At 50.4% G+C, this 115773-nt stretch overlaps 4 protein-coding genes and 1 non-coding gene across 5 annotated transcripts; all 5 read left to right on the plus strand.

Annotated features, from left to right (window-relative positions):
• The first annotated feature begins 227 nt into the window (after window positions 1-227).
• Drg2 (developmentally regulated GTP binding protein 2) lies at window positions 228-13932 on the plus strand. Its single transcript, XM_051167620.1, has 13 exons — window positions 228-401; window positions 2445-2605; window positions 5968-6057; window positions 6492-6552; window positions 7344-7434; window positions 8159-8231; window positions 8349-8439; window positions 8984-9081; window positions 9435-9511; window positions 9646-9734; window positions 10363-10421; window positions 12864-12917; window positions 13204-13932. The coding sequence occupies exons 1-13, from the start codon at window positions 338-340 to the stop codon at window positions 13288-13290; spliced, it is 1095 nt and encodes a 364-aa protein (XP_051023577.1). The 5' UTR covers window positions 228-337; the 3' UTR covers window positions 13291-13932.
• An 11821-nt stretch (window positions 13933-25753) lies between these two features.
• On the plus strand, window positions 25754-82042 carry Myo15a (myosin XVA). The gene is given in 65 exon segments (XM_051167524.1): window positions 25754-29335; window positions 31300-31382; window positions 31951-32014; window positions 32505-32614; window positions 32935-33009; window positions 33173-33263; window positions 36388-36393; window positions 36642-36745; window positions 36861-36924; window positions 37707-37820; window positions 38265-38426; window positions 41021-41134; window positions 41626-41684; window positions 41779-41902; window positions 42542-42637; window positions 43188-43319; window positions 43670-43795; window positions 44351-44428; window positions 45331-45479; window positions 45598-45643; window positions 45815-45939; window positions 46626-46743; window positions 47157-47332; window positions 47702-47786; window positions 48298-48351; window positions 48462-48543; window positions 48617-48747; window positions 49171-49266; window positions 50107-50342; window positions 51517-51680; window positions 51890-51962; window positions 52150-52341; window positions 52662-52822; window positions 52919-53013; window positions 53387-53507; window positions 53618-53685; window positions 53804-53881; window positions 54039-54219; window positions 54306-54438; window positions 54617-54722; window positions 54854-54932; window positions 55408-55529; window positions 55730-55789; window positions 56415-56490; window positions 56791-56906; window positions 56995-57113; window positions 58629-58770; window positions 59353-59464; window positions 59556-59630; window positions 60014-60192; window positions 60407-60522; window positions 60742-60814; window positions 61051-61123; window positions 61338-61411; window positions 61611-61693; window positions 65321-65451; window positions 67364-67458; window positions 67664-67741; window positions 68367-68463; window positions 70884-71044; window positions 72322-72455; window positions 75488-75621; window positions 75985-76118; window positions 78057-78197; window positions 81941-82042. Coding segments are annotated over 65 exon segments (10560 nt in total).
• On the plus strand, window positions 64075-64179 carry LOC127208911 (U6 spliceosomal RNA). Its single transcript, XR_007833166.1, has one exon. It is a non-coding gene; the product is annotated as a U6 spliceosomal RNA (small nuclear RNA).
• On the plus strand, window positions 78596-78951 carry LOC127208142 (acylphosphatase-1-like). Its single transcript, XM_051167525.1, has one exon. The coding sequence runs from the start codon at window positions 78606-78608 to the stop codon at window positions 78903-78905; it is 300 nt and encodes a 99-aa protein (XP_051023482.1). The 5' UTR covers window positions 78596-78605; the 3' UTR covers window positions 78906-78951.
• Window positions 82043-88504: 6462 nt separating the features above from the next.
• Window positions 88505-112547, plus strand: Alkbh5 (alkB homolog 5, RNA demethylase). The gene is made up of 4 exons (XM_051167317.1): window positions 88505-89410; window positions 98702-98782; window positions 110230-110385; window positions 111570-112547. Exons 1-4 carry the CDS (start codon window positions 88638-88640, stop codon window positions 111745-111747), a joined length of 1188 nt encoding a protein of 395 aa, XP_051023274.1. The 5' UTR covers window positions 88505-88637; the 3' UTR covers window positions 111748-112547.
• Window positions 112548-115773: the final 3226 nt, after the last annotated feature.

Consider the following 115773-nt stretch of genomic DNA (forward strand, 5'->3'; position numbering starts at 1 on the left):
GCCCTGCTGACAGGGGCCCTTTCCATGTGCCATTGTGTCTTTTTTGGAGAATGTTTAAGTCCTTTGTCCAGCTTTTAATGGAGTTGTTGTGTGGCCCTAATGGGCCAGAGTCTAGACCAGGTTGGGTCCTGGCACATCGCTCCTGCGTCAGATAGGAACCAATTGTATCTGTTCTCCGTGTGGTCTGCCCGGACTCCGAATCTCGCAGCACCGGGCGCTCAGGAGGATTCCGTTCTTGGTGCGCTTCCTGGTTCTGGCTGCTTTGCCTCTAGCGTCAGATCTGAGTTGCCAGCACTGTAAGCTGTAGGCAGCGTCAGTCTCCACCGAAGCTGCAGCTATGGGGATCTTGGAGAAAATCTCGGAAATCGAGAAGGAGATCGCTCGGACGCAGAAGAACAAGGGTAAGGGTGGGATCGGAGTGATTTCCCTTTCTCCCCTTTTTTGTGTTTCTTGTCTGTAAAATGAGAGAGCAATTGGAGCCTCCTCGGAGGCTGGAGAAACGCCGGGAAAGTGCCGAGGCGTGCGTGAGGCAGGAGCGGGCACATGCAGCGATGTGGTTTCAGGATTCTTGAGAGATCTGATCAGGGCTGGACTCGGTGAGAAACCTCAGCGCACGCTATAAGCCAGTGACCCAAAAAGGCAATACCCGGGGATTTGCCCGAGGCTCCTGCCTGCTGGGCCTTCATGCTGAGAAGAGCTAAAATCTCTCACGAAACAGCTTGCCCCAGCCAGGCGTGGTGGCGCACGCCTGTAATCCAGCGTTTGAGAGGCAGAGGCAGGCGGATCTCTGTGGATTCGAGACTAGCCTGGTGTACAAAGTGAGTCCAGGATAGCCAGGGCTGTTACACAGAAAAACCCTGTCTCACACACACACACACACACCGCCCCCGAGGTAGTGTGGAGGATTTAGGGACTAGAGAATTTGTTCTCTATGTACTTGCTCTGAAACCTTGTAAAGTCAAGTCATCTTTAGGACACCCAGTGCCCTCATCTGAAGATGGAAATAGCAAAAGCTCTGTTGCCCGGCGTGGTGGCGCACCTTTAATCCCAGCACTCAGGAGGCAGAGGCAGGCAGATCGCTGTGAGTTCGAGGCCAGCCTGGTCTACAAAGTGAGTCCAGGACAGCCAGGGCTACACAGAGAAACCCTATCTCAAAAAAAAAAAAAAAAAAAAAAAAACCCGGCTCTGTTGTAATTCACATGTGCAAAGGCCTTGCCAGAGTGAGCACTTAATATTTAAAGTAAACCACCCCAAATATACCACACCAAGGAAACATCAAATCCGAACCTCAAACTTTGGGGTTGGAGATCAGTGGAGAGAAGAGGTGGGATTTCCCAGCAGTTGTCTCGGTGCTTTTCTGAGTCCTGCAGAAATGGGATACATGACTTAGTGCTGCTGCTGTTCCTGTTCTGCAGATAAGTGGACGCACTAGCTTAAGTGACTTTGCTAGCCAGTAATGGCAGGGTGGGGTCTAGCTGACTGAAATTCAGGCAACAACAGGTTCATAGGTCCCAAAGCAAGGATGAGGTCAGTTTGTTCAGCTCCGGTCATGTATTGGGGAGTGGTAGATGGTCAGAGAGGGGTGGAAGGGGGGGGGGTGGGGGGCAGAACAGGTGAGGCCCCTGGTTCTCAGCCACAACCACACCCCCTTTATCATGAAGATTTCATAACACCTGAAACAGAATTCCTTCTCAATGACGTGACCCATGTTCCTCCAGAACGTGAAAACAGTATCGTACCCTAATAATACTATAAAGGGAGATAAAAAGAACTGCATTCACAGTGAAAACACTATGTTTTGCCTGTCATGAATACTGGGTGCTGTCAGGATACATGAAATCAGAACAAAGCACGAGATACCTCTACCTTTACCTGGGGCTACAGGGGTGGGGCCCATGCAGGGATTCCCTCCGAGGTGTATCTCAGCATGGTGAAGTTGTGTGTGTCACAGTGTCCCCTTCCTGCACACACTGGTGCACTGGTAGAATTCTAGCACCACAGGAAATGCCCCGCATCCGTAAGGAAGCAGGAGAGGGAGACCTGAGGCCTTCGAGCCTGACCCAGGTTTTCTCTGGACATCTTTGAGATATGGCAGGTCATGAAGAATTCAGGAACTTCCTGGCCGCTCAGAATTGGCTCCTAATCATTAGGGAAGATGCCAGTAAAGGCTAAGGCTTCTGAGGGAGCGGAAAGCAGCCTTGTAACCTCCCTTTTGCCCCGGGTACCTTAGTGCTGCCCATCCATGCTCCTTGCCCATGGTCATGATGTTGAGGTCCCAGTGAGAGTGACCAAGGGGATCTTTGAGGCAGAGGGTGGCTCTTTTGCTCTCCTTTGAGGTGATTGTTGTCTTGATGTTCTTAGCAGTGAGCCATGTGTGTGTCCCCACTTGACTCAGCAGGTCGAGGCCGTGACACTTATTTCTATTCTTGCTTTACCTTCTCCAGCTACAGAGTACCACCTGGGCCTGTTGAAAGCAAAATTGGCCAAGTATCGGGCCCAGCTCCTGGAACCCTCCAAATCAGCGTCATCTAAAGGAGAGGGCTTTGATGTCATGAAGTCAGGTGATGCCCGTGTGGCACTGATTGGCTTTCCCTCTGTGGGTAAGGTCAGTGATGGTCCGTGTGGACCTTGGGGGACAACAATAGAGGGTCACCTACCTGCATGCCCAGCCCCACCCTCAATGCCTCCCCTCACTATCACCCTGACTTAGAGGCTACTTTTCCTCCTCCTCAGCAGGAATAGTTGGCCTTCCACCACAACCAGCGGCACACTTTTACGGAGTGCGTACTTTGTGCCAGGCATTGTGCCAGACACCGGCATGCCCAGCCCTCCTCACACATATTCCCTCTCAGAAAGGACAATTTGAGCAAATTTAAATGCTATCTCCAGTGGTTTTAGGCTCCGGGGAAGCCCGAGGCCCTCCCAGGCATGTCTGCCTACGTGACAGCTCTGGTGAGTGGTTGGTTCATGAGAGGCTCTCAGGACCCAAGGGAGCTTGCAGAGTTCTGGATGAGACCACGGCAGGCTGAGGCAGGAGTCAGTGCAGAGGCCCTTCAAGGGGAGCCCGCCTGTGAACTTTGGGAGAGCCGGGGTATCTGCCTGAGAGAACATCAGGAAGGGCAGAGACCATGAGTCAAGAGAAGAGGCGGCCTCAAGGCCCTCAGACGGACTGTGCCTTCAAGTGAAGTGAAGTCACTCTGGAGTTTTCTAGAGTCTCTTCTGGAAAGTGGTTTAGTTTAATGTCCTGTGCATGTTGACGTAGCTTTCATGTGGGAAGTAAGATTAAGTAAGCATCACTGCCAGGGCAGAGAAAGTTTGAATACATTTTAAATGTTATTGGGGGTGGAAGAGGGCACATGCCACACTGGAGGTCGGGGGGAGGACTCGAGAGAGTAGATTCTCTCCCTCCATCCTGTGGGTCCTAGAGTAGAAGCCAGACATTCTTATCTTCTGAGCCATTTTGATAGCCAATAGATTTTTGTTTTGTTTTGGTATCCCTTTTTTTGTTTTTGTTTTTCCGAGACAGGGTTGCTCTGTGTATCCTTGGCCGTCTTGGACTCACTTTGTAGACCAGGCTATCCTCAAACTCACATTAATTTGCCTGCCTCTGCCTCCTGAGTGCTGGGATTAAAGGCGTGTGACACCAGGCCCGGCTTGTTTTGTTTTTCTGAATCGGGGTTTTTCTGTGTAACAGCCCTGGCTGTCCTGGCCTTAATTTGTAGACCAGGCTGGCCTTGAACTCACAAGATCTGCCTCCGAATGCTAGGATTAAAGGTGTGCGCCACCACACCTTGCTTGCCAATAGATTTTTGTTTTGTTTTGTTTTCTGAAACAGCGTCTCTCTGTATAGCCTTGACTATCCTGAACTTGCTTTGTAGACCAGGCTGGCCTCGAACTCACAGCAATCTGCCTGCCTCTGCCTCCCAAGTGCTGGAATTAAAGGCCTGCGCCACCACCACCCAGCACCAATAGATTTTTAATACTAGAATGATCTTGGATGTTTTGTTAGAGAGAGTTCCCAAAGCCTTTATCACCTGTTTCTTTCTCCCCGTCCCCACTGTTTCTTTCTTGGTAACATTGTTACTTGATTCTAGCACCATTGTTACAGCCTATGCATTAAGTCAAGCTGTTGTCATTATGTCCCTACTTTGATTCACATCTCCTTCAGTTTCTCCCTGCCACCCTGGATTCCCCCATCTCGCTCATTTGCCCTGTCTTCCTAATTCTAGGCAGTCTCAGCATAATTTGATTTTTACTTTTTGTTTTGTTTCAAGACTGGGTCTTACTATAGAACTCTTCTTGGCCTGCAATTGGCTATGCAGAGCAGGCTAGCATCAAATTTACAGAACTCTACCTGCCCCTGCTTCCCGCATGCTATTAATTAAAAGCATGCTCCACCATATCTGGCCCTGATTTTTGGTTTTATTTTTTTGCATGTTCATGTGTGCCTGGTTATACATGTATAAGGTGTTATGTGCATATATATATGCATATAGATGTGGACGTTAGAGACAATGCCAGGTGTCATTTCTTGGACTTTCCATATTGGTTTTTGTTGTTGTTGTTTTGTTTTTGTTTTTATTTTTTGGAGACAAGGTTTTTCTTGTACTCCTGGTTGTCTTGGACTCCATTTGTAGGCCAGGCTGGCCTGGAACTCACAGAGCTCCGCCTGCCTCTGCCTCCCACATGCTGGGATTATAGGCCTGCACCACTATGCTTGGGTTGTTGGTTTTTCATTTTGTTGTTGTTGTTGTTTTGGTTTTGTTTGTTGGTGTTTTTGTTTGTTTGTTTGTTTGTTTTTGAGACAGAGTCTCTCTGTGTAGCCTTGGCTGTCCTGGACTCACTTTTATAGACCAGGCTGGCCTCAAACTCACAGCGATCCGCCTGCCTCTGCCTCCTGAATGTTGGGATTAAAGGCGTGTGACACCATGCCCGGCTTCCACCTAGGGTTTTAAGACAGGACCACTCACTGGCCTGGACCTTGCCAAGGATTCCCTCTGCTCCAGCTCCCCAGTGCTGAGGTTATAGGACCAAACATAGGTTCTTCACATGGTTGCTGGAAAAGCAAGCACTTTACCGCTTCAGCTACCACCCCAAACACACCCCTCCCCTTCAGTACCTGGGGTAGCAGCCACCCACCACTGAGCCATAGTCCCAGCCCGATTTGATGATCTTGACATTTTGGCAAAGTGTTGCTCAGGGGTTGCATGAAGTCCTAGCTTTGGAGCTGTCTGACTGCTTCAGCACCCCCCTACAGCTGTGTTCCCCCACCTCGCCTCCCTCCAGAGGCCTGGCTGATCTGATCTACTTCATGCCCTAGTCTAGGATCTGCCATCTCTCCAAGGAGAACTGGGGTGTGCTGACTTACTTCTTAGCAGGGCTGCCGGCGGCGGCGTACAGAGAGTGCAGCAGAACAAGATGGATACAGGCGGCTGCTCAAAGGCAGGCCTGCAAGCTCTCTCTGGGTCTGTGCCAGGGGCTGGAGCAGCTCCTGAGCCCATCACCATGCAGAGCACTGAAAGGGGGAGTGAGCAACAGTCACTGTCCCTTGGGTGTTTGCTATAGACTAGGCATATTTCATTTGTTTTGTTTTCTCCATCTGCAATTAGTGTGCCTATGAAAGAAAGCATGCCTCTAATGAGTCCTGTGGCAGACAGATACCACCTTCCTCGCAGGGTAGCCCATCTGACCTAGCCTCCAGCATCATTGCTGGGTATGGTGGCAGCCAGTGCTCTCAGAGCCAGCTTCTCTGTCAGTGTGCAACTCCCTTTACACCCCCAGAGCAGCAGCAACCTCATAACTCTGGTCTCACTAGGGCAGTAGGGCCAGAGAAAGGCTGCTGGTACAGGTGAGGAGAGCCTAGGAGCCAGGTCCCTCACCTGAGACAGGAAGCCCCGTGTCCCACAGGGACATGCCCAGGAGACTGAGTTAAGACTCCTGAGGGCAGTGGCCTTTTTTTCCTCCTAGTCCACTTTCTTGAGTCTGATGACCTCTACAGCCAGTGAAGCTGCGTCCTACGAGTTCACCACCCTGACGTGCATCCCCGGAGTCATCGAAGTAAGTGAGTGTGCTAGGCCCTGCGTAGAAAGAGGTGTGCTTATGTTTGCGTTTGTGAAGTGCTCATTGTGTGAGCATCTGAGGAAGCTGTCCCCATGTGGGGACACCCTGCAGTACTGGCCTTTCTGGAGACCTAAGTGAGAGGCACCTGGCTGGCCTAGAACCCTAATTTGCCCTAGTAGAGCAGGCCCGCATACGGCAGCTCTGCCCCCTGCACATCCAGCTCCTGTCCCTGATTGCTGGCTGGTTGCTTCTTTATTCCCCTGTAACGCTTCAGACTTCAGGCCATGCTTGCATGGGTAGCAGATGTTGGAGCCTTGCATCTCCACATGAGCTGACTTATTGTTAACTCGGCAGTGTGCTCTGTGGGTCTTCCCAGATTTGGCCACAGTGGCCCAGCCTTGCCTCACCCTTCTTTTCTGTTTCCTCCCTAGTACAAAGGTGCCAACATCCAGCTGCTGGACCTTCCTGGAATCATTGAAGGAGCAGCGCAAGGTAGGGGCAGGGCAGGCGGGGGCGGGGGGACAGGGAGCAACAGGTTGGAGCGCCACCACTGAGTGTTGAAGTGGATGGGGTTGTCATGGAGATCACCTTTGAATCGCTAGTCCTGGTGCCCTTGCTTTCCAGACAGGATTGGCTACAATTCAGATGTTGGTGCCATGTTCACTAGGTAATCTTGGTGCAGTGGTTGGATGCGTATCTTTAAAATGGGCATAGTCATACCAAATTCACAGCACCATTAAGGAGTAAACGGACCAATGCCCATGAAATTTGGCTGGGCCTACTGCAGGAAGGGAAGAAGGTCATTAGTATCCTCTCATTCCACTTAAGGTGGTGACTTCTAAAACCAGTCTTGGCTGGGCTAAGGTGGTACACACCTGTATTCCCAGCACTCAGGAGGCCGAGGCTCAAGATCAGCCTAGGCTACATGGGTGAACCTTGTCTCAAAGAATAAATAAAAACAGCCTCCATAGCCAGGCGGTGGTGGTGCACGCCTTTAATCCCAGCACTGGAGAGGCAGAGGCAGGCGGATCGCTGTGAGTTCAAGGCTAGCCTGGTCTGCAAAGTGATTTCAGGACAGCCAAGGCTACACAGAGAAACCCTGTTTCAGAAAAAAAAAAAAAGCCATCCTCCATGAAGCTCAAGGATTCCTTACCCTACCCCATCCCCAAAAATGCCAGGCAAATCATAGCACAGAGCAGAATACAACAGGAATAATGAGGGTCTGTGAGAGACTAGCATCTAAGACTGAATGGTCATGTTTGTGCCTTCCCTCTATTGTCCAGGGCGAGGCCGTGGCCGGCAAGTGATTGCTGTGGCACGCACAGCTGATGTCGTCGTCATGATGTTGGATGCCACCAAGGGAGATGTGCAGAGGTCTGTGCATCAGGGCACACGGGGATGCTATGTGCCCCTGTACACAGGGAGATGTACAGAAGTCTGTGTAGCAGGGCACACAGGGATGCTATGTGCCCCTGTACACAGGGAGATGTGCAGAGGTCTGTGCAGCAGGGCACACGGGGATGCCATGCGTCCCCGTACATAGGGAGATGTGCAGAGGTCTGTGCATCAGGGCATACAGGGATGCCATGCGTCCCCGTACACAGGGAAATGTGCAAAGGTCTGTGCAGCAGGGCACATGGGGATGCCATGTGTCCCTGTATACAGGGAGATGTGCAAAGGTCTGTGTAGCAGGGCACATGGGGATGCCATGTGTCCCTGTATACAGGGAGATGTGCAGAGGTCTGTGTAGCAGGGCACACAGGCCTGATCCCATGTGTCTCCGGCCCAAGTGCTCTACGTCTAAATTAGCACCACCCAGCCTAGATGTCCTTTCCCTTAGGTTGTGTCCAGCTAGGATTGGGGACCTTAGGCTCGGGTACAAGGGACATAGCCTAGCCTTGGTTATTGCTCGCCCTCCTCTGTACACCCACGAGGGCACCGTCTAGCCTCTGTTTTAGAGGCTTCACCATGATTTTGGGCTGTTGGGTTAGTAGGGAAGGGGCTAGTGGCTTCTGCCTGTACGAGCAGCGTTGCCTGGGCCACGGGGAGCCCCGTGGCTTGCCTGGAAACAGCCTGTGACGGCTCAGCCTTTGCCTAGGTCCCTGCTGGAGAAGGAGCTGGAGTCTGTGGGTATTCGCCTGAACAAGCACAGGCCCAACATCTACTTCAAGGTACGCCCGCAGTCTACCGAGGGGCAGCCTGGGAACTGCCTGGCCCTCCACAAGGGGCAGACAGCTTGTGTTCCTGCCCCTCCATCAGGAGCTTTCCCTGCCTCTGTCTTGTTCCAGCCCAAGAAAGGCGGTGGCATCTCCTTTAACTCAACAGTCACGCTGACACAGTGCTCCGAGAAGCTGGCGCAGCTCATCCTGCACGAGTACAGCATCCCTCGGGGCAGCGCCTCTTAGTGGCCGGCAGCTGTCAGGGCTCAGGGTCCAGCCACACACCTGGCAGGTGGCTTCCTGGCTCCTTGTTGGATGTTCAGGTGGCTAAGTATTCTGGGAAACAGTTCTGAGAACCGGGGTCTCTGGGTTGGAGAAGCAGGGGCTGTGTAGGCATCTGTTAGTGGGTGCTAGAGGATGGGCTAGGGCTCCAGAGGCAAGAGATGCCGATGAGTGAGGCCAAGCAGGGGCAGGAAGGGACTCCAACTTTCTGTGGCCTGCTGGACACTTAGCCTGGGGTTCCAGCTGCTGTCTCACTGCCTGACGGCAAAAGTTGAAGTCATCTGTTGGTTCTTTTTTTATATTGTGTGGTTTAGGGAATAGAAATGAGAGGGTCCCTCAAGCTTCCAGAGCTTGTAGGACTTCACAAGCAGATTGCGGCCAGGTCCCTACGGCCATAATACATTTTATTGCTTAATCCCCATTAAAAGACACACGGGGATGCCATGCCCGTATACAGCTTGCCCTTAATCTGAGCTACTCAGAGATCTTCAACGCCGAAGTCCTCTTCCGAGAAGACTGCTCTCCAGATGAGCTCATCGATGTGATCGTGGGGAACCGGGTGTATATGCCCTGCCTGTATGTAAGTGCTGTGCTGGCCCAGGCTCGTGGCCTTTCCTTCGGGCACATCTCTTGCACTGCAGTGACTCAGATAACTACTGTCGCTGCTCCCACCCACCTCAGTAGTCTGCTAAGAGGAACTGAGAGCTAGGGAGAGCCCTATCCCCCCTCACCTGCCTCAGTGGCTGCTGGAGTCTAAGGGGCATGGAGAGCTTGAAACCAGGGTGCCAGCCCACCTGGCCCTTCCTTTTAGGGGGACCTCCTTCAGCCAGAGCCATTGAGGGGAGCAGGCCCATGGGCAAGGGCTACCATTTGAGGCCCAGACCCTGGCCTGACTGTTCTTCCACTGACTGCCTACCTCCACTATCCACTCAGGTGTATAACAAAATCGACCAGATCTCCATGGAAGAAGTAGACCGTTTAGCCCGAAAGCCCAACAGCGTAGTTATCAGGTAAGGATCTGGCTCTTTGCCACTCTGCTCTCCTTCCTGAGTGTTGTTCATTTGCTTTGAGCCAAGGTCTCAACAGTAGAGACTCTGGCCCCGAGCCCCAGGGCCCTGCCTGCCTGACACTGCCTTCCCTGCAGCTGCGGCATGAAGCTGAACCTGGACTACCTGCTGGAGATGCTTTGGGAGTACCTGGCCCTCACCTGCATTTACACCAAGAAGAGAGGGCGTGAGTTGAGGACAGCAGCTCAGAAATGCCTGAGCCTCCCTCGGTTTTCCCAGGGCTGCCAGCCTGTTTGTGCCATCCAGAGGTCTCCATGTTAGTTTGTTAGAGCAAGCTCTGCTCTTCTCTCGGAGCAGAAGCCCTTGACCTGAGCCCACGTGGCTGAGCTGCTGCCTGTGGGCAGCTGGTCTGGAAGCTGTGTGAGGTCCCTGCTGGTCACGGCAGCGTTGCTCTCTTGCTTTCCCTCCACAGTAGCGGGCTCCTTGTTAGGTTCTTTACTCTGTCCTCATCCTTGGTGGGCACTGCTCACATGACCAGGTTAAACCTGAACTTGGGGCAGTTGGTGCTAACCCTGTCCTTGTAAGCTAGGAAGGGCTCCAGCTTCCCTCCTAGGCACCAGCCTCCACCCACTCCCTGCCCATTTGGTCCATACATTCCAGTGGTTCCTCTCTGGGTTCTGTAATGGGTGACAAGGTGGCATAGCACAAGGTTCTGTGCTGAAGCTATACCAGATAGCAAAGAAGAAGGCTAGGGGCTTGGGAGAAGAAAAAGGTCTCCAGCCAGGGCCCCCTTATAAAGGAAGCCCCATCCAGCACAGGCAGAGACTGGCTGACACGGCTCCATCTCCCTCCAGAGAGACCAGACTTCACAGATGCCATCATTCTCCGGAAAGGGGCCTCTGTTGAACACGTGGTAAGTTGAAACCCACCCAAATGGACGGAGTAATGGGGCCTGAGCTGACCGCTCCAGCCAGGGTAGGAAAGGTGGGGTATGGCAGGCTCGCTCAGTTGATTATTAGATGCTGAGATCCTCCAGGGAGGTGGGCTGTGGGGGGGGGGGGGCTCTCTTTTCCTGTGGGGTAAGGTGGGGTAACCACTGCAGGGTGGCTAAGATCACGCTGAATAAGGCTCAGAGAAGGTGCCAGTGAACACTGGTCTTGGCTCATCTCAAGATACTACAGGGTTTTGTTGTCAGTGAACAGAGCTGTCACCCTTTTCATCTTTGCTGTTACAGTCTAGTTTCTCCAGTGTGTATGGAGCTAAGCCTGGGAAAGGCCAGTTTCTTTCCTCCTACTTGGTGACAGAGCCAATGCTCAGAGTTGCTATCTCATGTGACCACCATTTAGCCCCCAAGGGCTTCTGGGACCTAGCTATTCTGCCTTGTTCCCCAACTGCCTAAGTCCAGGATGGCCGTGGCTGCCTCCTGCCCTAGCGTACGTTCATTGAACATCAGCAAGCATGGCAGCCCTGGTCTTGCCAGAGCTCAGCAGATGCCAGGCCCCTGTCTGCAGACCCCAGAGTAAGTGCAGAGTAAAACTGAGTACAGACTTGAAGGAACAGCCTAGTCAGTTCAGGGTTTAGGGAGAAGTGCCCTTTTCCCTGTTGGAATTGCTGCCTGACAAACCCCCTGCTTAGCTTCAGGCCACACAGCCTGGGTTTTGTTTTCTCCATTCCTGCTCTCTCTCAGGATCTGCTCTCTGGAGGCAGGGAACCAGCCATTCCTGCAGGTCCTCAAAGACAGTGGTAGGCAGGCCAGTATTCTGCTCTCACACTGCCTGAGCCAACTGGCTACCAGCCTTGTGGTACTTGGGCACACAGCCAGGCTGGTCACCTCTTCTTCTGGGCCCAGGTTTCATAGCCATGGGCTAAGGAGGGTTGAGGGTACTCGACAGCTGTCTCTGAAGCCATGGCTGTGGTTTCCCTGCTGGGAGCACAGTCACAGTAAACAGCTCTAAACAAAGGATCAGGCCCTTCTGGAAGAGCATGCTCTGCCTTGACCCACGCTGCTTGTCCAGAGTAAATGGGCTCTCACCATATGTGGTAGGAAGAGCAGGGCACATGGAGATGGACATGGTGCTTATCAGATGTGTAAAGGCCCAGAGGCAGGGACAAAGGTGAGGAGTGGGCACAGGCATCAGGCACTCAAATGAGAAGAGGCCAGTGTGGTAGGGGAGGACCTTTGGCCTTTGCTCAGACTGTCCAGAGAAGTCCTCCCTGTGAGGAAATGGCCTGCCCCTACCCTGAGCTTGCTGGCTGAGACCAGAAGAGCCAGCCAAACCTGCCAGCATACCCAACTCTTCATCCTCTGCCTCAGCCCCCTCTTCTGCAGATGACAGACCCCAGGGCCTTTATGATACACATTGGTGAGAGCTGCAGGCTCTGAAGAGCACCCTTCCCATCTCTGGTACACTCCCATTTTTCTTAAGGATTACAGGGAAGTGCCCTGTCATGAAAAAGGCCCCTGGAGGACCTGTGGTAAATGGGCCCTGCCAGAAGTGTCCCTTCTATCAGACACAGCATAGTGGTGCTGTGGCAAGCCGCAGGGAGAAGCACTGGCTGTCAGAGTGGGTGTGAGGGGTGACAGAACTATGCTTTTAGACTGCAGGTGGCAAGGCAGGCTTTCCATCTTTCTATGGTGAGCAGACCAAAGAGAGCTTAAAAGCTAATTTGTAGCTTAGAGCTAACCTCCAGGCCCACAGTGTTCACTCTCTGGCCTTCGAATAGGGAATTAGGAAATCGATTGCTATGGTTGTTACTAGCTGTCACCCACCCAGTCAGCTGACGATATCTGTTCAGGAAGTGTTCTTGCAGGCCTGGGCCTGTAATATTTGTGAGCTATGGGAGGAGGAATGATGTTGCACAGTCCCTTCGCAGCCACCTCTACTGTGGTACCCTCACCGTGACATCCAGGGGTCCAAATTCTGAGGCAATTGCTACCTGCCCCTTGGGGGTCTCCCTGTGGCCTGAGGGATATAGGCTAGGCCCGGGAGAGGAGTGGGATGTACTGTGCAGGATGCTGTGGCCACCGCTGGAGTCAGGAGGCTTGAAAGACAGTGACCAAGCACTATGCCTCCAAGCCGAGGGGGGGGTGTTCTGAAAAGCCTTCCTGGCCTTTTCTAAAGGAGCATGTGTCCAGTTGTACAGAAGAAACAGGCAGAGGGTTAGCATCTGCAGAAATGTCCCTGGCTGTAGCATCAAATGTGCTGAGAGCTGAGTGTGGGTGGGGTGGAACAGGGCTCCTGCCTATGAGACCTCTGGCCTGCCTTCACTCACGGCCTGGGGTGTCACGTGGGATGGCTGCTCACTACGAGACCCAGTCCCAGGACCTCATCTCCCTGACTCTCCTGTCCCCTAGTGCCACCGCATCCATCGGTCACTGGCCAGCCAGTTCAAGTACGCCTTGGTGTGGGTGAGTCCGGCCAGGAGCTGGGTGGGAGGCTCAGCACAGCATTCCTGGCAGCATCCCTGCCCTTCTGCATGGGGACCCTCAGGTCTATCTGTCCTACCCCATGAGTAACTGGAGTTGGAAGTAGGTTTCTCTAGCTCCAAGGCTAAGTGGACTGCTTTCCTGCCAAGGCCCACAGAGTTTGTGCTGCACGAGCATCTACTTCCTCTGGCATTCACTGCTTCCCCTGCTGTGTGCCCACAGCCTGGACCATCCAGAGGCTGACATGTCCCCTTTGGCTTCTCATCAGGGCACCAGCACCAAGTACAGCCCGCAGCGGGTGGGCCTGACTCACACCATGGAGCATGAAGATGTCATCCAGATTGTGAAAAAGTAGTGACACCAGCTGCCTGCGGCTTGCCTCCTGGGAACCTGGACCCCCTGGGACATACAAACAGGAAAAAAACAAACATATCCCCCAGGAAGGGACTCTTAAGTCGGCTGTTTCATGAGCTCCTTCAGTAAGCAGTGTTGGGACAGGTGAGGCTGGGGACCAGGGCTTTGCTGAGGACAATTCTTATAAGCCTGTTCCTGTGGTAGGCTTCCTTAGGAACCTACAGCCTGTGTCCCTCTCCTGTGCCCCACCCGGGCACTCAAACAGCTAGTTACCCACATCCGCCCAGCCAGACCTCAAGCTGACCCAGGCTCAGGTAGGCCTGTCTGGGACCCTGAGGCTGAGACTCCTGACAACTCTAGCACTTAGCGGCTCAGGATGAAGCCTCCCAGGTTGTCCTTCCAACACAGGGCTGTCCCTCGTGAAAACCAGGGCCCAGCCAAAGTGTCCTAAAGTGCCTCCCTTTTGGAGCCCCTCCCAGAGCAGTCCCTGTCTGCCTGGGTGGGACATCTGAGTCTGGATCTGTTTCCTTCTAAGCTCCTATCTCTGCCCTACTTTCTGAAATAAAACATGGCAAGTGATTCCTGCCCAGACCAGGGGAAACTTGTATTTCTGTTGCCTGGTCCAGTGGGATGGGGCAGCAGCAAACCTGGCAGTCAACGGGGAGTCGGTATAGCTTGGGCCTGCAAGGGACTGGCCAGGGCCGGGGTAACCAGAATCTGCCCACCTCAGGAAGACTGCCCAGACAGTCCACCCCCACCGCTTCCCCACCTCACTGTGGTCCTCCAGAGGTCAGGCTCAACTGCCTGAGTACACAACATCCTTAGGAAGCCTTTAACACTTGTTGGAATAGAGTGCAGGGTAGCTAATACTCAAGCCAGATGGGGGCTCCACTGGTGCTGGCGAGGTCCTATGCCTTTCCACAGACGATGTACAGTGCTCTTGGCTGCCTGAGAAGTGGGGTTCTAGGGTACATCACCCAGTTTCTGTATAGTCACCAAGAAGGGAGAGAGCCCAGCAAGCATGTGGAGCAGGCTGCTGTGCCCCAGGCTGTTCCTTGCTCCCATGGCAGCTGCTCATGCTTTCCAGAGACAAAACAGGAATAATAGATGTCATTAAATATACATCGGGCCCCAGGCGGTCAATGTGGCTGCCTGAGCTTCTCTCCAGCTCTGTGGAGGCAGGCATAGGACCCCCCCAATAAACAGCATGCAGGTTGGGAACCGGCCACAGGACCCAGGTAAGGAACCCTGGATCCTTGGGGTTCTGCCACTGGCCCCTGACACTGCGGTGAGAAGAGAAAGGGTGGCAGCAGAGCTGAGCCTTGGGCTCGCCTTACTGGGTACCCTCCTGAGCTTCACTGTTCTGTGAGATGGGCATGGTGCCCGTGTGACTCCTTGGCGACTGCGGTACACCAGGACAGGTAAAGATGTAGCTATTTGCTTCGGCTCCTTTCCCTAAGGACTCAAGGGAAGGAATTTGTCAGGGCAATGGCTTTCCCTACTCAACAGCAGGGAAAGCCTTAATCCTGGGAGATGCTGCTCAGCCCATGAGCTCCCTGGGCAGCAACCAAGCCCTGTTCTGTTCTTCCAGGGTGGCTGGGAAGGAGGGGAGCTGGGTCAGGGTCAGTTCTGGCTTGATTCCTAGACTAGCTATATATTTTTCAGGTGTCCCCACCTGTCCCATTCTGGGCTGTGTGGCTCTAACCATTCTGGTCATACGGTCTGAGCCTGTGTTTGAAAGAGGTGCCCATCTATGTACACCTAGATTAGGATGGTCTGGCAACTCATTATGCCCTTTGGGTGGGACACCCCCATCCCCAGCACCCCTATGTCCCCAGGGAACTATTAAACCATCCCATCCCTTCTTTTAGCTGTCATTCCAGCCATCCCTCAGCAGAAACCCCAGGCTCATCCGGCCTTCTAAAGAACAGGGAACCCTCAGTCCCAACTTGAAATCCCTCCCTGATGCCCCACATCCACTCGCATCCGCCTCTCCAAGTTAGAGGAGTCTGTGGCCAGGGCCCACAAATGATGATAGGAAGATAGGTAATTCCTAGGTCTGTGCAATTGATTTGCTGTCTAATCTGTCTTAGCTAGGGCTATCAAGACAAAATGTCACTGAGAATGTTCTCAAAATCCTAGAGCCCAAAGGCCCAGGTCTGGGGGGGTGGTGAGGGTGGGGGGCTGCTTCTCGCTGGCCTCTCCTTGTTTCAAAAGGCTCCTGTTTGCTGTGTTCCCAAGTGACCTCCCTGTGTGCCTTCACCCAGAAGGTTAAGTGCCCCAAGCTGTCTTCCCTTTGGTCCAGCTCCCTTTTGTGACTTGGTTTCCCAGGCATAGTTGCCTCACCGATCACTGTGTCCACCGAACAGCGCCTGGTGGCACAGGTTGCAATACTACGCGTTCAAGCCATGCTTTCATGGCCTTGCCAGGTCCAGCACAGCCGGCTGCGGCCTCTGTCTCCTCTGTCTTTCCTCCCTTGTTCCTGCAGCCCCTTTCGCAGGTACGCAGTTTCGCAAATAAAAAAGAATTTAAAGCCAACTCAGGAGAAAGGTCAAGGACCATTTGATTAGGGTTCAAGAGAAAAGCAGTAGAGTTAGCACCTGGGACTGCAACTGCTGGGGGACAGGGGGAGAAAGGGTAAGGCAGAGTCGTGGTTTGACTCACGTGGTAAAGCAGTTGTGCTCCACAGTGGAGGTCTGCAGGCAGCTGCATGAGTAGATGGTCCGCAGAAAGACTTGGTGAGGCTGGGCGTGGGGGTGCATGGTTTTAATCCCAGCACTTGGGAGGCAGAGGCAGGTGAATTTTTGGGTTTAAAGACAGGCTGGGCTACATAGAGAGACCCTGCCTCAAAAGAAAACAAAAAACAAATATGCGGCCAGGCAGTGTGATACACGCCTTTAATCCCAGCACCCAAACACACACACACACACACACACACACACACATACACAGAGAGAGAGAGAGAGAGAGAGAGAGAGAGAGAGAGAGAGAGAGAGAGAATGGTCAAACAGAAGGAAAGCTACCCTTTTGTGTCTGTGCGTGCAGGTATATTTGCATATGCTTGTATCTGTGCATGTGAATCACAAAGGTTGACGTGGGTGTCTTCTGTCACACTGCACCTGAACCTGTAGCTCACGGTCTCATTTAGAATGGCTGGCCAGCAAGTAGCAAGGAATAACCCACCTGTTTCTGCTCCCCCACTGCCCGACAAGACATGCCACTATCCCTGCTTCTGCGTGAGTGCTGAAGACCCCCAACTCAGGAACTTATCTTACACAGCAACCATAGATTCTGCTGAGCCATTTCCCCAGCCCCAGAAGCTATGCTTTTTTAAAATTTAATTTATCCAGATTACAACTCAGTTGTTATCCCATCACTTGTATCCTCCTGTTCCTCCCTCCCGCTTTCACCCTATTCCCCTCCCCTAGGTCTATGACCGAGGGGGACCTCCTCCTCCACTATATGGTCATAGGCTATCAAGTCTCATCTCGGTAGCCTGCTTATTCTTTCTTTGAGTGAGGACATCCTCCTGGGACTCTAGGTAAGAGAAATATAGGAAATGGGGAAATAGAAGGACCCAGAGGGTCCTAGAAACCTACAAGAACATCATCGTGACAGGTGGATTGGGCCCAGGGGGTCTGCTCAAACTACTGCACTAACCAAGGACAATACAAGTAGTAAACATTGAACCCCTACTCTGATCTACCCAATGGACAGGACATTCTCCACAGTTATGTGGAGAGCGGGGACTGAATCTGACATGAACTCTAGTGCCCCATATTTGACCACCTCCCCTTTGTAGGGAGGCCTGATGGCACTCAAAGCTATACTTTTTTTAAAGTTTTTTTTCTTTAATTTTGTTTTTAATTCTATGTATTTGTGCATGAGTGAAGGGGCCCACAGAGGCCCAAGGTATCATATTCCCCCTGGAGGTGACGTTACCGGCAGCTGTGAGCTGTCATATGGGGCCTGGGAACCTGGGTCCCCTCTATAAGAGCAGGGGGCAATTTAGCCTCTGACCCAGTAAGAGCCCTAAATTGACTTATCATCATCATCATCATTATTATTATTATTATATGCACATTGGTGTTTTACCTACGTGTGTGTATGTGTCAGACTTTAAGCAGGCAAGCTGCTGGAAGTGCCCGTTGCCAAGCCTGGTAGCCTAAGCTGTAGCCTCCGGTCCTGCATGGTGTTAGGAGAGAAACAACTCCAGTTGAAGTTGTCTTCTCACCTCCACATGCACACGCAATAAAAGAATAAAAGTTTCAAACAATTCTGTAAGTAAATCTATCACAGAAGGGGCTTCTGGGGTGTGTATGCATTAAGAGATGATCATTGTCCGACTTCTGTAAGGTCCTCAGGAAGATGGCCTTTCCTGAGGATAGTCTCCAGCAATTGACAGACTCTTCGATTAGCTTTTTTGTCTTTCTTTTTGTTTTTGTGGGGTTTTTTGTTTGTTTGTTTGTCTTGGTTTTTTGAGACAGGATTTCTCTGTGTGTATCCCTGGCTGTCCTGGACTCACTTTGTAGACCAGGCTGGCCTGGAACTCCCAGGAAGCCACCTGCCTCTGCCTTTAATCCCAAGTGCTGTGAATAAAGGCATGTGCCACCACCACCGCCAGCATTAATGTGGATTTTTTTTTTTTTAACTTCACCCTTTGCCCTACTTTCCTGCAATAACCATGAAGCCATGGTCCCAGAAGTCTTTTCTGTGGTGTTAAAGGGTAATGATCCATATATATAATTTATTTTATGTACATGAACGTCTGGACTATGTGTACATATGTGCATTTCTAGTGCCTACAGAGGCCAAAGAAAGTGAAGCCTTGGAATTCCTATAGTTGAAATAGGCTGCAATCCCTGTATCACAAGTCTGGAACTTGAGAGACAAGCAGATCTCTTGAGTTGGAGACCAGCCAGGGCTATACAGAGAAACCTTGTCTTGGGAAGAAACAAAAAGCAAAACACACACACAAAGTCTGGAACTTATATACTTAAAACACAAATTTTACAAGAAAGTTAAGAATGCTAAATCTAGGCCAGGTGTGGTGGCACACGCCTTTAATCCCAGCACTTGGGATGCAGAGGCAGGTGGATCTCTGTGAGTTCAAGGCCAGCCTGGACTACAGAGTGAGTTCCAGGACAGCCAGAGCTGTTACACAGAGAAATCCTGTCTCAAAAAACCAATAAATAAATAAGCCTTACTTATTTGGGTTTTTTGGGGGGGTTGTTTTTTGTTTTGTTGTTGTTGTTTTTAAGACAGAGTTTCTCTGTGTAACCTTGGCTGTCCTGGACTTGCTTTGTAGACCAGGCTGGCCTCGAACTCACAGCGAACCACCTGCCTCTGCCTCCCAAGTGCTGGGATTACAAGTGCATGTGCCACCATGCCTGGCTGATGACCCTTAATTATAAATCTATCAGTCACTGTAGGCTTTGACCTTTTCCAAATCTACTTTATTTGAGGTGCTTTAATGCTTATACCTCCCTTCCAAACCACCTAGATAGGAAAGAAAAGAGGTTAATGGGAACAGAAGAAGTAGACCTTTTTGGATTCAGTTCCTGGGAGTGATTCCCCTGGCATAGTCGGCAGGATTTCAACAGACCAGCAGTTCAACCAAAGTTGCTGCTAGAATCTGGAACAGCAGCTGGAACTTGGAGCCCCAAAGTGTTCTGTGGAGCGGTCTCTCTAGGAACGTCTCAAAGTGGAGCGATGAGCAGCCAAACAATACCAAACAAGACCCAAAAAGCCCCGCCTACTGTTTGGGACATATATATATTATCCTTTCAGAGTCTGTACTAAGATGTGTTTCAGCTGGCAAAAACCAAGCCCCAGCATGAAGTGGTTTATCTTCTAGTGGATAAACATCACCTGATCTCTCACAGGTCTGTTCCCCATCCCACACTTGGGATCAAAACAAAAACGTGTACATCCACTACAGGTCACTATAACTTTATATTTTGCCTTTCATCATTATTTTTCTTGTTTCTTTTTAATTATTATTTTGGTTTTTTGAGACAGGATTTCTCTGTGTAGCCTTGGTTGGCCTGGACTTGCTTTGTAGACCAGGCTGGCCTCGAACTCACAGGGATCCACCTGCCTCTGCCTCCCGAGTGCTGGGATTAAAGGCACGCGCCACCACCACCACCCGGCATCATTATTTTTCTTTAAGCATTGCTAGTATATGTACTTGATTATATCATCAGACTCTTATGCTTTTAATTTAATCCATCTGTGCCACCATGCCCAGCTAAGGCTTATCTTTTAATTTAAGAAGGTCAGACTTTTTTTTTTTCTTTAAAGAGAACAGTTGAGGCTTGTATCAGTTCACAGGTGTAAGTGGCCTTGTTCTTAAGATGTCCTTGAAACTGTGGAGACTCAGACAGATCTTACTTTAGGGAATAACACAGAGTTCTTTTAATCTGGATGGAATTGGCCTCTGTTTACCTTGAAGAGTGTCGGCAGGGCTGGAGAGATGGCTCAGCTGTTTAAAGGCTAGGCTCACAACCCAAAATATAAGAGAAGCTGTCAGCAAACATCAGAAGCTATGCCGAGAGTGGTGGCGCACGGCTTTAATCCCAGCACTCGAGGCAGAGGCAGGGTGGATCACTATGAGTTCGAGGCCAGCCTGGTCTACAAAGTGAGTCCAGGACAGCCAAGGCTACACAGAGAAACCCTGTCTCGAAAAACAAAACAAGCAAACAAGAAAAAGAAAAAAATCAGAAGCTATTATATCTTTGACAATGAAGCAGGTGAGTAAAATCCAACTGTCTGCCGTCACTGCCATCCCCACTGTGCCTTACAGGTATCTTAGATATCCACACGCTACAGAATCTGCCTGGAGAAGGAAGCCATGGGTCTAGGAATGTCCTCTGACTTCTAGGTGAGGACTCCTAATTTAGTCTTGTTGGGCCATGTGTAGGGCAAGTCTCAAGGCAGAGGCAAACCAACTCCTTTGGCTACCTAGCGGCACTGGTAACTACACAAGTTCATCTAAGTAAGGGGCCCTAGGTCATCAATTAGGTGGAGAATGGAGCCTCAATATCAGAAACAAAATTAACATTTTAAGGGGCTTGTTTTGAGAAAAGGCTCTCAATGTAATGCGTCTGTCCTGGAGCTTGTTATGTAGACCAGGCTGGCCTCAAGCTCACAGAGATCCTGGGCCTCTGCCTTGTGCCTGCTAGACATCAAAGTGCAACATTGTAACCAGCCTCTCAAAATTAACATTGTTAACTGTCATTTCACAAGTTGCTGCAGGTGCCTGATGGCTTCAGCTGCTTGAGTAGGAAGGGCTTCTGGTAGGAAACCTTGAACTGTATCTGTCTTTAGGACCTCTCTGAGTACCAGGACAGTGCAGTCTGAAAACAAAACAAAAAACAGAAAAAGAGGAAAGAAAGAAGACAAACAGGCAAAAACAAGACAAAACAGAATTTAAAAAATAAAGAAAAGCATAAAAAACACAAATACATAAAATCAGAAACCATAATATACAAGCAAAGGACCAGTAAGAATTAAAAAAACAAAAAAACAAAAAAACAAACAAACTCCAAAACCACTTCTAAGTTCATTTTGTGTTACTATTTACTGTTAAGCATGGGGCCTCCCTTAGGTGTTGTTTATAAACCCAGTGAGACTCCATTGGAGAAAAGCAATTTTTCCTTTGCAAGTGGTTGTCAGTTGCAAACAGCTTCTTCTGCTGCTGCTGCTTCTTCTGCTTCTTCTACTTCTTCTTTTTAAGATTTATTTATTGTGTATACAGTGCTCTGCCTGTATATACACCTGCAGGCCAGAAGAGGACATCAGATCCCATTGTAGATGGTTGTGAGCCACCATGTGGTTGCTGGAACTTGAACTCATGACCTCTGGAAGAGCAGGCAGTGCTCCTAACCTCTGAGCCATCTCTCCAGCCAGCAAACAGCTTCTTGGTTACGCATGGGATCTCCTGTTCGTTCCCTCTTGAAGGGCTGGGACCCTGTCTAGCACAGACCAGTGCATGCTGCCACAGTCTCTGACTTGATGGGCACATCACTCCTGTTGTGTCTTAAAGCCACACTTTTCCTTGGTGTCTGCCATCTCCAATCTTAGAATCCTTTGCTTCCTCTTCTGCAGAGTTACTTAGTGGTTTATTTATTTATTTATTTATTTTTCTTTAGGGAGAAAATTTACTCTTTCTGAATTCGAATGAAAGCACCAGTAGCCTAGAGAAAGCGCAAGATCAAAAGCAGAAACTTGAAACAAACAAATAAACAACAAAAGCAGAAGTTTGTTAAGCACACTTATATCAGCGCCTTCCCTCTCAGAAAAGGCGGAAGAGAGGACAGTCTACAGTGGGTTTTATTTGGCTTGTTTATTTGTGTTGCACTTTTTTTTTTGTTTGTTTGTTTGTTTTGCTTTGTTTTTCGAGACAGGGTTCTAGGGTAGCTTTGGCTATCCTGACTCGCTTTGTAGACCAGGCTGGCCTCGAATTCACAGTGATCCACCTGCCTCTGCCTCTTGAGTGCTGGGATTAAAGGCGTGTTCCACCACGCCCAGCTAAATAAGTAAAATTTTAAAAATAAAAACATTAGCCTTGGGAGAGGGAGATGACTCCACTGGTAGCATGCTCAACCAGCATGCATCAAATCCTGGCCTTAGTCACCAGTACCACGTAGGAGCTGGATGGGGTGTATCCCATTGTACCCCGAGACAGGGTCTTTTGGGCCTGGCTGTTGTGAAACTTGCTTTGTAGACCACCCTGACCTCAAACTCACAGAGATCTGCCTGCCTCTAGCTCCCAAGTGCTGGGATTAAAGGCATTCACCACTACACCCAACAATTTTTAAATTTTTATTTAATCTAGTTAGGGGGAGCCCATGGAGGCCATAGTGGGCAGTGGATCCCTTGCAGCTGGGGTTTCAGGTCTTTGAGCACTGTGTGATGTGCATTCTGGGATTGGAACTCTGGTACTCTGACAGGACAATAGCAAGTCTTTAACCATCATCTCTTCAGCATTCCCTACCCCACCACATCACAAGTACATATAAAAAATTAACAAATTGGACAGGGAGGCATGGGTAATGGTAGATGAAGAGACAGTTTATTAGGAAAGAAAGCACTCGTCCCAAGAGAGGAAGTGAGGCAGGACCAGGAAAGTCGGAAACTCAATGGTGCCCTGTCCAATAGCCTTTATATACTGCTTGCTTTTTTTTTCTGTGCATTTTCAGCCTTGATAATGAGGTATTTCCTGCTTGATTTTTTGAGGCAGAGGTGGATGGATTTCTGTAGTTCCAGGACAGCATGTTAGGGCTAGCCAGGGCTACATTTTGAAGCTTGTTCTCAAAATAAAATTTGATTTCTATGTGTCTGTGTGTAAGCATGCGTGTGTGGGGATGTCCAAAGAGGCCAAAAGAGGACATCAAGTTCCTTAGAGCTGGAGTCACAAATAGCTGTGAGCTGCTCAACTTGTGTACCGAGAACTCAGGCACTCTGAAGATCTGAGCCACCACTTCAGCATGGTTTCTTTAAGATGGTGGTTTTCTCTCTTCTCTACTCTCCTGCCACATCTTGCTAAGATTAAGCATGCAGCACCCCTGATTTTATGCAATGACGGTCAGAGCTCTAGGAACGAGGCTGCCCCAGGCCACGGATCTTTCTCTTCCGACAATAAATAATAATGTAACAGTAGGGTTTTTAATTTGTGTTTTATTTTATTTTATTATTTTGGTTTTTCAAGAGAGGGTTTCTCTGTGTTAGCCTTGGCTGTCCTGGACTCACTTTGTAGACCAGGCTGGCCTCGAACTCACAGTGATCCACCTGCCTCTGCCTCCTGAGTGCTGGGATTAAAGGTGTGCATGACCAGGCCCAGCTTGTTTTTGGTGTTTGGAGACAGGGTTTCTCTGTGTAGCCTTGGCTGTCCTGGACTCACTTTGTAGACCAGGCTGGCCTCGAACTCACAGTAATCCACCTGCCTCTGCCTCCTGAGTGCTGGGATTAAAGGTGTGCATGACCAGGCCCAGCTTGTTTTTGGTGTTTGGAGACAGGGTTTCTCTGTGTAGCCTTGGCTGTCCTGGACTTACTTTGTAGACCAGCCTGGCCTTGAACTCACAATGATCCATCTACCTCTTCCTCCCAAGTGCTGGGATTAAAGGCCAAAGTAGAATGTTTTAAAAGAATTAAAGGGACTAGAGATATGGCTCAGTGGTTAAGAGCACTGACTGCTCATCCAAAGGACCAAGGTTCAATGCCTAGCACCCACATAGCAGCTCACAACTGTCTGTAATTCCAAGAGCTAACACCCTCACATAGACATGCATGCAAAACACCAACAAAAATAAAAATAAGTTAAGAATTAAAAATGTGAGCCAAGCATTCTGGCACACACCTTTAATCCCAGCATTCATGAGACAGAGGCAGGTAGATCTTTGTGTTTGAGGCTAACCTGTTCTACATAAAGAAATCCTGCCTCAAACACACACACACACACACACACACACACACACACACACACACACACACATACACACACTAAAGAGTTATGTTTAAAAAATAAAACATCTGGGCACTGGAAATGTAACTCAGTTGGAAATGAAGGTAAAAGGATCAGAAATTCAAAGCCACATAGGTGTTTGAAGTCTAGGCTAGAAAATTTTTCTCAAAAATAAATAAGTATTTAATCCCAGCACTCAGGGGGCAGAGAATGGAAAAGTTCAGTGAATTTTAGGCCAGCCTAGTCTACACAGAGAGTTCCAGAATAGTCAGAGCTACATAGAGAGACCCTGTCTCAAAAAAAAAAAAAAAAAAAAGATAAGCCAGGCATGGTGGCACACTTTAATCCCAGCACTCCAGAGGCAGAGGCAGGCAGATTACTGTGAGTTCGAGGCCAGCCTAGTCTACAAAGCAAGTCCAGGACAGCCAAGGCTACACAGAGAGACCCTATCTAGAAAAACCAAAAGCAATAACAACAAAAGATAAATAAATAAAATCAGTACATCTATGAACTAGTCATGTTTTATCAGGAAGAAATAGCTTTCCCTCAATGGGCCTCAAAAAAGGCTGGCTGCCTGTACCTTCCTTCCTTTCATGTGGAACTTTACATCCTAAGAAGGGGAGTTGCAGGGCTGGAGAGATGGCTCAGAGGTTAGGAGCACTGTCAGGTCTTCCAAAGGTCCCAAGTTCAATTCCCAGCAACCACATGGTGGCTCACAACCATTTATGATGAGATCTGGTGCCCGCTTCTGGCCTGCTGCCCCATGTACAGACAGAACACTGTGTACTTAATAAATAAATCTTTAAAATAAGGGGGGGGGGGACGGGGAGTTGTGATGCTGCCGCTCTCCTTTTACAAAACATCTTAAGTTCTAAGAAGGTCAATTGTGATATTGCACCTTTCTAAAAATTAGTATGCTGTCAGGGAAATAGAAACTAGGGTTCAAAACTGGTGGCCCCCAAGCCTGCTAAGCCTGACTAGCTACCTAATACTCCTCCTCCTCCCCCCCCCTCCTCCTTTTCCTCCTCCTGCTGCAGACTTGGTGAACTGCTGTGGATCAGGTCCAGGGCAGGAATGAGCCTCTTGGCTCTACACCCCCAATTGCATGGGTTTGCAAGTGGTAAGGAGCCACCAAGAGGCCTCTCCTGCCTCTTAAACTGCCCAGCAGACCATTGGGTCTTCTGTCTTCCTAGTGAAAGAAGCGGCACACAGCCTGTCTCCCATTCTACAGAAAAGGACAGTACAGTGCAGAGAGGGCAAGCGGAGAGGGCAAAGGGCTCTCTCCTGAGGCTGCATAGTCCATCAATGGCAGCCTTGAAGGGCCCCGCCATGCTTCATTTTTGTTCCTCGGTGCCCTGCCCCTCCCTCCCCATGACCTGCAGAGACAGCACTCTGCTCTGCTTCATGAGGCAGCGGCTGGGCTTTCCCTGATGTATTATTCAGCTCCCTGGAGCTGGCCGGCTCCTGTTACACTGGCCACAGCCCTGGACACCTGCCTCTCACCTGCAGTTCCCCCTCCAAGGTGGTGTGGTGGGTTGTATCCTATCAGGCCTCAGGAGACCTGGACTCCCACTTTAGGCCATTGCAAGGGGTCTAGGGCAGATGAGTCCCTCCCCCATCTAGGGATTAATGTCCTCCTCTGTAAAGCTGAGCCAGCTGGGACACAAGGGGGCTTGGCCAGAGGCAGCAAGTTGTTGCTATGGTGACCCGAAAGCCAGGCTGCTTCCCCAGCACAGGCCTCCCAGTCTACCCACACTAGTAAATAACACCCAAGCAGTTTCCACCACCTCTCAAAGGTGAAACCCAAGGCTGATCTAGAGGATGAATTATGGATCCTCCCTCTCCATGCCACTCAGCCAGTCCCAGACACCACTCAGACACTGTGGAGAGACTGTAGGTCCTGCCACACGCAAGAAGACCTAGCTGGTCTCCAAGCAGTGTTCTCCAAGTCCCTGAACCTGTGACATCTGCCCCAGGCCCATCGGGCACAGAGGCCACCATGGCGAAAGAGGAAGATGACGAGAAGAAAGCTAAGAAAGGAAAGAAGGGAAAGAAGGCCCCGGAGCCCGAGAAACCCAAACGGAGCCTGAAGGGCACATCCCGGCTGTTCATGGGCTTCCGAGACCGCACGCCCAAGATCTCCAAGAAGGGTCAGTTCCGGAGTGCGTCAGCCTTCTTCTGGGGCCTCCACACTGGCCCGCAGAAGACCAAACGCAAGAAGAAGGCCCGTACTGTTCTCAAGTCCACATCCAAGCTCATGACGCAGATGCGTGTGGGCAAAAAGAAGCGGGCGATGAAGGGAAAGAAACCCTCGTTCATGGTGATCCGCTTCCCGGGACGGCGCGGCTACGGTCGCCTGAGGCCTCGTGCCCAGTCGCTTAGCAAGGCATCCACAGCTATTAATTGGCTGACCAAGAAGTTCCTCCTCAAGAAGGCCGAGGAGTCAGGCAGTGAGCAGGCCACACTGGATGCCTGGCTCCAGCGCTCAAGCTCACGAGTGGGCTCCCGGAAGCTGCCCTTCCCGTCCGGCGCGGAGATCCTGAGGCATGGAGGACGGCTCCGCAGGTTTCCCCGCAGCCACAGCATCTACTCATCCGGGGAGCCCGTGGGCTTCCTGCCCTTTGAGGACGAGGCTCCATTCCGGCATGCAGGCTCCCGCAAGTCACTGTATGGGCTCGAGGGCTTCCAGGACCTGGGTGAATATTATGACTACCACCGCGAAGGCGACGACTACTACGACCAGCAGTCACTCCACCACTACGAGGAGCAGGATCCCTACTTGGCTGGGTTCGGTGCATATAGCCCTGCCTGGCCACCCTACGATGACTACGGGTATCCATCCGGAGACCCATACAACTACTACCACCCTGACTACTATGGTGACACCGTCTACCCTGGCTATGGCTATGGCTATGGCTACGGCTACGATGATTTCGAGCCTCCATATGCGCCCCCATCAGGGTATTCATCTCCGTACAGCTACCATGACAGCTTTGAGGATGAGGCCTACCCATATAGCTACTACCTGGATCCCTATGCACCTCACCATGTGCCGTACCCGCCCTATGACTTTCCATATGACACTCCTTATGACATACCCTACTTTGACCCCTATGGGGTTCCCTATGCTGAAGGCATCTATGGTGGCGGGGCTGAGGCCATCTACCCCCCTGGGGTACCCTATCTATACCCAGAGGAACCAGCTCTTATGTATCCCTGGGTGCCACCACCCATATTGTCGCCCCACAACCCGTATGCCCACCCCATGGATGACATTGCGGAGCTCGAGGAGACTGAGGAAGTAAGTGGAGAGCGACAGAGCACCTCCTTCCGCCTGCCCAGTGCCGCCTTTTTCGAGCAGCAAGGCATGGACAAGCCAGCCAGATCCAAGCTGTCCCTCATCCGGAAGTTCCGTCTCTTCCCACGGCCTCAGGTGAAGCTGTTTGGGAAGGAGAAGCTGGAGGTACCCCTGCCACCCTCCCTAGACATTCCTCTGCCTTTAGGAGATGCTGAGGGAGAGGAAGAGGAGGAGCCGATGCCTCCAGTGCCCACGATGCCCTATACCCACCCTTATTGGAGCTTCCTCACACCACGCCAGCGAAACCTACAGCGGGCCCTATCAGCCTTCGGTGCCCGCCAAGGCCTAGGCTTTGGCCCTGAGTTTGCCCACCCAACACCGCGCCCAGCCACCTCACTGGCAAGGTTCCTCAAAAAGACGCTGTCAGAAAAGAAGCCCATTCCACGACTCAGAGGCAGCCAGAAGGCCCGAGGGGTGCGGCCCCAAGTCAGGGAGGCAGCCTACAAACGCTTTGGCTACAAGCTGGCGGGCATGGATCCTGATCGGCCCAACACGCCCATCGTGCTGAGACGCCGTCAGCCACAGGCTCGCAACAACAACAACTCGCATGGCCCACCCTCACCCAGGCCGGCACCAAGGACCCTCACCCACTGGAGTGCGCTCATCTCCCCTCCAGTGCCTGGGCCATCTCCCAGCCCTGGCTCACCCCTGGCTCCGCCCTTCTCTCCGATCCTTTCCAGGCCTCCAAGGCTAGCTTCCCCCTACAGCTCCCCCTATGGCTCCCTCCGCCAGCATCCACCACCCTGGGCTGCCCCAGCTCATGTGCCCTTTACAGCCCAGGCAAATGCAAATTGGTGGGGCTTTGCTGAGCCCCCTCCAACGATCCCAGAGGTTCCCCCTGACCTTCTGTCCTTTCCTGTACCCCGGCCCTCATTCAGGGCTTCTCACAGTCGGGGAGCAGCTTTTGGCTACCCTAGAGCTTCCCTGATAGGGTCAAGGAGAAGGCCCCGTTTGCCCTCACCCCAGCCCTCTCTGAGGAGCCTGCCAGGCCAGGGCTACCACTCACCACTGGGGCCTTTGTCTCCTCAGTTATCGCTCCGAAGGGGCCCCTTCCAGCCACCTTTCCCACCACCTCCGCGCAGGCCTCAGTCGCTTCGGGAGACTTTTTCTCTGCATCGAGCCTCTGGGCGCCTGGGCCCACGCTGCTCACCAGTGCTAGGTTCTCCCCGACCACCCTCACCACCCCCACTCCTGAACCATGGCCCACGGCACCGGTCCCTCAACTTGCCGTCGCGCCTTCCGCGGACCTGGCGGCGCCTCAGCGAGCCCCCTACCCGGGCTGTGAAGCCGTGGGTACAAAGAGCCTACCACCCGCCACCCAGTGCTGGGCCCTGGGGGCCAGCCACGGGGGCTTTGGAGCAGCAAGCGAACCAGCGTGAACCAGAGGACTCAGAGACACCCTGGACAGTACCCCCACTGGCCCCCAGCTGGGATGTGGACGCACAGCGCCCACCTTCTCCATGGCCGGAAGGTATAGGCAGCCTTAGAGGCTTCTCCAGGCCCCCTCCTGTGCCTGAAAACCCGTTGCTTGAGCACACAGCAAGCCCTGCACATGAACCACAACCTGAGGACCAAGCCTCCAATTTAACTGGTATCTTCCTGGGCCAACACCACGACCCAGGGCCTGGGCAACTCACAGAGTCAGCCAACCCAAGCTTGGAGAATCCTGAAGAAGTGGTCACCCCAGGAGACTCTCAGTCCCGAGATGAGCCTGAGGCCCTGAACTCAAAACCTCTCAACAAAAATGTTGGCTCAGAGGGGAAGGCTTTACGACTCAGTGTCTCATACCCACTGGTCACATGTAAGCGGGCAAGGGCTACATGGCCCTTATGGCGCCGCTGGAAGACATGGTCCAGGACCCCAGCTCCCTTGGTCCCCACCAGAGCCCCAGGGCCTTTGCTCAAGGCTGGTGAGCAGGCCAAGGCTGAACCTGGGCGGTTTGCAGTCGTCATGCCTCAGGTGCGAGGGCTGAGCTCCTTCCAGCAAAAAAGGCCTGGCCCTCTGCAGCCTCCAGAGCACCCAGACAAAAACCCAGAGCATGGCCCAGCACCCCAAGCCTGTAGTCTACGCTGCCCCCGCCTCTGGCCACCAGCAGATACTCACTGTCCCTGGCCACGAGTACATTCCCACTCCTTTCAGTCCCACCTCGTGGGCCATGGAGGCGACTGCCTGTCTCCCAAGGGCCCCTGGAAAAAGACTGGCCCCCAAAGCTGGCAGAACAAGGTATGGAGGCACATGTCAGAGGGTGGGATTGGCAGTTCTGGCCTAGGAGCCAGAATGGGAGGTGGCCTGAGGAGTCCTGTGTGGCTTTGGTAAGTGGCGGTCTACATGGACCTCCGGCTCCCTGCTGAAGGCGGGCGGGACTGCCTGAACCCTGCAGGGCATCCAGATGTTGAGCAAAGGAATGCTCAGCACAGGCAGGCCCTGGATGAAAGGACTAAGTATGAGGGTAGAGGCATAGGATTCTCCTTTCTGACTCCCTCATTGCAGAGTAGGGAAACTGAGGCCTAGAAGCCAGCAGTCTGTGGGGTATAGGCAGGCAGCCTGCCTCGGGGAACCCTAGTCCATGACTGGCTGCCACATTCATGGTGGAAGGTGAGCTGGATGCCGAGTGGCCCTTGGAGGAGGTGGGTGATCACTCTAGCCTCCCTGGGGACACCCAGAATGGGTGGGGCAAGCCGTGATAGGCGGTACTTCTCCACCGCTGCAGCCCGTGCCCCACAGAGCAGGCAGCAAGCTGGCTTAGCAATGGCAACTGGGGCAGCCTGGCTGCTGGGGGGACCCTGGCCCCGACGACGGGTGCCCCGTGCTGTGTGGGCTGCAGCACTGCGGGAGCGGGGCACAGGGTGCCCAGGGGTGAGGGGCAAGGATGCCTGGGCCCTCCTCACTCTGGAATACGTGAGTGGCTGAATTATTCAGGGTTTGTGGCCGCTGGCAAACACGTGAGCAGATGGGTGGGCTGGAGGCCAGGGCCGGAAGGGTTGATAACTTGCTGCGTCCTACTTAACAGAGTGAGGGCGTGCAGTATGCAGGCTCCACTTGTATCCTCTTTCCTTGCCTAGGGAGGGTGCACTGGGGTGGAAAAGGCCAAAGCTGCACACGTGTATGCCCACAGTTACACAGAGCCTTGCAGGCCCATGTGCCTGAATGTGCATGAATGAATACCAGGGACAAGCAAGGAGAGCAGGTGACAAGTCCGAGCAGACATGGCATCCATGGAGGTGTGGGCTATCAGCTTACCCGCTGAGTGTGCATATACATGTGTACACATGGTGGGCACTGTGGAGAGCCTTCCACCCCAAGCTGACATCAGGACTCCCACTATCAAGATCCTCAAGGTGGGAGGGCCCTCACTGCTGTCCACAGGCACATTCCAAGTGGATATTGAGAGTACCTAGCTAGCCAGGCATGGTGGCACACACCTTTAATTTCAGAACTAGGGAGGCAGAGGCAGGTGGATCATTGTGAGTTCGAGGCCAGCCTGGTCTACAAAGCAAGTCCAGGACAGCCAGGGCTATAGAGAAAGCCTGTCTCGAAAAACCAAAAAGAGAGAGAGGGACACACACACACACACACACACACAGAGAGAGAGAGAGAGAGAGAGAGAGAGAGAGAGAGAGAGAGAGGACCTATCTAAGTGTATGCCCTCAATCAAGCACATGGGCCAGCACATAGCCACGGCATACTTAAAGACCGCAGATGTGCATGTGAGCTTGGAGAACTGCAGTGCCACTCAGTGGGTCCATATGCAGTATCTACACACTTACCCTGGGCAGGAGCTGGTTCCATCCTGGGGCAAGCTCCACCGTTGTCTTTCCAGAGGCCTCATGCCTCATGACACAGATGTCTCTTAAGATGTCCCCAAAAGCCAACACATGGGGGTGTGTGGGGAGCAGGGTAGGGACACTGAGAGGACAGAAGCAGGAAGGGAACAGACTCCTGTGTCTGTGGCCTGTGGATGTATCTGTGTGTGCTCACTCCTCAAGCAGGACACTGTGGTTCTTAGGCATGCTCGCCCCACAATGATTCACACACAGATCCATGTGCACTCTAAGGCAGGGAGGCTGGAAGACCTCTGGCATCTAACCTTGAGGTTCCTCTCTGATGATGAAAGCAGGTGCCTAGTACGTCCAAGCCAGAGCCCACCCCACCCAGGCCTCCAGCTTGTCCCTACCTCTCTCTCACAGATGCACTCCATCCGCAACCTGCCTTCTGTGCGGTCCCGTGAGCAGCACAGGGAATATGGTGTGGAGGACATGACACAACTGGAGTAAGTGGACGGGGTGAGGGAGGGGTCCTAGTTGGGATCCTATACTCTCAGCCTTAGTGCTGGGCTAGCTACCGCTCTGGACATTTCCAGAGCCTCGGTTTCCCCAATTGCAAATGATGTCACAAAAGCCAAATGCGTGCAAGGGAAAGCTTTGTGACTCAGACAGTCTTCGGTTCAGATCCCAACCATACCATTTACTAGCTAGGCAGCCACGGGCGTATCATTTCCTTGCTCTGTGCCTCAGTTTCTCGTCCACAAGATATGGGCAGCTGCTGTGAAAATGCTGGCAGATGTTTGAACTGCCTGAAACTCTTCTATCATAATAATGCAGCCTTGGGTCTTCTGCCTCAGTGTCCACCAGGGGCCCCACAAAGTGGCTTTGATGTTTGCCACCCCACTGGGCAGGTGAAGAAACTGAGGCACACAATGAATTATCTTGCCCAAGTCCCATAGCTGCTCAGAGGCAGAGATGAGCTTCATCCCAGACACCTGACCAAGACACCATACCAAGTAGGAGGGAGCTTTGTGCCAGACTGGGGACCCTTACAGCCCCTCCATGTGCTTTCAGAGACCTCCAAGAGTCCACTGTGCTATCCAACCTAAAGACCAGATTTGAGCGAAATCTCATCTACGTAAGTCTGGGGCGTGCCAGCCCAACTACTTGCTTGGATTCTACACTAGAGGTGGTTAGAAAAATGGAAGGGAACCTGTGACCCCAGAACTTCAGGGCAGAGGTCTGAGGCCCGGAGCCACTTCCAAAAGGCATGTGCACCTGTAAGGGCTTTCATGACTCCAGGGCACATGGGCCCCTGCTTTGCCTGTTCTGGACAGTGGTGGCTGACCTTGGCATGGGCAGAAATGCCTGCAGCCTGGGCCTGACCATAGATAAATGAGGTGGGCAAGTGACATGCCATCTTGGCCTGACAAAAGCCACATTGATAACTTCAGCTGGTGCTCCATTAGAGCCCAGGCCCTCTTGAGCTGTAGAGAGCCAGACAATAGGAGGAGGCCAGACAGCCAGACATATGTCCCATTGGAAAGAGACTCGTTGCTCCAAAGCAGGAAGAGAGGGCCACAGATGGCCGCGACAACTGTGGTGCTGAGGTCATTGTCTGTCAACAGACCTATATCGGCAGCATTCTGGTGTCGGTAAATCCATACCAAATGTTTGCGATCTACGGGCCAGAGCAGGTGCAGCAGTACAGTGGGCGTGCCCTAGGAGAGAATCCCCCGTGAGTATCTGTGGGATGCGGAAGGGGTTGTCCTGGGGTGTTCCAGGCCCATTTCTGTCCTTGGGGGCCCCTGGATGCCTTTCAGCCATGAGTTGGGGGTAGATGGGAGTGGGCAACCCACAACTCACTGCAGTCCCTCACCAGGCACAGCACAGTCCCCTCTAGAGGCCTCTGTACCTCTGACTCCGGGGTGAGAGGTGGGCGGTGTTGGCTGCTTGGCAGAACAGAGATACCCCTCACTCCTCCCCCCAGCCCCTCACAGTCTTAGGTCTGTGGAAACTGTCAGGGACAGTGATGCCTAGTGTGGCCTATCTCAACAGGCATCTCTTTGCAATTGCAAATCTCGCCTTCGCCAAAATGCTTGATGCCAAACAGAACCAGTGTGTCATCATCAGGTGAGCCAGACCGTATTCGGGTTGGAGACAGATAGGGACACCTACTGTGAGCCCCAAGAAGAGCACTGGGTACCTCTGGGCCACCACATGATGTGGCTCCTGGGTTGGAAGTGGACGTAGAGAGGCAGAGGAGAGCTGACACTTTGTCCCTGTGTCCGGCCAGTGGGGAGAGTGGCTCTGGAAAGACTGAAGCCACAAAGCTGATTCTGCGCTGCCTTGCTGCCATGAACCAGAGACGGGATGTCATGCAGCAGGTGAGACGTACCATCTAGCCACCCAGCCACCCAGCCACCCAGCCACCCAGCCACCCAGCCATCATGTGGTTGCCCTCTCTGCTTAGGATCCCCAGCCCAGCATCCTTGCTGAGCATCTCCCACCTCTAGGATCACAAATGTGTACTTGGATGGAGAGAGGCTGGATTCCAGATAGGCCAGCAGGGGTGGCTCAGCACAGGCTTTCTCTGTCTCCCATCTTCCCCAGGGAAGCTCCTGGGCATAGGCAGGGAAGCCACCTCTACTCTCTAGTACTCTCTAGTCTCCACCCTAACCTTGTCTTTCTGGTTATGGCCCAGGACCACTGTAGTCTCACAGCCCCAGATGCTGAACAGGCTCAAGTGTGGGCATAGCATGAGGCAGAGGCAGCAGCAGACTCCAGGCTTGCTGACCAAATGTGAGAACACTAAATCCTGCAACCTAACACCACTCTTGGAAACTCCTCCATTCCCTGAGGTCTTACTGAGTTCTGGGCCCGGCAAGGAACAGAGCATCTCAAGACAGAACATTTACAACTGTGTGGGAGTTACATTTGAGGGCAGGAGATGCAGAAGAAGAAAATCTAAGTAACTGTTAAGTAAATGATGTATACTGGCAAGAGTTGTATTAAGTATATGTTGAGGAGAAAAAAAAAGGGGAGAGAGAGCTGGGGAGCATCATTATAAGCATGATGCAGTGATGAGGCCCTGAGCAGTTCTGAGAAGAGTAAGGAGGCCAAGGAACGATCTTGTGCAAAGGTACAAACAGGTCTAGGGACCCCACGGGACATTGGAAGGACAACGTAGAACCCCAGATCAGAGAAGGATCCGGCCACACTGTGAAGAGGGTTAAACCAAGCGTGACCACAGGCAGCGCGGCTGCAGAGGAACTTCTGAGAAAAGATGCCCCCCAGGTGTCCTGTCAGTGATGATGGGAAGGCAGGCCTCAGGGGAGGATAAGGCTCAGTGTCCCAGAACTGCAGGCTTAAGCCGGGCGTGGTGGCACACGCCTTTAATCCCAGCACTCGGGAGGCAGAGGCAGGTGGATCGATGTGTGTTCAAGGCCAGCCTGGTCTGCAAAGCAAGTCCAGGACAGCCAAGGCTACGTAGAGAGACCCTGTCTCGAAAAGGAAAAAAAAAAAAAAAAAAAAAAAAAAAATTGCAGGCCCTCAAAACTCCAGCCCAAATGGCTGTATCGCTGTAACCGGTGGCCATTTTGGCAGGACCCCTTGGTGGCTGACCCGGGCCCTCCCTGCTCTGGGCTGTTTTCAGTGTCTTCTGCACAGCTGGGAGAGCCTGTGAGGTAGGCAGGGAGAGATGTGGGCTCCATGAGTTCCCTCTTGGCCCTGATGTCTTCCATATGCCCTCTCAGAGTCCTATGGCCTCCACTCAGGAAATGGTGTCTGTGATCACTTACAAATTGGGAAAACTGATGCCTGGGAAGAGAAATGACCTGTCCATTGCCCCAGATGAGGTGGTAGGGCAGGAATTTACATTCCACGGTAACAGGTGTGGAGAAGACACGTGAGGATGTGTGACATCCTGGGTCTGAAAGTTTCTGGACCAGGCACACAGCATAAGAACATTGAACAGCTCAGATCTAGGGTCAATTTTAGGCATGGCTGGATCTAGAGTCATACCAATGGGCATGTCTTGTCCCAATCCCATGCATTCTGGGTGGTAAAATGGTGTTGTGGTGCCTCCTTCATTTCAAAAAGGCCATCTCGTGGGAGAGCTCTGCTCAAGCATTCTCACTGGGACCAATCACACAGTGCTGGTTCCAGCGTTCTCCTCCCGCCAATGTTTATACACCCTGGTCCATGAGACATCCACCCCTCACCCACCTAGTTTTCTGGCTTCTTATCCTGTCCTGTGCTGGGTACCAGGAGCAGAGAAGAAGCCATGCACCCTCTGGAACCTTCCAGGGACTCCCAGACTAAAGGACATTATAGAACAATGCCCTGCTGAACTTGACTGAGCTACTACAGGCAGCCCCACCCCTGCTGTTCTTTATTGGGAGCTCTGCAGTGACAAAATTAGGGTGTGGCACCACAGACCTACTGCCCCAGGTCAGATAGGTGGGTCATGAACCCGAGGCTATATCTTGTCTAAAACTAAAAAAAAAAACAAAACCCTAAAACCTTGAGGATACAGCTCAGTGGCCAAGCATTTCACTAGCATGTGTAAAACCTTGAGATTCATACTTGGCACTGAAAAAAAAAAAAGGCAAAAGGCAGAGTAATTGTCAAGGTGAAATGTTCGGCACACAGTAGTGCTTGTAGGTGGAGGTCACAGTTAGCTATGATCACCCTGGGTGGCTTGGCTCATGAGATGCTAAACTCCATGTTTTCACCCATTTAGAGAATTTTTGAGGGCCTGCTATGCATCCATTAGCCCAGTACAGAGACTAAGACTCGGGTGTGCAAGGGAGACAGATGCTGCTCATCCAGAGGCCTGACAGTCTATAGGGACACAGATAAAAGCCAGGGGAATGTATTGCTGAGGGGCCGAGTACCTTGAAGAGGAGAAGCCTGCAGAGGCTCTTTGAAAGAGGAGAGAGAAGGATGCAGGTGGTTCCAGGCACAAGGATCAGCAGGTGCAGAGGTCCTGAGGCAGGGATGGATGTAGGGGACTGGTGAAGCATGGGGGGGAGGGGAGGCAGAGGACAGACCAAAGGAGAAAGGCAGGAAGTGATTAGACATGGGCTAGAGCAGGAAGTCAGAGCAGGACTGTTGTTAGCCCTGATAAGGTAGGTGCCACGGGATGGGATGGATCCGGAGAACACCTTTGTGACTGTGCTGAGCCTAACAGGAGAGAGGAGCAAGGAAATGTCAGAGAGGAAACTGGAAGATGGATAGCAGGGGTCGGTTGTGGGGTAGAAAGGACAGGGCATCGCTGAGCCTTGTTGCAAGCACACTGGCTGCATGCTACGTCCTGGGGCCGTGCTTTAGCCCCTCGACCTGGAGTCTTGGAGGTTCATGGGATTTGCAACTGGGACCTAAAAAGGCCAACCAGTTTCTCCACAGTCCAAGGCTCCTGGCTTCCTGGAGGGAGAGGTGCCTGGTCTTGTTAGTGAACCACTTTTGTTGCCTCTTGTTCCCGCTCCGGCCTCACCAACATCTCTGAAGATAAAGGTATGTTGGGTGTATGGACCACAGGCAGGAAGGAGGGAGGGAAGGAGGGAGGGAGCGAGCACAGGGTTTAAAGCTAAGCATGGGGGTGGAGCTGCAAGGGACAGAGAAGAGACTGCAGCTCTGTAAGGAACCTACTTCGGCTCACCCCTCCAAAGGGAGGGTTCCCTGGGAAGGCCTCTGTTTGGGAATCTAGAGTCATGCCCTGACCCAGTGCCCATCTCTTCCACAAACTCTCCTTCCTGGTCCAGATCCTGGAGGCAACCCCTCTCCTGGAGGCCTTTGGTAATGCCAAAACCGTCAGGAATGACAACTCCAGCCGCTTTGGGAAGTTTGTGGAAATCTTTCTAGAAGGGTAAGTAGAGCTGTGGCAGATGCCCAGAGGCCTTGCGGAGTCCCCCGTGGCCCACAGTGACACTCAGGGCTAAGTGGCTCACCTCAGTCCCCAAGAGTTGACTGTGCTTCCGCAGGGGTGTGATCTCTGGTGCCATAACCTCTCAGTACCTGCTGGAGAAGTCACGGATCGTGTTCCAGGTAGGCACGCCACAGGCCTGGGTGGCACCAACGCCCAAAGCCTGCCTCGTGGCTGGGGATAGTGGATTGTAAGAAAACGTGTATACACGTGGATCTATATGTGTGTGGACTGTGTACGTGCTTGCATGCTGTGTGCCGAGCCTGTGACCTGTCCAGTCCTTTCTTCTAACCCGACAGCCTGGTTGGCTCATCCCTACCCAAGAGATCGACCATCTGTTCTCCACCTCAGGGACACAGGGGGTGCATGGGTGGCCCAACCCTTTATGTCCTCCAAGTCACATGGCTGCTGCCATGTCTCCTGCTCGAGCAAGCCACCTTATCCTATGAAGTCCCTTGTATCCTGTCACAGCCCTACCCTTCAGTGCGTCACTTCACACCTGTGAAACACATTACCCTCTTACTACCTAAACATCGCCAGATAGCGGATGGGTTCTGTGAGACCTGTCCCCATGGTGTCCCGTGAGGCTTGGGGCTCAAGAAGACCTTTAGCCAAAGGGACCATGAAAACCATGTGCACATCTGGGCCATAGAGCTGCATGTCTCCAGGTGTGCAGGCTAGTGTACATAAGAGCAAACGGGTGGGCTTGTTCCTGTTTCTCCAAACAAAGCAAGACCAGCACCCCATCACACCAAGATGCCCTCAGGTCTCACCCCAGAGATGCCAGCCAACCTACAGGTCCCTATGTGTGGACATGTTTACATGTGCACACCTGGGCCTGGCTAAGTGGCTGAGGGGGGGGGAGCGGTCACTCTTTTTCATTCCCACCTTCCCTTCCCCGCAGGCCAAAAATGAGAGAAATTATCATATTTTCTATGAGCTGCTGGCCGGGCTCCCCGCCCAACTGCGGCAGGCCTTCAGCCTACAGGAAGCTGAGACCTACTACTACCTGAACCAGGTGAGCATGCACAAAGGGTCACATACTCTGTGTCTCCAAAGGCCCAAAGCCCCACAGCCCCTGGCAATGAGGTCAGGAACACCAGGCCACAGTAGAGAGAGGAGCCTGCCTGGTCTTTCATCTCTTCACAGCCTAGAACAGAGCTAGGCAATGTGATGGGGCTACCTGCTCCACTCTGGGACTCAGTTTTCTTTCCTGGGAAATGGGGACAACATAGCACCTCTATGTAGAAGTGTGGATGAGGAGCACATGTGATGGCTTCGTGGCTTGGTACTGGCCTATAGCCCACCCCCCTTTAACGCTGGCTATGGTCAGGTGGCAAGCTGCCCTTTCTCATAGTCTGTGAAGCTCTCCTGGGTCCCCTCAGAACCTCCTGCAAAGCAGGACCTGATGGGACCTCAGCTTGAGGACTGGACACTGACTCCAGCCCCTGCCCCGACCCAGGGTGGGAACTGTGAGATCACTGGTAAAAGTGACGCTGATGACTTCCGCCGCCTGCTGGCTGCTATGGAGGTGCTCGGCTTCACCAGCGAGGATCAGGACAGTATCTTCCGCATCCTGGCCTCCATCTTACACCTGGGCAACGTCTATTTTGAGAAACACGAGGTAAGAGGTGCTCGGACCTGCGAAAGCCACACCCAGACCTGCGAGCTTCCTCACTGGTTACACAGGGAACACACATTTCTTCTAAGCCTGCTTTTTCTTTTCTCATGATATGTGAGAAATCTTTATATATGTTAGAAAAGTCAGACAATTATTTTCAGATGACTGAAAATGTACCATTTATGTTTTGATTTTGTTTATTATAAGTATTGCTATGTAGATTATTTTTAAATTACTTTTAGGCAGCCGGGTGGTGATGGCTCACACCTGTAATCCTAGCACTTGGGAGGCAGAGGCAGGCTGATCTCTGAGTTCAAGGTCAGCCTGGTCTACAAAGTAAATCCAGGACAGCCAAGGCTACACAGAGAAATCCTATCTCGAAAAACAAACAAATAATAATAATAATAATAAATTAAAAACAAGCAAAAAAGTAAAGACTGGTTAGATAGCTCAGTGGTAAGAGCACTTTGGGACTCACATGGTGGAAAGAGAGAGCTAACTGCAGCAAGTTGTTCTCTGACCTCCAGGCACAACATGTCACGTATATGCACATATAACAACACAACAAATAAAGTTAAGAAAAAAGAAAAGAACTTTTTTGTTTGATTGATTTTTTTTTTTTTTTTTTTAGACTGGATTTCTCTGTGTAGCTCTAGCTGTCCTGGAATTCACTCTGTAGACCAGGCTGGCCTCAAACTCAGAGATCCACCAGCCGCTGCCTCCTGAGTGCTGAGATTACAGGCATGTACCACCACACTAGGCTAAAAAACGTTTTAAAAACTGTGCTCAAAAGATGGCTCAAGCTGGGCGTGGTGGCGCACACCTTTAACCTCAGCACTCGGGAGGCAGAGGCAGGCGGATCGCTGTGAGTTCAAGGCCAGCCTGGTCTACAAAGCTAGCCCAGGACAGCCAAGGCTAACACAGAGAGACTCTGTCTCAACCCCCCACCCTCCCCCAAAAAAAGGCTCAAGTGGTTAAGAACATTTCTTGCTCTTATAAAGGACCTGACTTTGACTATCCTTGTTTTGGACTCTGTAATCATCTGCATTTACATGTGAGTACACACATACATAAACACACACACACACAGGCACACACAATTTAAAATAAATCTTAAAATAATAATCCATTGTAAAGTATGGGATAGGAATCCAATTTACTTAATTCCAGACGCTTATGCAATTGTCCTTATCTTGATTTGAGAACCAGGTACTTACTTGTGCTGTGTACATAGCTGAAAGATATGTTTCTGCTTGCTCCTAGACTTTAGCATTTTGTTATTGTTGTTGTTAGGTTTGGTTTGGTTTGGTTTGCAAGAAGGTCTTGCTATGTAGTTCTCCTGCCTCAGCCTTCCAAGTTCTGGTACTGTAGGCATGCGCCTCTATAGCTGGCCATTGCTAAGAAGTTGTCTTTTAAACTCTATGTCTGAGCCGGGCGTGGTGGCACACGCCTTTAATCCCAGCACTCGGGAGGCAGAGGCAGGTGGATCGCTTTGAGTTCAAGGCCAGCCTGGTCTACAAAGTGAGTCCAGGATGGCCAAGGCTACACAGAGAAACCCTGTCTTGAAAAACCAAAAAAAAAAAAAAAAAAAAAAAAAAAACCAAAACAACAACAACAAAAAAACTCTATGTCTGTCTGTGTGCCATGTATGTGCAAGTGCTCAGGGAGACCAGAAGAGGGTGCTGTATCTCCCAGAGGCAGAAATAGATTGTTGTGAGCTGCCTGCTAGGAGCTGAGCTCAGGTCCTCTGGAGGAGCAAGTTCTCTCTCTATATTTTTTTATTTTTATGTTTTTAAAGATGCGTTTATTTATTATTATATGGTATTCTACCTGCATGCCAGCAGAGGGCACTAGATCTCATTATAGGTGGTTGTGAGCTGGGAATTGAACTCATGACCTTTGGAAGGACGAAACTCTTAACCTCTGAACCATCTCTCCAGCCCAGAGCAAGTTCTCTTAACTGCTGAGCATCTCTCCAGCTCCCCCCTTCTCTCCATATCTCTCTCTCTCTCTCTCTCTCTCTCTCTCTCTCTCTCTCTCTCTCTCTCTCTCTCTCTCTCTCTCTCTCTCTCTCTCTGTGGTATACGCGCGCACACTCACGTGATGGAGGCTATAGAGATCAACACTGAGTATCTCTCTTGCTCCCCACCTTATGTCCTGAGCTAGGGCCTCTCCTTGCACCTGTCACTTGCCATTTCCAATGGACTGATCATTGAGCCCCTGGAACTGGTCTGTCCCTTCAGTGCTGGATTACAGACAAGCACCACCATGCCTGGCTTTTCCTTCCTTCTGGGATTTGAACTCAGATCCTCGGCGCAGCAAGTGTTTTATCCACCAAGCCACCTCTTCATCTGTTTCATTTTGCCTATTTATTTGGGTGTTGACGATGTCACCTAGGACCCTGCACGTTCTAGGCAAATGCTCTACTCCTGAGCCACACCCCCACACAAAGCTCTACTCTCTTTCTCCTACCTCAGAGAGCCTCCTCCACTTCTCTGGGTTTTCTCTGCCATTCTAGCTTGTGTCTGCTTTAATGAGAATTCTAAACTCAGCCCCCGTGGAGTAGCACAAGCTGACTGCCCTGGTGTTTTGCATAGACTGATGCCCAGGAGGTGGCCTCAGTGGTGAGCGCCCGGGAGATCCAGGCTGTGGCAGAACTGCTCCAGGTCTCTCCTGAGGGCCTGCAGAAGGCCATTACCTTCAAAGTGACTGTGAGTCTGAGGGCCGTGCATCCTGACAAGGGCCCATTGCTCTGGGGCCACAGCTCCCTCTCCCTCTCCTGACCTCTTAGGTCACCTACCCAGTCTTATTCTGTCACTCCTGTCAGCGTGGCTGGAGTGACAGAGGGGTTGGGGCGGGGCTTGGACACTGCCACGCATGACATGCTCACCTCCAGGAAACCTTTTCCCATCCTGACTAGGCCAGTGCTTCCTCTAAGGCCCTGCCTCCTCCAGGCTGATCCCAAGGCTGATCTTTCCTCATGCCCATCTCCCCCATTACACCAGCAACTGTCTCTGCTGATTGACTGGCCAGGTGCAGATAAAACATTCCATCCTGCCTTGGCCAGTAGTGAGCTTGAGACCAGTTACCCCGCATCTCCGGCATCCCTTTCCCACGCTCCTAAGCCCCCCTCCCCCAGCCTCTAGGGCCTTCCTGAGGCACTGGCCAGCCAGCTGTCACTCAAAGGCCCTGCTCTTCCCAGGAGACAATCAGAGAGAAGATCTTCACACCCCTGACAGTAGAGAGTGCTGTAGATGCCAGGTAAGGCTCTGTCCCTCCTGCCCTGGCTCCTAGACCCCTGAGCACCTCTGCCCTGAACCCACTCACCCTCAGTCCAACATGGCCTCTGCTCCAGGGATGCCATCGCTAAGGTCTTGTATGCTCTGCTGTTTGGCTGGCTCATCACCAGGGTCAATGCTCTGGTATCTCCAAAACAAGACACATTGTCCATCGCCATCCTGGACATATATGGCTTCGAGGTAGGACTGAGTAAGACCAGACTGGGCCTTGCCCTTGGGAAGCTACTCAGTGAGGCTGGTTGGAGGCAGTGCATGGGGACAGGCTTCTGTGACCGCAGCACTGACATGTAGCTAGCTAGCACCGCGGAACCTTCAAGTCCTTACCTGAGCTGGGCAGGGATCAGAGACAACTTTCTGGAAGAAAGAAACATTCCTAGGTGAAGGAGGGGTAACTGTAGGGGTAGGAGGCACGAGACCGTTTTGGGGGAGCTAGTGTTGTTGTGGGGAGATTGTTGTACTCAGGGAGGATGGTGGGGAAAGACTGGGTAAAACTTCCATGGCTATAGCAGACACTTAAAAGGCACTATTGCTTTTAACCCACTCCACCAAAAGCCATGTAAGGCAGGTATTGCCAAGGTCCCCATTTCACAAACAACCAGAAAGTGGTGAAGCCAAGACTGGAGCCCAGGCAGAAGGCATGATGGCCTGAGCTGTTGGCTCTTCTATGGGCCCCATCTGGTGTGCAGAGAGCCTTATGGGGTCTGTGAAACTGCAGCCATAAAATTCGGGCAGGGGCCTGGGCTTGGACAGCGCCCATGGTGGGGACAGCTGGGTTGCTGACCAAGGAGGAGCCAGACCTGGCCTCTGTGTGCTTGGCAGGACCTGAGCTTCAACAGCTTTGAGCAGCTGTGCATCAACTACGCCAACGAGAACCTTCAGTACCTGTTCAACAAGATTGTATTCCAGGAGGAACAGGTATGCAGCCTCCACACTCCTGCTTGTCCATCCTGGCTGGTCAAGGCCTTCCTTAAGACACAAAGAGAGGGGGCTGGAGAGATGGCTCAGAGGTTAAGGGCACAAAAAAAAAAAAAAAAAAAAAAAAAGACACAAAGAGAGTAGGAAACATAGAGCAAAAAACAATATAAACAGGAGCAGTGCGTATGAGGCCTGTGATTGGAAGGAAAGGTTTGCTGAGCCTGCAGAGGACTCCTCCTGGGAAAGAGAGGCCCTGAGTGAGGGTCCATGTTGCCCTGGTAGGATTCTGTTGTTTTTTGTTTGTTTGTTTTGTTTTGTTGGCTGTTTTTCGAGACAGAGTTTCTCTGTGTAGCCTTGGCTGTCCTGGACTCACTTTGTCGACCAGGCTGGCCTTGAACTCACAGCGATCCGCCTGCCTCTGCCTCCCGAGTGCTGGGATTAAAGGCATGCGCCACCACCGCCCGGCTCCTAGTAGGATTCTGGCTCCTGTTACAGAAGGCAGGACACAGAGCTAAGTCAGCCTGGGTGGCTGAGCCTACATTCTTCACAGGAGGAGTACATCCGAGAGCAGATGGACTGGCGGGAGATCGCCTTTGCCGACAACCAGCCCTGCATCAACCTCATCTCCCTGAAACCCTACGGCATCCTACGCATCCTGGATGACCAGTGCTGCTTTCCACAGGTACGCCTCTGGTTGACTCCCAGCCTGAGGCCACCCCTCTGTGCTCAGGCCTGGAGCAGGAAGTGTGGTGTTAGGACACCACCATCTACAGTCACCTGGAAATGACTAAGGATGGAAGTTCCAGATGAGGCGACCTGGGCTTGGGCCTTGTACTCTGACTTTAAACACAGGGGATGATGCCATTATAGGCAGCCACAGCTAGGGCCTGTCTCCCTGAACTCAGTCAGCCTCCAGGACCATGAGCCATCTCCTCCAGCATCCTCTGGGAAGCCCAGCAATCGGGGCTGAAGAATTTGGCACTGGGCCAGGAGCAGGTGCCCAGGGTGCCCCCTTCCTCTCTCCCCTGACAGGCCACAGACCACACATTCCTGCAGAAGTGCCACTACCACCACGGCGCCAACCCACTCTACTCTAAGCCCAAGATGCCACTGCCAGAGTTTACCATCAAGCACTATGCAGGCAAGGTCACCTACCAGGTGAGAGCGGAGCCAGCCAGCATGGCCTCGGGTGCTGTGGCTTGCAGGCTGGGCCTCATCATGACTCCAGTTCTAGCCCTGTAGCCCCCTCAGCCTCTGGGGAACGGCTTAAGTTCACTGATCCTGTTTCCTCATCTGAAAAAAAAAATGGGGCTAATAATGCTAAACCTCTGAGGTAGATGTGAGACTCAGAGTAGACTTGACGGAGAGCCTCTTACTCGGAACGGTGTCACGTGGTCACTAGGATCCAAGTCACAACGTAGGATTTCAAGCCTCTGTCTACATTTGAGCCTTATTTTCCTCATCTGTGGAATGGGTAAAAGGAAGTGAAAGCACCGCCCCGCCCCACTCCTGGAAGTGTGAGCAGGGTGGAGGGGATGGGGAAAGGCCAGGACAGAAGGGAGAATCCATTCCCTCCTAAGACAGAAGGCAGAGAGGAGTCTGGGAGATGAAGGAATGCAGAGGACTGGCAACAAGCTCTTGCTGCATCCTGGCTGTACACAGGGCTGGGTAAGTGGGACCAGCCACAGATGCACTAGTGCCCTGTTTTTTCAGGTGCACAAGTTCCTGGACAAGAACCATGACCAAGTGCGCCAAGATGTGCTGGACTTGTTCGTGCACAGCCGCACGAGGGTAAGCCAGGCTGGCCTTGTACCCACCCCAACCCCTGCCCACGTTCCTGGCAGCACCCCCTCCTCCACTGGCTCTATCTCTGGTTCTCCCCAGTCCAGGAAACAGGATGCCCCTAACCCAGTCCTGCTCCTTTTTTTAAAGTTCTTTTTTCTTTTCTTAATTCATTTACCTTTACTTTTATGTGCATTGGCGTTTTTGCCTGCACATATATCTGTGTGTGAGTGTCAGAACTTTAGAGTGACAGACCGTGAGCTGCCATGTGGGTGCTGGGATTTGAAGCAGGGTCCTTTGCAAGAGCAGTCAGTGTCCTTAACCACTGAGCCATCTCTCCAGCTCCCCTCCCCCATCCCCCCCACCAGTCCTCCTCTTCACCTCTGCATCAGCCACCTGCCAGCACACACGCCATGGGCCCCACCTCAGTCTCTCATAAGACCCTTCCAGCCTGGCTCACAGTGTTAACCAGCACGCCACGGAGACTAGTCTCTGAATTCCTGACTTATGTTGGAAGCCCGATGCTCTGTGGAGTGCGCGGAGGTCAGCTCCATTGCTCATCAGCAGGTGGACCTATGACAGGGGACAGTTACATCCCCTCCCCTGTGGGCCATCCTTTTCCTCCTCTGTCAAAGGGGCCAAAATTCCCAAGCAAGACCAGGTTCGCAGCAGTGCTGTGCATTCCCCAGAATGAGAGGGGAAAGCAGGTTCAATGGGGGCTGCTCTCCAGGAGGTGCTGAGCCCACATGCAAGCCGGGATGATAGGGACACCTAGAGTCAAGTTGTTTTCAGCACCTTTCAGTCTAGGGACTTGAATATTGTTGTTCCATCCCTGTTTTGCCCTAAACCTGCTGTTTCTGTCTGTTTCCCTGTCCATCTGTCACTGGTTTCCAACACCTTGGCCCCTCCAGGTGGTGGCACACCTCTTCGCCAGCCATGCTGCACAGACCGCCCCTCCGCGCCTGGGCAAAAGCAGCTCCATTACCCGGCTCTACAAGGCTCACACGGTGGCAGCCAAATTCCAGCAGTCGCTTCTGGATCTGGTGGAAAAAATGGAGAGGTGGGTTGGGTGGGAGGGCAGAGCATCCAGTCTCGCCTTCGCCCCGTGGCCCTCGGTGGATTAGCGCCACTCTCTTTCTCTGAGATCTCACACACAGCTTCTCCTGCTGCTGCCCCAGGTGTAACCCCTTGTTCGTGCGCTGCCTGAAACCAAACCATAAGAAGGTGAGACCCCTGAGAAAGCCAAATCCTTCTGCCTGTGAAGTGTGACCCTGGGCAAGTGGCTTGGCCCCTCTGGCCCCTACCTGCCCACTGCCGGGACTACTCGCTACCAAGAGTGCCTTTGTAGCTGAACGGCCAATGTGCAAACGTCCTCCTCTCTGGGCATCCTTCTAGGAGCCAGGTCTCTTTGAGCCGGATGTGATGATGGCACAGTTACGCTATTCAGGGGTTCTGGAGACTGTGCGGATCCGCAAGGAAGGCTTTCCGGTGCGGCTGCCCTTCCAGGTGTTCATCGACAGGTATTTCCATCAGGTAGTTTCTAGCTGTACAGATTCCTCTCCAGGTCCCCACAGCCTAAGCAACATAGGACCTGTCGTGCACTGTTGCTTAGGTCATACACTATACAAAACATGTTAGATTCGACATGGGAAATATAGCTGTTGTGTTGCTTTAAAAAAAAAAAATTACGGGGCTGGAGAGATGGCTCAGCGGTTAAGAGCACTGACTGCTCTTCCAGAGGTCCTGAGTTCCATTCCCAGCAAACCACATGGTGGCTCACAACCATCCATAATGTGATCTGATGCCCTCTTCTGGCCTGTAGGGGTACATGCAGGCAGAGCTCTGTATAAATAATAATAAATAAATAAATCTTTAAAAAAAAATTACACGTGGCTCAAACGTGGCACAGTATGTGTGTAGGTTACAGGACAAGGAGTTCACCAGAGATTAAACTCAGGTTGTCAGGCTTGGTGACAGGAACCTTTGCTTTCATAGCCGAGTCTGTGTTGGATCTCTTCGGGGTGGCTCCGATAGCTATTAGCACAAGCTCCAGCAGATGTCAGTAAAGGGTCTTGCTCCGCTAAAATAGCAGATTGCGGTTTTGACACGCTGGGCTGGTATTGAGGATAGTGCTGTGGGCAAGCTTCACCCCCCAGACACGGGGATGGGATAACATCCGGCCCTCAGGCTGAGTTTGGTTCCCCAGATACCGCTGCCTGGTGTCCCTCAAGCTCAACGTGCCAGCAGATGGGGACATGTGTGTGTCATTGTTGAGCCGGCTATGCACAGTCACTCCAGACATGTACCGTGTTGGGGTTAGCAAGGTGAGTTCCGGAGACCTCACATCCAGAGATATCCAAGGGGTGTCTCCAGATGTCTCAGTTTGTTTGTTTGTTTGTTTGTTTTGGGTTTTCGAGACAGGGTTTCTCTGTGTAGCTTTGGCTGTCCTGGACTCGCATTGTAGACCAGACTGGCCTCGAACTCACAGCGATCCGCCTGCCTCTGCCTCCCGAGTGCTGGAATTAAAGGCGTGCACCACCACTGCCTGGCAGATGCCTCAGTTTAGGGTGTTAATCCACCTTGGCTCTGCTCAGAGGCCCCCTGCCATGTGTCTGCTATACCTGAACCCTAGTTTTTGCTGCTCCAAACTCCCGGCCAAGCTCTGGGAAGCCCCGCCGTCTTCTCTGTTACTGTGGGCTTCGCAGAAGGGGTATCCATTGCTGCCTCCCACCTCCAGCTCTTCCTCAAGGAGCACCTGTACCAGCTACTAGAGAGCATGCGGGAGCGAGTCCAGAACCGAGCTGCCCTCACGCTGCAGCGCTACCTGCGAGGCTTCTTCATCCAACGGCACTTCCGCTCCCTGCGCCGGAAGATCATCCTACTGCAGAGCAGGGCCCGTGGCTTCCTGGCCAGGTGAGGTCTAAAGAAGAGTAAGTCTCTGGTGTCCTCCAGGTGCGGAGGAACATGAGCTCAAGCCTGGAGCTTCCCGTCTCTGGAGGCATGCAAGCTGAAATAGGGTTCTCCAAGTCACCGTCCTCTGACTGTGGGAGTTTAGAGGATATTCCTGATACCTACCCATCAGGCCCTGGGGCTAACACATAACCACTGTGAGATCAACCCAGGCCCTGCCACTTAGATGTGCCATGTGGATTTGCCCGTGTCTCTCTGTCCCACATTGAATTCATTCTCCTTTGAGACGAAGGGTCCCCGAGTGAAATATGGGCAGTGGCACAGGCATCTGTAACCCGTTGTCGCCCCGTTGCCTCATTCTTAACTCCTCAGACAACGCTACCAGCAGATGAGGCAGAGCCTGGTGAAGTTCCGTTCCCTTGTGCACACCTACGTGAACCGCCGCCGCTACCTCAAGGTACACGCCTGCCCGGGTTGGGAGGACACTTACCCCAGCGCAAGCCCCTGCCATGCCCTCTTCCTCAGCTGGCTGGTGGTGGCTCCTCTCGGGTCTGTTTCCTGGCATGTCCCTTGGGGTGGGAGGAGAGGCTGTGTGGAGGGATGTAGCCAGCACTAGGGGCATAGTGAGCTGCAGGCATGACTTGAGTCTCTTTAGTGTGATCTGGTACTTAGCTCGCTGCCAGTCTTGCCCTCTGTCACATAAACCAACTACCAGTGGTAAATGTCCTTCCCAAAGCTCAGAAAGCATGCAATGCCTTCAGTCAAAGTTTCCTCGGGTCCCCCTGCCAACTTGTCATCTCCTCCCGTCTCTGGCTACACCTTTGCCTCTCTCGCCTTGTCACTACCTCAGTCCTATCAGTGCCACCGCGAGCCTCCAGGCGACAGGCCCTTCCCTACTGCTCGCGCCTGCCCAGGCTACCTGGCCTTGGTCTCTGCCCCCTGTGCCCTGACCATTTGCTCTCCTGCAGCTGAGGGCAGAGCGGAGGCGCCAGGCACAGGAGGCATGGCTGCGTGAGCAGGAGGTTGGTGCAGGGTCCAAGCCACAGCAGGGGACAGGGAGGGAAACTGGGCGGCGAGTGAGGTGTGGCAGCTGTCCCTTCACCCCTTACCCATCCCCTGCCCCCTGCCCCAGGAGCTGAACAAGCGTGAGGTGGTGCCAGTGAAACACCTGGAGGTGCCAGCTGAGGTGGCTGGCCTCCTGCAAGCTGCAGCAGGTGTGTGATCTCTCACAGTGTGGGGAGGTCTGGGGAGAAAGGTGCGGTCATTACAGGCATCCACCATCCACAGGCCTCAAGATGTCCAGCGTGCCCCGAGTGGCTGTTGTTCGAACCCCTAGGCTCCAGGCTGAGCCCTGTGTCATGCTTCCACTTGACATCAACAACTACCCCATGGCCAAGTTCATCCGGTGCCACTTCAAGGTAAAGGCTGGCACAAGCAGCCTGGCCCACGGGGCACTGACACTGAGACCTGACACAGCCTCCCTGAAAGCTCTTGTGGGGTGGATGTGAACCCATTGGAGGGCCTAGAGCCCTCATGGTAGTGAGACTTTCTTGGACCCTGGCTATTTAGCTCATCAACCAGCATGGGATAACCACAGCCAGACTAGGACATGGCACAGAACCTGCCTCTATGTCCTGTCCTCCTGGGTTGTTGTGACTCCCTACCTCAGTTGTTCTCTATGGGTCATAGCCTGCCCTCACCAGACCTCAGCTTCTTCATCTAGGCACTGATATGAGGAGTCAGCCTCATGGTCTCCTGTACTCTTGCCCAACATGAAGTGGTAGACATAGGTATGTCTATTGTCCCCAATGTCACCTCCCATACCCTCCTTGTGTCTCCAGGAACCCTCCTTTGGGATGCTGACAGCGCCCTTGAAGATGCCTCTTACACGGCTGCCTGTGGAACACCATGCAGAAGCCATAAGTGTCTTTAAGCTAGTACGGGAGCTGCCCCAGTCCGGCTTCAAGTGCATAGGCCTACCACGAAAACAGGCCACAAACACTCCTGCCCCTGGGTGCCAAGTGCATAGCCTGGCCTGATGAGTAGCTACAAGCTTCCCCCATATGCCCTGGACAGCCTCTGTGGCCTTCAAGCTCACCTCCTGAGTCCCATTTTCTTGGGGACAGAAGCTTATGGCAGCGAAAAGATCTGAGGTCTTTTTCCCTCAGTGGTCCTCCTGGCAATGCTGCCTCAGAGGCTCTCTGGCACCTCCTAAGGACTCCCCAGGCTGAGGGGGACAGTCCCTGGTCTAACCTAGGACCACCAACATGTGCAGAGGGAAGTTCAGAGGCTAGGAACCCAAACGAGGCAAGCAAGCTACAGAAAGCAGTCTGGAGGAGGAGGCATTTACCCATTAGGAAAAGCAGGAACTCAGAGGGGGCAGGACAAGAGAGATGTGGGGGTGAGAGGGAGAGTGGCCAGTGAAGCTTAGGTTGCAGGCTCCCAGGTCCCATTTCACCAGAGAGTTGGGGAGCCCTGGAAGGTGCTTCCTGGAAGTGATGTGGTCAGACCTGAACACTAGAGAACCTTCTGGACCAAGTGCAACCAATATGAAGGCCAAGGGTATAAGAGGATGTTTCAATGAGTGAGGGCCACAGGAGGCTCATGGGTAGAAGAGGAAGTCAGTGTACCCTTTGGATCCTAACTTCCCTGCTGGTTGTTTGACATGGAATACTAGTGTGTTATTGAAATACAAGGGACTATTTTATAGACAGGGGAACATGCCAGGAGTGCATGTTGAAGGTGGGCAGAAGCCCACGAGAGCCTACCTGTTCTAGATCCTGCGTTTCATGGGAGACCCCCACCTACATGGCACCCAGGAGATGATCTTGGGGAACTACATTGTGCACCAGGGGCTGATGGAGCCAGATCTGCGGGATGAGATCCTAGCCCAGCTGGCCAACCAAGTGTGGCGCAATCACAACCCGTACAATGCCAAGCGTGGCTGGTTGCTGCTGGCCGCCTGCCTGAGCGGCTTCGCACCTTCCTCGCACCTTGACAAGTTCCTCCTCAAGTGAGTGCAACCCACGGGGCGGTAGGTGGCCAGATAGGAGCTTGGAGGTCAGGCAAGCGGGTGCCTCTGTGTTGCCAGAAGAGCAGGCATGGATGGCAGCCAGAGATGCCATCGCGTAACTGAACCCAGAGCCAGGAGAAAGTCAAAATGGATGAAAATTGGCAGAACCCAGGGTTGGGCAAAACGGGCATGTGGAGAACTGAGAAAAGAGTTCTCGGTTCTTAGATTTCTTAAGTCATGGGGGCAGACAGGGATTAGGAACACAGCATGGACTCAGGCAATCTGGATTCGAATCCCAAGCTGAACTCTGTGACTTTGGACACGTCACTTCACCTCTCTAGGCCTTGGTTTCATCTCCTATAATATGAGGGAGATGATAGCAACAACTCTATAGCACATTTTAAGTACCCAGAACAGAGATGAGCATCTATGGCAATACGTCCCCGCTGATGGTGAAGCATTATGACCTGTGAGAGACAGTGCCCAAGTACACTGCATGACCCAGGGCCAGTACCTCTCTTTTCTCTGCTGTAAGTGGGTGGTGGTAACAGGACCCACCTAGCAGGATAGCAATGAGCACCAGACCGTGAGGAACCTCTCCAGGCTTGCATGCAGAAGGCGGCCATTCCTCAGCCAGTACTGTGGCTGTGGGGACTCCAACAGCAGGGTAAGGTCACTGTCTTGTGTAGGGTCTTTCTGAAAACGTGACCCTGGCCCCTTTCAGCACAAAATTGCTAAGGGCACGAGGAGGACCTACTAGTGGGAATAGCTCACTTGCCCTAAGCTGAGTTGGACCCCCACAGCCATCTGTCTCTTACACAGAGGAAAATTAGGAGGCCAGACAAAATGTAGGTAGTCACCAGACTACAGAGTGAAGAGATGAGGGCACAGCCCTCCACAGCCCAGGTTCCAGCCTATGCTTGCTCATACACTCCATCTGAACAATGACATTCTACCCCATCCTTGGACTTCTGTGCTAGACTAGACAGTTCTGGGCTAACCTGGGACTTCCTTTTTTTTAGGCCAGCCTCAGCACTCTCGGCTATGAGAGACCATTAGGGTGCTCTCTTACCTTGCCCATTTGTGAGTTAACCTGAGGCTGTTTTACTTCACCTTAGAGCTAAGAGCTAGCCTGAGGCTCCAGTAGGATCCAACTCCCTATTCCTCCTGCCAGGTTTGTGTCTGATTATGGGCAGAATGGCTTCCAGGCTATGTGCCAGCATCGCCTCCTGCAGGCTATGGGCTCAGGGGCTGCCCGCACCTTTCCCCCGACCCAGCTCGAGTGGACTGCCATTCAGGAGAAGGCCAGTATGGCCCTAGATGTGAGCTGCTTCAACGGTATGTAGGCTCATCCCTCAGGCTGCTTCCGAAAGGAAGAGCAGCTAGAGTCAGCAGCAAGCACAAAAGGCTCTGAAGCCAGGGAGGGGCTCATACCAGTGTGGCAGTGCAGGGAAGAAGTGGGGGTTGAGACATGGCATAGGGGCACGGGAGCCAGTGAGGCTGGCCCGAAGATGCCCCTAGACTGAGTACACAACTGGCTGTGCCAGGTGACCAGTTCTCCTGTCCGGTGCACGCCTGGAGTACGGGGGAAGCAATGGCTGGAGACATTCTGAAGCACAGGTTGGCTCCTCCTAGGATGCCCCATCCAGCACCCCCATGACCTGGGAAGGAGGGGCAGGAGACACCATCCCTGGGGGGGTCCAGAGGACCACGTTGGCCATGCTTGAGGTCTGACTCATACCCCACAGTCTCCAGGCAGTCCCTAACAATTTCACTCTTTATTTCTATTTCTCTGAACACTGGCCAGGGGGCTGGCTGATGGTTGGAGGGGCTGGACAGTGGCCATGAAGAATGGAGTCCAGTGGGCAGAGCTGGCCGGACATGACTATGTGCTGGACTTGGTGTCAGATCTGGAACTGCTCAGGGACTTTCCTCGACAGAAATCCTACTTCGTTGTGGGCGCAGAAGGGCCTTTGGCTGGCAGGGGAGACAACAGAGGGTACATAGATAGCTACTTGCCCAGACCACTTCCCCTGGGCAGCTGGCTCTGCTCATCAGCTGGTGGGAAAGGCTGAGTTCTGGGAGTGGGATCCATTTTTGTTTGTTTGTTTGTTTGGTGGTTTGACCTAAGTGGACCTTGAGCTCCTGGGCTCAAGCCATTCTCCTACCTCAGCTTCTGGAGTCTGGAGCTGCAGTGTGTACCACCATGCCTAGTAATTCTGCCCCTCAACTGTGGAAGCCACCCAAACCAGGACACACAGCCATTTCCATGGGACTCCTTTGGGCTCAGCTGTCCTGTGCCTCCCCTTCCATCCACAGGGTGTTTAGGAACTGCTGGGATTCAGATGAGGACACACCCACAAGACCCCAGCCCCAGGACCACATGCCCAAAACGCCTGCCTTTGATGGGTACTGCATCCACAATGAGGCTGGTACAACAGGGGACACGGAGACCCAGAGATGGACAGCAACCCGCCAAGGTCAGCCAGCAATGGCCATTGCAGCAGAGGGAAAAGAGGAAGGGGGTGTGGAGACCCACATAAGAAGTGAACTTGGCCCTTCTGTGCCCTCACCAGCTATGGACAGCACTGGAGAGCCCGCTGTGCCCCCAAGGGAGCTGGATGGTTACTTGGACAGCCTCTTCGACCCCGTGCTGGCCTGTGGGGATGCGGTAGGGTTGCAGAGGGGTGTCTGCAGGTGGCAGACTCAATGACATGCCCCACCAGAGACATAGCTCATGTCTTAGGGTGACACCTGAGCCTTGACACAGCCTGGCAGCTGGGGATGTCCCTGGCTGCCTTGGAAGGAGCCACAGCTAAATGTCAGGACCCTAGCTGTCGCATGCGGCAGAAGCCACCCTTATAGGATGGCTTGGCTGGATCACCTCCCAAGACTTCCTTGCCCTAGGGAACCCCAGCATAGACACTGATTCCCCACAGAAGTTCCATGCGGAGGGGGTGGATTGGGAGCAGGTGTCAGGTGTCAGGTGCCTGTTGCCATGGGTCCTGGGGATCACAGCAGTGAGGCAGTCACTGCTGCCCCAGGACTTGGAGAAACCAACAGCCATCGCCTACCGCATGAAAGGTGGGGGCCAGCCAGGTGGAAGCGGTGGCAGTGCTTCTGAAGACATCCCCAGGAGACCTCCAGAGCCCAAGCTCAAGCCTAGTCAGTGCTTCCTTAAGCATGCTTCTGGGCTAGGGGTGGGCGGTACACAGGGGGGAGCTCCTGCCTCCCTAAGACCTGTGCCCACCTGTGCCATCTGCCTGGTTCCCCAGTCCCAGGCCTGGATGCCTCCACACTGGCTCTGCAGCAAGCCTTCATCCACAGGCAGGCTGTGCTACTGGTAAGTGGGGACCGGGCACAAAGTGTGTGTGTGTGTGCCTGTGTGTGTGTCTGTGTGCATGCACCAGTGGTGTACACAGGAATAAGTCCACCTGGTCACCATGACCACCTATTCCCAGGCCCGGGAGATGACCCTACAGGCTTTGGCACTCCAGCAGCAGCCCCTGAGTTCAAGCCCAAGACCCCAGCTCCCAGAGGTGAGCAGAGATACCCAGGATAAAGAGGAATATTGTGATACCCCAGGGCTTTACTGTGCCTCTCTGAGGCCAGGAGTCCCGTAGTCCACTTTGGGAAGAGATGGGGTGCCTGGGAATAAGCCAGTATGTCCTGTATGTCATGGTCTACTCTCCACAGAGACCCCTAGCTCCAGAGGCACGGCCCAAGTGTGTAGGCATCGGCCCTCCAGCCAAGCCTGTGCTCGTGCGTCCCACTCCACAGTCATTGGCCCCAGGCTCTGTGGCAAAGGCCCCGAAGATCCCTAGCAAGCCAGTGGCTGCTCCAATCCTAGCTCAGGATTGGACTGTTCCAGAATCCAGTGAGTGTTCATCTAAGACCAGAGACTGCCCAAACAGGCCGGGGCATCTGGGCCTCATAGCCTCACCTGGCTACCTCTCCTCACAGACTCAGCCTCCCCAGAGCTGGTCCGGTATTCCACACTCAACTCAGAGCACTTCCCCCAGCCCACACAGCAGATCAGAAGCATCATCAAACAATACAAGCAGCCGCCCTGCGCAGGACGCCCTGAGGCCCGCAGGTGGGTCCAGCCACCAGCCCTCAGCTTACCTTCAGCAGCTCTGTGCTGGCCCTCATCACCATCAAGATGGGCCTCTGAGAAACGGGAGGCCAGGGCTGCCATGGTGGAAGGGTCTCCACCATGGGGACTGTGGGTAAGGGGATACCTAGTGTCTAACCTGCCATGCTTTACCTGCTAGAACGGATGGTGGGAAGGTGTTCAGGAGGCCACCTGACCCCCATGAGGAGGCCCTAATGATCCTGAAGGGACAGAAGGCTCACCTGGCGGTAGTGCCTGGCACTCAGGTGAGGAAAGGGTTGGGTACCCCCAGGAGGATAGAAGCCTCAGAAACCAGTTGCTGTCTCAGCATGGCTTTATACCTTCCCTCCACGGCCTGCTTACTGCCTCATGAGTGCTCTGTTTTGTGGTGGCACAGGTGTCCAGAGAAGCTGTGGCCTTGGTGAAGCCGGTGACCAGTGCTCCAAGGCCATGCACGGGGCCCACTCCACATGAGGGCCAGGAAGAGGAGACATACAAGTGGTGTCCAAGTGAGTGAGTGAGCCTGTGAGCACACAGGAGTCTTTGGGGGCTGTGTCTGTCTCTGAGTTAAAGTGCACACTGTTGGGGGGCGGGAGAGCACTTAAATCACTGGTTTTGGGCCAGCCCCACCTTGGCTTCAGTTAATTCTACTGAAACGCATGGAAATAATACTATTTGTTTCTACCTGGTAACAACGGGGGTGGGTGGGTGGGGAAGCACAGATATCAAGTTGCTTCCCAGGGCCACACAGCTTGAAAGTATCAGACCCATGCACCAAAAGTGTCTGGCTCTTTCTTGCCCATCAGTCAGGTGTCAGCTCACCTGAATCAGCCTGCTGTACTTTCCCCATACCTCCTATCACCAGAAGCACTATAAAGTCCTCCCTGGTCCTGCCTTTCCTGCTGGGTCCTAGGAAGCCCCCGTTTTCCTCTCTGCTCCTGCCCTCCATAGTGCAGCCCTCAAGGTCACTAGAGCCTCCAGAGGATCCTGTGCAGACACAACTGCACCGCCTAGTCAACCCCAACTTCTACGGCTACCAGGACGCCCCCTGGCGGATATTCCTGCGCAAAGAGGTGCCTTCGAAGGCCAGAAGATAGGCTAATATGGGCGGGGCCAGATATGGGCGGGGCCAGATATGGGCGGGGCTATCCAGGAAGCCAGAGCTGAGGAACCGTGAAGAATGAGAATGGGGCTTGGAGCTAGGGTAGGAGACAGCCAGGGGCTGCATTTGAGGGTGGAGCAACCCATGGGTAACTAAGACCTTCCCACACAGGTATTTTACCCTAAGGACAGCTACAGTCACCCGGTGCAGCTAGACCTCCTGTTCCGGCAGGTGAGGCCTTCTTTCCTCCCCCCCTGCAGCGTCCGTGGGTTTGAGCACTGTTCTACAGATTCTCCCACTCCCACAAACAAGTTTAGAAGGGCCACACATCCAACTAATGAGTTATCACAATTCAATCTGGCCATATGTGCACACGCTTATAACCCCAGAACCCAGAAGGTGGAGGAAAAAGGATCAGGAGTTTTGATACAAGGCCCTGTATCAACAAAACAAAACAAAGCAGCCAGGTGTGATGGCACACGCCTTTAATTCCAGCACTGGGAGGCAGAGGCAGACGGATCTCTGTGAGTTCCAGGCCAGCCTGGTCTACAAAGTGAGTCTAGACAGCCAAGGCTACACAGAGAAACCCTGTATTGGAGGGGGAAAAAAACAAAACAAAAATATAAACAGTCACTCTGAGTTCAGCAGGGCCTAGAGGTCAAATCCCAGCCTCACTGGATACATTTGGAAATTAAGGCCTGAGAAAGGCAGGAGGGATTAGAAGGCGGCCATATAGGGATAGGATAACAAAAGGCACCCAGTTGACAGATGGCCCCAGAACTGCAGGACAGGAACCCTTCCCACCCACGTACCTAGACCATAGACCTCAGCCAGCGGGGCACACTTGTCCCTGCAGATCCTGCATGACACAGTGTCTGAGGCCTGCCTTCGCATATCTGAAGAGGAGCGGCTCCAGATGAAGGCCCTGTTTGGTATCTTGGGGAAGGGGAGGGCTGCTGGGGGGGCCTGCCCTTGGCTGGAAGAAAGCTAAAGACACGCCTTGCCCTCTTCCCTCCCACACACGCCTGTGACTATTCAGCCTCGCCAGGCTGCACGGTTGGAAGGCAACATCCACACAATATGGCCCTTCCATCTATCTGTGGCTTCTAGTTCCTAGCACAGACATTGGTCAGACAGCTTATTGCTGGTACCAGCCTCTCACCCTCAACCCCCTGAGACGTGAGCTGGCAAGGAGGAGAAAGAGGGTCCTGACCAAAACTGGTTTCCCTTAGCCCAAAACCAGGTGGACACTCAGCGACCGCTGGTAACGGAAAGTGTGAAACGGGCTGCAATCAGCATGGCCCGAGACAGCTGGGAGATCTACTTTTCCCGCCTCTTCCCAGCGATGGTATGAGCCCCTGCTCACCCCTTCCTGCCCGCCCAGTGCAGCCAGGGATTAAGATGGAAGGCTTCAACCAGGCTCACCCTCTCCCTAGGGCAGCGTGGGCACTGGCGTGCAGATCCTAGCTGTATCGCACACGGGCATCAAGCTCCTGAGGATGGCCAAAGGCAGCAGGGAGACAAGCAGACAGCTTCGGGTCCTGTGTGCATACAGGTGATTGGCAGACGGGTGGGAGGGTACTGTCTGGACATAGGCACAGACTGGCATCAACATCTCACTGTGCTCCTCGGGGCTGTTATTAGCACCTGTGATGTGCTATGCCAAGCCTTTTTACTTAAGTCCATGTCAGAGAGTTGGAAAGTGAGGCACAGAGAAAAGTTGGTGGTGTGGGGTCACATAGGCAGGAAGTGGTTGTGGTGGGAGCCCTGCCTCCAGAGCTCACTGTACAGAGGCAGGACTGCTGAGATTAAGCAAGTCCTCAGGCATCTGGGAGAAGAGATGGCCCTGGCCCTGAGACTCCCTACGGGAGACCCTTTGTCCCTTTCAATATGAGGTCAGGAAAGAGCTTTGATCACTAGATGGATAGAAACTCCTTGCTCTGAAGGATAAAACTGGGCCAACGGATGAGACAAAGGTATTGTGTGAGCAAAGTCTGGTTTTGTGGTTGGACTGAGAGACTGGAATTCAGTACAAAGGGTTTCAAGAGATACACAGAACCCACAGACAGTCAGAGAGGGGAAATAGGCTCAGAAAATGCCTGTAGGCTGTTGATGCTTGGTTGTTTTGTTTTTAAGATGTATTTATTATTATGTATACAGTGTTCTGCTTGCCTGTACACCTGCAAGCCAGAAGAGGGCATCAGATCACATTATAGATGGTTGTAAGCCACTATGTGGTTGCTGGGAATTGAACTCAGGACCTCCAGAAGAGCAGTCAGTAGTGCACTTAACCTCTGAGCCGTCTCTCCAGCCCTGACACTTGGTTTTTAAACTCTATTTTACTTCGGGTATTGAAGCCTCTACCTCCCTTCCACCAACCCTGTAACCCTGAGATTGAGAAAGAATGGTAGCAGGGAAGTGGGGTGCAGACAGGTGGGGTGCAGACCCCTTTACTTCTCCTGGCAGTTTAAGGTCAGTTGAGTTCTTGGACCAATCTCTGTTAACAGCAAACACAACAGGCTCGTTAAAAAAGTTTCTCTCCATGCACCACACCAATCTCTGGTCTCTCCAAACTGCTACACGCCACAAGCTACCACCGCATGCCGCACTTTCTCTTGCCTAGATCTATTTATCTTCCCCAGAGTCCTAGACCACGACCCTCTCCATGCCCCAAGAGGCAGGCCATTACCAGCTGGCAAAGACCACGCCCCGCACAAGACAATTATCAGCTGTGGACAAACTAAAGGCCAAACTAAAATCTCACCCTTGGGATTAAAACAAAAACATATTTGCCAAGTGGTGGTGGTGCATGCCTTTAATCCCAGCCCTTGGGAGGCAGAGGCAGGCAGATCTCTGTGAGTTCGAGGCCAGCCTGGTCTACAAAGCAAGTCCAGGACAGTCAAGGCTACACAGAGAAACCCTTCTCAAAAGAAAAAAAAAAGCAAACAAACGAAAAAATATACTTACATAATATAACCAAGTTTGCAAAGAAACCAAAACTTCCATTACAGCAGGCAGGCATCCTTTTGGCCACAGGGTCCTGCCCTCATGCCACTTTCTCTCTCCCCAGCTTTGCTGACATCCTATTTGTGACCATGCCATCACAGAACATGCTAGAGTTCAACTTGACCAACGAGAAGATCATCCTCTTCTCAGCCCGCGCTCGTCAGGTCAAGACCCTAGTAGACAGCTTCATTCTGGAGCTGAAGAAGGTTGGGGTTCCTTCGCAGGTGTTGCCTGCCACTGCAAGACAGATGCGTCGCAGCCCCTCTGCCCAGACACTGTGACTACACTACCACAGGCGCACACCTCCGAGCACATCCACTGACTTCCTTGCCAATGAGCTGTGTCTTCCCTTTGCCGTGCCTTTTCTTTTGCTTTCCCAGCATCTGCCCTCAGCTGGTTGGAATGCACCTCCTCTAAGCCCCAAGCCAATTGTCTCCTCAAAACTGCATTGCTTTCCCTGTGAACCTCCTTCTCTGTTCACCCCTGCACCGCGCCAGGATATGCCCCAAGTCCAGCACCCAACCCAAGAGGTTCCAGAAGAGGGTTTAGGGAGGGACCAGTGGCTAAGGCACAAGAGTGTGCTCAGCAACCTCAGGCTTGCATCCTATGTAACACCTTACTCTCTGCCTATCTAAGGAATGCCCCACCCACTTCCCCCCTCCCCCCCCCCCGCCCGCCTAGGGAATGTGCCTTCTCTGATGGGTTAGGAGAAGGGACAGTAGAGGTGCTGGACGCCCCTGGAATGAAGGGCAGTACTCAGCACTCTATTCCTGGTGCTTGCTTTCCAGGACTCTGACTACGTTGTGGCGGTGAGGAACTTCCTGTCTGAAGACCCGGAACTGCTCTCCTTCCACAAGGGCGACATCATCCACCTGCAGGGCCTGGAGCCACCTAGAGTGGGTCAGCTCCATGGCTGGGTGGAAGTACACAAAAGAAGGAAGGCTGAGAAAAGTCCTTCCCTGGTCCGCGCTAACGCAAGCTCCTTCCGCAGGATACAGCGCAGGCTGTGTAGTCCGCAAGAAGCTGGTGTACCTGGAGGAGCTGCGGCGGAGAGGCCCTGACTTTGGTGGGTGCTTGTGGGTACCCCAAACCTGGAGGACCAGACAGGGGTGCTAGTCCAGCTTCCAAACACACTGCAGATGCATGATAAGAACCTATTGGTGCCCCCTTACTTTCCTATGGTGACCTGACCCTGCCAGCCAGCAGCCCTTCACCCTAATCTCCGCCTGCAAAAAATGGCTGAAGTGTGTCTCCATGCCATCCGTTATCGCCTATTGCTCTTAGCATTCATCCCCAGCCCCACAAAAAAACAAAACAAAACACCCACAAACAAACAAAAAACCAAGGACAAAAATAGCACTAGGAATGGCTCAAGGGGGCGTCCAAGCCACCTCAAAAGTTTGTCTGTCCTAAGACAAGACCATCCGGTTTTCCTCTACTTGTCCCTAGGCTGGCGGTTCGGGGCCGTCCACGGGCGCGTGGGCCGCTTCCCTTCAGAGCTCGTGCAGCCTGCCGCTGCTCCAGACTTCCTGCAACTCCCGGCCGAGCCGGGCCGGGGGCGCGCTGCCGCGGTGGCCGCCGCCGTGGCCTCCGCAGCAGCCGCACGGGAGGTGGGGCGCCGGAGAGAGGTGAGGGGCCAGGAGGAGACTCCAGGGGCGGGGCCAGCCTAGGATACAGCCAATCCCGTGCAAGGGACTGGCCTAAAGGGCGGGGCCTGACTTGGAAGCGGAGTCTTTGCCAAGTGGTAAGTGAGGAAGGCTCGAAGGGTCCTGCTGCGTGGCTTTCACAGAAGGGTCAGCGTGCTGGTGGCGATGTGTCTTGGCAACTACACCTATCCCGCAGGGTCCCCCAGTCAGGGCGCGTTCCGCTGACAGCGGAGAGGACGCCGTGGCGCTCCCACCGAGCACAATGCTCGAATTTGCTCAGAAGTATTTCCGAGACCCTCGGAGGCGTCCCCGGTGGGTTGTGACCCGTCCTCCTCGTCCCCTTCTCTGTGTTGTCTTGAAGTCACTCAGGCTGTAGGCTGTTGGCTGCGGCCCTACTTCTGGAGGGTGGATCCAGAGTCCCCTCAGTCTCAGCCTCTGGGTGCCTTCCTATGTTAAGACCCACTGAAGGGGAAGAGAGGTGGCCAAAGGCTGGGAGGCAGGACTGGGTAGAGAGGCGTCCATTTGTTGCAGGGATGGCCTCAAGCTGAAGTCTAAGGAGGACCGGGAGTCTAAAACTCTGGAGGACATGCTTTGCTTCACTAAGGTGCACGTTCTGTGCCTCAGTTTCCTCATCTGTAAAGCGGTGATGCAAAAACCTTCCTTCTATGCCCTAGAGCAAATACTTGTCCCCATTGAAAGCCTCTGGCTCTCAGCATCTGGAGCCAGGGTTCCTTGCAGTACAGTGTCTGTCCCTGTTTTGTGATGCTTGAATGCATGGTACAGTCCCTCTTCTGTTCTGTCCCAACTCCATTGTGATACAACCCCTTGGTCTCTACACAGGCCCCGATCCAGGAATCCCTCATTGAACTCAGTGACAGCAATCTCAACAAGATGGCCGTTGACATGTTCCTAGGTGTGTGGGACGCAGTACTGTGTAACCTGTGTTTGTTACTTCCCCCTCTGGTTCTCAGAGTTTTCTTGTCCCCAAACCTGAGACACTCTGAAGAGAATGGAGGGCTCTAGCTGTGTCAGCTGCAGCCTCTCAGAGAAGGAATTGACCTTGGAGCCCCGTGGGAATGGGCAGCTGAGGGCGTGGTGAGCCTGAGCAGGATGGGTCTTTTCTGCAGCTGTGATGAGGTTCATGGGAGATGCCCCACTAAAGGGGCAGAGTGATCTGGATGTCCTCTGCACCCTCCTGAAGGTCAGTCCTGAAGCGTGTGTGTCTCTTGCTTGCTCTATGCCTTGGTTTCCCCCCATCTGTCAGGCATAGCAGTGGGAAACCTCCATGTTGCCCAGAGAGGAGTGAATGCATCCCATTGGTGCTTGGAGGGTCGAGAACTCCCACACTTGGCACAGCAGGTGATCTAGGCTGCCTTTTTTTTTTTTTTTTTTTTTTTCAGTTTTGTGGGGATCATGAGATCATGCGAGATGAATGCTACTGCCAGATTGTGAAGCAGATCACAGACAACAGCAGCTCCAAGCAGTGAGTCACCTAGGCCTCTCAGCCCACACTGCCCCATCTCAGAACTCCTCCCTCCTCAGCCTTGCCCCACTCCCCTTCTTCTCTTCTTCCCTGCTCTGTTTTGGGAGTTGCCATTTGTCCGAACCATGCCATTTCTGCCCTTTCTTCCTCCATGAAAAAGGCAACCCCTTTTCATTGCCAACAATTTCCATTTTCAGTCCACAAGTGTGTGGGATGCAGGACTGGTTCTTGGCTGCGTGTAACAGAAATCCAATTCAGGGCGGCTTGAGTGAAAGCAAGAACCTATTGGTTCAAGCAGCCAAAATTCAGTCAGGATGTGCTTTCAGGCACAGTTGGGTCCAGGTACCATTAGAAAGCAAGCTTTTGAGCCAGGCTTGGTGACACACACCTTTAATCCCAGCACTGGGGAGGCAGAGGCAGACGGTTCGCTGTGAGTATGAGGCCAGCCTGATCTACAAAGCAAGTCCAGGGCAACCAAGGCTACACAGAGAAACCCTGTCTCGAAAAACCAAAAGAGAGAAAGAAAGAAAGCTTTCAGGGAGATGGCTGAGAGGTGGAGTGTGCTTGCTGCTCTCCAGAGGATCTAAGTTCAGTTGCCAGCACCCGTGCCAGGCAGCTCACAACTGCCTGTGACTCCAGCTCCAAGGGACCCAACTCTTATCTTCTGGCCTTTAGGACACATGCACTCATGTGCACATGCCCACACACAGGCACAATAGCAACGAGGACGACAACAACAACAACAAAACAAATCTTTAGAATGATGGCATGCTCCCTCCATCCTCTGGTCCACAGTATCTCTGAAATGCTGATACATACAGAGCAGACAAAGGCTCCAGCTATTCCTGGCCTAAGAGTCACTCTTTTTATACTTCTTAGCTGCATTTGTCCTCTGAATGAGGGATCAGATCAGAACAACTGGGACAGAGCTCATTCCCACAACGAGGGACAGTTGGTCAAACCACCGAGAGCTAATGAGCTATGTATTCAGAGGATATTGTTCAGAAATGGAATGGGGGGTGGGGGCGGGCACGGGAAGCTGTAGGGGTTGAAATCAAGTCACCCTGGGCATAGTGGCACTTGCCTGCAATCCGAGCACTTCGCTGAAGTAGAAGTTTGGTGTCAGCCTGGCCCTTATAGCAAAACACACACACTCTCTATCTCTATCTCTGTCTCTCTCTCTCCCCTCTTCTATCCCTGCCCCCAACACCTCTCTATCTGTGCTTGCAAATGCATGCATACATGGAGGCCAGGGGTCAACTTTGGTTATTTTCCTCTTCCTTCCTTCTTCCTCTCTTTTTTTCTTTCTTTCTTTCTTTCTTTCTTTCTTTCTTTCTTTCTTTCTTTCTTCTTTCAACAGTGTCTCACACTGGACTAAGTTCTCACTGTTTTAGCTGGTAAGCTCCAGGGATCTACCCAGCCAGTGGCCAAGGATAGGCTTCCAGGAGCAGGGAAAGCATTTTATTTCCTGATGGCTAGGAGTGAACTTTGTGGCAGAAGTGGGCAAGAACTGACCTGAGGTTGCTGGCACATGCTGACATGCCCAGCTTTACCTCTGTGCTGGAGATCCAAACTCACTTTACCCACCTTGGCATCTCTCAGACTGAAAAATGGTCCTTATGTGGCAAGCAAGAGGGCTCAGTGAGTGAAGTGCTTGCTTTGCTGGCCTGATAATCAGAGTTCAATCCCCAGACCTGATGTAAAAATGAGAGGAGAGAACCGACCCCACAAATGTGTCCTGTGACCTCCACGTACTCTACATGGCATACCCGTAGCCAAACATGCAAATATTGCACACACCATTTTTAAAAAGAAAGAAATTCTTTTTTTTTTTTTTTTTCCCCGAGACAGGGTTTCCCTGTAGCCTTGGCTGTCCTGGACTAACTTTATAGACCAGGCTGGCCTCAAACTCACAGCTATCTGCCTGTCTCTGTCTCCCCAGTGCTGGGATTAAAGGTGTGCGCCACCACTCCCAGCAAAATTATTCTTATACCTGTTACCCAACATTAACAGAATGTCTTTTTTTTTTTTTTTTTTTTTTTTTTTTAAGATTTGTTTATTGCTTATTTATACAGTGGTGTACATGTACATCTGCAGGCCAGAAGAGGGCATCAGGTTACATCATAGATGGTTGTGAGCCACCATGTGGTTGCTGGGAATTGAACTCAGGACCTCTGGAAGAGCAGTCAGTGCTCTTAACCTCTGAGCCATCTCTCCAGCCCCAACAGAATGTCTTTTATCCTTGGTTCCTACTTGTGTTCTGCTTATGATAATTGTTTCAGTCATAGACACAAGGTATAAAACAAAGAATAGGGTGCTCACTTTTGTAACATATATATGTGTGTATATAACATATATAATATATATAACATATATATAGTATATACATATGTATATATACTAAAATTATTGGTATGATATGAAAAAGATTATCATAGCCCCTGTACAAGGATGACATGTTAATTTATGAAACATTCTATATTTTAAAAGCAAAAAAAAAAAAAAAACCCCAAAAACCAAAAAACAACAACAAAAAAACAACAAACCAGGCTGTGGTGGCGCACGCCTTTGATCCCAGGACTTGGGAGGCAAAGGCAGGCGGATCACTGACTTCAAGGCCAGCCTGGCCTACAGCGTGAGTTCCAGGACAGCCATGGCTACCCTCCAGCAGTGACTTGCAGCTGGTAGCAAGAGAAACTCTGTCTTGAAAAACCAAAATACATACACACATACACGGAAAGTGGGGAAATGAGACCACACATGAATGAAGACCAGAAGGCCCCGCCCTCTAACTATCAGACTATTGAAACAATGAGAAATCTCAAAAGAAAAGGCTAAAGCTTGGCGCCAGCAGAGGAGGAAAGTGCCTCGCAGAAAGAGGTATCATAGTCCTTACAACTTGTCAGGCTACTCTGCAGGACAGACTAGGCCCGAGAAAACCATGATATGGGACCATATCTGGTCAGGACTGCATCCCTGGCCTTCTATTTAAACCCAAACCTCATGCCAGGACTGGTTAGTCCTCTTCTCAGTGCGGCCACATTGAATAAATATGCCTATCCACTTTCAAAAGTAAAAGAAACCCCCCAAATCTAGCTATATCAGCCCCAGTTGGTCCCATGCTCATTTTTTTTTTTAAGATGATTTATTATTTAGTGCTCTGCCTGCATGTACACTTGCAGGCCAGAAGAGGGGCATCAGATCACATTATAGATGGCTGTGAGCCACCATGTGGTTGCTGGGAATTGAACTCAGGACCTCTGGAAGAGCAATTAGTGCTCTTAACCTCTGAGCCATCCCTCTAGCGCCCTGTGGCTCATTCTTGAACGTACCACAAAGGCTCAGGATGCAGCTGTTGGCTGGTTTGGATCTGAACTCTGTTTTTTGTTTGCTTGTTTGTCTTTCGAGACAGGGTTTCTCTGTGTAGCTGTGCCTGTCCTGGACTCGCTTGGTAGATCAGGCTGGCTTTGAACTCACAGTGATCCACCTGCCTCTGCTCCCCGCCCCCCAGTGATGGGATTAAAGGTGGGATCACCATGCCCAGCTGCATCTGAACTCCGATTGATGAGTCTTGGATCCTGTGTCCACCTCTAAGCCACCTATGATGTGACCCCTGTGTGCTTACAGGGACAGCTGTCAGCGAGGCTGGAGGCTGCTGTACATTGTGACTGCCTACTACAGTTGCTCTGAGGTCTTCTATCCATACCTCAGGCGTTTCCTCCAACACGTAAGCTGGACCCCAGGTCTGCCCTTCCAAGGTGAGAAGCTGTGAGTGGGGACTCGCACACAGGGACAGGGCATGCAACCGTGGGCTGGGACAACCAGAGAGCCTGGCCCTATGGCAGGTGCCAAGGCACTCATGAAGATCCCAAGGGGGTTGATGCAGGGGTGGCTCTGCTCTCATGTGGGGGCGGCCAGGGAAGGCTTCCAGGAGCAGGGATTGCCCTGGGTAGTGAATGCACAGAAAGAGTTTCCAGGTAGACTTTGTAAGAGTCAAAGCCCAGAGACGGAGTGCATGACATGTATGAGAAATGGAGGGAGCCAGCCTGTAAAACCAGCGCATGCCTGTAAAACCAGCACTCTGAGCCTGGTCTACAAAAGCAAGTCCAGGAAAGCCAAGGCTACACGGAGAAACCCTGTCTCGAAAAACCAAAACAAAAAAAAAAAAAAAAAAAAAAAGAGAAAAGAAAAGAAAGAAAAAGAAAAAACAAAAGAAAGAAGGAAAGAGAAATGGAGGAGATAGACAAGAACTCAGAACACCAAAGTAGGGCCCTGCTCCTACTCCAGCAGCGGCTTGCTGCTGGTAGCAATGTCTCAGCTTTACCTTTGTAGCACGGAGGAAGGGGCCACTTCCAGCCTGTGTCTATGCAACTCTAAGAAAGATGTGACATCTGTAATCCCAGCACTCAGGACACCGAGGCAGGAAAATTAGGGGTTCCAGGCCAGCTGGGGATACCTACTGTCATTTCTACTGCTATGATAAAACACCATGACCAAAAGTAACTGTGGAGAGGAAAGGGTTCATTTCATCTTACAGCTGACAGTCCATCATGAAGGGAAGGGTGGGGCAGGAACCTGGAGGCAGAAGCTGAAGTAGTGCTATAGAGGAGGTGTGCTTACCAGCTTGCTTTTAGGCTTCCCTCCTTCCTTCCCTCCTTCCTTCCTTCCCTCCTTCCTTCCCTCCTTCCTTCCTTCCCTCCTTTTTTTTTTTCAAGACAGGGTTTCTCTATGTATCCCTGTCTGTCCTTGAACTCAGTCTGTAAACCAGGCTGGCCTTGAACTCAGAGATCCTTTTGCTTCTGCCTCCCAAGTGCTGGGATTAAAGATGTGCGCCACCACTGACCAGCTGTCAGCTGCCTTTCTTATACCTGTCAGGCCCACTTGCCCAGTGGCATGACCAACTGCAGTGGGCTAGGCCTTCCCCCACCAATCATTAGTCAAGAAAATGTCCCATAGACATGCCCACAGGCCAACCTGATGAGACGCTTACTCAACTGAAGTTCCCTACTCCTGGTGTCTCTGATTTGTGTCAAGTTGAGTGCATGCAGAGACCCTATCTCTAAAAAAAACAGAGGGCCCAGGGCCCTCTAATCAATTATAGTGATGGAAGCCATAGAAAACTAAGGGGAGCCCCTCCCTGTGAGTCTTTCTCTGATTAACTGACAGGGATAATTAGGGAAGGGCTCTCAGGTGGGAGGCGACTGCAGAATGTGTCATGGATTCCTGACACCACCCGGGAGAAAAAAGAGTGTGGTCTTAGCTTAGGTGCATGGAGCGCTGATGGTGGGGAGTCTCTGCCCTGTGATGGGCACTTGGCTGCAGTCTCAGTTGACAGGATACCATTGTGCCATCCATTGAGCCCGTTGGGAGTGAGCAACATAGACAGTCACCAGCTAAGGAGCATAGATATCGCTAGGTCCATACAAAGCCCAGGGCAAGACAAGATTATCACCCTATGAGATGTAGGTTTGGGTCCTGCTGTTATACTCTGGGTCCTAAACTAGGTGAATCACTGGCCCTTGCCGAGTTCACTGTCCTCAACTAGCTAAAAGGACATAATATCTACTCCTTGTTGAAGGGATGCAGGGGGCTCATGGCTGGGGTGAGAGGAGCCTTTTCCTTTCATGGACAACCTTAAGCAAGGCCTCAGCTCTCTTCTTGCCTCTGCAGGCATTGCCAAAGCCTGTGAACAAAACCTGCAGAAGACCTTACGTTTTGGAGGCCGTCTGGAGTTCCCCAGCAATATGGAGCTTCGAGCTATGTTGGTAAGCCTACAGCAGAGCTGGAAGGTTGAGATGAATGGCAGACACAAGCTCTGCCCAGAACCTCTTGCTAGATACGTGTGCCGTGCATGGTGTATGAGGGTGGTCCCTGTCGATCCCCGTGTGTGAAGGTTCCTGCACAGGCATGCCTCTCCCATGAGGGTAAGAGGGTCCAGGCTTTCATCTTTCTCCTGCTTACCTACTCCAGGCAGGCCGCAGTTCCAAGAGACAGCTCTTTCTTCTTCCCGGAGGCCTTGAACGCCATCTGAAAATCAAAACGTGCACTGTAAGTGAGGAAATGTCTCAACAGGCTGCTGCTAGAAGGATAGGGATACCAGGCTCTGGGTTGGGCAGAATGGTTGAGCATCAGTGGTCCAGAAGTTCTCACACAGCCCCCGTGCAGCAGGGCTTGCCGTTTGTGGCACCTCCGCTACTGTGAGTTCAGTATCTGCATATTCAACCAACCGGACGTGGAAAATGTTTGAGGAAAGTCACATTGGAACAATATAGATTCTCTTCTTGCCTTTCTCTAAACAATAGCGTATGACAACGTCCACACAACATTCTACTATAGTTGATATTATCAGCCAGAGATGATTGAAAGTCCAGGAAGGAGATGTGCGGGTAAGGTGCAAATAACTACACAATTTTAAGTAATGCACTTGCAGGGCATCTTGGGAGTTTGGTGTCTGCAGGGCATCTTGCCATAGGTGCCTTATAGATTCTGAGTGGGTAACAGCAAACTGAGACTCCAAGAGGCTAAGAGCCATGTAGCCTAGAGCCACACAGAGAGTATGAAAAGGCCAATCAGGAGCCAGTTCCAAAAGCTACCCTCTGCTAGGCTGAGGCACAGAATCCTGTGTCTCTTTGTTAGTGGCTAAGGCCCAGCTTTACCTCTCTGGCCTTTCCAGGTGGCCCGGGATGTGATAGAGGGGCTCTGTACCGAGATGGCCTTGACGCGTCCTGAAGCCTTCGATGAGTATGTCATTTTTGTTGTCACCAACCGAGGTGAGTTTCCAGGAGGACTGGACAGTCTAGACTCCTTCATAACCCAGCACCACCTTTGGCCATGGGAGCCTCTCTACCCTGCCCTGATGGCCAGGCCGAAGGTCACTTTCTCTGAAGCCCTTACACTCCGTGAGAGAGGACCTCTGTGTATTGCGTGCTCCCCCCAAGCCTTTCATTTCTCCCACTTTGTTATGGTCTGTACAAATTTGTCTCCCCTTCCGGACTGGGGCTCATGGAAGACTGAACCTCTGAGTCCTGCTTTGGTCTCCAGGGCCCCTGAGGGTCTCCTTAGTCAAAAAAGCTACACTCTAGATTCTAGATTTTGGAAAAGTTTCATCCATAAAACCAGATTCCTGAAATCCCACACAGGACTTTTGCTCCAGCCCTGAGGCCCTCAGAGTAGCCTGTGAGCCCCTCCTGAGGCCTTCTCCCAAGGGCCCCTAGGTACACAGGGAACCTCCTCACACAACCCCAAACCTCTCCAATTTGCAGCATGCTCATTCTAGGCCAGTCTTGCCTTCCACCAACTGGCAGTCACCGCCATCTCCAGCCATCCCCTCCTGAGTGCCGCAGCTCTTCCTACCCCAGGTCCAGCCAGGACAGAGGGGACGACAGGTAGCAGAATGGCCCTAACAGCAGACACTGATTGACCATATCGTAGATACGATCCAAACTATTTCATGGTATGAACATCCGTGGCTGGTTGCTTTGTTTTTGTTTGGAGATGTGCAGCCCTTTGGGCATCCTAGGCAAGCCTTCTATGACTGAGAAATGCCCCACGTCAGACTCCAGTGCTATGAGCTCTTCTTAACTCCCACAACAACTCTCTCCTCTTCGCTATTTAAAGTTGTGGAAGTTGAGGAAGCGAAGCTGTCTCTGTTCTCATGACTCTTGTACCACACAGCCAGAGGCCCAGTGACTTAGAGTAACACAGATGGATCAGGACCTGAAAGCAGGAGCATGGCCAGGCCCGCTTTCTTCTGGAAGTTTTGGGGAGGTTCCATTTCCACCCCTCCCCAGCTCCTCCAAGCTGCCCACTCCTTGGCGTGGGGCTCCATCCCTGTCTCTGAAGCCTCAGATGTCTCCCTCCTGCTCCAACCTCTCCACTCTGGCCCCACACCTCTGACGTGAGCCTCTCGCCTCTCTTTTAGGAATTTTAGTGTTTTCATTTGGCCTGAAATCTAAGACCCTTTAATCACATCCACAAAGTTCCCTTTTGCCAGTAGGTGACAGAATCCCAAGTCCTAGGCGTCAGGGTATTGCTCTATCTAGAGAGACTGTTCTCAGATACCACAGTGTTACAGTATTTTGTATCCATTAGGCCTGCAAAGCAAATAACTGACTAAAAGCATGTGCCACCACGCCCGGCTTTTTTTTTTTTTTTTTTTTTTTTTAATAATGTATTTAATTTTATGTGCATTTGGTGTGAGGGTGTCTGATCCCCTGGAACTAGAGTTACAGACAGTTTATAAGATGCCATGTGGGTGCTGAGAATTGAACCTGGGTCGTTTGGAAGAGCAGACAGTGCTCTTAACCACTGAGCTATCTCTCCAGCCCCAAGTTCTACATCTTATTTTTTTTTGGGGGGGGGGGGTGGTTCGAGACAGGGTTTCTCTGTGTAGCACTGGCTGTCCTAGACTTGCTTTTGTAGTCCAGGCTGGTCTCGAACTCACAGCAATCTGCCTGCCTCTGCCTCCCGAGTGCTGGGATTAAAGGCGTGCGCCACCACGCCCGGCTCTACATCTTGATCTGCAGGCAGCAGAAGGGGGATTTTGTTCCACACTGGGAAGAACTTGAGCATAGAGGACCTCAAAGGCCACCCTCCCCCACCCCCGCAGTGACATACCTCCTCCAACAAGGCCACACCTCCTCAGACAAGGCCACACCCACTCCAACAATGCTGCCACCTCCTAATAGTGTCCCTCCCCATGGGCCAAGCATTCAAATACACAAGTCTATGGGGGTCATTCCTAGTCAAATCACCACAGACAGATAGCAGAGCATCAAAGCAAGCGAGAACCGTGTGTACCTCTGTCCCAGCTTAGAGCTCAGGCCTTCCACACTATCTACCACAGATGTCTAGCAAGGGGGCTCCCCTGAAGGAGGCCTGCAAAAAGGCTCATGGCTAAGGCCTGCTGGGGCATCTCTGTGACCCCAGACTCCCCTGGAAAGGAGCTGGGATTTCTCAGTGCAGAATCTAAGGCCCTTTCCAAGACCCTTTCCAGAGCACTCAAGGCTCCTTCCTTGGGAGAAACGCAATGTCACTTGTTCCTGTGAATTGGAACTACTTCCCCTGTAAGTTTGGAAGAATTAAGGAAGGTGCATCCTTGGCGGTGACACACGGCTGACAGGCTTGTGCTGCATGTGACTTGTATGTCCCACAGGTTCTTTCTCCCAGCCCTGCCTCTTTCTCCCCATAGGCCAGCACGTGTGTCCACTGAGCTGCAGGGCTTACATCCTGGATGTGGCCTCCGAGATGGAGCAGGTAGACGGTGGCTACACGCTCTGGTTCCGGCGGGTGCTCTGGGACCAGCCGCTGAAGTTTGAGAAGGAGCTGTACGTGACCATGCACTATAACCAGGTCAGAGATGGGGCCTCTCTGCTGTTCTGAACCCTATAAACTGCTGGGGGCTCTGTTAGGTAACATACCACACACGCCACGCCCAGATTTTGGTGGAACTCATACCAAAGCTTTAGCAATTCTACTTACCAGACAAGACCAAGCCAAGCATGGTGGTACATGCCTTTAATTCCAGCACTTGGGAGGCAGAGGCAGGTGGATCACTGTGAGTTTGAGGCCAGGCTGGTCTACAAGGTGAGTCCAAAACAGCCAAGGATACAAAGAGAAACTCTGTCTCAAACGCCCCCCCAAAAAACAACCTGCCCCCCAAAAAAAGCCAGGTATGGTGGCACATGCCTTTAATCCCAGCACTTGGGAGGCAGAGGCAGGCGGATCACTGTGAGTTCGAGGCTAGCCTGGTCAACAAATCGAGTCCAGGACAGCCAAGGCTAATGTAGAGAGACCCTGTCTCGAAAAACCAACAAAACAAAACAAACAAACAAAAACAAGACCCACATTGTTGGATGTGGTGGCGCACACCTTTAATCCTAGTGCTCAGGAGGCAGAGACAGGCAGATCTCTGTGAGTTCGAGGCCAGCCTGGCCTACCTAACAAGCTCTAGGCTGGCTAGGACTATAGAGAGAGACCTTTTCTCAAACACATAGCACCTTCATTTTGGGGACCTACCTCAGCATAGCCTGTTAGTTGCTATTCAAAGACCACCAAAAGCTTGGACAGACTGGTTCTGCCCCAGATCCACAGGATGGAAGGCTCTAGATGCAACTCTGAAGTCTGGTTTGATACACTCTCTATCTTAGATCTCATTTTGTTTGTTTGTTTGTTGTTTGTTTGTTTTTGAGGCAGAGTTTCCTTGTGTATCCTTGGCTGTCCTGGACTCGCTTTGTAGACCAGGCTGGCCTTGAACTCACAGCGATCCACCCGCCTCTGCCTCTGGAGTGCTGGGATTAAAGGCGTGTGAGACCACGCCCGGCCTTAGATCTCAGTTTTGAGAAGCATGTATCGAATGTATACGTGTGTATAATGTACTGTTTATGTTATGTTTTACCTAGCCCACTCTTCCTATGTTACTATGGAAACTCCCTCCTAGTTTTCATCTCTCAGAGCTCTGTTCCCATATACATCCATCCCCATCCCCCACAAACCAGAAAAGTGATGAACCATAAACTCCTACAAGTGGGAAGGGCTGGAGTCAACGCGACTGCCTGCCTCAGAACCCCTGACAGCGAATGCCCGAGTGCGTCCCTGCCTGGCAGCCCCTCACGCAACACTTCCTGCAGGTCCTGCCTGACTACCTGAAGGGCCTCTTCAGCAGTGTGCCAGCCCACCAGCCCAGTGAGCAACAACTACAGCAGGTGTCGAAGCTGGCTTCACTGCAGCACCGCGCCAAGGACCACTTCTACCTGCCCAGTGTGTGAGCACCTGTCTGCTTGTCTCAACTGTGAGGGAGGGCAGGCCACTCATCATCCCCACCCTACCTTCACCCTTTTTTTTTTTTTTTTTACAACTGCCAGTCCTAGGCCCCAGTTTCCCCTCTGTACCAACTAGACTAGAAAAAGCTTTCCTGGCCTTGAAGCTCTTTCTCTCCTGCGATACATTGTTATTGCATTGCTTGGAACAAATTTAATGATCCATGAGAACTTTCAAGACACACATATCTTGGAGGCCAGAAAACATACACAGCCATGAGGATTTAGCCACATAAACATTCGCTGCGCCAGGTGTGGTAGCTCATGCCTATAATCCCAGCAAACAGAGACGCTAAAACAGGAGGATCCCCCGATCCCAGGAATTCAAAGCTAGACTGGGCAGCATAGTGAGAACCCCATGTGAAAACATAAATCAAGACAAGAGTTTGCCAGTTCACTATAATAACAGTATAGCGGTTACATGTTAACACATGTAGAGTGTGATGAAAACTAGCCATGATGCCTGAGTGAGAAGGCCATCCCTGGCTGATTTGCCAGAGGTCAGTCTGCCACCATCTCACTGTGCAAACAGATCCGTTGCTCACCATCTCTGAGAAGCCTCACAGTTCACTTGTGAGATGATGGGAGTTGGGGAAAGGCAAATGATGTGTTGGCTTCACTGTGAAAAAGGTTGTGGCCTCACAGCTTGCCCCTGGACCACACTTTGAGAAGCCCTGTGTGAACAGCAGCAAGACACCTTCCTTTTAAAAGATGTATTTATTTTACATTTGAGTGCTCTGTCTGCATGTACACCTGCACACCAGAAGAGGGCATCAGATCCAAGTATAGATGGTTGTGAGCCATCATGTGGTTGCTGGGAATTGAACTCAGGACCTTTGAAAGAGCAGACAATGCTCTTAACTGCTGAACCATCTCTCCAGCCCAATGCCTTCCTTTAAAAAAAAAATTTTTTTTTTATGTGCATTAGTGTTTTTGCCTACGTGTGTATCTGTGTGAGGGTGAAAGATCCCATGAAACTGGAGTCACAGACAGTTGTGAGCAGTCATGTGGGTGCTGGAGGTCGAACCTGGGTCATCTGGAAAAGCAGCCAGTGCTCTTTAACCATAGAGCCATCTCTCCAGCCGGCAAGATACTATCTTCACAGTGTGTATCTCACGCCACTACCACCCAAGGCCAAATGCTAAGCATGCTTTTCTTCTTCTTTCTTTTCACCAGGGTCTCATGTAGTCTAAGCTGCCTCAGTATGTAACTGGGGATGACCCTGAGCTCCTGCCTCTACCTCCCAAGGGCTAAGACTTCCAGGCCAGAACCAAAACACCCAGCTCACAGGGCACTTTTCATGGACCGACTATAAACCTGAAGAAACCCTTAAAAGGATAATTTCAGAGGCTGGGAGCTGGCTCACCCCATAAAGTGCTGCCACAACAGCATGAGGACCTGAGCTTGACCCAAACCACCCACAAAAATGATCGACGTGGTAGCATGAGCCACCCACAAAAATGACAGACATGGTAGCATGAGCCACTCACAAAAATGACCGACATGGTAGCATGAGCCTGTGATCAGAAGGGCAGACAGAAGGCTGCCTGGGGCTTGCTGGCTACCCTGTGCAGCCAATCAGTGAGCTCCATGCTCAGGGAGAGACCTTGTCTCAGTAAATAATTAAAGCCAGGTATGGTGGCACAGGCCTTTAATCCCAGCACTCAGGAGGCAGAGGCAGGCAACTCTCTATGAGTTGGAGGCCAGCTTGGTCTACATGTAGTTTCTTTCTTTCTTTTTCTTTTGTTTGTTTGTTTTTTTAATTATTTATTTTATGTCTATAAGTGCTCTATTTGCATGTACACCTGCAGGCCAGAAGAGGGCATCAGATTATATAGATGGTTATGAGCCATCATGTGGTTACTGGGAATTGAACTCAAGACCTCTGGAAGAGCAGCCAGTGCTCTTAACCTCTGAGCCATCTCTCGAGGCCCTTCTTTTGGTTTTTTTGAGACAGGGTTTCTCTGTGCAGCCTTGGCTATCCTGGACTCGCTTTGTAGACCAGGCTGGCCTCAGATTCACAGGGATCTGCCTGCCTCTGCCACCAGAGTGCTGGGACCTCAGGCATGCGCCATCACACCCGACCCCTACATGTGAGTTTCAAACCAGCAAAAGTCACAGAGTGATACCCTATCTCAAAACAATCAAACAAACACACATCAATATAATAATTATAATAATAATAACAACAACAATAATAATAGAAACAGTTGAGGAATTACCTCTGGCCTCTTATCCCAGCAGGGTAGGGGACTCTGGGAGGGGAAAGGGCTGCCTCCACTTCTCCTTGCTCTTTCCCCAAGTGCAGCCCAGGGCAGGTGGGATGGCCTGGGACCCCTATTGTTAGTCTCTACATGCCTGAGAGCAATAGGTCTGTCCTGAGAGATTTTGCATATGTCAAAGAGGAGGGTGAGAGCAGGGACTGGGACAAGTGGGGGTGAGGGGCCTGGGGACTCAGTCCCAAGTTTCTTGCTTTGCACACCTGGATGTCTCCCTGACCTTTGTGCTTTTCACACCTTTGCCTTGAGCTCCTCCCTGGGTGCAGGAACTAAGAAACCCAGTCTGGATTCATTAATACCCTTACCCTGTTCACACTTCCTTTCTCAGTCACCTTGGGCCTCTCTGTGCCTCAGCTCCCTCCACTGTGAGTAGGAACCCCCTCAGTGCCTCAGCTCCCTCAGCTGTGAGTAGGGACCCCCTCAGTGCCTCAGCTCCCTCAGCTGTGAGTAGGGACCACCTCAGTGCCTCAGCTCCCTCAGCTGTGAGTAGGGACCCCCTCAGTGCCTCAGCTCCCTCAGCTGTGAGTCGGGACCACCTCAGTGCCTCAGCTCCCTCAGCTGTGAGTAGGGACCCCACATGTCCTTTCCAAGCTCCCCAGACAGGGAGGGCAATGATGTCTGCTTAGTGTCGTACCTGCTTTGCAGTGGGGATCGGCAGGTGGGTTGGTGCTCAGGACCCTCTACCCCTCTGTTCACAGGCGTGAAGTCCAAGAGTACATCCCAGCCCAGCTCTACCACACCACAGCCAGTGACACCTGGCTCAACCTGGTTAGCCAACACCGGCAGCAGACTCAAGCGCTCAGCCCCCACCAGGCCCGTGCTCAGTTCCTGGGTGAGAGCTGAGAAGAGGGTTGGAGATGTGGGGCTGGGGAGCTGAGCTGAGGGTGGCCGGAAGGAGGCTGGGGGAATACTATCTTCTTTGCACGAAAACAGTTTTTGGTGGTAGCCCAGCTGCCTAGCTATCTGGAAAGACTTGTTTCCACTTCCCTACAAATGTCACCTGGGTTGGAAATAATGTTGGACAGAGAGCTAAAGGCGGAAGGAGAGGGTTCGGGTATAGAATGAGGCCAGGAGGGGAGGAAGGGAGGTCGGAACCAACTGAAGCAGACAGCAGCTTTTGCGGGCAGCCTCTGGCAGCTCAGGGCAGCCGCTGTCCTGGCGCACGTGTCCTGATAACTGGATCCCCACACTGCAGGCCTCCTCAGTGCCTTCCCCTTGTTTGGCTCCTCCTTCTTCTTCATCCAGAGCTGCAGCAACATCACGGTGCCAGCTCCATGTATCCTCGCCGTCAACCATAACGGCCTCAACTTCCTCAGCACCAAGACCCATGTGAGTGGCCCTACCCACCTGCCCCCTGCCCAGTCTGCCCTTTGGCACTCCCGCCTACTCTAGGGGGACAAAGATGCCTGCTTCGAATTTACCTCCTGCGGGGTTTGCAGCCAATCCCTTCTCCCCTTCGGAGCCTTCATCTGGAAGGTGGATATAATAGAATTCTGGCCCCCACTGGCCTCCATGTGAAGGGACATGTAGAAAAACACACGGAGAGCATGTGAGTAGTGTGTCACACTGCTGAGGCTTCATACCACAGTCTGGGAGGCCCGTGCAACACAAGGTCATTCTCTCACATTTCCGGAGGCTGAAATTGCAAGATTTCTACAGCTTGGGAGCTTTCACTTCTCTTTGGCTTATGACAGTAATTTCTTGTGTCCTCGCATGACCTCTCTGTGTGGTCACATCCCTGGTGTCCATGTGTCCAACTTTTCTCTTCTTATAAAGACACTAGTCATGCTGGAATTGAGCCTAACCTAGTGGCCTCATTTTAACTGATTAACCTCTTTTTGGGGGGGCTGTATAAATGTGTGGCCCAGGCTGGCCCTCAGTGATTCTCCTGACTCAGTGGGATTACAGACACACACCACCATGCCTACCTTTTATCTCCCTATGTTGTGATACTGATGATGGCATCCAGGGTCCCCCATACCAGGCAAGCACTCTATCCCTGACCCCTTAACCCCTTTTTACAGTTCTTCCAAATATAGTCAGGTTCCAGGGGGCTGGGGCTTTCTACAGCCATGAAGGAGCTGGACTTGCCACTCTTTTCTTAGTTCTTGCTCTTAAACACCAAACCAAGTTCGAGGCCAGCCTGGTCTACAAAGTGAGTCCAGGATGGCCAAGGCTACACAGAGAAACCCTGTCTCAAAAAAAAAAAAAAAAAAAAAAAAAAAAAAAAAACCAAACCAAACCTGGCACCTTTAGTCCCACTAAAGGCACGCTGGAAGCAGAGGTAGTCAGACCTACTTGAGTTCAAGGAGGTCAACCTGGTCTACAAAGGGAGTTCCAAAATAATAGCGAGGGCTACACAGAAAAACAAACAAACAAAAGAAAACAAAAAAACAAGCCAGGCCTGGCGGTGCACATAGGCAGGTGGATCTCTGTGAGTTTGAGGCCAGGCTGGTCTGTAAATTGAGTCCAGGAAAGGAAGGAAGGAAAGAAGGAAGGAAGGAAGGAAGAAATTTAGGAAGGAAGGTAAAAAGAAAAACCTGAGTTGGGCGTGGTGGTGCAAGCCTTTAATCTTAGCACTCAGGAGGCAGAAGCAGGCGGATTGCTGTGAGTTCGAGGCCAGCCTGGTCTACAAAGCAAGTCCAGGACAGCCAGGGCTATTACACGGAGAAATCCTGTCTCAAAAATTAAAATAAAATAAAGAAAAAAGAAACCTAGGTTGTGAGTTTGGGGCCAGGAGGTCTGCTTAGAGGTGAGTCTAGGAGACACTAGAGAAGCAAATGGGATGGAGAAAGGGCAGGTGTGCAGTGGCTGGAGACCCTGGGCGACAACTCCGAACACGCCTGCTAAAGTGTGGCTTTTTCTGCTGGAGTGAGGAGATGCCATGACTCTGTCCCCATTGGTCAGGAGTTGAGGGTGGCACTACTTTCCATCACTCCACCTTCTGCACGGGGGCCAGAAATAAAGCTCCTTGAGGAAGGGATGCAGGGCCTTCCCTGAAGTAGCTCTGGTATAAAGGTTGGAGTACCCACAGCACCCACTGCCCTCTGCATCTCAAGCATGAAGCATCAGTATTTGTTGACTCAGTTTCCCCTAGTGAGGAAAACGAGATCCAGAGTGGTCAGGTGAGTTGCTGCAAGTCACAAAGCCAATGAGCGCCCGAGGAACTGACATAGAGCTGGGCCTTCTGCTTTCTGATCCGGCTTGCAGGGTAGAGACCACTCTCTTACCCTTGTACCTGTCTGGCTCTTCTGTCCTCATCCCCAGGAGCTAATTGTGAAGATACCCCTGAAGGAGATCCAGTCCACGTGGACTCAGCAGCCCACGGCCAACTCCAGCTACCCGTATGTGTAGATCTCGCTGGGGGATGTGGCAGCCCAGCGTACCATGCAGCTCCAGCTGGAGCAGGTGAGCCCGGTCCTGCCAGTCAGACCCTGTCATACGGTTCTGGCTTTCTCATCCCTGGACTCTTCTCCAGCCTGCGCTATGGCCCAGGGAGCAAACAACCCAATACAGGCAACAGAGCAGTGGTTATTTATCATGGAGGCCTTCCCAGGAAGTGATTTAGCAGTGCTCTGTGGAGAAGGATACTGGTTGTTTGCAGAGCAGGGAGGCATTCGGCAGGATACTAGGAAGAATCACCAAGGAAAGAGAGATAGCAGAGCTCTTTAAATGTTAAAATAAAACTCTGGGAGTCGGGTGTTTGTGCACACCTTTAATTCCAGCACTTAAGAGACAGAGGTAGCATATCGGCGGCTAGTGGGGAAGCTCCGAAAACCTGAGTGTCCACCACTCAGATCATCCAAGTGTTTAAGCATGGCAGAAGGGGACACCTTGGTCTCAGTGGATTACGAAATTTTTGGGAAGGTTCAAGGAGTGTTTTTCTGCAAGTACACTCAGGCTGAAGGTAAAAGGCTAGGTTTGGTAGGCTGGGTCCGGAATACAGATCGGGGCACAGTGCAAGGACAACTGCAAGGTCCCATCTCCAAGGTGGGTCACATGCAAGAATGGCTGCCGAGAAGAGGCAGTCCTAAGTCACACATCAACAGAGCAAACTTCAACAATGAGAAAGTCATCTTAAACTTGGATTATTCAGACTTCCAAATTGTAAAGTAATGGCCTGGATTAATTATTTTCAAAATAATCTCACTCCTTTTTTTTTTTTTTTAATCAATATAGAACCTACTCTGTGCTCAGTATTAGAATTTGTCAGTAAGTTATTTTGGTTGTGTATTTGAAAGGTACTGTGTATTACATGTAAGATGGAGTACAATTGTATACAAGTCTAACCAATAAAAACACATTAGAACCTTAGAAAAAAAAAAAAAAAGCCGGGCGTGGTGGCACACGCCTTTAATCCCAGCACTCGGGAGGCAGAGGCAGGCGGATCGCTGTGGGTTCGTAGCCAGCCTGGACTACAAAGTGAGTCCAGGACAGCCAAGGCTACACAGAGAAACCCTGTCTCAAAAAGCCAAAAAAAAAAAAGCGGGGGGGGGCAGGCAGATCTCTGTGAGTTTAAGGTCAGCAGGTCTACAGAGCAAGTTCCAGGACAGGTAAGACTATACAGAGACACTGTGTCTCAAAAAAAAAAAAAAAAGAAAGAAAAAAGAAAAAAGAAAGAAAGAAAGAAAGAAACTAAACAAGCAAACAAAACTCTGGGAGATAGAGTATAATCCAATTGATAGAGTACTTACTTGCCTAACATGTATGAAGCCAGAGGTTTGACCCCTAGTGCTACACAAAACTGGTCACAGTGGTCCATGGTACACACCTGTAATCTCAGCAACCTCAGAAGGCAGACAGGAGGATCCTGAGTTCAAGGCCATCCTCAGCTACAAAGGCCAGCCTGGGCTAGAGATCCTGTCTAGAGAAGAAGAAAGAGGAGGAGGAAGAGGAGGGAGAAGGAATAAGATTAGTCTGAAGTTTTCTGAGGCCACTAGGGAGCATAGAAGGTTGGCAGGTGGACAGGTTTAGCACAGGAGGTCTAGGGAGGTTGCCGTGTGCTAAGATGGCACCTGGATGGTGGTGGCCTGGGACTGAAGCAAGGTAAGTAAATTTCCTTGTGACATCTAGACTAGGAAACTAGACTCTTGGCTAAATGTTATGGTCCCTAGCATCAGAACAGAAATGGAGACAGAGCTGAGGCAGAGAGAGGAACAGAATTGAGGCTGGCCTCAGGTGTCCCTTCTAGCCTGCCACCTCCCCTGTGAGGCTGGGCGTTCCACTGTACCAGCTCTGCTGCTGAAGAGGAAGGTGGCAGAATCGAGCCCCATAGAGAACCTGTGACCCAGGATGAGGCTCCTGGATGGCCTGCGCTACACTCCTTGGCCCTGTCTCCCTCCTCTGGTTACCATGGTTTCTTTCCCTGCAACTTCTCGGTCCCCAGGGCTTTCAAAATGATCTCTACTATGATGAAACCCCATGACCAAAAGCAAGATGGGAAGGAAACTTCCATATCGCAGTCTATAGCTGAAGGAAGTCAAGACAGGAACCTGGAGGCAGGAGCTGAGGCAGAGGCCATGGAGGGGTGCTTCTTACCAGCTTACTCTCCCTGGCTTGCTCAGCCTGCTTTTTTAATAGAACCCAAGACCACCTGCCCAGGGACAGTACCACCCACAATGGGCTGGGCCCTCCCTCATCAATCACTAATAAGAAAATGACCTTCTGTCGGATCTTAGGGAGACATTTTCTCAGTTGAGGTTCCCTCCTTTCAGATGGCTCTACCTTGTGTCAAGCTAACATAAGACGAGGCAGCTCGAGGGTCATACTCCCCCTTCCTGCCCTAGCCTGAGCCCTAGGCTTCCTCCATGGCTCCTCTGACTCCACTATCCTTCCATCCAATCTGCAGCCTCTCCTCCCCCCTGCCCCGCCCTCCCCCCATCAATCACTCCACCTTCCTTGCCTCTTACAGCTCCCCTCCCTACTCTAGCTAGACCCTTTGTACACACTGTTCTCTCTACATGAAATGTTCTTTCTCCCTTGACTCCTCACAGGCTTTCTCCCTTGCTTTGTTTGGGTTTCATCCTAAGGGCCCCTCTTGGCAAAAGCCTCCCTTGGCCCTCTTCCTGATGACTTGCCAACTCTGCTTCTGTGACCCTCAGCATGCCACCTTGCACTTCATTCATGCATTTGCTTGCTTGTTGCCTGCTTTCCCACTGGAGCATCAGCTGCAGGAGGACAGGGTCCTATCCATCTTATCTGCACCACCTCAAAAGCATAGTGCCCAGCACATAGTAGGTATTCAGTGTGTGCTTGCTAGGTTGGTATGTATATGAATGGGTGGGCTGGGTGGGTGAATAGATGGGTAGCTGGATGGATGAGAGAGTGAGGAGACAGGTGCACAAATGGTCGGATGAGAATCTTCTTGGCTTCTTCAGTTCCTTGCAGTCCCCTCCTTTGAAGAAGCTCTGGCCTCTGTCCTGTATGGGTGAAGAGATACAGTCTTTTTCTTATCCCTTCATTCAGCACACAGCCATTGAGCGTCTCTTACAGCATGCTTTAACAAGTGTGACTGAGTTCCCTGTATACTGGCTCTCACCACAATCTCAGATCTGTAAAACTCTCTCTGCATAACCATGATCCATACTGGGAGGGGTGCACAGGAGACTTGATCTCTATAAGAGGCAATTGGTGGTGGTTTCCCAGTGTGGTAGCGTTGTGAGCTGCCATGTAGGTGCTGGGAATCGAACCCAGGTCCTCTGGAAAAGCAGTAAGCCTTCCCAACTGCTGAACTATCTTTCTAGTACAGACTATTTATTTATTATTTATACAGTATTCTGCCCACATGTGTGCCTGCCTGCCACCAGCTCTCATTACAGATGGATGTGAGGCACCATGTGGTTGCTGGGAATTGAACTCAGGACCTCTGGAAGAACAGTCAGTGCTCTTAACCTCTGAGCCATCTCTCCAGCCCCAGACTATTTTTTAAATCTAAAGGATTTCCATGTAATAAAATCCTAGGCTGTGCAGTGGTGGTACACACCTTTAATCCAAGCACTGGGGAGGCAGAGGCAGGCAGATCTCTGTGTGGTTGACGTGAGCCTTATCTACAAAGCAAGTTCCCAAAACACTGTCTCTAAAAAACCAGAGACAGACAGACAGACATAGACACAGATGGACTGATTGACTATTTTGTGTCCCCTATTCTGCAGGGTCTGGAGCTGTGTCGTGTGGTGGCTGTACATGTGGAGAGCATGCTCAGTGCTCGGGAAGAGAGGCTCACACTGCCCCCCAGTGAGATCACATTGCTCTGACATGGCCTACCTTCTTTTTGAGGCTTCCTGCCAGAATATTTGCTCCATGGCCTAAGGGTAGTTGCTGGGCCTCTCTGGACCAGTGACCCTAGACTAGGGCCAGAACCTTGGAGGAGACCCAAGGAGACAGGAAAAAACTTAAGAACCTATCTGGAGCTGGGATGAAATCATGATACAGCCAAGGGCTACTTGGCAGAAGTAATTTTTAAAAGCTGGACCACAGGCCCTCCAGAAGGCAGACCCTGCCCTGACAGCTGCCCTTGACAGGGAGTCCCCACACCAGTAGTCTAAAGCACTGGGGCCTACCTCTGGTTTCTTGGGGCTTGATACTCAAATCTGCCCCAGCTTCACACCCCAGCATTCCATGTGTTTTTATCAGGTACCCTCAGCCTGGGCCTCTGATCCTTGGTCATTTCTTTGCAAATAAGAGGTATTCCTGGGAGCCATGTCCTTTGTGGAGCTGCTCAGTGGCTGAAAAGCAAGCTTGAGAGAGGAGGCAGAGACACAGATGTACCAGACTCACTCTATGAACAGCATTTCCAGCAGACACATCTGCCCTTACCCCTCCCTAAGGACCCTTGTCCCCCACTCTACAATCTTTTCGGTAGCCCCAACCCCAGCTTTCATCACAGGATGGACCACCCAAGGCACAAGAGTGGGACAGTAGAGAGAGATGTTCTATTTCAGGGGGTGAGGGCTAGAGAGGCTGGAAAAGAGCTTCCCAGAGATTGATACATTGTGACTGGCTTTCCAAGAATGAGTAAAGTTTGCTAAGAATAGATGGAAATAGAGGGTTAGGATGGACATTCTAGAGGAAACTATAGTTTCCTGCTGGAGTTAAAGATGGAGTGTCTAGCCTAAAAAGATGGCTAATGCAGAACAGACCCTTTAAAAATACTTGCCATAGAAGTGAAAGGGTAAATGAAGAAGCACTGGGTAGGATGGTGTACACCTGTAATCTCAGTACTCCAGAGGCTGAGTCAGAAGGATTGCTGAGTTCAAAGCCAACCCAGGCTACTTAGCAAGACTGTGTCTGGGGGGGAAATGGTGCTGGGGAGATGAGTCAGCAGTTAAGAGCATTGTCTGCTCTTCTAGGGGATGTGGGTTCAATTCCTAACACCCACATTTCGCCTCACAACCATTTGTAACTCTAGTTCCATCATGGGCTTTGTTGTCCAGGGGTACCAGGCACACATGTGATACAGACATATGTGCAGGCAAGATACTTATACACATAAAAAAATTAAAATTAAAAATAAATAAAATGAATAAATGTGGATGGGAAGTGCTGGTGCTGTGGGGCTGGTAGAAGACACAAGGTTTGGGAACTGGCAAGGGCAGCTTAGCATCAGAGGAACAGCGAGTGGACTATGACGTGCTCGGCAATAAGGATGTCCACAGATGTGCCTGCATATGATCGGTTTATTCACAAAATATTCATCATAATACCATGCTATTATAGAAATTACGGTAATCTCCCTGGGCATGGTGGCACATGCCTTTAATCCCAGCACTTGGGAGGCAGAGGCAGGCAGATTTTTCTGAGTCCAGGACAGCCAAGGCTACAGAGAAACCCTGTATCGAAAAAACAAAAACCTACAGGACGCACATGCCTAGGCCACTCGTTTGGTCAAATTCTCCCAAACTTGTTTATACCAATGACTGATGACTCCTTTCACTTTGAGTCCTCGGAGACTCATTCAACAATTTGGGGGTGGGCTACAGGTCTTCAATTTAGACAGGAGTTAATATGTCACATAGATTACCAACACAGATGTGTGATAACAGCTCCTTAAAATGAGAATTTAGTTGGGAACTGGGATTCACTTCCTTGGTGTTTGGACCCACGATAATGATAGCAAGGATATGGTCCAATTATGTCAGGACATCCTAAAAATACAAAAGGCTTATGATCAGATTGTCTCACCTGCTAACATTACATAAATAATCCTTGATAATCCCACCAGACCTGAGCTTTACTGTGTGTGTGTGTCCGTTGTTTCTTCATTCCCTCAACACCCCTAGCCAGGGTACTGAGACCAGGCACAGGTGACGTGAGGCCCAGTGTGGGACAATAAAGGAGGAATATCTGGGCAGCATGGAAGATTAAAGCAATAAATTCCCAAAGGCTTGGGGCTCAGGCAAGCACAGTAGGATGCATCATAATTCAGGATACTGAAATAACCAAAATGACCTCTCTGCTGCCTCCACTCCCCCTGTGGACAAGGGACTTGGCTGGCCCTAATTTGAGGTTGATGTACACCTCTAGCTCTCTCCTGCTCAGGCTCAGCAGCCTCCTAAGGGTACCGTGTCTGGGTGGTTGAAGGCCAGAGAGGCCTGTGTTCAAACTCCGCTTGTTTGCTCACTGGTTGTGTGGTAGCTCGCCCTCTGAGTCTTTGCTTGGGATAAGTGCATTCTAAGTGTTCGTTAACGCTCTCAGCAGAGGCCGGAAATGGGTGTTAGGGAATGGACATACGGTGCTGTTGTTTTGTGTATGTGTACTTGTGTGTGCATGTGAGGACGTGTGTGTGTGTGTGTGTGTGTGTGTGTGTGTGTGTGTAGGCCAGATGTCAATGTCAAGGTCCTCCTTGGTTTTTCTCCATGCTAATGGTGTGATACATGGTCTCTCATTTAACCTGGAGTTCACCAACTCAACTAGACGGTCTGGCCAATGAACCCCAGCCATCTGTCTCCATAAACCATTGACCAAGGCCCTACTGCCCCCCTGCCCAGGTCACAGACATGCAGCATCCAGCTTTTTTACATCGGTGCTCGGGATCTGAACCCTAATCTTCATGTTTCTGTAGCAGGCATCTCTCCAGCCCCACACTGTCTTAACAGGTAATTCTAGAGCTGGGCGTGGTAGCACTGCCTATAATCCCAGCTCTCAAGAGGCAGACACTGGTGGATCCCTGTGAGTTCGAGGCCAGCCTGGTCTACAGAGTGAGTCGAGGACAGCGAGGGATACACACAAAGAAACCCTGTCTTGAAAAACCAAAAAAAAAAAAAAAAAAAAAAAAAGGTAACTCTAGGAGCTTGGGAGAAGGTTCAATTGGTAAACCTGAGGTTTCAATCCCTAGAATCAGGTTTTTTTTAAAAAAGTGGACAATTGTATTCTGCAGCTGGGAAGGCAGAGACAGGAGTCTCAGACCAGCCTAAGCCTACTTAGCAAGTTCCAGGCCAATAGAAGACCCTGCCTCAAAATATGTCAGTCAGCACTCCATAATAACCCCTGAGGTTGGCCTTGAATATGCATGCCCCAATGTACCTACACACAAATGCACTGCACACACATGAACATGAATACATACAAGCAAGTTTTCCTAAAGGCAAAGGCAGGAAGATCTACTCAAAGGTACCCTCAGCTACACAGAAAGGCCTTGTCTCAAAACAAACGAACGAACAAACATTACAGTGTCAGACCCCTTGCAAATACTAACTCTTTAATAACTCTGTAATTTTTTGTTTGTTTGTTTTTTGAGACAGGGTTTTTTTGTGTAGCCTTGGCTATCCTGTACTCACTTTGTAGACCAGGCTAGCCTCGAACTCACAGCGATCCACCTGCCTCTGCCTCCCGAGTGATGGGATTAAAGGTGTGTGCCACCATGCCTGGCAACTCTGTAATTCTTAAAGCACTCCAATGATGCTGGTATAATAGGGAACTTGCTGCTGGAGTGCTAACAGTATTGGACTTGTGCATGTAGCCTTGTGAAGTCCAACCCAGGCAGCCTGGCTTTCCCCCATAGTATCTGGGCCTGACTCAAAAGCATAGTCAAGGAGGAAACACAGTACAGTTACTTGGGACTGGAGAGTCCACCTATAGAAGAGTTGCTTTTTTTCTTGTTTTTCTGAGACAGATTCTCTCTATGTAGCCCTAGCTGGCCTTGAACTCTGAGACACACACACACACACACACACACTGCTGGGTTTAAAGGTATGCACCACACTCATGCAGGGTCACATTTTTGCATAGGTGAGCAGAGATGAGGTCCTTGGGGTAGCTACTAAGTGCTTCTGGGTGTGGTGATAAAGAGCTCCCACCACGCAGCTGTGAAAGGCAGATCAGATGCTTAGAGAGCAGAGCTTCTGAAGAGCCAAACTACCTATTGCCCAGGTAAGAGACCCAGCAGGTGTTGACACAGTACAGATCGGGCAGGACTCCACCAAAGTCCAGGTCAGCTGGCCAGGCCCTCTAGTCCACCTTTCACAGCTGCCCTTCCACCCTCTGTCTCTCACCTGGGTCAATGGACTGCACCAGGAATCCCCAGTGTGCCTGTCCCATTTCCCTTTCTTCTGCCTGCTGCATGGGAGAGAGGGTGGCCTGGATCCCTAGTGGCCTGGCTTCCCATCGCACAGACTTTGCTAAGTCATCACACGATCCCCACTCTCCAACAGAGACTGCCGTGCCACCCTCGGTTTACAGATTTTAAAAAACTGAGGTCAGAAGCTCGTATCAGCAATCCTTCCGCGGCATCCTCACAAGCACCCTTGAGGTAAATACGGATTCCTGGTTTTACACACCAGAATCTGGGATGGCTTCAAGACAAAGAGGGGAACTGAACAAAAGGCCCTGTAGGGGGACAGGCATCACAGGTGACAGAGGGCATGGGCGAAGGCCAGGAAAGACAGGGATGTTTGAAAATCTGACAGAGTACCAAAGAATGGAAAAGGCACTGGGAATCCCTCAGGGCTCGTCGTGAGGAGGTCCAGAGCAGCAATCTACTTGCTGGAGTGCCCAGGGGCCTCCAGCTTGGCCACACCTTTGTTCAGGCCTCATCGCTGCTTCAGGATTTTTCGTTTTGTTGAGGGCTGGAGAGATGGCTCAGCGATTAAGAGGATTAAGAGCACTGGCTGCTCTTCTAGAAGTCCTGAGTTCAATTTCCAGCAACACATGGTGGCTCCCAACCATTTATGATGTTTTGTTTCTTGAGACAGAATTTTTTTTTTTTTTTTTTTTTTTTTTTTTTTTTTGCGTAGCCTTAGCTGCCCTGGACTCGAACTCACAGAGATCCACCTGCCTCTGCCGCCCAAGTTTTGGGATTTAAAGGCGTGCTTGCTCCAGGATTTTACCCCCTTGGGGTTGTTGTGGTTTTTGAGTCAGAGGCCAGTAATGTAGCCTATGCAGGTCTCTAACTTGGGAGCTATCCTCCAACCTCTGCCTCCAGAGCGCTGAGGCTGCAGGCGCACTTCACACCTCTCTGTTCAAATTTTTTTTTAACTGTCTAAGATACCCAATTTGGGCTAATCCGTGTTGTGCTCTTCAGGCAAGAGGGCCTTTTTGTCGCCCCGCCCCCCCCCCATGACAGCGCCCACCCTCGGCCAGACAAGATACGCTCGTGCGCGTCCCCGCGAGTGCGCGCCGCGCGCCCGGTGGGCAGTCCCGGGACGTGACTTGTGGAACGTCCGCTCTGAGAAACGATGGCGGTGGGGGAATAGGGTGTGGGGTGCCCCGAGTGCGCGCCTCGAGCTTCTGTTGCTGTCCTGGCTTGCTCCGCAGTTTGGGTCCGATGCTCTCCAGCCCGCAATTTGAAAACTTTCCTACTGTTTCCGAAGCTTCGCGGGAGTCCCGAGGGCTTTCCTCCGCCGAAAACTCCATTCAGGCACTTATTTGGCCACCCATTCACCCTTCAGGGGTCCTCGAGCTGCTGCCCGAAGCTAATTAAGTGATGGACGCAGTAGCCAAGGAGACTAGTTGATTGACAGGCACGATTTACCAACCGACTCGGGGAAACTCCGGTCTATGTTTGCCCAACGCGTGGCCGCCAGTCCAATTAAGAAAGTGGAAGCGCCAAAGGGGGCGGTCACCGGGCGGACTGGGTTGTGGTGATTCCCGAGGATTGTGCCCTGGAAGCTGAGGGGCCTGCGGGCATCCGCGCGATGCCACGGGGCGGCAGGGCAGCACCGCGAGCACACTGCAGCGGGTGGAGTCCTTCGGCCCCGGAGGCGGCTTTGGCGTAAAGGCAAATTGTTGTTTTGAGAGCGGTTCTCTCGAAGCCTTCGGCGGGTGGGGTGGGGGGAGCGGGGGGGGGGGGGAGAGAAGGGCGGCGGACGGCGGAGCGGGCCTCGTGTGCGCATGCGCCGGCCTCTTCGCTGACCGGGGTTGGCACGCACGCGCATGCTCCGTGTACGTGGAGTCTCGTGGCCGCCAGCGCTGCGCATGCGCGCCGAGAAGCCCGCTAAGGAGCGGCGCTGTCGGAGGTCGGGCGGGCAGGCGGTGACGTCGTGAGGAGAGCTTTAAAGTGCGGGCCGGTCGGGACGTCTGAGGGTCCGACCCAAGAGTCTGGGCGAGTCTTCGCCGAAGTCCTCCGCGGCATGAGGCGCTGCCGGCGCCCTTGCTCCTCGGGCCGTGGAGAAGGGGGAGGAGGAGGAAGCGCGCTCCGTCGCTTGTGCTGCATGACCGGCCGCTGCTGAGGTTCGACCCCCTTCCTGGCCCCTCAAAGCCCCCCCACCCCCCACCCCCACCGCTGGTTCCTTGAGCCACGCATGGGGGCTTGGCACTGAGGACGTCCGCTCCCCTCCCGGGCCCCTGGGCGCGTCCCCCAAAGAGCCATGCCGGGTCGCCCCGGAGGACCCTAGAGTTGAGTTGCGGGGGGCCATGGCGGCCGCCAGCGGCTACACGGACCTGCGTGAGAAGCTCAAGTCCATGACGTCCCGGGACAACTACAAGGCGGGCAGCCGGGAGGCCGCCGCGGCTGCAGCCGCCGCCGTGGCCGCCGCCGCGGCTGCCGCGGCCGCCGCCGAGCCTTACCCGGTGTCCGGGACCACCAAACGGAAGTACCAGGAGGACTCGGACCCAGAACGCAGCGACTACGAGGAGCAGCAGTCGCAGAAGGAGGAGGAGGCGCGCAAGGTGAAAAGCGGCATCCGGCAGATCCGACTCTTCAGCCAGGACGAGTGCTCCAAGATCGAGGCCCGCATCGACGAGGTGGTGTCCCGCGCCGAGAAGGGCCTGTACAACGAGCATACCGTGGACCGGGCCCCCTTGCGCAACAAGTACTTCTTCGGGGAGGGCTACACGTACGGCGCCCAGCTGCAAAAGCGCGGGCCGGGCCAGGAGCGCCTCTACCCGCCGGGCGACGTCGATGAGATCCCCGAATGGGTGCATCAGCTGGTGATCCAGAAGCTGGTGGAGCACCGCGTCATCCCGGAGGGCTTCGTCAACAGCGCAGTCATCAACGACTACCAGCCCGGCGGCTGCATCGTCTCTCACGTCGACCCCATCCACATCTTCGAGCGCCCGATCGTGTCCGTGTCTTTCTTTAGCGACTCGGCACTTTGCTTCGGCTGCAAGTTCCAGTTCAAGCCCATCCGGGTGTCGGAACCTGTACTTTCTCTGCCGGTGCGCAGAGGGAGTGTGACTGTGCTCAGGTAACACACCTGGGAGGAGGGGACTGGCCCTGTACCCTGCCTCCTCAAACTATCCAGCCGGGTCCAGAAAGCCGCAGCTGATGGGACCTCGCTTCTTTTTATGGCTCTGACTCATCTTTTTTGCGTGCAGACCATAGGAAGCTTGTGCCTAAAGCTCCTAGCAGGATAAAACCAGTATGGATTTCTGTACCTGCAGGCAGCTTTGAAGTTGCTATAATAGCTTATCTGAGAATTCATCTGAAAGCCTGTTTGTGAGAGGCTAAGCATTTTCTGAAGGCTAGCATAGGAGTTCGCCTTGTGTGTGTGTGGTGCTTGTCCTGCGTTTTGTTTTTTGAGGGGGGGGGTGTCTCAAGTAGCACAGGCTAGCCTTCAACTTTCTGCACAAAGAAGGATGGTCTTGAATGTTTGGTTCTCCTGCATCGGCCTCTCCCAAGTGCTGGGATTACAGATGTGCACTGGCCGGGTTTTCTGTGGTGCCTAGAGATAGAAGACCTCAAGGCTTCGTATTTTCCTTGTGGTTTTAAGCAAATCACTTTCGGTTTTGGACTTCATTTCCATGTCTTCAAAAGAAAGGAAATCTATGTGTAACTATCTTCTCTGTTCTGTTGTTTGTCCATCGAAGTTTTCTCTGTTCTGTTGTTTGTGGTTTAGTAAAGTGTAATGGATTCCTTAACAGAAAAAGCAAAGCCCTGGAGGTTTTTTTGGTTTGTTTTTTGATACAGATTTTTCTCCATTCTCAGGAAGAATGACTTCTTCAGGATTGAATATTTTAGTGGTTTGTCCAGAAATAAAGAGCAGCACGCTCTTAAAATTCTCCGTTAGTTTTAGGCCTCTGAGGCACTTTGTAGAAATGCCATAGCTGTTACTGGGATCCAGTAAAACAAAATACAGCTGGTTTGTTGACCTGGTGTTTGGCCTTGTGATTCGGTGACCACATCTTAGGCTCTTGGCCAGTTGGGGCCCCAGGTCCTGCTAAGAATTAGCTCAGTGCCCAGGCTAGCAGAGTAAATCATCTGCTGGAACACTGCTGGTGTTTAAATGAAGTGAAATTTTATTCCGGAGGCTGTCTTCTTTCAGCCCTGAGAAAGGTAAGCCTAGTTAATGTACTTCAGTAACCCTCCAAATGAGGCCTAGTATACAATAACAACTGTTTTTGACTGTTTCAGATATGCATGGTGCTTCCAGATAGATATCTTTTTCCTTTTCTTTTTTCTTTTTTGAGACAGGTTTTTCTCTGTGTAGCCTTGGCTGTCCTGGACTTGATTTGTAGACCAGGCTAGCCTCAAACCCAGTGATCCCTCTGCCTCTGCTTCCCCAAGGGCTGGGATTACAGGTGTGTGTTACCACACTCAGCTCCAGATGGATGTCTTGAGAAAATGTGCTTAAAAGGCTTAAAAGGGATTTCCAATTGGTAGTCAATGCTCAACTTTCCCTGCAGAAGCAGTAAGATTGCTGTGAGTTTGACATTGTCTCAAAAAGATCCACCTACCCTCCCAGAAGAAGGAATTTCCAGGGAGCTTGTTGTGTAAGGAAGATTTTGGGGTCTCCCTTGTTGAAGTTTCTTGGTGCTCAAAGGATTTCACATAAAGGACGTTTGGTCATCTAGTGGGATATTTTTTCTCGTGGTCGCATACCTTTTAGGTTATATAAAAGTTTGGCCGGGCGTGGTGGTGCACGCCTTTAATCCCAGCACTCGGGAGGCAGAGGCAGGCAGATTGCTGTGAGTTCGAGGCCAGTCTGGTCTACAAAGTGAGTCCAGGGTGGCCAAGGCTACACAGAGAAACCCTGTCTCGAAAAAACAAAAACAAAAAAGTTTGGCAGTGACTGGTTGCTTAAGTGGGGAGTTCGTAAGGCACTTTGAGACTCCCCCAACAGTCACACTCTTAGATTTAAAAGCAGAACTTTCAAATTCCCAATATGCAGGTCTGTTAGTGATTAACAAGATTGCATCATCAGGAAAATCATCTTCTCTTTGCAGTAGTAAAGTCCTAAAGCTTTCCCAGTCCCTTCTTGGATTCAGACTTGGCTCCAGAGTTGGTGTGGGAGGCCCAGCCACATCCTGAAAAGTGCTGCCCCAGGCTTCGAGTCCAGCACTCCTTTGCTTTGGGATTTTATTTATTTGAGACAGTTTCACCCTGTAGTCTAGGCTGGACTCAGCACTGTTATGACCTCTGCTTCCAGAGTGCAAGGATTACAGGAGTAAGCCATCATGGCTAGCCTTCCTTGGGATCTCATAGGTGTATTAGCTGTACAGCAGAGATAGTGCCAACTTTTGAAGTCTTAGTTAAATGGTTTGGTGTCTAACAGCATGGTACAGAATAGGCACTCAGGTGTTTACACAACCACGTAGTGAGGCCCTGCTCTGCTTGGGAAAGCAGCTAGGGAGTTGGTTGGTCTTGAAACATGGCTCCAATCTTCACAGTTCATTCTCAGTAGAAGCTTTAGACCAGGTGGATCATCAGAATCCAGAAAGCTAATCAGAGAAACATGCTGAATGGGGCATTTTTTGTTTTGTTTTTCAGGACAGGGTTTCTCTGTGAGGCCTTGGCTGTCCTCCCTGAGCGCTGGGATTACAGGCAGGCGCCACCACACCCAGCTTGAAAGGGACATCTTACTCACTGTGAGATATTGGAAGTTCTTGGGAGGAAGGAAGCTGGAACATAAAGAATGAGTAGAAATTAGCCAGAGTGGTGGATGCACACAGTAGCAGAGTTACATAGCAGTAGACCTCGGTCATTAATAAAGATGATTGCTGTGAGGCAGGTGGTATTCCCTATCAGAGATTCTGGTAGGGTTATCCTGGTGATAATAGTAGTTTCTCAACTACTGTTGATACCTGGAGCTGCTTGTAAATTCATTTCTGGATGGACTGTCCTTGCAGTATTAAAGGCTAGGAATGCTCTTATTTATTTATTTATTTATTTATTTATTATCTATTAGAAACTAATAACACTTTATGGCGGTCAGAGTTTGGCTCCAGATACTGTCTCAAAAAACAAAAACAAAACAACTGGCAGGTTTTGACTGTGTTGGTGACCATCTCATTTTGAGCCTGGAAGGAGGTGTTCCCCCCCCCCCCTTTTTTTTTCCCTTAAATTTATTTGTTGTGTATGTGGTGTTCTGCCTGCATGTACACCTGCAGGCCAGAAGAGAGCATCAGATCTCATTACAGATGGTTGTGAGCCACTATGTGGTTGCTGGGAGTTGAACTCAGCACCTCTAGAAGAGCAGTCAGTGTTCTTAACTGCTGAGCCATCTCTCCAGCCCCTGGACGTTCCCTTTTTTTGCTGTTTTCTGGGGATCTAGTGTTAACCTTTTCTTCATGTCAATTCATCCCACATTCTTTGTCCTGGCTCTGTAAAGGGAAAAGGACAGATTAAAGCACATCTTAGAGCTGTAGATAGTTCAGTTGGCAAAGTGCTTAGAAGCATAAGAATCTAAGTTTGATTCCCTAGGAATCTTCCATCCCCCCCCCCCCTTTTTTTTTTCTTATTTAAAGCCAGATGTGATGGCCCATACTTGTGATCCAGGGCCAGAGAGGTGGAGACAGGACTCATTAGCCACTTACCCAACCTTGCCTTCTTAACCAGTGAGAGACTCTTAAAAAAAAAAAAAAAAAAAAAAGGCAGGGTGTGGTGGTGCATGCCTTTAATCCCAGCACTCAGGAGGCAGAGGCAGGTGGATCTCTGTGAGTTCAAGGCCAGCCTGGTCTACAAAGCAAGTCTAGGAGAAACCCTTTCTCAAAAAAACAAAACAAAGCCGGGCGTGGTGGCGCACGCCTTTAATCCCAGCACTTGGGAGGCAGAGGCATGCGGATCGCTGTGAGTTCAAGGCCAGCCTGGTCTACAAAGTGAGTCCAGGATGGCCAAGGCTACACAGAGAGACCCTGTCTCGAAAAACCAAAACAAAAACAAAACAAAACAAAACAAAAAGGGCTTAAATTGTTTTAGTTAAAATAATCACCTCAAGCTGGCCGTTGGTGGCACATGCCTTTAATCCCAGCATTCAGGAGGCAGAGGCAGGCGGATCTTCCTGAGTTCAAGGCTGGCCTGGTCTGCAGATGGAGTTTGAGGATAGCCAGGGCCACTCAGAGAAAGCTAACTGCTTACAAATGTTTTCTGTGATCATTCCCAGAGGCCTAGGTCTTAGCCACCAGGTCTTCTCCTAGCCATCCATTGTATATGAGTGAGCTTACTCTTTTACTCTTCTGCTTAAAAGTATTGGGGTATTGGGCATCCCTGTCCATTTGGGGCTAATAGCTGATTTTATTTAGCTGACTGAAAGCAAAATTTAGCTTTGTGGCTTAAAATAGTTGAGAAAGTAGGGCAGAAAAGTCCTGGACTGCACCTCTTATTTGGATTTTGTTTCATTATGAACATTTATTTGTGTGTGTGCTTATGTGTTCATGGTGCGTCAAAGAACAACTCAGGAGTTGGTCCTCTCTGCGTGGGTCCTTACTATCAAACTAAGGTAGTCGGTCTTGGCAGAAAGAACCTTTATCCTCTGAGCCATCTCACTTGCCTCTTGTTTGAAATTTTCTATTACCATGAGATGCAGTCAGAACTGTGCACCCTCAGCTAGGTTGTTAGTTAATGGAATTTGCTCCCCTCTGTGTTGCCAGGCAAACGAGGCAGAAAGTAGCAAAGGAGAATCAGCTAGCTGGGACCCATGGTCTTCAGCAGGAAGCTCAGAGCAAGCAAGGAATATAAACAGGCCATGAAAATCTCAGGGCTGACTGGCTGGCCATTTTAGCCTAAGCTATTAGTGCACAGCTTTTCTGTGTGATATAATCCTCCCTGTCTCATGAGACTGGTACTTATTCCCATATTCTTTGATGAGGCCAGCAAGGCCCCATGACAAATTAAACCTTTTGTTACCAAGAAACACAGATGGGCTTTCTGCTTTCACTTGCTTTTTGATTTTCTGAGATAGGGTTTCTCTGTGTTATCTTGGCTGTCCTGGACTCGTTTTGTAGACTAGGCTGACCTGCCTTTGCCTCCCGAGTGCTGGGATTACAGGTGTGCATCACCTGCTTTCACTTTTTCTTACCACATTCAGCCTCCAAAAATGAAAAGATTATAGCAAACTTGGTGAAAGTTTCTGCATTACTATTTTAGCTGTTTGAACATAAGCAAATTACTTGTGGGGTTGGGGGACAGGACTAAATAGCCCTAGAATTCACATGTATAGAGGCTCCGTGAGTATCGGGAGGCATGTGCACACTGGCCTTGCTTTTCTCTTGCTAAAAAGGAAGCCAGTGATGCCTTAGAGGAGTTAGAAAAGATGGACTCTGTTACTGCTGAGTTCTTGAAGGTTAGTTAAAGATGTATCAAGAGATGAGCTGCTGTCAATACTTAGAATGGGATGTATCTGTGCCACAAAGCCCCAAGACTTCTTTAAAGTTAAGCCATTTCTTTTCCTGGAGACTTGAGCTCACAGTCCTACCTGTGCATCTGTGGCTCCTGCCCCACCCTCAGCCCTTTTCTTCCCCGTACAAGCCTGACAGTGGTGAGGCAGACTCAAGGGGGCTGCCTAGGGAAACTAGCCCATCAGAGGGAGCCTGGCATTAGGCTCCCTTGTCTAGTTCGTTTTTTCTTTCTGTCTGTCTGTCTGTCTATTTTGCCATGTCCTGGTCTAGGCAGGACATGGAACAGTTGGGAATGGTGGCCATCTTGGAAATGAGCCTTAGCAGCTCCATCTCTAAGACTGTGCCTAAAGGAGATGTGCATAGTCTTGTACATTTTCTTATTAATGGTTTTCCAGATTTATTTAACCTGTGTTCAATCCTTCAAGGAAAAGTTTGTTCTAATCTGTGTGGGGATTTTTGTTTAGTTTGGTTTGTTTGTTTGTTTGTTTTTGTTTTGGTTTGGTTTTTTTTAGACATCTCTGTGTAGCCTAGGCTGTCTTGGACTTGCTTTGTAGACCAGGCTGGCCTCGAACTCACAGTGATCCGCCTGCCTCTGCCTCCTGAGTGCTGGGATTAAAGGCGTGCCCCACCACGTCCAGCTGTGTTGGTTTTAAAATAGAGGCTTCACCGGGCGTGGTGGTGCACGCCTTTAATCCCAGCACTCGGGAGGCAGAGGGAGGCGGATCGCTGTGAGTTCGAGGCCAGCCTGGTCTACAAAGTGAGTCCAGGGTGGCCAAGGCTACACAGAGAAACCCTGTCTCGAAAAACCAAAAAAAAAACAAAAAAAGAGGCTTTAAAGTGTTTAGACTTCTTTGGTGTAGAACATTGGCACATACTTAATTTTTTGTGTACGGTGCAGTGTTGTCTTACAAGGAAAACACAATTTCCGTAGTCCAAATATAGTAAGAATCATGGGATGGTGTGGCTAGGTGGCATGGAGGAAATCAACTGGGGAGGGGGCTTAGGGAAATTTTACCAAGAGAGAGGCGCTCCCTTGAATTATTCTAAGGGATATACTAGTGAGTGACAGAGCTAGGTTATGTTACTTGATGGTCATTGCTAAGCATGGAGGCTCAGCCCAGGAGCAGGCCAGTATATTTCCTCTATTTTTCCCTGTGAAAACAGCAGTAGAAAGCCGTAGAACTTTCCTTTACATCAAAGGTAGAACCAGATCCAGGGCATATTACATTTCAGACTGGCAGAATGAGATTTTCACTGTCTTCCTGCAGCAAGTAGGATTTTTTTTTTTTTTTTTTTTTTTTTTTTTTTTTTTTTTTTTTTTTGAGTGGAACCCAGAGCTAGTACCTAGTCTGGAAATAAGGCCAAGAAGCCCTAGTGTAGAACTCTGAAGGGGATCTGAGATTGTGTTTCCTCTGCAGGAGCTGAACCCAGGCTCTGGCTTGAAGTGGTCTAGGCCTCCTTGCGGTGCCAGATCCTTAGGCTCTTAGGTAGGAGGGTCTGACATACTCAGAGTTATGCAGTATCATTCTCAACCCTCAAGTAGGCCTCCAACTGCTCCCGTACAGTCATGTAACTGGTCTAACTTTTGGTTCTGCCTTGAAAGGAAGCAGTATCTGTATGCCTTTTAACATCCCGAGTCCTTAATAGTGATCAAAGAAATGAGTGCCTACATTATAAAGCATAACAAAATGAACAGTGGAGAATCTACTGCTCTCCTTACCAGCATTGAAGAAACTAAGGCTTTCTGTTCAGCATGCAACTTAACAGAGGTCACAAAACTTACAGCTAGGTAGAACATGAAGGTACACACATTTAGCCCCCAGCACTTGGGAGACAGAGGCAGGTGGATCACTGAGTTTAAGGACAACTAGTCTACATAGTGAGCTGCATCCAGGACAGCCAGACCAAAAAGCTTGTAGCTGATAAAGTCCTGAACCCAAGACCTCTGTAACTCCTATGTGGTGTGTCTCGTAAGAGTGAAGCGCGGGTGCTTTACTCAGTACTCAGTCAGTGAGTCTTTTGACATAGTAATTCTCAGATCCTTTGACATAACAGTATTTTTTGAAACTCTAATATTTTTCAACTTGATTGGCTTATAGATACTCGTCCATAGTCTCTGGTGGAGATAACACATGCAAACAAACAAACAAACAAAAACACTAAAAAAAGGTCATCTAGAAACAGCTAGAAGTGGGGATAGGAATAGGTAAGGCATTTATAAAGAGGTTTGTTCTATCGCCAGCATGGACTCAAACCAGAATTTGGGGGACGGGGAACTCTATGTAGTCCTAGTTGTTCTAGAACTTGCTGTGGAGACTAGTCTGGCCTTGAATTTTCAGAGATCCGCCTGCTTTTGCCTCCCAAGTTCTGGGATTAAAGACATACACCATCAAACCTGATTTTCAAATAAGTTTTGTTCTGTTTTGTTTTGGTTTTGGGCACAGGGTTTCTGTATGCAATATCCCTACCTGTCCGGACTCACTCTGTAGACCAGGCCCAGCGGTGTAGGCCTTCAATCCCAGCACTTGGGAGGCAGAGGCAGGTGGATCTCTGTGAGTTCAAGGCCAGCCTGGTCTACAGAGTGAGTCCAGGACAGCCAAGGCTGACAGAGAAGCCCTGTCTTGGAAAAAAAAAAGTGTGTGCCACCACAACCAGCTTAAATCAGATTTTTAAATCTGAAGCACTTTGTTCTAGAGCAGTGTTTCTCAACCTGTGGGACGCTGCCCGTTAGGGTTGTATGTCCCTTTCACAGGGGTCACCTAAGACTTTCTGGAAAACATAGGTATTTATATTATAATTCATAACAGAAGCAAAATTACAGTTATAAAGTAATAGTAAAAGTAATGGTTGGGGGTCACCACACATAAAGAACTGTCTTACAGGGTGGCAGCATTAGGAAATTGAGAGCCACTCCTCTGAGGACTGACCCTGAAACAGTTTGGCTTTGTATTTCTTACTGGCTTTTGAATCCAGCATTGTTCTTGGGGCAGCCATGCCCTTACAGAGTCATTCCCAGATGTTTTGTTTTTCAGTTAGTGAGGCATGTGTTACCTGTACATCTACACAGGAGAAGTAGCTTGATCAGCAGCCATGAGGAAAAGGTGTATGCTCAGGGGCAGCTGGGAGTCCTAAATGGGGAAGCTGGAAGGAAAGCTCTTCCATCAGGCCTCGTATCTTCTGGGAAGGTATCCAGCTGTGTTCATCTCTGCAGCTTAGTAGAGATGTCTTGGAGGTGCTCATTGAGAACATGTGAGGAGCTCAGTAATCAGAATTATTCCCAAAACTTCAAATCAGAAGAGTGTCAGGTGAGAAGAGGATAGTGACCTGACCACAATTGTTAGCCTTTAAGCAGTTTTAAAATCATGTAAGTTTTTGAATCTCCCCGGAGGAGGCTTTTGAAAGCTTTTTCTCCAAGTAAGAAAGTTCTGTGTTGGGACTTAATGATCCTAGTTTTCCCTGTATTTCTGTGTTGTCAGTAAGTGCCTCCACTTCCTCTCTATGCATGGGTGAGGGCAGTTTTCTGTCTTTTCACCAAGGACTCTCACCTTCATTCCAGTTGCTGAAAGAATTTGTTTTTATATTTGTTTTTGTGCTGGGGATTGCACCCAGGGCTTCATACATGCCAAGCAAGTGCTTTACTTCAGAATTATACCCTGACCTTAAGAGCTGCAAACTTAAAGGATTCTAGTCTATGCTAGAAGAGTCCTAATTCAGACTGTTAAGTGACCAATGAGTCTTCTGTGCCAGTTTTTTCCTTGAATAGTTTCTAGGCAGACACTTCTTAGACCTTAAATGTGATATTTTCCTTTCATGAACTTCTCAAATAGTAGGCAGAAGGCAACCATAAGACATGATCCTTTTCCTGTCCCCCATGAACTTTGGTTGTCTGCTCTCTTATGGTTATTTGTTCTGTTGCTTTCTAGTGGGTATGCTGCTGATGAAATCACTCACTGCATACGGCCTCAGGACATTAAGGAACGCAGGGCGGTCATCATTCTCAGGAAGTAAGTACCTTCACGTCTGGCATTCTCTGCCTTACCTGTGGGCCTGTCTGGATCCTTTTAGAATTTACCTCTCTCTACTTCTGGTATGTCATTATGGAATTATTTTACATCCTTAAACTGTTTAGGGAGTTCAGTATTGAACAAAATGCTCCTGATATCTATTGACACAATTTTTCTCTTCTTTCAAGGATGTATTTTATTTTTAATATGTGTATCTGTGTGTGAGTGTATGTACATGTGTCTGTGGAGTCCAGAAGAGGGAGTCAGATCCCCTGGAGTCATAGAGTAGTGGTGAGCCACCAGACATGGATGCTAAGAACCAGACTTAGGTCCTCTGCAAGAACACTGTATTATGGGCTGGAGAGATGGCTCTGCAGTTAATAGCACTGTCTGCTCTTCCAGAAGTCCTGAGTTCAATTCCCAGCAACCACATGATGGCTCACAACCATCTATAATGAAATCTGATGCCATCTTCTGGTGTGCAGGTGTACTTGCAAGCAGAATACTGTATATGTAATAAATAAATAAATCTTGAAAGAAAAGAAAAAGAACAAGTGTCTTCTCTTAATCTTGAGTTGTCTCCAGACTCTTTGGGCACAATCTTAAAACAGGACTTGGGGAGTTGGGGAGTACTTTTCTAAGCCAACCCCCACCCCCGCCCTTCTTTACCCCCTATTTTGATTTGTCACGTGCACTTTCAGTGATTATTTTTAGACTACTGTAGCAGCCTACTTTTAAAATGCCTAGGCTTTCACTTCTAGAAGGAGCAAGGAATGAGGAGAGGTGACAAGAGTGGGAGGTTAGGATGCAGTATTTAGCTGGCTCACAGATGTGGCTGTCCCCTCTCTGGTGAGGGGCCTTGGGGACATTCTAACATTTATAACCTGCCCTGTCCTAGCTGGGCATGGTCACTCATTAATAACTAATTGAGCATTTGGGAGGCTAAGGTGAAAGATTGGGACTTTGCTTGTCATAGAATAAAAAAGAAAAGAAGGGGGGGGAGGGAAGGAAGGAAAAAGAGAAAAGTTAGACATAGCCACTCCTGAAGTGTTGACACTGAAGAAGTGGAGGTAGGAGAGGGCTTCAAGGCCGTCTGGGCCACATGAGGTTGGCAGTGGCTGGCTGGCTTGTTTTCTTTCTGTCTTGTCTGTCATGTCTTGGTTTTGTTTTTGTTTGTTTGGTTGGTTTTGGTTTTATTTTGTTTTTTAATCCTTTTTATAATGTCTTGGCTGGCCTCAAATTCATTATGTAGACCAGGCTGGTCTTGAACTCTTAGAGATCCACCAGCCTCTATTTCTGAAGTTCTGGGATTAAAAGTATATGCCACCATGATGAGAGACCCTATCTTTTTTTTTTTTTTTTTTAAGATTTGATTATGAATATAGTGCTCTGCCATTCAGTACACCTGCAGGGCAGAAAAGGGCAACAGATGCTTGTGAGCCACTGTGTGGTTGCTGGGAATTGAATTCAGGAAATCTGGGAGAGCAGCCAGCATCTCTCCAGTCCCCATCCCCACCCCCTTTTTAAACATATATGAATCCTCTACCAGTATGTCCACTTGCATGCCATAAGAGGGCATCAGATTCCAGTAAAAAAACAAACAAAGCAAACAATATACATCCTACCAAGCATAATCTGAGCCTGTACAGTGGGCTTGCTTTGCTTGCCTTTTCCTTTGTTAGTTCGTTCGTTCTTTCTTTTTTTCCTTTGAGACAAGGTTTCTCTGTGTATCCTTGACTGTCCTGGACTCCCTTGGTAGACCACCCTGGCCTCAAACTCACAGTGATCCACCTGCTTCTGCCTTCCTGAATGCTGGGATTACAGTCAACAGGCTTGGCTTGCAACAAAATTTAAAAATGCATACAAAGTACATGGTGGCGCATGCTTGTAATCCTAACATTTAGAGAGGTAGAGGCAGTCAGATGACTGTGAGTTCAAGGCCAGCCTGGTCTACAAAGGGACTCATGACATAGGTAGAACTAGGAAAACTTTATACACTGGGTTTGGTTTTTTGTTTTTTGATAGTTTTTGATGTGTAGAACATCGTGAAACCGTTAGAGTTCCCACGTGCCCTCTATTTCGTTTCCGCTATTGACGATATATGTCTTCAATTTAGTGTGGTATATTTGTGCAGTTAAAAGACTAATGCTGAAGAAGGAAGAGTATAAGTATAGGATGTCACTGGACTATAGGGAGCATCCAGGGCTAGCTGAGACCCTGTCTGTCTTAAAGTAAAAAGAATGCTGGGCTTGGGATATAGCTCAGTGGTAGAGTGTTTACCTGGTAATCAGGGTCCTGAGTTAAACTCCCAGCACAGAGAGATAGACAGATATAGTAGTAGCTAGGCATGTGCCTGTCATCTCAGCTTCTTGCAAGTCTGAGGCAAGAGTCACTGGGACGCTGGGTGTAGTGGCGCACGCCTTTAATCCCAGCACTTGGGAGGCAGAGGCTGGTGGATCGCTGTGAGTTTGAGGCCAGCCTAGTCTACAAAGTGAGTTCAGGACAACCAAGGCTAACGCAGAGAAACCCTGTCTCAAAAAAAAAAAAAAAAAAGAGTCACTGGGACCCAGGAATTGGGGCCAGCTTGGCATTATAGCAAGACCCTTTCTCTAAAAACAAACAACAAAAGAAAAGAAATCAATTGTGGCTGGAAATGTAGCCCAGTGATAAAGTATTTGTTAGCCTGCCTGGGGCTTTGGGAGCCATTCACCATCATCCTTAGTTTTAGATTTACCTAGTATTGTAGTTAATTTTCCTGTTTCTGTGGTAAACGTTTCTGACAAAGGTAACTTAGAATTTATTTTGTCTCACAGTTCCAGGATATAAACTTCAGGTAGCTGGTCACATTTCATATAGAGTAAGCAAGCAGAAAATAATGAATGCTATGTTCAGCTCACTTTTGTCTTTATACAGTCCAGTATCTTTAGCCCAGGGAATGGTGCCGCCCACAGTGGGCAGGCCTTCCCAGCTCAACCTAATCAAGATAATCTTCTATAAACTTCAATGTCCAAAGGCTTATCTCTCAGGAATCAATAAAATGATTATTGAGATTAACCATCACAACTAGGTGTACTTAATTTTTTTCATGTGTCCTTGTTCTCATCCAAGGTGCATCCTGTGTTGCATCTAGTTGTCATGTTACTTTACTTGGCTAGAACAGTTTCTCAGTCTTGATCGGCTGGGTATTTTATAGACTGTTGCAGTGGGATTTGCCTGATTTTGGTTTTTCAAGACAGGGTTTCTCTGTGGCCTGATTTTTCTTATACTTGGACTAGGCTTATATTTTTATGAAAAAGATCACAGAAGCCAAGTGCCGTTTTTACCACATACCAATGGTATATACTATGAATACAACTTGCACCATTGATAGTGAACATCAGCTAACCCAGAGTAATCCAAGGATTGACATTGATGTCTTGCCTAAGGAGTGAAATTCTTTCAGTTTTTCAAGACACCCTTGGCTGCTCTGAACTCTCTTGCAGTTCCCTTTATTTTACTCTACCTTGAAGTACCCACAGCCCCAGTGCATCAGGAACTTCTGACCTGGTTCTGTAGCAAGACGACTTTTGTTAGAAGCACTTTGGCTTTTTGAGACAGCCTTTCTCTTGTTGTCCTGGACTTTGTGGCCCAGACTGGCCTTGAACTCATGGCAATCTGCCTGCCTCTGCCTCCGCCTCCCAAGTGTTGGGATTACAGGCGTGCGCCACAGTGCTGGCCTAGAACACTTTTCTAACATATGCTCATGTCCACATCGCCACTCTCCAGTTCCTACATATACACACTGGTCACCCTAGCCATCCTTCAAGGCCCAGGTGTTTACATTCAGGGCACCTTGCATACCTGTAGCCCTTCAGCACACCACCCCTCTTTAGGCTGCACAGCCCATATACATGGCAATTGTGAATTTCCAAATTCATATTCAGGAATAGTTGAGGATGTATCTGGTGCCTAGTTTGCCACCCAGCCAAATGAGACATCAGTTGATTAGTGGAGAGTAATTTTGGAATGCCAAAGAGTAGTTTTAGAATAGCTGTTTGGACTTGTCTTATAAAAGGATGAAATGAGGTAGTGAAAGCCTCCTAACTTGAGCATCCAGATATTACTTAGAGATCAGGCATGGCTTGTAGTACCTGGTGATTTGATGTCTTTTGGTAAGACCCAAGTTCTAGTGAGTAGAGTCTGGACATTGAATCTGCCCTGTTCCTTATATGCAGGGGTTAGAGTCAGTATTGCCTAAAGTTTAGATAAAGATGGCATAAACTACAGAGGGAGGACCTGGGAGTTCTTTTTGGGGTGGGGCAGGGTTTTGAGACAGGGTCTCTCTGTGTTACCTTTGGCTGTCCTGGACTTGCTTTGTAGACCAGGCTGGCTTCGAACTCCAGTGATCCGAGTGCTGGGATTAAAGGCATGCGCAACCACCGCACAACAGGACCTGGTAGTTCTAACACCGGCTCAAATCAGTCAGCTGACAAGATCCTGAAGAGATGTAGATGGATCTCTGCCATGTGCTTGGCTGAACAAAATGTGGCTCCTTTGAAGGAAGTAAAACCCTCAGACTACAAACCAGTTTGTTTGTCATCATAGTAGGTGGTTGAGTGAGATCTTGAACCTAAGCCTCCTGGCTTAGTGGTTTGCACAGTGGGGTACTCTAGGGCTTGCCTTCACCTACCTCCCAGAACATGTGTCACTGGGGTGGGTACTTAAATTAGAAATAAGCCGGGCAGCCGGACGTGGTCGTGCACACCTTTAATCCCAGCCCTCGGGAGGCAGAGGCAGGCGGATCATTGTGATTACGAGGCCAGTCTGGTCTACAAAGCTAGCCCAGGACAGCCAAGGCTACACAGAGAAACCCTGTCTCGAAAAACCAATACAAAAAAAAAAAAAACACTTGCTGCTCTTCCAGAACTGAGTTCACTTTCTAGAATCAGTCTGGGCAACTCTTAACTCCCTATAATTCAGTTTAAGGGACTCCAACACATTTTTGTTTGTTTTTTGAGACAAAGTTTCTCTGTGATAGCCTTGGCTGTCCTGAACTCCCTTGATAGACCAGGTGGGTCTCCAGCTCACAGCGGAGTGCTGGGATTGAAGGCGTACACCACCACGCCCGGCTTTCCAACACATTCTTACAGCCTCCATAGCCTTTTTTTTTTTTTTTTTTTTTTTTTTTTTTTTTTTTTAAGATTTATTGATTATTCTGAGACAGGGTTTCTCTGTGTAGCCTTGGCCATCCTGGACTCACTTTGTAGACCAGGCTGGCCTTGAACTCACAGCGATCCGCCTCCCTCTGCCTCCCGAGTGCTGGGATTAAAGGCATGCACCACCACGCCCGGCTCAAGATTTATTGATTATTTATACAGTGGTCTACATGTACACCTCAGGCCAGAAGAGGGCATCAGATCACATTACAGGTGGTTGTGAGCCACCATGTGGTTGCTGGGAACTGAACTCAGGACTTCTGGAAGAACAGTCAGTGCTCTTAACCTCTGAGCCATCTCTCCAGCCTGCCTCCATAGTCTTCTACATGAAGTTACACACATGTCCACATGCATGCATACACACACACAAATTTGTCTTGAGACAGTCTTCACTGTGTAGCTCTTGCTGACCAGGCTGGCCTCCAACTTGTAAAGACCCTTCCCTTCTCTGTCTCCTGAGTTCTGAGATTAAGGTGCATGCCGCCTGGATCTCTGTGAGGTTGAGGCCAGCCTGGTCTACAAAGAGTTCCAGGACAGCCAGGGTTGTTACACAGAGAAACTGTCTCAAAAAACAAAACAGAAAGGTGCATTCAGGCTGAAGAGATGACTCATCAGGTTAAGAGTGTCACCTGCTCTTCAGGGGTCCTGAGTTCAATTCCCAGCTATCACCTGGTGACTCTTAATCATTTTCTATAGTGAGATCTGATGCTCTCTTCTGGCATGCAGGTATTCATGCAGATAAAGCACTCATATACATTAAAAATTAAGTATCTTTTTTAAAGAAAGATGCATGTTACCACACTAAGAATTAACAAAAAAAAAAAAAAAGGCTCTGAGAAACAGCTTCCAGAGGAACTTGATTGTTTTTAGCACTTACGTGACGGCTCATAACCATCTGTGATACCAGTTCAAGGAGATTAATGTCCTCTTCTGCATTCTCTGAGACAGAGTCTCTGTGTAGCCTTGGCTGTCCTGGACTCACTTTGTAGACCTGGTTGGCCTCGAACTCACAGCGATCTGCCTGCCTCTGCCTCCAGAGTGCTGGGATTAAAGGTGTGTGCCACCACGCCTGGCCTCAGCATATACTTATAATCAGGCAAAATACACATATAGGTAATAAAAATAAAATACTAAGACAAACAAAAAACACTTAACTGGGCATTGATGGTTCATACCTTTCATTTTAGCACTTGGGAAGAAGAGGCAAATGCATCTCTTGAGTTCAAGGCCAGCATGGTCTACAGAGTTCCAGGACAGTCAGGGCTGCACAGAGAAACCCTGTCTTGAAAAACCAGAATAATTAATTAACTAAGAGGGTTGTAGTGTGGGAAGCAGGCTCTTGAGTTTGAGGCCAACCTAATCTACATAGCAAATTCCAGACCTGTCAGCATAGAGACCCTGGGGAGGGGAAGAGGTGGGAGAGAGAGAGAATTATAATACTGGGGAGAGTCCACTATCTTGACAGTGAGAGGGAATAAATAGTAGCATGTCTTTAAAAGTTCCTGTATCCAGCAGTGTCCCTGGATGTCAGTCATCATACTCCTTGGAGGACCTGGCTTGCTGCACGTGTTCACATATTAACCCGAAGAATAGGAGGTGTGAGCTGTGGAAGGGACTCAGGCAGGATGTGAGCTGCTTGGGATGATTTTTGAGCCGGGATTTCTGGCTTGTCACCAGGTTTTTATTGTATATAGGCATCCAGGATAGGCACCATAAGACACTCCTAGTTCTATTTTTGCTTGCCATTACAGCACAAAGCAAAGGACACACTGATAGAAAGCACAGAATATGTTCCTGGAGGGCCCACTAGAAAGAAATAAAAATTAATTGCATTCCTCTTAGTGGGAGAATCAGAGAAGGCTTGACACATCTGGCTTTCAGAGCTAGAAACTACTGGCTAGACAGAAATGGTATGTTCAGTGGCTGGAAGGCCAGGAAGTGTGGGAGACTCACTAGTGCAGCTTATGGGGTGGTAAGAAAGCTTAGATTAGCATTTGCACCTCTGGAGAGCTTTCAGGACTGCACTGGGTCTGTCTACACTTGAATTCCTGAGATGACACTGTTCATTGAACTAACCAGCTGAAATAGGTGAAGTGAGACAAGGCAGTATAAATAGGTTGCTTTTGATAAAGTAGGTCTTACGAATATTCTGAAGCACTAGGGAAGAAATAGCTAGAGATCCGTTTACCAAAAGTTAGCTACCATTAGTATGTTCTAGGTTCTATGTGTTGGTGCTAGGAGAATTTGAAGGAGAGATAAACATGTTTTTGTTATGATCCTAAGTGTAGGATTGGAGTGGTCTTGTGAGAACAGGTGAAGTTAATCTTCTAGAAGACAAACTGCCTCGTGCGGAGGTTGATTGTTGCCAGCTGAAAGATCCATGGACAGACTCTGGGAGGAGATACATAAATGAGCCCAAAACTAGAGGCGGGGCCTTTGGAGACTTAGAATAATTTTGGCTGTTCATTGCTCCTCTTTGAGATGCTCCTAGAGAGAACTGCTCGAGATAAGGCTTCGGAGCTCAGGGCTCCTGCTGAGGTTCCAGGTTCTGGTTACTCCAGGTTCCAGCAGAAGAAATCCTGCTTTTACGCTAGGAGAATCGTTCCTGGGAACTGATATCCTTACAGTTTTGTTATTCTTTAATCCTCTTTGCCTATCGTTTAGGTTAGTTAGGTTATAAGTGACGTATGCTTGGTTAATAAATTCATAATAAAATATATTGGTTAAAAAAACTGGGCCTACAAGGATGGTTATATTTGGTGGTGGTTTGAGTGGGCCACTGAGCTATACCCAGCCCAGGTGATCTCCTATCTGTGTCCTCTGGGAAAGTTAGCTACGGAATGCTCACCAGGGAGGGGCAAGTCAAGAATGACATTTCAGAGACATGCAGGAAGTACTCAAGTGGTTGGGCCTTACTCAGGAGCAGAAGGGTCTCGGGGCTGAGGCAGTTTGGCAGAGAGGTGCTCTTTGGGCTAGGGATGTAGCTCCATGTTAAAGGCTTGCTTAGTTTGTATGAGGCCATGGATCTATTCATGGCACCACAGAGAAGGAAGGCAGGCTCTAAGGCATACCTTATGTTGGAACAGATTAGAAATGAGGTAGAAATTGGTAGAAACCTGGGTGGCAATAGGAAGCCACCAAAAGCAACGGGATGTGGGGTTCACACATGACAGGTTGTAGGAGCCTAAGTTGAAAGGCTTATTTTACCACTGGAGCCAGAGGTCCTAGTTAAATGTATAGATGAACAGAGGGTGGGTGTGGGGAGTACACTCTGCTGTTCCGCAGGAAAGTATGAGTGGTTAAATCCTGGTTTCCCTAGCTGTGACCATGCCTAAGCTATTGCCCCACAGAGACACTTGCTACCTCTGGAACATAGTGAATATAGGCTGGTTTCCTGTCTCCCAGAACTGTGGTGCTGGCCCTAGGCATCTCTGCTCCACCACAGTGAGTAAGTACTACCTCTCTCTGCTAGAGGCCTTGTGCGACTGAAGCCAGGGATCTGACCTCTGGTTTAGTATTGTTCCTACCTTCAGCAGCTTCTCTGCGTGTTGTTAAACGAGTGGTTAAGGAACATAAGAGGGGCCCTGGACAAGTCTATCCATTCCTTACCCACAGTCTACGTGTGAATGTGTTGGATGTTGTTTTGTTGTTCTGTTCTTTTCCTTGTGTTTGTGGTATATGTGCATGTGTGTTGGGGTACACATTGGAGACCCAGAGTTGATATTGGGAATCTTCTATCATCTCTATTTTACTCTTCTTTTTTTGGTTTTTCAAGACAGGGTTCAGAGTTTCTCTGTGTAGCCTTGGCTATCCTGGACTGTTACTTTGTAGACCAAGCTGGCCTTGAACTCACAGAGATCCACCTGCCTCTGCCTCCCTGAGTGCTGGGATTACAGGCATGCACCACTGTACCAGCTTGCTCATTTTTAAATTTGTTTTTATTTTTACACATATTGATATTTTGCCTGCACCTGGTGGCCACATGCCAAAAGAAGGCATCAGATGCCTGGGACTAGAGCAGTGGTTCTCAACCTTCCCTTTAATACAGGTCCCTATGTTGTGATGACCCCAACCATAACATTATTTTCTTTACTACTTCATAGCTGTAATTTTGCTGTTACAAACTTTACATAGGTATTTTTGGAGATAGAGATTTATTAAAGGGCTTGTGAGCCACAGGTTGAGAACCACTGGAGTAGAGTTAGACAGTTCTAAGCTGCCATATGGGTGCTGGGAACCAAACCAAGGTCCTCTGGAAAAGTACTTTTAACCCCCAAGCCTTCTTTCTGGTCCCTATTGTATTCATTGATCAGTTGTCTCAATTAAACTGAGAGCTTGTGAGAATGGCATCTTTCTAACCGTCTTGCTCCAGAGATCATTTCCGAAGCTGTGGTTCCAGGTGAGGTACTATACCTACCTGGCATTTATATACACCAGGAGATCTGAACTCTGTTCCTCTTGCTTGTCTGGCAAGCATTTTAACTCTTTGAGCTAATACCCCAGTCCATGTTGACTCGTGTACCCTTGACCATCTTCTCTGTTCCAGTCTGATCTGTACCTTGGTCTGATTTGTTTTGTCCTGATAAAAGGGTTGCAGCTCTGGGAGTGGCAGTCTTCAGGCTGGCTGTCTCCTTTCATAAGGACTCTGTCTGCTTACCTTCTTTCTTCTTCCTCTTGTGCTGGTTATTGAGCCCAAGACTTTGCAAGTGCTAGACAAGCTCTCTACCACAGAATTAAACTGAGCCCCTAGCTCAGCCCTGCTAGGCAAATCATCACTTTTCTGTCCCTTTATGTTTTGCCTTTACTGGGAAATGTGTTTCTTAAAATTTGCACTTGTGTTTCTTTTCTTTTCTTTTCTTTTCCTTCCTTCCTTCCTTTCTTTCTTTCTTTCTTTCTTTCTTTCTTTCTTTCTTTCTTTCTTTCGACAGGGTCTTGGGCTGGAGAGATGGCTCAGAGGTTAAGAGCACCTTCTGCTCTTCCAGAGGTTCCAAGTTCAATTCCCAGCAACCATGTGGTGGCTCACAACTATTTGTAATGAGATCTGGCCGGCAGGCACACATGCAGGCAGAATATTGTATAAATAATAAATAAATCTTAGGAAAAAAAAGACAGGGTCTTGAATAGGGCATGGTGGCACATGCCTTCAATCCCAGCACTCGGGAGGCAGAAGCAGGTGGATCGCTGTGAGTTCAAGGCCAGCCTGGTCTACAAAGTGAGTCCAGGACAGCCAAGGCTATACAGAGAAACCCTGTCTCAATCCCCCCCCCCCCCCCCCCCCCACACCCAAAAAAGACAGAGTCTCATTGTTTGGCCTGGCTGGTCTCCAACTCAGAGATCTGCCTGCCTCTGTTTCTGCCTCTTAGGTTTTGAATTAAAGTCATGCATCACAACATACACACACACACACAGAGCAAAATTTCAAAAGCCCTTGGGTTGGGGGAGCAGCTAGAGAGATGCTCAGTGGTTAAGCATGCACTGCTTTTCCAGATAACCTGAATTCAATTCCCGGTGCCCATGTCAGGAGGCTCAAAACCACCTGTAGCTCCAACTCCAGGTGATCCAACTTCTTTGGCCTTCATGGACACACATATACATAATTTTTAAAAGGTGTGTGTGTCCGTCCGTCGCGCCCCCCCCCCCCCCCCCCCCCCCAGTAAATAAAAGGAAGCCCTTTTGGACTCTGCTTGTCTAGCATTCCCCAGAGGGCCACAGCTAGGTTGTGGCAGGGGTGTGGAGTAGGCTAGGCTTCTCCGTTCCCTGCTCTGCCACTTGGTCTTCAAGAAAGTATGGTGGTTCTGCTTTCCTCCATCTCTAGAGTCCTAGGGCAAACCCTCCCTGTGTTTGTATTGCTGCAGGGATGAGAGCAGCCATTGGCGCATGACCACAATTCACTGGCAGGTTGGGTAGATGCTCCCAGAGAAACTGGAAGTCTAACTGGGTTGAGAAATGCTAACTGGGTTGAGAAATGCTGCCTTCTGTGGCTGAGAGTGCTCTGGGGTCTGTCTGCATGCATAGCAAATCCTAATCATTGTATGTCAAGTTACTCCCAGTCTCCACTTTGAGGCCTGAAGGTGATTTTTCTGGAAATCACTAGATTAATCTCTACTTGAACCATGAAGAGACCAAAGTGCAGAACATAGACTGCTGGCCTGCAGGCCAAGTATGTCTTTACTGGAAATAGATCGGTTCTGATGGGGCTTATGACCTTACCAGAGGCCATTTTGAGACCACGTATGTGTGTTTCCTTTGCAGGACAAGATTAGATGCACCGCGGTTGGAAACAAAGTCGTTGAGCAGCTCCACATTGCCACCCAACTATACTTCAGATCGCTTGTCAGGAAACAACAGAGACCCTGCGCTGAAACCCAAAAGGTCCCACCGAAAGGCAGACCCTGATGCTGCCCACAGGTACTTAGAAGCCTCACTACAGGCTAGCAGAGTAACTGATGGTCTGTGTGAGGGCTGGTTAGGAACCTGGGTTGTCCTTTACTTTAAAACCTTGTCTTTTTTTCCTTGGGGAAAGTGGCATTGGTGGAACACACACACAGCACACAACAGACAAGACACCCAGCCAGTGCATATTTATTGCCCCTTAGAGGAAGGGGTTCAGCAGAAGTCTAAGAAATGGAAAATGTTGGGGCTGGAGAGATGGCTCAGAGGTTAATTAAGAGCACTGTCTCTTCTTCCGAGAGGTCCTGAGTTCAATTCCCAGCAACCACATGGTGGCTCACAACCATCTGTAATGGGATCTGCTGCCCTCTTCTGGCGCACAGATGTACATGCAGGCAAAAACTGTATATAATAAATCTAAAAAAAGAAAGAAAGAAAAGAAATGGAAAATGTCATGGCTCTCCACAGCTAGCCATGTTCAGTCTTAATCTGGACACACTTGTAGGTTTATACTTAGGTGTTGTATCTTGGAGCCAGGCAGTGGTGGTGCATGCCTTTAATTCGAGCAGGCAGAGGTGTGCAAATTTCTGATTTTGAGGTCAGCATGGTCTACAGAGTGGACTCTAAGACAGCCAAGGCTACACAGAGAAACCCTATCTCAAAAAGACGGGGGTGGGGGGAAGGCTTGTTTGCTTCTTGGCACTTAGAAGTGAACTGAGGATCTCTTGGAGAGGGTTTCTGGAAGGGTAGCATTTATAATGACACCCAGAAGGATGAGAACTCTGTGTGGAAGGAGCATTCTAGGAAAAGGAGGTACTGAAAGAGCTGAGGTTTTGAGGCAGAAAAGAGCACAGTGGTTTCAGAGACTAGCTTTGAAGGGGTGATAGGAGCAGGAGAGGAGGAGGTAAGTAGAGGTAAGGTGTATGGCAGGACCTGAGAGAAGGAAAGCCTAGAACACCTGACACAGTACTGGCCACCAAGTCAGAATTAAGCAGACTCTATACGGTGAAGAGACACCCCCAAGACAAGGCCTGGTCACTGTCACTTAGTGGGCAGGCCCCACTGCTATTAGTGTGTCTCCATTAGGACCTGCAGAGCAAAGCAGCCCAATTCAAGGACAGGGCCTTCTGAGTCCCCTTCAGTGGTGGCAAGACCAGTTCCTTCCTGGCTTCTCAAGTAACAGCTTGTCCCATTGTTTGCAGGCCCCGTATCCTGGAGATGGACAAAGAAGAAAATCGGAGGTCTGTGCTTCTGCCCTCACACAGGCGGAGGGGGAGCTTTAGCTCTGAGAACTATTGGCGCAAGTCCTATGAGTCCTCAGAAGATTGCCCAGAGGCAGCCAGCAGCCCCACCCGCAAGGTGAAGATGCGAAGACACTGAGGCCGCATGCCCTTCTGGGACTCTGGCTAATCCTGATGTAGCTGCCCCATCTTCTGTTTTGTTTGAGTGTTTTTCTTTGTTTGTTTGTTATTTTGGTCCTATATACGTTTTCCTTGCTTTGTTACCCATTAAGGCTAAAGAACAGAATTGGCAAAAAATTGAGTTCTTATGTTCTTGGCTTTCCTCCTTGATGGGAAAGGCTGTAAGCTTCTGTAGGGGAAAGCTCTTAGCAGAGTAGCCAGTAGAGACAGTGAGGACACCTGTCTTCAAGTGGAACTTCATCAGGCTAAGGCTATTTAAACACACTAAATGTTCTGGTTAAGGAATTCTTGTTTGGGCTTTAAATGTAAATCTTTGCAGTGTTTTAAACAGTCTTTTCTTTTGCCAGCCTTTTCTTCCACTGATGCTCATGCTTGGATGAGGTCTCTTGGAGTTACACAGGCCCTGCATTGGGCCTGCTGCCCCAACATCTCACCTGCTGTCCAGGCTCTGGGAGCTCATGCAAATGCCCTATTCCCCACTATTCAGGTGGGCTGGGTATGGGGCTTAAACAGTGCCAGCCCCTGCCATCCCATATCTGAGTCCCCAGGCTTACTGCATGCCCTCTGGCTTGTTCTGCCCACCAGTCCTGGGTGGTCAAGGGACTAGCACAGTGGTCCTGACCTCTTTTGCCAAGAGCATGCCTATTTGCTGGGTTGCTCCTTTTAGCCATGTGAGTGTGGTTGTATGGAGCAGTTAGACTTGCTGCAGTGGGTCATTTGTAGGAATTGTTTCTAGCTAGAGGAACTGATTTGCTTCCAGTCTAGTTATGGGAACTTGGGGTGTGTGGTAGAGCTTTGTTTTTTGTTTGTTTGTTTTGTTTGTTCTGAGATGTTTCCTTCCCTTTAGTCTCTTGGCTTTCTCCTTTTCCTTTCTCCATCTTTTCCCACATCATCTAAGAAGGTCCACCTGTAGCATATGTCCAAGGCCAGAAGTCAGACCTGTATATTGGGTTAGTACTTCCTCTGCCTCAGGGGCCTGGGTGCTGGGGAAGGAACTTCTGAAAATAATAGAAAGAAAAAGCCAGAACAGCAACGTCTTTGACAGTTTCCGCTTGTTTAGATCCTGGAAGGCTGTGGGGTTTTGCTGATCCACATTCATTAAGTGACTTTGCCAGCTAGGCCAAGACTGGGCCTGCCAAAAACAGAGGCCTTTGGAGCAGCCATGCTACCACCACTCTAGCGGTGCACAGAGGCCTGCCTCTCAGGCCTCAGTGGCTTCAAAGATGTGGGAGCAACCAGCCATCAGGAAGTCCTTCTTGGGGGTCAGAAATCCTTTGCCCGTGTGGAGCCATCAAGTTGAGACTGCATAACTAAAGCAGTTGCGGGTCTTCTGTGGTTTTGGGTTTTGGGGTTTTTTTTTTTTTTTTTTTTTTTTTTGCTTTTTTTTTTTTTTGGTTCTGGTTTTTTTTTTTTTTTTTTTTTTTTTTTTAAACTGCTCTTTTCCCCAAAATGATTTGTAGTTCTTTGTGCAGCACTTTGCCCTAATATGTGTGTGCTCTACAATAAAAACCAAATCTAATATATTTTGAAACAATTGTCTGATGCTGTGATAAGAGAAAGCCTGACCTTGGTTTGTCCCTTAATTTATTTTCTTACCCTTCCAACTGGATTTGGAGAAATTGAATTTATTGCCCACCAGTGCTTTGAAGACAGTGGTCACTGACACCTCTTGATTGATGGCTAAAGGTGGACTTGCCTTTCCCCGCTTCCCTCTTCCCTTCCAGGAGGATGGCCTTCAATAAACTGCAGTGGCCAGGGACACACCTAACACCACAGGTGAGGCTAGAGCAGGGACCGGGGAGCCATGTAAAGGACATGGCTATTCTTGCACTCAGTGGCCAGGTTTTTGAGCCACCTGGCTAGAACATTGACAGATGAGGCAGATAGGATAGGATGAGGCTGGGGACTCAGTGGGCTTTAGTACATTGTGGTCCCTAATGTGGATCCCAGAGTGTTGCCAGCTGTACCTCCCCACCTCTCCAGTGGTCTGAGACAGTTTAGTCAAATTGCCACTGTGGAATCTTGGCCAAGCCATTTCATAGCCCATTAAACAACTGGCCAGAACAGTTTGAAAAGCAGTGGTCAGTCAGGAAGGGGCAGGGCCTCTATGATTTGTGCACTGGACTGGAATAGCATTGGAACCGAGAGAACAGCACCAAATGTCATCCCAACCATAGTGTTGCAGAAGAGGTGATCCCACTCCATGCTTGGGTGCTGTGCCCTAGGCACAAGGGATGGGAGATACTCTTGACCCCAGTGATCTAGATTTCCATCTCTACCTGGATAGTGACCCATCCACATGAAGTAATAGCCTTAAACAAGTCTTACACCTGACTCCCTGAGTCGTCCCTGTTCCAGTCTAGGCACTGGGCCAGAACTTTGTTCATCAGCCCTGACTCAGCCTCCTGTTACATAGTAGTAGTTTCAACAGCAGCTGGTACCAGCCCTTCCCACCGAAGAGCTCATCCCATTCCTCTGTTGTGTGGAGGAAGAAACAGCTCTAGAGAGTTCAGAAAAATAAAGAGTGTCCTATAGGCCATGCTCAGGAAGGGAGAGAGCCCTGTATATGACATGTTTAGGTGCACATAAGGTATTTTATAATGTATAGATAGGAAGGCGCTAGAGCCTGTTAACTGTAAGTGTAAATAGCATGTACAGTGTGCTTGTAAATCTCCATAGCTATCTGTTGGCCACAGAACACTGATTGGCTTTTTGTTGATGTGTGGAATTCATCATCTACCCGTGGTTGTAGTTCAAACACCATGTGAGAGAGATGCATTTTATCAGTTTGCCTTAGTTTTCTAAGGCTGCCAAGACATTACCACAAACTTGAGACCTTAAAGCAAAAGAAATTAGCTGGGTGTAGTGGTGCGTGCCAATAATTCCAGCTGAGGCTGGGGAAGAAGCATCAGAAAAGTTCAGCATGGGCTAATAAAAAGTAAGACCTTATCTCAAAATGCAAAGCAGCCGGGCATGGTGCTTGTCTATAATCCCAACCGAAGCCATAGGAGTGTTGAAAATTTAAGGCCAGCCTGGTCTACATAGTGAGACCCTGTCTCAAGACAAACATGTGAACTGCTTCACGCTCCCTCTGAGGCTGTGGTGGGATGCCTATTGCCTCTTGCAGCTTCGTGCTGCTCTAACCACTGTAGTTGCAGGTACGCTAGGTTGTTAGTCACATGGCCTCTTTTGTATACTACATCTTTATCAGTGCCTCTCTGCCGTGCGTGTGTGTGTGTGTGTGTGTGTGTGTGTGTGTGTGTGTGTGTGTGTGTGTGTGTGTGTGTAGGAAGGGTCTCTAGCCCAGGCTAGCCTTGAACTGGCAATGTTGCCACTGCATTCAACCTTTTCTATCCCTGTCTTAATTAGGTATTTGTAATTGGATATAGGAACACCCACAAATTCACAGCTACATACCCCCCGCCCCATAGTACCAGGGATGGGGTCCAGTGACTCTCCAGTGTCAGGCAAGGACTCTACGTACCACTGATCCACATCCTAACTCCCACTCCTCACAAAAGTAAAGTGTGTATCTTCCAGAAGCTAGAACGTGAGCGCCTCGGGGGCCACTATGCAGCCTGCTGTGCTGCTCTTAAAAAAAAAAAAAAAATGTTACTCAATCTGTGACCTATTGTTCTTCAAATTGTAGTAATTGGATTGAAATTTCTCACCCTCAGCACTATCTTAAATTTTAATCTGGATGAAAATATTTACTTCGTTGCTTGGGTTTTTTTGTTTGTTTTTTGTTTTGTTTTGTTTTTTGTTTTTTGTTTTTTTTTTTCCTTTAGTGCTGGGGGATGGAATCTAGGGCCTTGTACATTCTAGGCCTTGCAAATGTTAGCTTTGCCCCTAGAAGCTCATGGATTTCTTTAAGTTTAGACTTGTGTTGTCCAACCTGGAACCACTGGACTCTGGCTTTTGAGCACTTGAAATGTGGCTAGTTTTGATTGAGATATGCTTTATACACACCAGGATTTGAAGTTAG

The sequence above is a fragment of the Acomys russatus genome, chromosome 25, assembly GCF_903995435.1.
Source record: "Acomys russatus chromosome 25, mAcoRus1.1, whole genome shotgun sequence".
Lineage (NCBI taxonomy): Eukaryota > Metazoa > Chordata > Mammalia > Rodentia > Muridae > Acomys > Acomys russatus.

Coding starts and splice junctions, on each gene's coding strand:
- Drg2 (XM_051167620.1), top strand. CDS start 338: ATGGGGATCTTGGAGAAAATCTCGGAAATCGAGAAGGAGATCGCTCGG. Junction 2,606..5,967: donor GCTTTCCCTCTGTGGGTAAG/GTCAGTGATGGT, acceptor TTTTCCTCCTAG/TCCACTTTCTTGAGTCTGAT. Junction 10,422..12,863: donor GGGCCTCTGTTGAACACGTG/GTAAGTTGAAAC, acceptor CCTGTCCCCTAG/TGCCACCGCATCCATCGGTC.
- LOC127208142 (XM_051167525.1), top strand. CDS start 78,606: ATGGCAGAAGGGGACACCTTGGTCTCAGTGGATTACGAAATTTTTGGG.
- Alkbh5 (XM_051167317.1), top strand. CDS start 88,638: ATGGCGGCCGCCAGCGGCTACACGGACCTGCGTGAGAAGCTCAAGTCC. Junction 98,783..110,229: donor GCGGTCATCATTCTCAGGAA/GTAAGTACCTTC, acceptor TTTCCTTTGCAG/GACAAGATTAGATGCACCGC. Junction 110,386..111,569: donor GACCCTGATGCTGCCCACAG/GTACTTAGAAGC, acceptor CATTGTTTGCAG/GCCCCGTATCCTGGAGATGG.